Genomic DNA, 102,919 nt, shown 5'->3' on the forward strand with positions numbered 1-102,919 from the left:
AAATTGTTCAAGGATGATAAATGAATATATCAAAAATATTAACTATATATTAAAGGCAATAGCCTCCAGATCGTTCGACAACAACAACAAAAAATAATAACAACAACACTTTTTTTAGATATTTGGAAATAAATGTTATATTTCTTAAGAAGGCTTAAAAACTTTATTACTGACAAACTATATCGGTTACGGAAATGCTGTTTTTACTACTTTTTACGACGAAAATCGAAAAGCGTTTGTAACGCTCCAGGTAAACTGTCTCGATTATAAATCTATTTCTGCTATAGCGCTATTGGTTAGGACGGCGGGAAAATGTCTTTATTAATGAACTTTCTTGAACAAGCTATAATTACATATAAATTATTACAACAGAAGAGAGAAAATTGAATTTAATGATTCGGAATAGTCCCTCTTAACTTGGACATAATTCTCTTATTTTCAGCGTTATTAAAAGCTTTTGTCATGAAATATAATTATCATAGCTGATATTTTTGTACAAATTTTCAAAGTGTCTGAGTGGGATGAGCTGAATTTGCACAATATTTCATTCGTACTTTCACATTTCAGGTGCAATTTTGACCTCTTACCTGTAATATAATAGTGTAACTCTGCCTGCCTAAAAAGGTGCCATGTCAATTATTTGTACTGTTGTCGTCTCCTAATTTTTATTCAGTGTTATTTTTCAAAACCTAATCAGCAAAATAATCACCCTGATATTACATGAAGACTTGAATTACCGCGAATTCTGACAGCAACAGTGTTTGTGTTCTTTGACATCCCTCCAAAATTCATAACGGAACCTCCATAAAATGAGCAGTACCATGGGAAAACTAGCAGAGTGCATTTGCGAACAGCGTGGATCCAGACCAGCCTGCGCATCTGTGCAGTCTGGTCAAGATCCATACTGTTCGCTTTCAAACCCTATTGTGATTACAGAAACCGTTAGCGAATAGTATGGATCCTGGCCAGACTGCGCAGGCTGCTCTTGATCCATGCTGGTCGCAAATGCACTATATTGGTTTTCTCATGGTTCGGCACAAAACGGTTTCATTCTGAGTACACAGATATCTTGAATGTTCATTTCTCATTCGGTAAATTCGTACAAGATCATGTTTATTGTATAAATTAAAGCGTGATTCGTCAGTAAATAGTACTGCCGTCCAGTCCGCTCTGGTCATCCGCAAGTGACGGCGAATTCAGTAAAAACGGGTTCGTTTGTGCTGATCAGTTAAGATTATCCTTTGAAATGTCAACCTTTTGCGCACAGTCTGAGCGCTGATATGGCTGACTGACCGTGCGTTCCATCTGTTACCCTTTGTATCAGTAGCTCGACGGCGCCTGTCTTGAAGGTGCATATTCAGAAATGCGTCACCTGACTTGAAGGTGTAATTTCAAAATGTTTCTGTCCTGTTTTATGGTAGTAACGCGTCTTCTGGTTTGGCGTGGTAGGTCACAGACAGTCTGTAGTTCTGTATTTACGCAGACGTATTACTGAGGTCCGGTGCACGTTCAGCATTTTTGCAACCTGAAAGAGTACAAGGTGTACAAATTTCTGAAAACGGCCTGATCAAACACGAAATAACCCTACCGGCGAAAAGTAAGTAAATGAGCAAATAAAACTCGCACCACCTTCTATTAGACCAATCGCTCTTGCTCTTTCCTGGATTGACATGTTTGCCATTTTATAATATCAAGGAGCCTCCTTATAATTGCTTCAAATGTCCACGAATTTAAACGTTTATATTTTTAATGTATTACTTACTAGTCAGCACAAGTTTCACGTGACCGTGCCTCATCTAAAAGCGATTTCTCGGATATTTATCGATTTTTGGAAGCAGGCATATAAACTCACATTAAAATATATTAAAGACAGGGATTATAAATAAAAATCCGAAATTCAATTTCTTATAAATTAGCAAGAATATACGACTACGATTTAGGTAAACATGTACTGTATACTAAGGTCTAATGAAAACCGTTAACTTTCGCGTTAGTTACTACAGCACAATTATCGGCCAAATTTGCGACTTTGAAACGTCGGATAAGTAATCAAATCTGTTATTTTTATACTTTTTGTATCAATCGATGTTAAATATTGTTCTAAATGTTCTAAATTTCCTGAAAAATTTATTCAGTTTTAAAGTTATTGCGAAGGCTACAGGTAGCGTTAGAAAAATCGCTAAGTGTCAAGACTGTTGGGCGACACGAAATTAGGCAGTTTTAACACTTTTGCGGATATTAGACCTACAGTGCTTTAGTGTATAGATAGATCTAGTTAACGAACTTTTTATGCATTCACATGCCATGAATATCCTACCACTTTAGATTTCATACAGTTTGCCGGGTTTTAGTGATGAATATAGCCAGTCTATCCCTCTGATCCATGACATTCCGTGCAAAGCATGGTTGCAAATGCATTCCGTGCAAAGCATTGTTGTAAATTATCTAAATACATGACTGTACACTGCTGACTTGCGTACAAATTAAACCAACTATCAGTCAAATCGAGTCTGCAATATTTACTATTTGTTTTGTCCTCATTGCTTCTGAGGGATCTATTTTTCAGATTTTGTTAGGGCCTAATATATTATGTTGTTATTAAGTGATTAAGTATATATCAATATCTATTTCAAGAAAAAAAAAACAACAAAAAACAAGAAAAAAACAAAAACATAAAACATTAGATAATTTTAGGATTTTATTTAATGATAACATCCTTACATCATTTAAAGATGTTTCAGCAAATAACCTTTTTATTTACACTACAGTATGTTCTTTGATTTTAATGCCGATCGTAACTTTGTCATCCATGAAGGAATTTTGAAATAGTTTGGCATAAATATATTAACCTTAATGAGACGACGTTTCATGTGTAACACTCAGACCCCTTTCTACAATGTCAAGGTCACACTTAGAAGTCAAACAGTCTGTTTTGTGTCCGGATCGTAACTTTGCCATTCATCAAGAGGTTTTAAAAGTACTTAGCATAAATGTTTATCAAAATGAGAACCCTACTCCAAGGTCAAGGTGTTAACAGGGTTATTTTTGTGTCCGATCCATATTTCTGCTATTCATGGAGAGATTTTGAAATATCTTGGCATAAATGGTAACTATAATCAGACAATGTGTCACGCGCAAGACCCAGATCCCTTGCTCCAAGGTCAGTGTCAAATTTAGAAGTCATATCATAATAGATCTTTACGTGTCCGATATATAACTCTGTTATCCATGAGGGGGTTTTGAAACAACTTGGCATAAATGTTTACCATAAGGAGGCAATGTGTTACGCGAAAGACCCAGACCCCTAGCTCCAAGATCAAGGTTACACTTAGAAGTCAAGTGAAAGGTTAAAAGGGTCTGTTTCATATCCGATTCGTAACTCTGTCATTAATCATGTTACAATCTAAATATTTTAAGATTTTGTACCAATTGCAAATTAGCTCAGTGGTAAAGCATACAGTCCATGTTAAACAGATCTTTTACCGTGTGGGTTCGAAACTCACCATCGACATTTTTTTTTATCGTAAACATTAAGATTCCTTCATGAATTATGTGACAACACAACAGAGAAGTATCATAAGCCGATATGGCAGATCAGAAAAGTTTACCATTATATCAAAGATGATATTGACTAAATGCATGCATTTAAGCCATGCAAATAATAAACATACTGTTGTTTTATATAAAGGCATACATACAAATACAAACCATCAAAGAAAGAAACAAAAATATGGGAATGAAAATGAAAACATTAAAAATATTCCCCGATAACGAGAAAACGTGTCGTGCATAACAACCAGACCACTAGCTCCACGATCGCTGTCACATTTAGAGGTTAACGGTTTACATGGTGTGTTTCTTGTCAGTTCCATACCTATTCCGTCGGTGAAGACATTTTAAAATTACATAGCATAAACGTTCCCTATATTAAAATGACGTGTCAGACGCAAGTCCAAAATCTCTAGTTTCAAAGTCAAAGTCAAACTTAGATTAAAAAGCTAACATTTATGTTTCTTGTCCAATCAATAACTCTGCCATCATCAAACATTACTTGTCACAATTTTCCCTGTGACGAGTTAGTGTGTCATGTTCAAGACCCAGACCCTAGCTCTAAGGTCAAGGTTACCTTCGGAGAAATTTTTTCTCTTGTCGAAAAATTAGTCATATTTTGCGCATCGAACTGTAGCATTCTTGGACAAACCTCGGGGGCGTTTGTCACTAATAGTGCCATTTCTTGTTTGAGCTTCAATTCTAACTTTGAGAGTTATATATATTTGTACTTATCCCTTTAAAATGTCAAGGTCAGTAGTGGCTATTGTCAAGTTACCTAAAAGACACACCACTAACTAACTGTAACCTTTTGTATTTCCATAATGCTGTCTGACTAAAGTACATCTCCTATTACGCTATACTTAGGATCTGAAGACGTGCTATTGATAGCCTCGTTCTGACGACCATTCCGTTAGCCAGGCAGAAGGCTTACTTACAATATTTTGTAAGAATAAAAAATCTGTAAGCGACTGGTCCCGAATTCGAGTCCCTGACATCCTACACATTTTTACTTACTTACAACATTTTGTAAGAATAAAAAAATCTATATTTAGACTGGGTTTTTGATGGTTACATTTTTATGACGTAAAGTGTCAGCCGGTTAGCTCTGTCGGTAAAGCGTTAGCTCTGTCGGTAGAGCACTTGCTCTGTAAGCGACTGGTCCCGAATTCGAGTCCCTAACAGCCTACACATTTTTCTTAATCTTTGACATTCGAACAAGTCGTCTGATTGGTTAAAATAAAAAAGGAAATAGAATTGCGAAAATAAAAATAGCAATTCTGGAAATCAAAAATATACAGAACACGATTAAGAATGGGTCCTTCTCGGATATTCGTTTAGAAGATCAAGTACTTCAGTCAGATTGTTCCATAATTGTAATTATACATTTTTGTATGGAGAAATGAGAAAAACAAGTGTCTAATTACAGTTTGACAGTAACAGATATAAGGCTAAGACAATGTATTACTAAATATATTATTCAAATAATGTAGTAGTATGCACGGTACTTCATGTATTAAGGTGAGTTTAGATCACACTTTGTTTCTATATACAGTGTAAGATAGTAATTATTCTATTTTTTATAAAACTATACTGAGAAGAGAATGACTGAGTAAGTTTGCAGACGAAGTTATGAAAACCGGACTGAGCTTGTCCACCTATCATCTTTTAGAATAATTGTATGATACCAGTATTACCAGAATTATTTGCACAAAGTTCATGTGGGAGGAAAAGTAGACCACTAGGTATTCGTGGGTCTTTAACTCTTCTAACTTGTTAAATACCGATGGATAAAAATAAATGCTAGAGCCTACAATTAACGGTCAATGCAATACGTTAATGTTACACACCGATAGCCACACGAAAACTACATGCAGGTATAGACTTGCCACAGTTCTCTACTGCGAAAATCTAAAGTGGTAATTTTGACTGGGAATTCACGGCATGAAATTCCAAGAGGGTTTTCCCTGTATATCAGAAGAAATGAAATTTCTATTCTTTTTAAAACATTCGACTCTTAGTAAAAATGAATATCACGGTTTCTTTCTATTTGCCACTGTACGTGTACATGCTGATTTAGTGTGTACAGGACAGCTTTGGTAAAAAAAAATTTGTTGTATGTGATAGGACGTAAATAAATTATTTGTTTCCGGTATCCCGACCTACCCTAATTTTTTGGCCCAACCCGAAATGTTTTTATGGCCTTGGAGAAATTTTTTTCAACTTTTTAACAAAAAGTTACAAAACTGCACTTTTTACACTTTAAACATGCTCAGTGATGTTAGAAATCAATTAACCCCCTTGTTTGTATTCATTTTTTTTTTTATACAAAAATAATTTCTGGAAAGTCTCCCTTCATAAAAAACAATAAAAAAAAACGACCTACCTAGCATGTTACTGGAAACAAAGAATTTCTTTTAGGCCTAAAACCACATCCAAATAAAACTTCCCCGGATTTTTGTTTAGCCTACTACAAATCAGAATAGTAATTAATGTGCACTCGTTTAATACAGTACTTTCATTCATTGACGATTTTTACATACACGCTGATTAAGCCAGTACAGCTCTGATTTTCATCTGACGACAAAATTTTAATAACACATCAAGCAAACATTAAGAATCAGCAAATGCCGCTTTTTCGCTACAAATTTAAAGCACAGTGTACCGTACTATACTAGGTTGATATTGAACATGTCTTTGAATGATTTAGACGAAAAGCAGGTGAAAATTCATGTTTACTACACCCTAATAGAATATTCTAATGTTGGCCTGAACAAAAAAATAATATATAGATCTAGTAAGTTAATTAGTTAGTAATCGGTAATGCACCATCCCGTGTACCAATTCATTCATCAAACACTGGTTCTTAGTTTCATGTAATTTCGTATACGTAGAGCCAGCACCCAGCATCAGTGAGGGATTGGCGGGAAATTATGTCGACCAATGAAAACTCCGATTTTCATTGACCTCGATTTCATTCAGGAAAAAATGGCCGATAATAACAAGGCCAGGTCTGCACCTGGCGGAAATTCGGAGGAAATTGGAGCGTTTGAAGGCGCTGATGAGGATGACCAGGGTTCTGAGCATGCTGAATGTGTTGAAGAAATGGTGTTTCAACAGTTAGTTGCCCCACCAGAAAATCAGTAAGCGTTAAAATACAGTGTAAAAAGTAGGCTTCCAACTTCCAGGTTTTGCCAATCCCAATTTCAGTCTCACATCATCTCATGTTGCAGGGAAGATACCAATAGATGTCGTTGAATATTTGTTAATCTTGTCAGAAAAGAATTTAAGAAGATGACATTAAACTGTGTCAATTCGAACTTTACAGTGCAATATCGACATTAGTCCAACGAAATTGGAATAATATTCGTACTCAAAATATTTCGTACTAGGATATAGGTTCTGGTGCAGCTGAAAAATTTGGAATGTCGTACTTTTGTTAGATTTTTTTTAACATTTATAGACTTAGAACTTCTTATTTAGTATTTTTCAAGTGCACCGGTTATTTTTATGACTAAATGTAGTCAGCCAGTTTTTTAGTATAAATTTAGGTTGATGACCCATAGTGCCATACCACAGGAGTCTGAAAATCTATCAATAAGACGATAGAAGTCTATCTTTACAAAAAATACCCCCTATATATATAAAATAAACACCAGGAATGAAACGTCAAAAACCCAGGGTCCCCAGAAAATACGCACGGAACACAGGGTGATCGCAATTTAGCGAGCGTAGTTAAGAAATAACACTAAAATACACCTACCACACTCGACAGCATTCAAATCTGATACACTTTACAAGAGTAATCAGACATTTTCTGAGGTTTTCTGAGATTTTCAGCTGTCGCCGAAGCCATTCCAGGGTTTTTTCTTGCTTTTTTGGGAACATGGCCTATACCCCCAAAATTGGGAATTTTGACGCGTAAATGTTCCAGATTGGGAAATATTTTGTCCCATAGGATAAAGTAAGGAGGTGTTTAAGCACTTTCTCATACACTTGTTTCACATTGTACAACCTCTTTTACATACTGCCATTACAAAATTGCCCATAATCAGGGTTCCCGCTGTCGGTCGCCAATGGCGCCAAATGCGACAAAATATAAATTCTGGCGCTAAAAATCTTCAACTGGCGAATTTCATTGACGCCTACAAGATAATCGTCGATCTGATCTTCTGATCTTTCTCAGTGACGCAATAACGGATTATCCGATATTTAACACTACACGAAGACAATACACAACGTGTCAATATCGATTAACACCTCGGGGCATAATTTAAAACTTCGCCGAGTCACTAGAGCGTTCCTCCACGCAAGAACGATTATCAGTCAATCTGATTCGCCAAATTTAGCCCCGCCTACTTACACGAAAGCAAATGAAACGAAATATTAGCTGCGTGCTTCGTCTAATGCACCACCTTTTTATGATGCAAAAAACGCGAGATAAATTTACAGGTTATTTTAATGACAATCCGATTCGCGGAAGTAATTGAGACACGATCAAAAGATACACATATTCTCCGATTGTAAATATATCGATTTTGCACAAGCGTTGTTAAATAAATCCACCCCGTTCATAAATTTCAGTCGCGGTCGTATAATTTCAATCGGAGAATTTCAGTCGCGGTCGTATAATTTCAATCGGAGAATTTCAGTCGCGGCGGTCGTATAATTTCAATCGGAGAATTTTTGAGATACAAATGAACTAAAGCAGTTCTTTTGGTTCTTTTACGTGCCCAACGTAAAGCATTGATACACAGGGGATAATTTTAAAAAGCTCAACCCCAGAGCTTCAAAACAAAGTGCTATTAATACCTGTAGGTGGTATTTTCGCTATACATTAGTATGTATGAAAGGAAATAGAAATTTAGTTATATATATAATGAAACTTAAGCATTTTAAAAAGCTTTTCAAAAGTTATAAAATAATATAAAACAACACTGTTTTTGATAAATGACCTAAATTAATTTTGAAATAAAAAGTTAAAAGAATAAAGAGATAAATATTCATGTTTTAAAAACATCTATTTAGTGAAAATGACCATTAAAGGGAGATAATTAAAAATGGCAAACTATATAAAGGGATAATTTTATAGATTGAGCAATTACTTTTGTTTAGAAAATGTTCCTGAAAATGGTTGAGAAGATTAAAAACTATTTTTTGATTCAATTATGATATTAGGATAAATATTCATGTTTTAAAAACATCTATTTAGTGAAAATGACCCTTAAAGGGAGATAATTAAAAAATGGCAAACTATATAAAAGGGATAATTTTATATTAGATTGAGCAATTACTTTTGTTTAGAAAATGTTCTTGAAAATGGTTGAGAAGATTAAAAACTATTTTTGATTTAATGTGATATTAGGATAGACTGGTTCAAGAGCAAATTGCATGGTTACTGTAAAGAATCAAATGAAAAAGAGATTGAAAAAGAAAATGGTATGTCGCCCATCACAGACTATTGGCTCCAACTTGAGAGCCACTGGCGCAAACTTTTCCTGATTGGCGAATTTGTTGGCGCAAAGTGAAATTGACCCAGAGGAAACCCTGCATAATTTGGTCAATGTTTGTGCAATTTTGATGATTTTTTTTTTCAGAATGTAGATTGGGAATTTTTGCACTCATTTTGGGAAAAAAACATACTTTTTGGCATTGGGAATATAGCCCAATAACGGCTATAAAAATGGCCAAAAAAAATCCCTGCATTCGCTGACGTCACAACAATAACAACAATTACAGCGCCGGGATAAAATTAGAAAGTAGCAATTCCCGTACTGTCTTACCTTCAAATTACATTACAGACATTTTCATATTGCTCTATTCATATAAAAAAGTCATTGTACACCAAGTATCAAATTTTACTACTGAAAATTAGATATTCCGCTGCATCGTAAAATGGATTATCCCAAGAGTAACCTCCCTTTACGGGTTTTCCCAATCAAATTTTGTAAATTATCTTTTTATTGCAAAAGGAATCTAGGGGATATTATAGACTGATGTAAACATATAAATATTCTAATACTTATTTACTCTATGTACAAATTTTAAAGAATAAAATAAGTATTTTATCTTTATCTCGGCGCTGTAATTGTTGTTGTTATTGTGACGTCAGCGAATGGCTTCGGCGACAGCTGAAAATCTCAGAAAACCTCAGAAAATGTCTGATTACTCTTGTAAAGTGTATCAGATTTTAATGCTGTCGAGTGTGGTAGGTGCATTTTAGTGTTATTTCTTAACTACGCTCGCTAAATTGCGATCACCCTGTGTTCCGTGCGTATTTTCAGGGGACCCTGAGTTTTTGACGTTTCATTCCTGGTGTTTATTTTATATATACAGTATAGGGGGTATTTTTTTTGTAAAGATAGACTTCTATCGTCTTATTGATAGAATTTCAGACTCCTGTGGCCATACTCTTGCAGGTTTGATTTTTTTTTTTGCTAAGAAGGTCACACTGATAGTCAGCGTCTTCCCCTCGGAAATTCTCCCCAAAAAATGAATTTTTCCCAATCTATCTCCAATTCTTGTGTTACAGGGATCAAATTTAGCAGTCACTTACACACGAAATTTGAGTGAGAATAAAAAAAATCTGAGTACAGTGCTTTAGGGTATAGCGGATGGCTAACTAATTTTTCCTGCATTCCAATTCAAGGAAATGAAAATAGTATTTTTTTTTAAAGTATATCAGACAGAAAACATCTGTTCTTCTTAAAACATTCAGCTTTTAATAGAAGTTCATGTGTTTTTTTTCTACAAGCCATCGTTTACATATGCGCTGATTTAGGGTGTACAGGATAGCTTTGGTCATTTTTTCCATTATTAGTTTAAAATCCACATCTGAACAAACTTTCCAAGATTTCTTTACTATAAATCAGAATAATAATGTATTCTCTTTTCAAAAACATTCAGCTTTTTAAATTTCTATCAAATACTTTTCATTCACTGACGTTTTTTACATATACACTGATTTAGTCTATAGGGGATAGATTTATTTTACATTTGATGACATATGAAAAATAACACAACAAACAAATATTTAAAATGTATGTCAGAATGTCTGTTTGCATGCCAGTAAAAGAATGATATGAAAATTTATACAATAATTCAAGTCTAAATATAAAATTTATCAATCTATCCTCTATACCCTAAAATCCGCTATACCCTAAAGCACTGTAGGGAATGGCACTTAAATATTTTTGCGATCATGTTTGATAATAGACAATTTCGCTCGAACTGTCCTTTACTCTTTGAAAGCGCCTTTGGGGTAGTTATTTTACTAATAAACACGTGACCGCTTGTAAGATGCTTGTCGCTATTATAAATTTATGAAATTATCGGATATCTAAGTAAGCGTCTAGACGTGATATACTTCTGTTTTGGTCATAATTTGAAAAGGGGAAAATGGAGAGGGCAATCACAAGTTTCTTAAGGCGAAAAAGGACAAGTGATACTAAAATTCTAGCGATGCCATGGGCAGTGACCTGAAAGAACTTAAAACTTCTGCGTCCAGCTGAAAGTCCAAAGAATCATCGAGTACTTTGGTTTGTCAGTCAGGCTGTAACTGTTTAAAGTTATCACAGTTTATAACCCATTTGCAGGGTTGGCAAAAACCCAGGTTTTTAGCATATTGCCCAGTCCAGTGGGTAATACTGGGAAAACTTGGGATTTACTGGGCAATATAATATTTCAGTTCATACTTCAATACATATATGTATTATACATATATTTCAACACTTTAGGTGACACCTGCATGCCTAATGCTATAATATCTATAAAAATCTATTGAATAGACATTATTATGATGATGATTGAGCAATTTTTTTATTGAACAAGATTAGGGGATTAAAGTTAGAAGTGTGAACAACTTAAATCTGCCCATTTTACTCATAAAAATCAACTTTCCAATTTAGATCACATTGTCATTTCTATCCTATTACCATGAAAACTACGGACCCTGCGTGGAATTGTTTTAATGTTACTGAGAATGATTAAAAAAGATTGCAAAATGTAAAGACTGTGGCACTGTGGTTAGTGCCAAAATTGAGACTGAAAGCTCATAGTTTTTTTGCAGTGTGTAGTTTTAGATCAGCCTTAGACCACTCTGTAGGGTACTGTAGCCAAAAACCTTCAATCTAGATACGCTGGCAATCTGTGTCAGCAGAAAGGGTGTTTTCAAATTTTGGTATTATTCAGACAAACTCAGAAACAGAGTTGGGATTGAAAAGACTACAAAACGTGTGTTCAGTTACAGAATGTTTTGTGATAAAGAAGAACTAGACTGTAAGACTATCATATGTTAAGCAAAATCTAGTTGTGACCTAGAGAGATTGTTCAATATGTGACGGGTGGCAGTGTGTAGATTATAATACAAAGTAATACTGTGTTACTTATAAATTCATATATCTGTAACTATAAATGTTGAAGGTTGTTTACTTTCTCATGAAAAATATTTTGTTGGGTAAATAAATGATAATTTTGTTATTGAAACTGTTGTCGTTTACCTACCACTTCACCAATGGTTTCAAAGTAAGTAAAACTTAATGTAAGAATTAGCTCACATTTTATAACATAGAAACTCAACTTTTGGTAAAAAAAAATAGAAAAACTTCTTATTGCCCACTTCATTCATTTTTAGGAGTATTGCCCAACCCGGGTTTTCCCAGCAGGTAGTTGCCAACCCTGCCCATTTGAGTTATTGCTTCATTAATTTTTTGGAGTATAATGCCCAACCCGGGTTTTCCCGGGCGGGTTACCCACCATGGGTAGGTAGTCGCCAACCTTGCCCATTTGAGTTATTGCTTATACTTTCATAACTTGTTTTAGTTATCATAAAATATTACAAAGCTCTCCTGTGCCAATTCCACATTTTGAATGTGACTAATGCAATTATTTCCTGAATCCTTGAACTTTTATCTTTCCAGCTATGCAGTAAACTTTTTTACACAACAAGGCTGATAAAGTTTTATGCAAAAGGTTTGATCAGACTAAAAGAGAATTTGATTAACCACAGATTGCTACTAATTTCACTTTAAAGGTCACTTTGTGAGTACAGCAAAAATACTTTTTTTGAATAACTTACCTAGCTGAGAACTCTGTTTTATAACTAATACAGGTTATAAAATGCTTGAAAAAGTAACTGAAATGGGTTACATAACTTAAAACAGTTACAGCCGCCCTGACTGTTTGTTTTTCCAAAACTAGAAAGTCCCGGCCTGTCCAAATCTGAATTGCTGTAAAAAATCTAATGACTTATATATATATATATATATATATGGATATAATATTGTGAATTTTCCCCAAATTGGCCTCTTTCGCATGATTTTTCCCCATTTGACCAGCACCCAGCATCTTCCCCAACTAAAAAACCCGTCTTGGCATTTTCGTCAAAATTAGGAAAAACTTTCAATCGTCCATCTTATAGTAATATCAGCCTCATAATAGCTTGTAACAAACATCTGTTTCTTTACAAACACTGCATGGAATATAATGCATGATTTTTGCAGACTAAATATCTTCCACAAAATGTGTGTTTTGGCCTTTGGTGAATGCTGTTTTTCAACAGTATTTCAGTTATGTGGGCAGTTAACCTTATCAGCATTCCTGGATTTTGTACCAGTACGGACCTGTCCTTCGCAAGTAACGGTCAACTTCCCCACATGAATTGAAGTGGAAGATGAATGATTTCGGACATAATGTCTTTAATCAAATTACAATGGACAACATACGCCTCGCCCAGGGATCCAACTCATGACCCCGCGAGCTGTAGATCTGCGCTCTCCCTACTGAGCTAAGCGGACCCTTGGCATTATACATTGGAAAAAATGCATGGTTAAACATCCATATTGGGGGGTCACACATTAAACCGGAATCCACCTAAATACTGGAAAACACTTTCCATAACCGAAATACACTTGTATTTTTTAATCATAGGTATTTTTGAAGGGTTTTTGACAGAATTCAATCGTTCGTGCAAAACGATTTTATACGAGACTGAAATTCGGTGAGCGCACGGGACATTTCCATAACCGAAATGCACCCATATTTTTTTAATAAGTGGTATTTTTGTAGTGTTTATTGCAGAATTCATTTGTATATAACATAAATAATTAATTTACAAAAGGAAAATAAAATAGGTTTGTGCGAAACGGTTTTATAGGAGATTGAAATTCGGCAAGCGCATGAGAAATTTCCATAACCAAAATAGTGTATTCCGGTTTTTAGGTGGAATCGGGTTTAATGTGCGACCGATACTGGGCATAGTGAAAAACTGGTAACCTTGTCATAATTTTGTATTTAAGAAGAAATTGGTATTAAGCACATTACCTTATAACTTTCATATGCTTAAATACTTTGAGACACAGTCTTGACTGATAGATAGAAGGTAGGGCTGAAAATGTGTTGCTTTGTTTCCAGTTAATGCTGTACTTTCTGCATAGAAAGATCAATTTTTGCATGCATAATTTTATCTAGAACAATTGAGAATAGGGTTTAAACTCTTGGAAAAAAATGTATTTGTTTTATTAGGTAAATGCCCCATCAGCTTAGCTACATTGTATAAATTAGCTGGAAAAAAAACCCTGTTCTTGGTTAAAATCTAATGTTCGCCATACCTGTAGTTGGTATCTTTTTGGTAAATTTAACAGGGTAAGGGTTAATAAACATCTAGACACTTGATATTTTGAAAGCTGATTTCGTTTGGAAAAAAAGGTCCAACTTATTAGCATTGGATAATATACCTCAGTTCAGATGAAGTCTCTGTCCTTCTGAGGAAGGTTAAACATCACTGCCCTGTGTACATGCTAATTCATGCTTATCTGAATAATCTCTTGGTTTATGTAAGAATTTGATATATTTGTTGCTTTGTAGATGGTATCATGGAAGACTAGATAGAAGGATAGCAGAGAAGAGGCTGAATGACAGGCAGCAGCTTGGTGACTACTTGATCAGAGAAAGCGAGAGCAAACCAGGTTCTTACGTCCTGTCTTATTTTGGAAAAACAGGCATAAACCATTTCAGGTACCCATTTTAAACAGTTATTATTTCAAAGCTATGTTAATAATGATTCACTGTTTAGGCTGCATTGTTTGGAGGAGCTTTGTGGTTGGAGGGTTATCATTGCCATATTCCAGTCACTTGCTTTAATCTCTTTTGGTTCAGACTCTTGCAGGTCGTGAGTTTGCTTCCGAAGAAGAGCATAAATTGTACTAGTACTTACATGTAGCTTTCTCGCTTGATGCTCAGCATCAAGAGGATAATGTTAGGAATAAGCCTTGTCAGCCCGGTGTCTGTATTTGACTGGGTAGGGTGTCATGTCGCTAGTCTATGGCGTGATATTTTATTGAGGCAGCACTGAAATATTAGGCTGTCTGCTACAAGTAGACAACATCCTTAATTTGATTCAAACAGAGGCTAAACCCGGACACCCTCACTCGATTTTCTTATATGGGCCATCATGTAAGGAAGTTATCCAGCTGGAGTGTTCCTTTGTTAAAAAAATTTCTTGCTGTTCTTGTGACAAGCTCGTGTGAGTTTAGGTGAAATGAACTGGCTTGATTGACTGATTTCTAGAAATTCATAATACTAGAACAATAGGCTTGCACACAGAATGAATTACTGAAATTTTAAAAAGTTAGAAGTATCTATGCTGATTCTCAGATAAATCTGTCTTAAGTTAATTTACTGTCAAATTTATTAATCAGAAGAATTAAGTTGAAATTGGATTATTGTTTAAGTTGTTCATGTTTGTAACAAACAAAATTACAATTGAGCCGTGCCATGAGAAAACCAACATAGTGGCTTTCTGTTCACTAAAGGTTTCTCTAATTGCAGTAGGCTATAAAAGCGAACAGCATGAATCCTGACCAGACTGCGCGGATACGCAGGCTTGTCTGGATCCATGCTGGTCACAAAGCCACTATGTTGGTTTTCCCATGGCGCTGCACAATTATACTGTACTTAATTGGTATCATTATCCAAAGAATTGAATTATTTTTGTGTTGTTTTTTTTTTTGTTTCAAGAATTACGGCCATGTCTGGAGATTTTTATATCGGTGGCCGTCAGTTTGACACCCTGTCGGATCTGATAGGTTACTACACTAAGATATCGTACCTGCTTAAAGGTGAACAGTTGGTGACACCTGTACCACCCCCGGAGGTTAGTATAATCCTGTATACTGAAATAAACAGCTCTGCCACGGGAGATTGAATTTTGCAAAGGGGAACAAATTTTTTTTTAAAAAAGAAAAGTTATTTAATGTTAGTTTCATAAGTGCAGGGCTCTCGCGAGTGGGCGACTTGAGCGAAATAGGCGTTCTAAAACTTCAAACTTCGCTCAAATCTAACCTCAAAGCGAAATGCAAGTCGCCCGATTTTCTTTGATTTCTGCACTCGCTAATTACTGCTACCCGGACTGTTGACAATTTGCACGGTGTCATAATGAGTGTCGAATACACAAACACACGCCGGCAGCATAATTTAAGCTCCGCCTACCTCAGGTACTTGCGAGATTTTTCCGAGAAGTGTGAAAGCGAATCAGATTATCCGATACACCAGAGTACATTGTTTTAAGCCAATCAGAGCCGCGTTTACGTCTTTGACACCTTGCGTAAATTGTCAACATGTTTGAGTGCAAAAAAACAATGTTTTATTAAAGAAACTGCTGATTAACCATGCGATTAGTTGGAATATGGTACACAATTATTTGTTATCTATGATAAAAGAACGACATGTAATGTATTAACTACGTACAATTGACTTCAATCGATGAATTTATTTGAATATGTATTTCTAGTTTACACATTTTACTTTCAGTTTTATATTTCGAGTGAGATACTGACATTCCTCGGGTAATGGTTGGTGCAAAGAGCTATAAAAATAAATACACTTCTACTTCTTTGCTTGGTGTTAATAATAAACACTTCATACAAGATATAACCAAAATCGGCAGGTTACATTTATAGCATCGGCTTGAATTTTGAAAACGACTTTTTTCAGAATTTTGTAACAAAACGATAACCACTGTATGGGAAATGATGTAACTAAGAAAATGAATGGTCACATCAATGTTTTTTATCAAGAAACAAGAAAATTACAGCCACCTTTCGAATCACTCAACATCATTGCGGTAGAAAAAGTCTTCCGACTTCTCCCTAAAGTCTAACCACTTCTCCCTAAATCACCTTGAGGGAGAAGTGACTTCTCCCAAAAATTTGGACCTAGCTAGACCCCTGAAGTGTATATAGCAATTCATTATACTTCTGTTGAAATGCAGAGGATAATAGGGTGTGGGGTTCTAGTGTACAGAGGTTATGAACTGTTAGTGTACAGATATGAGTGTATAACAGTTGTCACCTCCTGGCCATATAGATAATAGTGGCTACCCATTACCTGCTTATTTCAGTAATGACCTGTTTCAGATGTAGCGATGTGGCAGGCATTTTTAATAAGGCGAAATCTATGCTGGACTTTAATCATGGATGGTATTCATGTTGGACTATTTGTATTTAAACCATTGGTTAACTGGCTAGTTTTCTGTTGTTTTACACTCAGTATAATTTATAGAATGATGTGCGTTAGGGCGCTTATCCACCAAAGTCAATTAATACTGTTACACTGCTGAAAATCATGAAAGTTTTTCTTATGTGCAGTCAGGCGCACTTTTCAGTTGTAGATAAAACAGGTGACAAATATTTTTTGGCCCTCATTGAGATAAATATTCTGCCACTAATGTGTAATATACACCTGTAGTTTAAGTATTTAAGTATTGTTAAAATACATCGACAAGTAATAACAGGGGCCTCCATGGCTGAGTGGTTAAGGTCGCTGACTTCAAATCACTTGCCCCTCATTGATGTGGTTCGAGTCATACTCCAGGCATTGAATTCTTCATGTGAGGAAGCCATTGAGCTGGAAGGTCGGTGGTTCTACCCAGGTACCTGCTTGTAATGAAATAATACACGGAGGGGCACCTTGAGTCTTCACCATCAAAGCTAGAAAGTCACCATATGGCCTATAATTATGTTGGTGCGATGTTAAACCCAACAAAATAAATGAATAAATACAAGTAATAACCATGTTTTGCATTCTGTATTGTAGCCAGTGGATGACAGACGGAAGGTGATTGCAATTTTCCCCTACTGCAAAATGCATGACACAGATGAACTTAGGTACTTGTTTTGTTTTATTGCCTATTTATTGAGTAGTGTCTGATTTTGGGTTTAAATTGGACCCGATTCCCCTCCTGAAAAAGTACATATTTAGTCCTATTATTTGGTAAAATCCAGGGTTTTTTCTAGCTATTTTGGGAACATAGCCTATACCCCCAAAATTGGGAATTTTGATGCGTAAATGTTCAAATTGGGAAAGATGTAGTCCCATAGGATATAGTAAGGATGTGTTTAAGCACTTTCTCATACACTTGTTTCACATTGTCGACCTCTTTAACATACTTCCATTACAAAATTGTCCATAATTTGGTCAATGTGCAATTTTGATGAAATTTTTTTCAGGATGTAGATTGGGAATTTTTGCACTCATTTTGGAAAAAAAAAACATACTTTTTGGCATTGGGAATATAGCCGAATAACGGCTATAAAAACGGCCGAGAAAAAACCCCTGAAATCTGGTGTTTATTAATATTATTTTGTTTATTAATATAAGTATAAAAGTTATTAGATTTGTATCGAGAAATATGCATGACTTTTGGAGCACAATATCATTCCTCAAAAAAAAAAAACGAGTGCATATTTCTTGATACAAGTCTGCTAACCTATATGCATATTATATAAATGAAAGGAAGAAGTTAAAATAGTTTTTGGGGAAGATTTTATATAATTGGTTGAAGAGTTTAAAATGTCTGATTTTCAGTTTTGAGAAAGGAGATATATTTGTTGTGAATAATGAAATGGGTGACGGTTGGTTATGGGTGTGGTCTCAGCGCACGGGAGAAGAGGGGCAGGTCTATGAAGAATTGGTAGAAGATCTGGTAAGTTGATTTAATCATATATATATATATATATATATATATACGGGTGAATGAAGTGAAAGGTGGGCGTAAAAGTTTGATTTGTATGAATATACACAAATATTTGACATGGGATCATGAAACATCGCAGGATTATTATTCTGCATGTGAAGTTGTGTTAAAGGGACCAGCACTACGGCTGTTGACTTTGTTAAAAAATATGCATAAAAGTTTGTGTTAGATGTATCTTAAAATGTTTTTGACATAGGGTCATGAATTGTAATAGGAATATTATTATTCAGTATGTGATGCATCTTGGTATTGGTTTTTAATTTCTATCGAACAGACATGAGCTATTTGTCCTTGATTAAGTCAGAAATATGCATAAAAGATATGTATACATGTTTGTGTCGCATGTATCTCAAAAATTAATTGACCTATTAAAAAATTAAGGGTTTCTTTTATATTTTATATTTATAGTTATATTTAACTCAGAGAACTCACTAGGTAGCTACTTGAGAAAGCCCATTTAAGGACAAAAATATAACTGAGTGAGGGAACTCAGTTTCTACCTATTGGTCTCAAAAGTGGGTGAGATTATTTGAGGTACTCCATCGTCCTCCATGGCTGATTGACGTTGAGAAATTGGCAGCTGCTTGTGTTGTATAAAAATGTTAGTGCTGTTAGAGAATCCAGCAGCACTAATTAGGATAAGATCCGATAACAGTCTGTCATGATGCCATTACATAATGGCAAAACTGTTGATAAAATGGCATTAAAACTGAAACAGATTAACATGATATAGTGTGTTTTTCAGAATGGAAACCTAGATCCTGTTGAAAGTTTGCCATATTTCCATCCAAAGATTACCAAAGATGAAGCTGTGTCAAAGCTCAGACAAGGTAATTATTCTACAAAATGGTACAGTTGTTGTCATATTTTTAGCTCACCAGAGCACAAAGTGCTCAGGGTGAGCTATTGTGATCGCTCACCATCCGGCGTCCGTCCGTCCACACTTTCCTTTAAACAACATCTCCTCCTAAACCAACAGGCCAATTTTGATGAAACTTCACAGGGATGTTCCTTGGATGGTCTTCTCTAAAAATTGTTCAAAGAATTGAATTCCATGCAGAACTCTGGTTGCCATGGCAACCGAAAGGAAAAACTTTAAAAATCTTCTTCTCAAAAACCAGAAGCCCTAGAGCTTAGATATTTGGTGTGAAGCATTGCCTAGTGGACCTCTACCAAATTTGTTCAAATCATGACCCCGGGGTCACTTGATTTTACATAGGAAATTCTTCAAAAAATTTCTAAAAATAAAGCAGAAGGCCTAGGTCTTAGATATTTCACATGTAGCATTGCCTAGTGGACCTCTACAAAAATCAAATCAGACCCCCGGGGTCAAAATTGACCCCGTCCCAGGGGTCACTTGATTTTACATAGGAAAACCTTAAAAAATCTTCTTCTCAAAAAGCAGAAGCCCTAGAGCTTAGATATTTGACATGTAGCATTGCCTAGTGGACCTCTACTAAAGTTGTTTAAATCATGACCCCCAGGGTCAAAATTGACCCCGCCCTAGGGGTCACTTGATTTTACATATGAAAATCTTCAAAAATTTTCTTAAAATAAACCAGAAGGCCTAGAGCTTAGATATTTCACATGTAGCATTGCCTAGTGGACCTTTACAACATTGATTCAAATCATGACCCCAGGGTCAAAATTGACCCCGCCCCAGGGGTCACTTGATTTTACATAGGAAAATCTTCAAAAAATTTCTAAAAATAAACCAGAAGTCCTAGGTCTTAGATATTTGACGTGTAGCATTGCCTAGTAGACCTCTGCAAAATTTCTTCAAATCATGACCCACCGGGGTCAAATTGGCCCCGCCCCATGGGGTGACTTGATTGTACATAGAAAAATCTTCAACATTTTCTAAAAATAAACCAGAAGGCCTAGAGCTTAGATATTCGACATGTAGCATTGCCTAGTGGACCTCTACAAAATTTGTTCAAACTTGACCCCCTCAGGGTCAAATTGACCCAGCCCCAGGGGTTACTTTATTGTACATAGGGAAATCTTCATAAATTTGCTTAAAATAAACCAGAAGGCCTAGATCTTAGATATTCGATATGTAACATTGCCTAGTTGACTTCTACAAACTTTGTTCAAATCATGACCCCCGGGGTAAAATTGGCCCCGCCCCAGGGGTTACTTGATTGTACATCGGAAAATTTTCCAAAAAAATTCTAAAAATCATCAGTTTGACATTTGAAACATATTACCGTACTCTGGTGAGCGATCCAGGGTCATCATAACCCTCTTGTTATTCTTATGAAAAGTGTTGAAAACCTGGTTTCGTGGCATTGCCGCGTTTCTTGTTTGATATTATGCAACTATTAATTTCAGTGCTCAGCTATTTCATATTCAAAGATGCATTGATAAGTTAACTTGGTCAAGACATAATCCTTTACAATGCTCTTAACCATATGATAATGTCTTTGCTGTTAAATGATTTCTACCTGTCCAATGGTGCCACATGTGCTTCTGTGGCCAAGTGCTTTATGCTTATGACTTTCAATCAGTTTCCACTCACCATTTTGGGTTCAGAAAACTTGCTTGGTGTGTAGAAATCTTTCAAGTGAGAAAGAGGTTCAGTTGACTTGCAGGTCTGTGGTTCTACAGATATGCCCCCCTGTGGCAGGAATGATTATTGGATGGGCACATTGGGGTCTTCCACCACCATGTTAAGTTGCGATTTGGCCTATTGAAGTGTTGGTGTGATGTTAAGTCCAACATTACACCCATTATGAATAAAGTGTAAAAACCATGTGTCACACTAATGACAGTTCTCCAAGAATCATAAATTGTCTTAACCAGACAGATTTTTGTTTATGTGTCATGAATTTTTAATTACACTTTATGAGCATTAGTTCCCTGAAAAAAAAAAGACAGGTCTTACAACATGCTCTGTGTAAGCATATGATAAAATCTGTAAAAAGATCCCTTGGAAGCATAGAATGCAAACAGTAAAGAATGATAGCAGACTCGGTTTGATTGAGTCTGTTCATGAAAGTAATGAAATGTGCAACACCGCTCATGCCCCCTAGCACTGACATAAGTGGAACTCTATTACACATGTATTGAATTGACTCCATGATCCAAAAGGACCAGAAAAATATACCAACTCTGAATCTAAATATGGGGAGACTTTTTACAGCCGCCACATAGCACCTAAAGATTGCTGTTGTGTTGATTAAGTCTGTAAAAGAACTTCCTTTGAATCATAGAATGCAACTAAAAAAGTCTGTTCATGAGAAGATATGACAATAAGACAGTTTCAGACAAAGGGTTTGGACCTCTTAATTCTTCACTTCTTTCCATAGAAAATTATTGCATGTCTCGTTTATCTTTGCACACTAGTTAAATAACTATAACTGTTCCTGTTCAGTATTGCATGTTGTTTAGAGGAAATAGCATGTTATTCAGTAAAGGTAATGATAGACAATTAAAATGTGTAAGACACAGAGGGGTTGATCAAGAAGTACTGGTAATATCAATATGGCCAGGAGAAGTTTTATTCATCCTTGTTATTCCCTACCAAACATTGTTTGTTGGGGCTGTATAGGACTCATTTTGTCATGTCTGTCCCTGTCCTTGTTTGGCACACCCCATCTAGGAAACCAGTACAGATACATACTATATACATTGTATTTGTAAAATCATAAGACAAGTTCTCATACCAGGTCCCACAACTCTTGACTTCTGTTTTGAGAAAATAATCTGCCCCTTTCACTTGGAAATTTTCCAAAATTGACTTGCAATATTTTCACAAACATATGAGATCATAATGTAAGTTTACAGTTTTTAAGGTTAATAACTCTGCCTATTATTTTTATACAAAATTATTCCCCTTTTTCGCAAAGAAAACTTGACAGCAATGCAGTTTTCTTTGATGATATCTTAAACAAATATAAGTATCGCACTGGAACTTGAAAACAACTTGAAAAAAAAAATGAAACTCATTCACATACCAGATCCTGTACTGTGAAATCATCAATATTCGTGGGGGACTAAATTTCGTGGATTTTGTGGTTGAGTAAATCCATGAAATATAATCACAACGATCATGTAAAATTCCCATTTATTTTATGTTCAGAAGTTGAAATCCACGAATTCATATCCCCACAAAATTGTCGTTTTGACCAAAACCACGAAATTTCATGCCCACGAAATTAAATGATTTTACAGTAACTCTTTGACTTCTTAAGAACTGTTTGATGTATCTTGATCAAACTTCATCTGTAGCATAATCTTCAGTTCTTATCCAAATTACTTATGAACGGCACACTTTGCCCCTTTGCTTTGTATTTTGGATAAACATGCCTACTTAAATAAATCTGACTTGTCTTTAAAATAAGATCCTTGAATATTCTTTGAAAAGAGCAAAAGACCTTGAATTTCTTGTAGAAGTTTGGCAGGAATCATAGTACTTATAATTTGTAATGAAGAGAGTTTAAGGTTATTGCCAAAGTCATGAACGTTTTAAAAATTATTTTCAGCTGGTCCCAACAGCTTCCTTGTGCGTTCAAGTGACAACTCACCGGGCAACTATACTTTATTTTTCTTGTGTAAACAAACTGTACAGAGGTTCAAGATTGAGAAGGTTGGGCGCCAGCTCATCATGGGTGGAAGATATTTTGATGAGTAAGATATTACTTTGTTCATGTTGGTCATTGAGAGCTTCAGTGAAACTTAATTTTTACGAGGGACAGTCCATTATGTTCGAAGGCTTTTGTAATACAAACCATAGTGACTATCATTTGAAATTTGTTTTCTTTTTTGGCAGTATATTGTAACTAGTTGTAGAGCATCAAAGAACAATTTCATAATTTTTTTGCCTTCTTTATTTATGCAAAGGCATCAAGTTATTTCTGGTAATGACTATTAAACACTGTCTTACAGTATACTTTGTTGTATGAATGTGTAGTAAGCAATGAACATAGGTAGCCAGAGCAAAATTCAATTAAAAACTCACCGACTCAGTAAGGCAAAGAGCTGCACACAGGAAAGCACAGAACAGCATACAGGAAAGTATAGAACAGCTTTAGGAAAGCACAGAACAGCATACAAGAAAGAAAAGAACAGCTTGCAGGAAAGCACAGAACAGCATACAAGAAAGTATAGCGCAGCTTTTAGGAAAGCAAAGAACAGCATACAAGAAAGTATAGAGCAGCTTTCAGGAAAGCAAAGAACTGCATACATGAAAGCACAGAACAGCTTGCAGGAAAGCACAGAACAACATACAGAAGTATGTGAAGAGCTCATGAGAATGCACAGAACAGCACATTGGAAAGCACAGAACAGCATTCATGAAAGCACAGAACTGCACGTGGGAAAGCAAAGTGCAGCACACAGAAAAGAACAGAACAGTATACAGAAAAGCACAAAACAGCATACAGGAAAACACAGAAGAGCACACAGGAAAGAACAGAGCAGCATACAGAAAAGCACAGAACAGCATACAGAAAGTATGTAAACAGCACATGAGAATGCACAGAACAGCACATGGAAAAGCACAGAACAGCATATATGAAAGCATGGAACAGCATACAGAAAGTACAGAACAGTACATGGGAAAGCACAGAGCAGCACACAGAAAAGAACAGATCAGTATACAGAAAAGCACAGAACAGCATACAGGAAAACACAGAAGAGCACACAGGAAAGCACCGAATAGCACACAGGAAAGAACAGAGCAGCATACAGAAAGTACAGAACAGTACATGGGAAAGGACAGAGCAGCACACAGAAAAGAACAGATCAGTATACAGAAAAGCACAGAACAGCATACAGGAAAACACAGAAGAGCACACAGGAAAGCACCGAATAGCACACAGGAAAGAACAGAGCAGCATAGAAAAGCACATAACAGCATACAGGAAAGCACAGAACGGCATGCAGGAAAGCACAGAACAGCATATAGGAAAGTGCAGAACAGAACACCAGAAAGCAAAGAGCAAAATGCAGGAAAGTACAGAGCAGCATGCAGGAAAGTACAGAGCAGCATGCAGGAAGTACAGAGCAGCAGGCAGGAAGTACAGAATAGCAAGCAGAAAAGAAAGAACAGGACACAGTTAAGTACGTAGTAGTTGCACATAGGAATGTACAAAGCAGCATGCAAAGAAGTTCAGAACAGCACGCAGGAAAGTGCAGAGCAACATGTGGGAAAGCACAGAGTTTTGCTAAGTTAAGTACAGAACAGCATGAAAGCTCAAAGGAAAGCACAGAGAGGTGCTTACTGAAAAACACAGAGCAATGCACAGAAATGCGTGAGGGAAAGCACAGAGCAGAGCATATGAAAGCACAGACACATTTGAAATACTGTGCATGTGTCTTACTGTACTTGTTAGAATCATCTTTCTTTATATTTACTTACCATCTTGTCATCAAAAAGCATATTGATAATAGTTTTCATCAGAATGTTTTAAAACATAACATATTTATTTGCCTAGTCTGAGAACTTATTGACTGCCCCTCATAGATGGCATTTTCTGTTGATTTATTCTCTATATGAAATCATTCCTTTAAAACCAGAGTTTGGAGAGTGTAGTTTATAATCTTTCTTGGTAAAGTGTTATAATCTTTCGTGGTAAAGGTGTTTGTTAAGATCTTAAGTTACAGGTAACAAATACGGAACTTTTGAAAATGTATTATTAAGATATATATTCCATTGTGCTTAAAGTATTCTGCATTGTTAAATGTATTTGCATTTAAAGTTACTTGAACAGTAATTTGGTGTATTTTTTTTTTTTTTTTTTTTTTTTTTTTTTTTTTTTTTTGAAATAAAAAAAAAGAAATCTTGTGCAGAATTATGAAATCATGTCATTTCCTTGGTATAAAATTTCATGGTTTGCCCCAAACTGGGATATGAATTTACCATTTTATGCTGATCAAGGTAAAAGATTAAATTCTGCTTGTTTGTTGCAAATTTATTTTGTGGACTCGCTCAACCATGAAATCCACAAAAATTAGTCACCAATTAATATTAATGATTTCATGGTACCTGATTTTGATAAATTACTGAAGGAAAAGAAACTTAATCAGGGCTTTTTCACCCTATCTCACGGGGCCGATATTCGGCCCCATTCCCAATGCCAAATATGCTCTATTTTTCCCAATTTGGAGCCGAAAATTCCCAATCCAATGAAAAATTTCCCAACGGAAATCAGTTACTTTCTGTTCTTCAATAATAATTCTTGCACAATTAGTTTTGTTTGCCAAGTAAATCAAACAAAATGTTGGAAAAACCAACTTGTTTCTATTTTTAGTAACATGACCGTCTGCAACCTCGGCAAAAAATAATTACAAGATTTTGCTGAAGAAATGTATGATTTGTATGCAAAAACCTCTCAAAATGCATCAAAACAGAAATATTAATTGAATAAAGTACCCAAAGCATGTTGACAGGTAGTTCTTACACCATTAAAATCAACTGTCACATATTTTCGTGACCCAGTTTTTACACTCGAAAATACACGCACTTTGCCATTCTACTTTTTGGATAATTTCAGTTATAACTTTGGTGAAAACAAACTGTAAACAAAACATTTAGCATGACAAATAAAGAGTTACTGTATTTTTAGGCAATATTGGAACACAATCCTGAAAAAAAATTCTCAAAATTTCACAATGGATACTGTCTACCAGTAAAATTTGAAACTGAATATTTAAACTAATATATATCAATTAAAAACTCACTTAATTTGTCAGTATATTTTCCCAAACTTGACAATTTACCGCGTTAAAAATTCCCAATATGACCAGGGGCCTTTTTCCCAAAACCCCCTGAAAAAGCCCTGTTTATATTCATAGAGAAATCTTTATATTGTTTATAAGCCTTTGTTTAACAGCTCAAAAGCTTTTTTTTACACTTCACTCCTTTTAAGATGTTGTGCTTTGAAATTTGTGTTATTCCTTTTTAAAGAAATTACGTCAGTGTGTTTATTCCTAATGTCATTTTCACAGAATTTTGAAAATGGCTTTGTCGTTGCAAAAGAAGTTCTGAAAAGTGGCTTTAAATGATTATATTCTATAGACTGGGAGATTTTCACATATTTTATTTATGAATTTCATGGTTAGCAACCTCATATGTAGAACTAAGAATTCGAGAAAGGAGAGTGTTAATGTTTTAGCACATGATGAGGATAAAATGTTCATCAACATGTTGTATTCACAAGCATCCTTAGTCATGAATATTAGCAAAAATAAAACAGTTGTGAATTTTACCAGAACTGCTCTATTTTAATCACTGTGAGTTGACAAACAAAATACAGTGGATACTTATTATCTCAGATTCTATGGAATCGGTGGTTTTTACTTTGAGATGTCCGAAATTGATTTAAGATGATATTTCATGCACATGTTATAAGGACTTGAAAATGACATCGAGATAACCATATTTTGAGATAAGCAAGTTTGAGATGTAAGAGTTTTAATTGTACTGTATTCAAGACTGCAGGTCATAAAATTCCAGCATCTGATTTGTGTTGGGTTTTTTTTATGCCCCGAAGGGAGGCATATAGTTTTTGAACCGTCTGTCGGTCTGTCCGGTCCATATCTTTGTCATCCATGGATGGATTTTCAAATAACTTGGCATGAATGTGTACCACAGTAAGACGACATGTCGCGCGCAAGACCCAGGTCCGTAGCTCAAAGGTCAAGGTCACACTTAGACGTTAAAGGTCATTTTTTATGATAGTGCATTGATGGGCGTGTCCGGTCCATGTCTTTGTCATCAATGGATGGATTTTCAAGTAACTACGCATAAATGTGTGGCACAGTAAGACGACGTGTCGCGCCCAAGACCCAGGTCTGTAGCTCAAAGGTCAAGGTCACAGACGTTAAAGGTCATATTTCATGATAGTGCATTGATGGGCGTGTCCGGTCCATATCTTTGTCATTCATGCATGGATTTTAAAATTAATGGGCATGAATGTGTACCACAGTAAGACAACGTGTTGCGCGCAAGACCCAGATCCGTAGCTCAAAAGTCAAGGTCACACTAAGACGTTAAAGGTCATATTTCATGATAGTGCAATGATGGGCATGTCCGGTCCATATCTTTGTCATTCATGCATGGATTTTAAAATAACTACGCATGAATGTGTGGCACAGTAAGACAACATGTCGAGCGCAAGACCCAGGTTCGTAGGTCAAAGGTCCTAAACTCCAACATCGGTCATAACTATTCATTCAAAGTGCCATCGGGGGCATGTGTCATCCTATGGAGACAGCTCTTGTTTGGAACGTTTCTGAAACTGATCTCAAAATTTGATTGTTTAACCATAGACATAAATAAAACTAATGTTTCATTGAAATTGCTTTTAATTCTAGTATGGGAAGTATAATAAGCCGATACAAGAAGGAGGAAATTGTTGAAGGCCATACTTTGAATACGCCAGTTACTCGGGTAAGAGTTCAGTAAAATAACTTAATTTTGAACTTTCGTACCTTAAATCTGTATTTCTGGAAAGAACCCCATTTATGTATAAATTGAACTAAGGCTTTTTTTGTTTTATATTATAATCCACATTAGATAAGATATTTTAAAGAAAAATAAATGAATTATTTCGCTTTTAATTTTTGTAATTTTGCAATATTTTGGAGCCAATTTTGTGAAGTATTTTAGTGTTAACGTTTTTGTGTTCTTAGGTCCTGTTTGTCACCATCATCAGCATCATATATGGCAACGTTCAAACATCAGGCATCAGTGTTTCAGGAATTAAACCACTTGTTAACTTATTTCAGGGTAATTTTCATGTGCTTAAACTCTTTAAGATTATTTATTGTTTACTGATAGTTTATTGCAGGACAATATATGAAGTCTTACTTTAATTTTTATGACTGATTTATGATATTTTTTGTTGATTTGCTGCAAATCTAATACGCATGCTCACTGCATGATTTTATTGTACAGCCCAAGACTGACATGCCGGAAAAATTTCCTCTGTTGGCTAAACTTGAGCACCAGAGTTCCGCCGAGGATATTTACGCATCTATACGTCTCAGTACGGGGCCCAATCGTCTGATGGGTAGGAAGGATAGGATAGAATGTATTGGCTACCTCCAAAAGAGAAGTAAGTGTTCGTAGTTATTTCATCTGTTTAAAGTAAGCCATGAGATAATTCAGGCTTCAGCCCTCTAGAAATAGATGAAAAGTGTATTATTTCAAATTGTAGGAGTTTAAAAGAAAATCTGATACGTTTTGAATTCAAACAAGGAAAATTTTTGCTTGAAAACGATTTGTCCAAAATAAAAGTCTGTGAGCAAGAAATACTCTAAAATGAATACTTTAAAAAGCGTTTAATTTTGTGGGACTGAAATTTCATGATTTTGGTCAAAACAGCAATTTCATGTGGATATGAATTTGTTGATTTCAACTTTTGAACATAAAATTAATGGGAATTTTACTTGTTCGTTGGGATTAAATTTTGTGGATTGACTCATCCACAAAAATTAGTCCCCCATGAATATTAATGATTTTGCAGTACTCTGCTTTCCTTGCGGGCTACATATCTCCCAACTGTAAAAGGGATTTGGCTTCATTAAGAGAGAATGCCAAATAATATGTTTAAAAACTAAAATCATATTAAATTACTTACAATTAGATAAATATATCCTTAAGCTCTAAGTTTCAGTTCTAGGGTTCCACAGTACATTCTCACCAAGTGACTTTAAGATAATTATGTTGTGCCCAAATTTCATATTTGATTAACCCTTACCCTGCTAAATTTCTAAAATGGACTGGTCCATCATTCAGTTTGGGCAATACCATTTATTATTCAAAGGGGAGTTTACTGAAAATGTACTGACTGAATAGCGAACAGTGCAGACCATGATCAGACTGCACGGATGTGCAGGCTGATCTTGGTCTGCACTGGTCGCAAAGGCAGAATCACTTGCCGCCAGCAGGCTAAGGGTTAAACTAATGAATAATACAGTGACTATGTAAATATGAAAACAATTATGTGCATATAACAGTACTGTGTACAAGGTTCAGAATCCTACACACTAACAAATGTGTAAGTATGCAGAGTGTTAATATGTAATGCCTGTAAAAAAAATGGGAAATGTTTTCAATAAATGACTGATATTTTTTAACATTTAATGAATTTAGTTATAAAATTTCAGTAATTTCTTGAGTTCAAAATGTAAAGCATGATTATATGAGCAGCGCCATGGGAAAACCAACATAGTGGGTATGCGACCAGCATGGATCCAGACCAGCCTGCGCATCCGCGCAGTCTGGTCAGGATCCATGCTGTTCGCTAACAGTTTCTCCAATTCCAATAGGCTTTAAGGTATTAGGTTACTAATAGTAATGTTTACAAAATGGCCTTTGCTTGGTATATTCTGAAAGGTAACCGTGTTCTGCACTATTTTGCAAATTTTAAACAGCTTTTACCGTGCCGTTTTTTATAAATTTTGAGTAACTTATGGTATCTCCTCAAGCTCAAGTAGAGACAAATTTCAAAGTGATAGCCACTATCCAAAACGTTTGCAGAGAACTCATTTTACCATTAATTTCAATAGAAGAAACATCAAACTATTGGTAAACAATTATAAAACACAAAATAAAAATGTCAATATCATTTTTTCTATGGTGCCTCAAGTAAACGGATTTAATGAGACAGAATTCATACTTCAGCATTGAAAAAATAAGGTCGAATGATGTGTTTCTGTTTTGGATTTTGCTTACTCCATTTAAAAATAAGCTTAGGGAAGATGTAAAACCTACCTAAATTTCTTCCACTATATATAATCTAAAAGTGAAAGCAAAATAGAGAACTTTCACCGCGTGTAACTTAATATTTTTAAAGATGTGTAACTCTACCCCTTCTTTTTAAGTAGTAAATTCGCTTTGAACACCAAGAAATCACTTATAAGATTCATCTTTTTCCATTTTTGTACAAATAATCAATAATAAGTCTTGAAAGAAGTAAAAATTTACTAGTAAAAAAGGAAAATAAGGAAAAAAAAAATTTGGTCCCAGTAGGGCTTGAACCTACGCACCCCTAAGAACTGCAGTAAAAGTAGGTTTATGGTAGGAATTGAATACTCTTCAAAAAGGAGGTTCTCTATTAGTGATCTAATACCTTAAAAGCGAACAGCATGGAGCCTGACCAGACTGCGCGGATGCGCAGGCTGGTCTGGATCCATGCTGGTCGCATACCCACTATGTTGGTTTTCTCATGGCACGGCTCATATCTTTTATTCTGGTTTTAGAAAATACAGAATTCTTTTTCAGCATTCAGGAAGTGCCATTAAACAAAATAAGTTCTTCTGTGTTATGTTGCCATGAAAACAACATGGCTGCATTTTATGATAAAATATTGAAACGTTCATAGCTTTTTAAATTTAAGATTGATTTTGAAAATTCTTGCACCATTTTAAATGATTTAAGAAGACCTAATTATAGACAGAATGAATGTAAGAATTTAGTTAGAGTATACGGATGTCTTCAGATTACTGTTATAAATAATTCTTCTTTCTTTCAGGCAATAAAAGTAAGAAATGGAAAAGTTTTTATTTCATATTGAACGGATGTCTTCAGATTACTGTTATAAAGAATTCTTCTTTCTTTCAGGCAATAAAAGTAAGAAATGGAAAAGTTTTTATTTCATACTGAACGGAAGTAACAGGGAACTTTGCTTCTTTGAAAATGAAAAAGTGAGTATCGTAGTTAGTCTTGGTAACATTAAATTATGATAATTTGCAAGTAGTGTGAATTCATTTAATTTTCCTGTGCAGGAAATTATGTGGTTTCGGCCAAAATGCCTGCTTTGTGGGAATGTCATTCATTTGCGGATTTTGAATGGAAATTTTATTAACCCTTATCATGCTAGACGCTAATGATTCTGCCTTTGCGATCTGTGCAGTCTGATCATGATCTGCAAGCACTCCTTTTGACAGTTAATGTTACTGTCCAGATTGAAAGATGGACAAGTTCATTATATAATTAAGTAAATAATTATATAAATTTAGCAGGTTAATTTTGAGCATTTGAATTTAATTTCATGGATTGATGCCATATTGAAGTCTATGAAAATTAGTCCTACTTGCCCCATGAATATTAATTATTTCAAAGTATTTTTTTTCTTTTGTTTTTGAAAGTAAGTGACAGTAACTAGGACTTGAGGAGAACAATAATGTGTCCTAGAATGGTTTTCTGTTATGTTAGGTTATTTCAAACATTTGAAATGAAAAAAAGAAGACTGATTTGTAAATAAAAAAAAAAATAAAAATATCCACTTTTGATATAAGATACACTTTTTAAAGTGTAAAGTAAATTCAGTTGTATCTAGAGGCCTGCATATTCCTTGTGAATTTTATGTTGAAACAAAACAAAATCCATAGTGTTTTAGTCCTGAAATAGTTTTAAATAAATTTTATAATTTTTTAGTATGTGTTATATTTTATTTATGCTATCCGTCTTCATTTCAGCGCTCAAAATCAAAAGGTTTAATAGATTTAAACTACAGTGAACTTTATCCAGTTGATGACAGCTTCTTTGGCAGGTAATATCAGTAATCAGCGTCTTTATGAATACATAAGAGATACATCGGTGAAAGTTTTCTGTGATTATGTTTTGTATTTGCTGTCTTGGATCTTGTCGTTTTTCCAAGTCACATAAATTTGATGTAATTTGGGATTGAAAACTGCAGCAGACATTTCGGTTCAGTTCTTGATGTCTCTAGCCAACTGTTAATTACTCATTGTTTATTAAAAATGCTGATTTTAGTTTGATTATTGACTGCGAGAATTTCAGTTTTTCTTAAACTTTTAGTGGAGGAATAATATCTGTACATACTTCGTTCCAATTACATTTTAATTTAATATTACTTACAGAATAAGTTTCATTTCAGGCCCAACTGTTTTCAGCTGGTCACAAATGCCTTACAAGATTATCAAATATATTACCTATGTGCCGAAAATGCAGACCTCGCCACAGTAAGTATCATATAAAAGAGTTGTTTATTATTACGCTGTGAGTTGTAATGTGGCAAATTAAGTTACCGTGATATCATTGAAATTCATGGGCTTAAAATTTAGTATATTTTTGGTCAAAATGGCCATTTCATGGGGATATGAATTCTTGAATGTAAAGTTTGAAACATGACTAGGAAATGTACCTGTTCTTTGGGATTAAATTTCATGGATTCGAAATCAACATTTTGAAATTGGCAAAAATGAGTCTCTTGCAAATATCAATGATTTCATTGCAGTTGGCGATTTTTCAGCTTTTAATAGTAAAAGAAGAGACCAGATGCCTCTAAAGGCCTTATTTCAGTCATGTGCAGGCACCTGGGTAGAACAACCGGTCATCCTCAAGTAAGCTTGATAATCCCTTACAGTATATCTAGAGCAAGAGTTGACCCATGGAGGTGGGAGACATGCAATTTGAAGTCTGACTTCAAGTCAGAAACTTTGGTCACTAGACCTGTGAGGGCCCTCCATCATAGACAAAGTTAATTATGTCTCCCCCAGGAGACATATTGTTTTTGCCCTGTCCGTCCGTCCGTACGTACGTCACACTTCATTTCCGAGCAATAACTGGAGAACCATTTGACCTAGAACCTTCAAACTTCATAGGGTTGTAGGGCTGCTGGAGTAGATGACCCCTATTGTTTTTGGGGTCACTCCGTCAAAGGTCAAGGTCACAGGGGCCTGAATATTGAAAACCATTTCCGATCAATAACTAGAGAACCACTTGACCCAGAATGTTGAAACTTCATAGGATGATTGGCCATGAAGAGTAGATGACCCCTATTGATTTTGGGGTCACTCCGTCAAAGGTCAAGGTCACAGGGGCCTGAACATTGAAAACCATTTCCGATCAATAACTAGAGAACCACTTGACCCAGAATGTTGAAACTTCATAGGATGATTGGTCATGAAGAGTAGATGACCCCTATTGATTTTGGGGTCACTCCATCAAAGGTCAAGGTCACAGGGGCCTGAACATTGAAAACCATTTCCAGTCAGTAACTTGAGAACCACTTGACCCAGAATGATGAAACTTCATAGGATGATTGGTCATGCAGAGTAGATGACCCCTAACGATTTTAGGGTCACTCTGTTAAAGGTCAAGGCCACAGGGGCCTGAACATGGAAAACCATTTACAATCAATAACTTGAGAACCTCTCGACCCAGAATGTTGAAACTTCATAGGATGATTGTTCATGCAGAGTAAATGACCCCTATTGTTTTTGGGGTCACTCCGTCAAAGGTCAAGGTCACAGAGGCCTGAACATTGATAACCAGTTCCGATCAATAACTTGAGAACCACTTGACCCAGAATGTTGAAACTTCATAGGATGATTGAACATGCAGAGTAGATGACCTCTATTGATTTTGGGGTCAGTCTATTAAAGGTCAAGGTCACAGTGGCCTGTTCATGTAAAATCATTTTTTGGAAATAACTTGAGAACCACTTGACCTACAATGTTGAAACTTAATAGGATGATTGGACATGCAGAGTAGATGACCCCTATTTATTTTGAGGTAACTTGATCAAAGGTCAAGGTCACAGGAGCCTGAACAGTGACTTGAGAACCACTAGGCCGAGAGTGTTGAAATTTAGCGGGATGACTGGACATGCCAAGTAGATGATCCCTATTGCAGCCAACCATCAGTGTCTCTTTGACTTTCGCTCCTGACCCCTATTGACTTCTTGCCTATAGGACTTTGCATTGGGGGAGACATGCGCTTTTTTACAAAAGCATTTTCTAGTTTTATACCAGTGTTTTGAAGAAGCAAGTCTATGACCTTGACTACTTGGCCATAAATGAATTTTCTCTAGAAAATACAGATGTAAATTATAGTACATGTTTGTATTAAAAACATGTTTTTCTTGCAGAGTTGGATAAACGTACTGAAGGAGCACTGTGTGAACACACAGATGACGCGGATACAGAAGAGGTCAACTGTTCTCAAAGAGCTACGTAGTCTTTCAGTGGAGGTGATAGAATGTCGAAATATCCCTACGAAATACCTGTCTCATCCATTCTGTGTTATAACCCTGAACAGCGTGAAAGTTTGCCGCACTCGCGATGTGGATACCACAAATCTTTTCTGGCAAGAGGATTTCACACTTGAGTAAGTTCCCTTTTTTAGCTTGACTATACAAAGTATGGAGAGCTATCCTACTAGACCCGGTGTCCACATCCGCACTTTGGTTAAAGTTTTGATGCACTTTCTCAAGTAACAACATATTTAACTCAAAAGAACTTTATTCCTACCAGAAGTGTAAACGAGGAATTCATCCTTACTGTAAAAGTGTAAATGAGAACTTCATCCTTACCGTAAAAGTGTAAGTGAGAACTTCATCCTTACCATAATAAAATGTTGTCCTTACCATATAAAAATGTCATCATCTTTGTACAAGAATCCCATCCTCACTGTATTATAAGAACTTCATCCTTACGTAAAAGGATTCATCCATTCAGTAAAAGTGCACTAAATAAATGTCTTTAAGTGATGTTTTTTTGTTGCAGTGATATACCCGGTGATGTTAGATATATATCAGTGAAGATATTCAATCACAGCAAACGGTCTAAAGATACAGAAGTTGCCCATATAACGATACCACTCGTAGAGTTTGATAACGGAGAGCTCATTGACAAGTGGTATACACTACAACCGCATGCTGCTGTACGATGTGATATGGGGTCCATTCGACTACGCACACGCTACATTCACCAGGTCATTATGCCGGAAGAACAGTATACTAGTCTCAAAGATGTAAGTTTCATGTTGTACAGAGATATTTTTGGACAATTTTCTTAGTGGCATCATTTTGGTTTATTCCAGTATCTGGCACCATAAAATTAATACATTGCCAGTTAAATTCTAAATTGCATTAGCTCCATTGATAAATAGAGCACTAAACTGTAAATTAAGAGGAAGTGAGTTGAATCGGCGAGGATCATGAAGGATTATACTGTGAATTAATAAATATCTTGTGGGACTTATTTTCATGGTTTTCACGGATATGTCAGTGCATGAAATTAAATCCCATCAGATAAGAAAATGTTTATTCTTTTTTTGAAATTTAAAATAGATGAATTTGTGTCCCGAAAAATTGTTGTTTTTGCCAATACAATAAATTTTTACATACTCGTTTCTATTCCCCGTTAAGTTACACTGGTACCAGAATCGTCAATATTTTCCCATACACTGACGCCTGAATTTCATATCGGGTGCGTGACTTAATTCAGTGTGTGTTGTTGCACTATTTTTAGCTCACCTGTCACATAGGGACAAGGTGAGCTTTTGTGATCACGCAGCGTCCGTCGTCCGTCCGTGCGTGCGTAAACTTTTGCTTGTGACCACTCTAGAGGTCACATTTTTCACGGGATCTTTATGAAAGTTGGTCAGAATGTTCACTTTGATGATATCTAGGTCAAGTTCGAAACTGGGTCACGTGCGGTCAAAAACTAGGTCAGTAGGTCTAAAAATAGAAAAACCTTGTGACCTCTCTAGAGGCCATATATTTTAAAGATCTTCATGAAAATTGGTCAGAATGTTCACCTTGATGATATCTAGGTCAAGTTCGAAACTGGGTCACATGCCATCAAAAACTAGGTCAGTAGGTCTAAAAATAGAAAAACCTTGTGACCTCTCTAGAGGCCATATATTTCACAAGATCTTCATGAAAATTGGTCAGAACGTTCACCTTGATGATATCTAGGTCTAATTCGAAACTGGGTCACATGCCATCAAAAACTAGGTCAGTAGGTCAAATAATAGAAAAACCTTGTGACCTCTCTAAAGGCCATATTTTTCATGGGATCTGTATGAAAGTTGGTCTGAATGTTCATCTTGATGATATCTAGGTCAAGTTTGAAACTGGGTCACGTGCGGTCAAAAACTAGGTCAGTAGGTCTAAAAATAGAAAAACCTTGTGACCTCTCTAGAGGCCATACCCTTGAATGGATCTCCATAAAAATTGGTCAGAATGTTCACCTTGATGATATCTAGGTCAAATTTGAAACAGGGTCACGTGCCTTAAAAAACTAGGTCAGTAGGTCAAATAATAAAAAAACCTTGTGACCTCTCTAGAGGCCATACTTTTCATGGGATCTGTATGAAAGTTGGTCTGAATGTTCATCTTGATGATATCTAGGTCAAGTTTGAAACTGGGTCAACTGCGGTCAAAAACTAGGTCAGTAGGTCTAAAATTACTAAAATCTTTTGACCTCTCAAGAGACCATATTTTTCAATGGATCTTCATGAAAATTGATCTGAATGTTCACCTTGATGATATCTAGGTCAGTTTCGAAACTGGGTCACATGCGGTCAAAAACTAGGCCAGTAGGTATAAAAATAGAAAAACCTTGTGACCTCTCTAGAGGCCATATTTTTCATGAGATCTTCATGAAAATTAGTGAGAATGTTCACCTTGATGATATCTAGGTAAAGCTCAAAACAGGGCCACGTACCTTTGAAAACTAGGTCAATAGATCAAATAATAGAAAAACCTTGTGACCTCTCTAGAGACCATATTTTTCAAGGATCTTCATGAAAATTGGTCAGAATTTTTATCTTGATAATATCTAGGTCAAATTCAAAACTGGGTCTCATGAGCTCAAAAACTAGGTCACTATGTCAAATAATAGAAAAAACGACGTCATACTCAAAACTGGGTCATGTGGGAAGAGGTGAGCGATTCAGGACCATCATGGTCCTCTTGTTTTCTATTTAGTTCAGTATTGTCAATCCTATTCAGACTATTGAACATATTTATGATATTTACATCATATTTATAAGTGTAGATGCATATGTAATAAAAAGGTTATTATCTTTGCATCGGGAAATATGCACTCGTTCTTCAGCGGAAGAATATTTCTGCTGAAGAACTTGTGCATATTTCCCGATACAAAGCTGATAACCTATAAATATTATGCCCACAAAATGAAATGTTTTCCCAGGTGATGTTCAGTATGATTGATTTAATAGAAAACAATAATGTCAGAAGTCATTTTAGAAAAAGTCAGTGCTGGTACAGAATCAAGGATCATGGGTTAGGTTAACTGGCCGTGCTGGTACAGAATCAACGATCACGGGTTAGGTTAACTGTCCGTGCTGGTACAGAATCAAGGATCATGAGTTAGGTTAACTGGCCGTGCTGGTACAGAATCAAGGATCATGGGTTAGGTTAACTGGCCGTGCTGGTACAGAATCAAGGATCATGGGTTAGGTTAACTGGCCGTGCTGGTACAGAATCAAGGATCATGGGTTAGGTTAACTGGCCGTGCTGGTACAGAATCAAAGATCATGGGTTAGGTTAACTGGCGTGCTGGTACAGAATCAAGGATCATGGGTTAGGTTAACTGGCCGTGCTGGTACAGAATCAAGGATCATGGGTTAGGTTAACTGGCCGTGCTGGTACAGAATCAAGGATCATGGGTTAGGTTAACTGGCCGTGCTGGTACAGAATCAAAGATCATGGGTTAGGTTAACTGGCTGTGCTGGTACAGAACCAAGGATCATGGGTTAGGTTCACTGGCCGCCATACTCATTACTGATACACCAGAATTCTGCATGTCTAAAATTTTGCAAAATTAAAGAAAAAAGTCTAATGACACAAGGTTTAGATTTAGCATAATCCATAAATTTCCATTATAAGAATCCAGGAACTCTTGTTATGTTTATTTCCTGTTGCTACTTACATATACTTACATATTAGGCTATAAGCATAATGTGTTATGTTTTATGCTGAATAAACTTTTGTATTGTTTATATACATCACTGAAATATTGTTGAAAAACAACATTAAATCCAAAACAAACAAACATAATATGAGCCGTGCCATAAGAAAACCAACACAGTGGGTTTGCGACCAGCATGGATCCAGACAAGCTTGCGGATCCTCGCAGTCTGGCCAGGATCCATGCTGTTCGCTTTAAAACCACTATGTTGGTTTTCCCATGGCACGGCTCATATGGTCATCCAACCATTCTGCTTATGTTTTTTATGTTCGTTTATGTTCTAATCTCTGAAAGCCCTGGATAACTCAGCCATTTTACTCATTTCATTGTGACTTCAAGCAGTCAGGTGTTATAACCTTTACCCTGATAAATTTCTAAAATTGATTGGTCTATCATTCAATTTGGACAGTTCCACTTGTTTATCAAAGAAGTGTTCACTGAAAATTTACTGACTGATTAGTGAACAGTGCAGACCATGATCAGCCTGCATGGATGTGTAGGCTGATCTTGGTCGGAAAGGCAGAATCAGTTGCCGCCAGTAGGCTAAAAGTTAATATATCAAACAAACGTTGATTTTACATTTCAGTTAATACTGAATGACTTTGGAAACATTCTCACGCTAGCTGAAGTGTGTGGGAATCACCGAGTGTCACTGGCTAAAGCTTTGCTGAATTTGTTCAGACACGAGAGACAGGTACAGGTGCTGTTGAAAAACATCAATGATTACTATATAGCCAAAGAAGGTGAGCTTAGCTTTCGAATTGCTATATGTTATGTACATTGAATGGTTTGTAGGTCAACAGTCACTATTTCACAGTAACTAGAATCCCCTCTTTCTTAATGCTCACAGGACTACAGCAGAAATTTTGAAGGGATCAAAAAGAGTTTCCAGTTTTCAGTCTCCAAGTTTTCTAGACTGGAAAATCTTAAGGATTCTTGTATTCATTTGAAGCTCAAAAGAATTATTTCTCTGTCATTTAAGAAATGATTTTTTTTTTTTTTAATTGAGTTCATGCATAATGAACTAAAGAATCGAATCGGCAAATCCATGAAACTGAAACAAAAATATTTCTTTTCTTATTTACATTATATTTCCTTTCCATTTGTAAACAAGGTTATATTATAAAATTCACACATTTTGTTACATTTAACATTAAAATCAGTTTCCCGGTCATTTTGATCACCAGACTGAACAACCATGACATCATCTAAGGAACATTCTCCCTGATTATACCTGGCCAATGCCAAAACAGCGGTCTGTTATCATTAAGCAGTCTTCTTATACCTTTAGCACCTTTCATTTTGCTGTTCATACAAAATGAACGTCATAATTCTCAATGAAAAGAATAGGGCAAATGTAAATATTAAAAGCTGGAAAGTTTCCAAAATAAACTAAATTTTGTTGTTGTGTGGTTTAAGAACTTTACTAGTAAATGTTAGAATGTTTCGCCTCCCTTATTCAATTCTACCATTTTCGTTACCCTACCGACAAATTCCATACAACTAGATCTGTCACATCGAACATGAAAGGTATAGTGAGTAGTAATTTAAAGGATACATTGAGTTGTTCTTACACCAATATAAAGTTATAAAGTTTTCAAACAGTGCTCGTAGTGGAGGGGGTATGGATCTCCTTTAATGATAGTTTTGGTATTTACAGATGAAGTATCAACATTATTTCGAGGATCTACATTGGCAACAACATTAATGGACCAGTACATGAAAATGATTGGTACTGAGTTTGTTCATGCAGCCATCAAAGGACCTGTTTGTAAAATATGTGAAAGCAAGCAGAGCTGTGAGGTAAACTATTCACGAACATTATGTAATTTTATCACCTTTCCCAACCATGTTGGAGCCTCCACTGCCAGGTAGTTGAGGTCGGCAATTTTCAGTCATTTTCCCCTCACTGTTGTGGGTTCAGGTTCTTGTTTGAAGTGAAGAATTCTTTCATATGAGGGAGCCATCCAAGTCGGTGGTTCTTACCCTGATGTCTACACATGTCAGAAATAATTCCCAGGAGATGGGGGTGACCTAGGGTCTTCCTCCGCCATTGAAACTGAGAAGTTGTTGAATGACCTACACTGTTTTGGTATGACTTGAAAAGCCGGCAAAATAAATGCATAACTTCGCTACCTATTTTTAAGGTTTGGTCTCTGGCAAACTCATTTTACTTCGTCATTAAAAATTTCAATAGGAAGGATCCTTGGGGTATAGTTTTCATGTTATATATAGACCATTCTGCAGAAATATTTGCTTAATATGTTCTAAAAGCCTATGACAGAATGTTTCTGAAAACTTGGGTTGAACATTTATCATTGAGATGGTATGCTGCATGCAGCACTCTTGTTCTAACTGACTCAGCCCAAAAGGTTCAAAGCACAAACATTGAAAATGTCTTTGAATATGATGCAAGTCCATGAAAACTCCTTGAAAATGACTAAAATTTAGTAAAAAAGTAGAATGAAAAAAAAGCAAATCTGCTCAAAAGTCACCTTGTTCTAGGAAGAACATTCTGTCTGCCATAATAATTATGTGGGATGTTGGATGGAGATGTTACTTTATAGCAAACCATTACAATAATTAGATATGTCAGACGGAATTTGCCAGCCCATTTATGTAGTTGTTTCCACATTAGTCTGGAAACACTGGCTGTAAATAATAATTAAATTTTGTTCAAATTCCCTTCTGACATGCAGATTTGTTAATTTGAAGAGGTGCGACATTGTTGATACATTTGTTCATCTGTACTCTGTGAATTATTAGAAACACAAAGTTATGTGATTAGTGAACAAGGTTGTTCTTAACTGTAGTATTTTCAGCTAACTATTACATTTTTTAGCTCAACTACACAAAGTATGGAGGGCTATCCTACTCGACCTGGCATCTGGATCGGCGTCTGTCCACATCCTCACCTTGGTTGAAGTTTTGATGCAATATCTCTTGATGCATTTGTTTCAAACTTAAAGTAGTTATCACTCATGATCCCCCACATGATATGACACAAGGGCCATAACTCTCATCCCAATATTTATGAATTATCCCTCTTTTTACTTAGAATTTCAGGTTTAAGTTTTGATGCACTTTTGCTTAGTTCCATCTCAGTTATTATGCCCCCCTTTGAAAAAGGAGGGGTATATTGTTTTGCAGATGTCGGTCGGTAGGTCGGTCGGTCGGTCGGTCGGTCGGAATGTAGACCTATCTGTTTCCGGATGATAACTCAAGAACGCTTGGGCCTAGGATCATGAAAGTTGATATGGAGGTTGGTCATCACTAGTAGATGACCCCTATTGAGTTTGAGGTCTGTATGTCAAAGGTCAAGGTCACAGTGACCCTGAATAGTAAAACGGTTTCCAGATGATAACTCAAGAACACTTGGGCCTAGGATCATGAAAGTTGATAGGGAGGTTGGTAATGACCAGCAGATGACCCCTATTGATTTTGAGGTCTGTATGTTAAAGGTCAAGGTCACAGTGACCCGGAACAGTAAAACGGTTTCCGGATGATAACTCAAGAACACTTGGGCCTAGGATCATGAAAGTTGATAGGGAGGTTGGTAATGACCAGCAGATGACCCCTATTGATTTTGAGGTCAGTATGTTAAAGGTCAAGGTCACAGTGACCCTGAACAGTAAAACAGTTTCCGGATGATAACTCAAGAACGCTTTGGCCTAGGGTCACGAAAGTTGATAGGGAGGTTGGTAATGACCAGCAGGTGACCCCTATTGATTTTGAGGTCAGTATGTCAAAGGTCAAGGTCACAGTGACCAGGAACAGTAAAATGGTTTCCAGGCAATAACTCGAGAACGCTTGAGCAGTGTCAGGAAAATTGATAGTTAGGTTGGCCATGACCAGCAGATGACCCCTATTGATTTTGAGGTCATTAGGTCAAAGGTCAAGGTCACATTGGCCAGGAACAGTTAAATGGTTTCTGATCTTCTTGTCCAAAACCATAGGGCCTAGGGCTTTGATATTTGGTATGTAGCAAAATCTAGTGGTCCTCTACCAAGATTGTTCAGATTTTTTCCCTGGGGTCAAATATGGCCCCACCCCTAGGGTCACATGGTTTATATAGACTTATATAGGAAAAAACTTTGAACAACCTCTTGTCCAAAATCACAGGGCCTAGGGCTTTGATATTTTGTATATGACATCATCTAGTGATCCTCTACTAAAATTGTTCAAATTATTCCCCTAGGGTCAAATATGGCTCCGCCCTGGGGGTCACATGGTTTACATATACTTATATAGGGAAAAACTTTGAAAATCTTCTTGTCCAAACCGCAAAGTCTATGGCTTTGGTATTTTGTAATGTAGCATCATTTAGTGGTTCTCTACCAAGTTTGTTCAAGTTATCCCTCTCGGGTCAAATATGGCCCTGCCTCAGAGGTCAAATGGTTCATATAGACTTATATAGGGAAAAACTTAGAATCTTCATGTCCATAACTTACATCATTCAAATTTGGACCACATGTATAGTTTTGAGTGGCAAGATGAACCTTGACATGAGTTGACCTTGATCTTGACCTAGTGACCTACTTTCACATTTCTGTACCTACAGCCTTCAGATTTGGACCACATGCATAGGTTTGTGTACTGAAAAAACTTTGACCTTGTTATTGACCTAGTGACCTACTTTCACATTTTTGAAGATACAGGTTTCAAATTTGGACCATGCATAATTTTTATGTTCCAAAATAAAATTTGACCTTGATTTTGACCTAGTGACCTAGTTTCACATTTCTCAAGCTACAGCCTTCAAATTAGAACCACAAGCGTACTTTTGTGTACTGAAATGAACTTTGATCTTGAGATTGACCTAGTGACCTACTTTCACATTTCTCAAGCTACAGCCTTCAAATTTGAACCACATGCATAGTTTTGTGTACCGAAATGAACTTTGATCTTAAGATTGACCTAGTGACCTACTTTCACATTTTTGAAGGTACAGGCTTCAAATTTGAACTGCTTGCATATTTTTGTGTTCTGAATTGAAATTTTACATTGATTTTTATCTATTACCTACTTTCACATTTCTCAAGCTACAGCCTCCAAATTTGAAGCACATGCATAGTTCTGTTTACCGAAATGAACTTTACCTTGAAATTGATCTAGTGACCTGCTTTCACATTTCTCAAGCCACCGCTTTCAAATTTGGACCACATACACATTGTTTTGTACCGAAATGAAATTTGACCTTGATTTTGACATTGAGCTAGTCTTGAAATTTGGAACATTCAAAAATGGCTCAGTGGATGGCGCCAAGATCAATCTGTAATCTCTTGTTAGGTTAATAGGTTAAAGGTCAAGGTCAGATTAAACCAGAATGGTAGAACTTTTGTTTACAGTGAGCATATAATTTCTGTTCCTTGTACAATTACTAAATGCATCAAGGGGGGCATTTCGTGTTCGACGAGCTCTTGTTACTAAATGGATTTGATTCAAACTTGAAATAGTTGTTTCACATCATCACCCACACCATATGTCACAAGTTCTGTAACTTTTGCACCAATTATTCATGAATTATGCCACCTTTTTACTTAGAATTTACAGTTAATTTTGATGCATTATCACTATATTTCTTTTATTATCCTCTGCCGACTGGGATATAGTTTTAGGGTTGGGCCCGTAAAGTTTCAGTCAGATTGCCAAGTAACACCAGAGTTAGGCCCTTAAAAATTTCTAGTGTAAACTATATAGGGAACTATAAATACGGCAATTTCTGCCATTTTCTCTTGTGACATATTTGACCTAGAACTATGAAACTTCAATTGAATTTAGATCACCATAATGTGGTAGTTCACACACAATTTCGTCAGGATCTCATTAGTAACTTGAGAGTTATTGCCCTTTTATTATTTAAAAATCACATATTTGTACTTAACAAATTGGTAAAATTTCATTAAACTTAAGATTTCATTTTTTTCCAAGAACATTTATTATCAACATGCAAAGTTGTACTCACCCCTCTCCTTGCTTCTCCACCCATTCATCAGTTATCCCCACCAACCTGATCATGCTTCCCTTCCCCCAACAATAAAAAAAATATTTCTATTTTTTTCAAACCTTCCATGAATATTTATCAACATGTGAAGTTGTAACCCCTCTTCCCCCCCCCCCCCCCCCCCCACCCCCTCATACACACACCGCCACCACCCACATTCCAGATCTTTTACTTTTAAGTTCAGATAAAATTGTTAAACAGTGACACTTGGTGCCAAACTATTCTAATACAATATTTCGTTCTAGTTACACTTCAAGCTCACATTTCAAATAACTCCATATACTGTAAAACCATTCATATTTGTGGGTGACTAATTTCAATGGATTTCGTGTTTTAGTCAATCCATGAAATTTAATCAATGAACTAGTAAAATTCTCATTAATTTCATGTTCAAAAGTTGAAATCCACGAATTCATATTCCAAAGAAATTGCCATTTTGACAAAATACCACGAAATTTCATGCCCACGAAATTAAATCATTTTACAGAAATACTAAAACCTAAGCTTATTATAGTAAATATATTCCATTTAAAATAATTTCATTACTCAGGATCAATGTAACATATATTTATTATGTACACTTAAAATATTTGTTTTGTGTTAAATTGATTTTGTCTAATAAAATTGCTTCTGAGTAACATCCTGAACTTTTTGCTGGATATATTTTTTGCCATTCCTCACCACAAACCCTTTCAGCGGCGATACCAATTCATTAAATTTGCTTGTTACATAGCTGATTCCAATCAAACTTAAAATTGTTGTTCTACATTATCTCTCACATCATATGACACAAGGGCCATTACTCTTGCACCAATATTTCAAAATGCCCACTTTTTACTTAGAATTTCCAGTTAAAGTATTGGTGCACTCTATTTCATTTATATATTACTAAATGGATCTGATTTTAAAGTAAAATAAATGTTCCACATCATCACCCACATCATTGACACAAGGGTCATAACTCTGGCACCAATATTTTATTGATTATCCCCCCTTTTCACTTTAAATTTAAGGTTTTAAAGTTTTGGTGCACTTTCACTCCAGCTATATTATTACCAAAAGGATTTGATTCAACCTTAAGATAATTGATCAACATTATCAAACACATCATATGAAATAAAGGCCATAACTCTTGCACAATATTTTATGAATTATACCCCCTTTACCTGCTTAGAATTTCAGTTTAATAATGAGTCTTTTTCACCATACCTTTGTTCTTACTAGATGGAATTGATTTAATCTTAAAAGGGTTGTTCCACATCTTCACCCACACCATATGACACAATTTCCATAATCCTAGCACCAATACTATGAGTTATGCCCTCTTTTTACTTAGAATTTCAGGTTCAAGTTGTGAAATACTTTTGTTCTATCTCAAGTTGTTACTATATAGATTTGATTCAAATTCAAAATAGTTATTCCATATTATTAGTCACATGATATGATACATGGTGCATTACTGTTGCAGAAAGTTTCCATGAATTATGCCCCATTTATACTTATCTAATGTTTTGATGCACTTTATCTTTATGCCTGTTATTATCCCCCGACAAAAGTCGGAGGGATATAGTTTTGGCTCTGTCCGTCCGTCCGTCCGGAGCCATATCTAGGAAATGGTGGGGAATATTTATTTAAAACTTCATATACATGTTCACCACAATGAGTTCTTGCAGCCCGTCAAGTTTCAGTCAGGTTGCCCAAGTAACACCAGAGTTATGGCCCTTAGAAGTTTCTAGTGTTAACTATATAGGGTACTATAAATATGGCAATTTCTGCATCATAACTTTTGATATATTTGACCTAGAACTATGAAATTTAAACAGAATTTAGATCACCATAATGTGGTTGTGTACACACAATTTCATTTGGATTTATTTGTAAATTAAGAGTTATTGCCCTTTAATTGTATAAAAATCCACATATTTGTACATAACAAACTTACCATTTGGTAGAATTTCATTAAATTTCTTTCATTCTTTTCCATGAACATTTATTGTAAACATGTGAAGTTGTGTACCCACACCTGGTCACCCCCTTACCTTGATCACACACCTCCCCCCTATCCCCCGACCCCCCCCCCCCCCCCCCCCCAAAAAAAAAAAAAAAAAAAAAAAAAAAATCATTCCTTATTTTAGATTTTATTCAAACAAACTTCATATACATGTTCACCACTATGAGGTTATGGAGCCCATCAAGTTTCAGACAGATTGCCCAAGTAACACCAGAGTTATGGCCCTTAGAAGTTTCTAGTGTTAACTATATAGGGTACTATAGATCTATAGATATGCCAATTTCTGCATCGTAACTTTTGATATATTTGACCTAGAACTATGAAACTTTAACAGAATTTACAGCACTATAATGTGGTTGTGCACAGACAATTTTGTATGGATTTCTTTTTGTAACTTCAGAGTTATTGCCCTTTAATTGTCTAAAAATCCACATATTTGTACATAACAAACTTACCATTTGGCAGAATTTCATTAAATTTCTTTCATTCTTTTCTGTGAACATTTATTATAAACATGTGAAGTTGTGCACCCACACCTGGTCACCCACTTGCCTTGGTCACACCCCCTCCCCCTCCCCCCCCCCCCCCCCCCCCCCCAAAAAAAAAATTATTTTTTTTATTTTCATTTCTTATTTTAGATTTTTTTCAAACCTTCCAAGTTGTACCATTCCCCCACCTCACTTCTCCACCCAGTCATGCCCACCACTGACCATGCATCCTCTGCGCCCCCCCCCCCCCCCCCTCCATCTTCACCCTTTTACCTTTTTTTTTTTTTTTTTTCATTTTTAATTTTCAATCAATATATATATAATCAACATGTGAAATTTTGTTTCCTCTCCTGTTCCCCTGCACCCCCTCCCCCTAAAAAAATAAATATATACATATATCTATAGATATATATATTTCCATTCCCTTTTTTTTTTTTTTTTTTTAAATGTTCAAACCTTCAACATGTTAAGTTGTGACTGCACAAACCTTGCCCTCAGCCATGTTCAAGATATCTTACCTGTGTTCTCTTAAGGACATCTGATCTTTTAAGTTCAAACGTAAAACAGCAACACCTGGTGCCAAACCACTCAAAGACAATATTTCATTCCAGTTAAACTTCAAGCTCACATTTCAATTAACTGCATTTAATTTTAAAAGCTAAGCTTATTACAGTAAGCATATCCCATTCAAAATAAATTCTTTAGTCAGGATCAAAGTATCATACATTTATTATGTACTCTTTAATTAAACATTTGTTTTCTGTTAAATTGATTTTGACTAATGAAATTATTTGCTTCTTATTAACATCCTTAACTTTTTGCCGGATATATCTTTTTGCCATTCCTCACCACAAACCCTTTCGGCGGGGGATACCAATTCATCAAATTTGCTTGTTATTTAATACTTTTGACACAGACTTTAGCTATTTTCAATTTCTTCATCCGCATTGAATTCATTAAACACTCCAGTTATAGCTCCAACTTCCTCAGATGTGCCCAGTTTCCCTACCCAGTATCCAAAAAGTCGAGCACGCTGTCTCCTGTGAACTTCTTTTCTTGCGAAAAATTCCCAAGTATGTGCTTTAAGTCCAAATTTTCAGGGGAGAAAGTCCTGAGATTCATCATGTAAGTTTTTGCTGTCTTAGATTTAAGCTTTGTAACATTTTAGAACATGTATCGTGAAAACAGGAAAGGATCTGATTATAGTAGGGAAGGGCCCCAGAGGTCGAGCATTTAAGGTCATGTGCCTGTCACCCCTGTAGGTTCTGGCCTTGCTTGGGTCTTCATGCTAGGAAGTGGGCCCACAAAAGGTCAGTGGCTATACCCATATACCAGCCCATGTTGGAAATAATGGAAGGGGCCTCTGAGGTCTTTCTTCACCATTAAAAGCTGGAAAGTGGTGAGACCTTGGAAAGTCCTTACATTTGAAGCTAGTCCTTGAAGTTGATACTAGTCTTTGAGAAAGTCCTTGAATTTTGAAAAAAAAGGCTTGAATTTCACCTAAAACATTATGAAAAATGTTCTGTAAACAACTTGTTTTGTAGAAAGAATAAATTTGAAAAAAAAAATGAAAATGATGAACATGATTTGAAAGAAAATTATTCTATTTGGTGACATATCAAATTATGCTTCATAGACAGCAATGATCACAGTTTAAATGGGGTGCAATATTTACCACAACACCACTTTAAAGTAATTCATGGAAGTTGTTGGAACTAAGATTTTTAAACAAATTTTTAGCCCACCATCTGATGATGGTGGGCTTTTCAAATCACTCTGCGTCCGTGGTCCATCCGTCCGGATCGCATCTCCTCAGAAACTACTTGGGGGATTTTGACCAAAATTAGTCAGAATGATGTACAGGGTTCTAGCCAGGATTTTCTGAAGGCATGTTGCAGAAGGATTTTTTTTGACGATGAAAGGGGTGGGTGCGGGAGGGATGTCCCCTCCCATATGGGGGGTATGGGGATCACCCCAGAAAATTTTGTGTTACTACAACTCATTTTGGTGCATTCTGGTGCATTTCAGAGTGAAAAACATAGTGGTATTTTCAGTGATTAATAAGCATCATTTACATGTACAAGAAAAGATATTGGGTCATAAAAATCCTATGGAGTTTATTTGGTGAATGACAATTAAAAGTTCATCAATTTTAAGTTGCTAAAAATGTTCATTTACTATTTATTGTACATAAAACAACACCATTTTAGCACTGTCATCCAGGGAAACGCTGGTTTCCATTTTGGATCAATGCCCGATTATCTTTGGCCATTTGGCGTGGCTGTGGGGGGGGGGGGGGAATTCTGAAATTGTGACCGTGGCCGAGTGGCTAAGGTCGCTGGCTCCAAATCACTTGCCCCTCATCGATGTGGGTTCGAGCCTCACTCGGGGCGTTGTATTCTTCATGTGAGGAAGCCATCCAGCTGGCTTACGGAAGGTCGGTGGTTCTACCAAAGTGTCTGTTCGTGATGAAATAATGCACGGAGGGTATTTCAAACTTTTCTCTACAAGTTCTATTTTGAAAGTGACGACAGAAAACATTAATTCTTGCATTGTCTTTTCGATATTCCGCCCGAGAAAACACATTTCATACATGTGAAAAACATTAATATTACGGCGATAATTGTTCAAAAGTATTTTACCGTGTTGCACGATTTTTGACTTAATTCCTTACATTGTCTTTCCTTGATTGCGAAAAATATTCGGACGATAATTGTTGAATCATCTGTCATTATATCTAATGACATGTATAATCTTAAAACTTGCGAAGTCACTTTCATGTACACATCACAAGATACCGCCTGTCAAAGGATTTAAAGGCGGAGCTACGATGAAATTTACGTTACACGTTCCACACATAGGAAGCTGTCATTGGTTTATCGGTTATGTTAACTGGCATCGCTTTACCTAAACTATCGGGTAAGCATGTGGAAGCTTTTCGAATACACTATCGGATTAATCAGGGTGTTATGACATGCCGCTTCGGCAATTAAGGGATGACGGTGGAAATAAGGGATGTCGAATATACAACTCAAAGTCTGAAGGCATGTCGCACGCGACAGGCGATAATAGCCTGGCGAGAACCCTGATGTATTGGTACCCTAGTTGTGTCCCCATCGAAAATCAGACTGGTTCAACAATTTTTGAGTAAGTTATGGCCCTTTGTTTATTTTTATAATTTAGTACATAGATTTATATAGGGAAAAACTTTGAAAATTTTCTTGTCCAAAAAAACAGGGCCTAGGGCTTTGATTTTTGGTATGTGACATCATCTTGTGGTCCTGTACCAAGATTGATCAAATTATTGCCCTGGGGTCAAATATGGCCCGGCCCCAGGGGTCACATGGTTTATATAGATTTATATAGGGAAAAACTTTGAAAAACCTCTTGTCCAAAACCACAAGGCCTAGGGCTTTGATATTTTGTACGTGACATCATCTAGTGGTCTTCTACTAAGATGATTCAAATTATTCCCCAAGGGTCAAATATGGCTCCACCCTGGGGGTCACATGGTTTACATGGATTTATATAGGGAAAAACTTTGAAAATCTTCTTGTCCAAACCACAAAGCCTAGGGCTCTGATATTTGTGTTATAGCATCATCTGGTGGTTCTCTACCAAGATTGTTAAAATTATCCCCCTTAAGGTCAAATATGGCCCCGCCCCGGGGGTCACATGGTTCATATAGACTTATATAGGGAAAAATTTTGAAAAACCACAGGGCCTAGGGCCTGCTTTGATATTTTATATGTGACATCATCTAGTGGTCCTCACCTAAGATTGTTCAAATTATTCCCCTAGGGTCAAATATGACCCCGCCCTGGGGGTCACATGGTTTACATAGACTTATATAGGGGAAAACTTTGAAAATTTTCTTATCAAAACCACAAAGCCTAGGGCTTTGATATTTGTAATGTAGCATCATCTAGTGGTTTTCTACCAAGTTTGTTCAAATTATCCCCCTAGGGTCAAATATGGCCCCGCCCCGGGGGTCAAATTGTTCATATAGACATACATAGGGGAAAACATTTTAGAATTTTCATGTCCAAAACCTACAACATTCAAATTTGGACCACATGATTGTATAGTTTTAAGTGGCAAGATGAACCTTGACATGAGTTGACCTTGATCTTGACCTAGTGACCTACTTTTATATTTCTGTAGCTACAGCCTTCAAATTTGGACCACATGCATAGGTTTGTGTTCCGAAATAAACTTTGACCTTGACATTGACCTAGTGAGCTACTTTCATTTTTGAAGGTAAAAGCTTCAAATTTGGACCACATGCATAGTTTTGTGTTCCCGATTGAAATTTGACCTTGATTTTGACCTAGTGACCTACTTTCACATTTCTCAAGCTACAGCCTTCAAATTTGGATCACATGCATAGTTTTGTGTTCCAAAATGATATTTGACCTTGATTTCGACCTAGTGACCTACTTTCACATTTCTCAAGCTACAGCCTTCAAATTCGGACCACATGCAAGGTTCTGTGTACCAAAATGAACTTTGATCTTGAGATTGACCTAGTGACCTACTTTCACATTTCTGAAGCTACGGGCTTCAAATTTGGATCACATGCATATTTTTATACCCCCACCAAACATGTTTGAGGGGGGTATATAGGAGTCAGTTTTGTCGCGTCCCGTCCCGTCCCGAAATCTATTATCTCAGTTATTACCAAATGAATTTGATTCAAACTTAAAATACATGTTCCACCTTATCACCCACATCATGTGACACAAGGTGCATAACTCTGACACCAAGTTTTCATGAATTATGTCCCCTTTTACTTAGAATTTAAGGTTAATTTTGTTGTATTTTCACTATATCTCAGTTATTACTAAATGGATTTGATTCAAACTTAAAATAGGTGTTCCACCTCATCACCCACATCATGTGACACAAGGTGCATAACTCTGACACCAATTTTTTATGAATTATGCCCCTTTTTACTTAGAATTTAAGGTTGATTTTGTTGTATTTTCACTATATCTCAGTTACTACTGAATGGATTTGATTCAAACTTAAAATAGATGTTCCACCTCATCACCCACATCATGTGCCCACATCATGTGACACAAGGTGCATAACTCTGACACCAGGTTTTCATGAATTATGTCCCCTTTTACTTTAAATTTAAGGTTGATTTTGATGTATTTTCACTATATCTCAGTTATTACAAAATGGATTTGATTCAAACTTAAAATAGATGTTCCACCTCATCACCCACATCATGTGAACCAAGGTGCATAACTCTGACACCATTTTTTTATGAATTATGCCCCTTTTTACTTAGAATTTAAGGTTAATTTTGTTGTATTTTCACTATATCTCAGTTATTACTAAATGGATTTGATTCAAACTTAATATAGTTGTTCCACCTCATCACCCAGATCATGTGACATAAGGTGCTTAACTCTGACATAAATTTTTTATGAATTATGTCCCCTTTTACTTTAAATTTAAGGTTGATTTTGATGTATTTTCACTATATCACAGTTATTACAAAATGGATTTGATTCAAACTTAAAATAGATGTTCCACCTCATCACCCACATCATGTGACACAAGGTGCATAACTCTGACACCAATTTTTCATGAATTATGCCCCTTTTTACTTAGAATTTAAGCCCGCCCGCTTAGCTCAGTAGGTAAGAGCGTTGGTCTACGGATCTCTGGGTCGCGAGTTCGATCCTCAGGCGGAGCGTATGTTCTCCATGACTATTTGATAAACGACATTGTGTCTGAAATCATTAGTCCTCGACCTCTGATTCATGTGGGGAAGTTGGCAGTTACTTGCGGAGAACAGGTTTGTACTGGTACAGAATCCAGGAATACTGGTTAGGTTAACTGCCCGCCGTTACATGACTGAAATACTGTTGAAAAACGGTGTTAAGGAGGAACCACACTATAACTTTTTTTCAGAGCCCACGTTATTGACTGGTACCAACAAAAACTGGAAGATATTTCTGATTTAGATCTGTGTATATTTTTACGTTTAATGCATCAGTGACGTTTCCATGACGTCGCAAACATGACCACTTCGCGTACATTTGACGTCAGATATACGAGGACAAAATCTCCCTTGAAATTATTGTACCGGCAATATTTTTTAACGTAAACCCATAAATTATACATGAAACGAAAGCTGACATGAAACTCCAGATGATGATTTAATCGGAATTGCTCTACGTTTTCGCATAATAAAATGAGAGCCAAAAGAGTTTTCTTTTTACTTAAATTTTCCACAAAAAATAGCTTCGCTCAGCATTAAAATAAAATCCATCCGTAATTTTTTTACCAAAATTGAATATGTTTTACACTAATACGTCCTGTAAATATGTAGTAAAAAACAGAAAGTTTTACCGTGCCGTTTTGTGGCTATAAGAACTTTTAAAGCATCACTACAGTAACATTTTTCGACGCTGAAAAAAATGACGTGAATGTAAAGATATGGCTTTTAAGGTTAGGCAAAAAATGTTTGTTTCTGGTAACATGCTAAATAAATAGGGTAGGTAGCTAAAGTGCCGCCAGTTTTTTTCTTACACACTTACAATTAACTATAATAGATTTTTATTTAATGATGATTTAATCGGAATTGCTCTAAGTTTTCGCTTAATAAAATGAAAGCCAAAAACGAGTTTTCTTTTTACTTAAAATTTCCACACAAAAAATAGCTTCGCTCAGCATTAAAAAAATATCCATTCGTAATTTTTTTATTAAAACTGAATATGTTTTACATTAGAATGTTTTCTGAATAACAGTCAAAATTTAGAAAGTTCTGCGGTGTCGTTTTTAGGTAATTAGCTGTTATACGTTGATACTAGGTCAACAAATTTACGTTTTCTCGACGTCACCGTTTTAAATTGTTTTTGAAGAATTGACAAGTTACGCAGCGTTCAGATAAACGTGAAATTACATTAGTTATCCCATTATTTAGTAATTGTGGTAGCTTTTATGGAAAGTGTAATCACACAGACGGTAACGCTATCATTAGTTAACATACTACCAGATCCGAATATCTACCGTTCAGAAATATTATGTTTCTGCGAGGATAAGTACTAATTAAAGAATAGGCTGAGACTATGGCATTCGTTTATAGTGATAAGAATAATTATCACATCAGTGGAATCACTAGTGTAAATTTCCTTTCAGTGACCTCATTATCTGCGTGGTCATATTCGAAGTTATGCAAGATAATAAACATGTATTTTTTGAAACTCTTCTAACATATACAAAATTATTGCTAATACATTTTCCGCAAAAGAGAGTTATAGACCTGAGCCTATTTAACAACGCAAATAGTTAACATATTTTATATACTTTGTATAAAGTGTACCGTATTTATGTAGTAATTTTACAGAAATTACCGAATTTGTCTATAATAGCATAAAACCTTACACATTTGTTCAGAGCAAATTGGCCGATCGCGATCACGTGCTTGGTGTGGTCAAAAAGACATGTAGACTCAGATAATAGCGCGTAGTTCTGCACGGATTTCTCGACGCATATTTTACGATTTTTATCGCTTCTTTATTACTAGGTATACGATATATTACTCTAGATATCTTAATGAAAGTTACATTCTTCTGTAGAACTTTTCAAGAACTATTTCATAAAGGTATAGCGCAAGGCTCAAACCCGACCCCAAGGGTCGTCCGGGCTCGAACATGGGTGCCATTATGTCAAAAAGCAAAAACATTACGAAAATACACTTTATTTTTCTGAAAAAATATTTTACATCAACTAAGGCTCTTAAGTAACACGTTTTGGCGAATATCAATTATTTTTATGGAAATAAATAGTTTTAGGTAAGTTTTGTCCGTCTGTACGATCTGTAGACTTGCTATAGGGACTGTATAACGCTAATCTTGGTCGCATTTTTTCGAAAAATTCATCAATTTCTTTTTATTATAAAAAGCGTTACGAGTAAGATATTAAACTGAAATTTCTTTTAAAAAGTAGTTGAAAATATTGTCTAATCGAATATGAAAAACAATTGTCTTCCCCGATGAGCACGCTGTCGGGAACATTTGCTGAACTTTGCCATTTTTGGCTTAAAATATTTGCCGTAAAATAAGGAAAACGTGCTTATAAAATATTTACTTTTGCGAAATAACTGCAAATTAAAACTTGTTTTGACAGAAAATGACAAAATTTGAAAGTTTGTGACAAAAAAGACAACATCTTTTCGTCCGTCTGTACGTAATTTAGGATAAAAGCTGTATTTCCGTACTTTTCCGTACGGTAAAAGGCAGTGTTTTTCATTAACTTCACATAATTGTAGAATGTTCCAAACACAAGATATTTTAATGAAATAACTTTAATAAATTATATCTAAACATTGGCTAAGCAGGTATGTAATTTGTATATTTTTATCGCCGACGGTTTTGTCGGAGGACTGTCTCAAAATGTATCATTTTTCGTGAAAATATGCGTACTTCTTCATATATTAAATAGAGGGGCTGGCCTTGTCAGAAGAGACATATCTTCATAAACTGATGTCCGATTTTAATAAATGATACCTTTTTGCAAAGGGCAAGCAAGTACCTAGAGAAAACAGGCCACGTCAGGTTCGAACCCGGTCGACTAGGGGTCAAGGTCATAGGTCAAATTCCGGTAATATTCTCAAAATATGAACTTTTCAGAGCAGTCAAGGCAGTCCTGAAAACACAAGCACTACCTTCAATGAGTCCAATGACACCATTGGAGCAATTCTCACGGCTCCCCGGGGCGGACCAGCTTAGTCTTGGCCAGCACCCTCCTGCAAATAACAAGTTTGGTCATTTTCTGATACCTGTCCTGAGCTCTGATGGCATCATATGGACTTGTAAATAGCATAAATGTAAAGCTTAGACACCTACAAACATATTCATATATGGTATAGGTAGGTACCTGGGGTGTAGAGATTCGAACAAGGGTCAAAATCTAACATAGTGTCATTATCAGCTGAAATTCAGTATGAATTTGATACAGTACCGTTCCTCCATATATTACCTCCCCTGACACATATGGCTCACCCAGGTTTTCGAACATGGTCTTAATCCGTAGCCAGGACCCATACCTAGTCGACCATGTATTAAAAGGGTACAAGTTTATGTCAAAAGGGACCCAACTGGGCCGACGAAAACCTTCCAGACATGGTCAAAAAGCCATTTCGAACCTACTTCGTAGCCGTAACATGGCCTTATACCTAATAATAAATGTATTACAGTTAATTGTAACTGTGTAAATAAAAACTGGCAGCATCTTGGCTTCCTACCCTATTTTTTTTAGCATGTTACCAGAAACAAACTGTTTTTGCCTAACCTTAAGGGCCATATCTTCACGTCATTTTTTTTTCAGCGTCGAAAAATGTTACTGTAGTGATGCTTAAAAAGTTCTTACAGCCACAAAACGGCACGGTAAAACTTTCTGTTTTTTACTACATATTTACAGGACGTATTAGTGTAAATCATATTCTATTTTGGTAAAAAAAATTACGGATGGATATTTTTTAACGCAGAGCAAAGCTATTTTTGTAAAAATTTAAGTAAAAAGGAAACTCATTTTTTGGCTTTCATTTTATTAAACGAAAACGTAGAGCAATTCCGATTAAATCGTCATTAAATACAATCTATTATAGTTGATTGTAAATGTGTAAATTAAAACTGTCGGCACTTTAGCTACCTACCCTATTTGTTTAGCATGTTACCAGAAACAAACTTTTTTTGCCTAACCTTAAGGGCCATATCTTCTTTTCAGCGTCGAAAAATGTTACTGTAGTGATGCTTTAAAAGTTCTTATAGCCACAAAACGGCACGGTAAAACTTTCTGTTTTTTACTACATATTTACAGGACGTATAAGTGTAAAACATATTCAATTTTGGTAAAAAAATTACGGATGGATTTTTTTTTAATGCTGAGCGAAGCTATTTTTTGTGGAAAATTTAAGTAAAAAGAAAACTCGTTTTTTGGCTCTCATTTTATTATGCGAAAACGTAGAGCAATTCCGATTAGATCATCGTCTGGAGTTTCATGTCAGCTTTCATTTCATGTATAATTTATGGGTTTACGTTAAAAAATATTGCCGGTACAATAATTTCAAGACAGAGTTTGTCCTCGTATATCTGACGTCCAAAGTGCGCGAAGTGGTCATGTTTGCGACGTCATGGAAACGTCGCTGATGCATTAAACGTAAAAATATACACAGATCTAAATCAGAAATATCTTCCAGTTTTTGTTGGTACCAGTCAATAACGTGGGCTCTGAAAAAAGTTATAGTGTGGTTCCTCCTTAAACCCAAAAACAAACAAACAAAGGTTAATTTTGATGTATTTTCACTATATCTCAGTTACTACTGATTGGATTTGATTCAGACTTAAAATAGATGTTCCACCTCATCACCCACATCATGTGACACAAGGTGCATAACTCTGACGCTAATTTTTCTTGAATTGTGTCCCCTTTTACCTAGAATTTAAGGTTAATTTTTGATGTATTTTAACTATATCTCATTCTGATTGGCTTAGAGCCAAAGGGAAGTAACCTTTTTTTAACTTTTGTGCTGTCAAAGTTTCTTCCCCTTAAATTCCAGGAATTAGTCTATTTTTAGAAATCCTATTTTTAGATTTTCAATATTTTAGGTATTTTTCTAACTTTTTTCTTATAAGTCCTATGTAAAAAGTCAATACATTTTTCTGTGGTAACATGGGTCGGTAAGACACTTTTTTGTATTCACTTTTAGTGTATCTCTAATAGAGATTTTTTATATTTACTAGTATTACTATATCCTCTAGTATTATACTAGTATTACTTATATGTAGAATCCCAGGATGAAGTACTCCAAAGACTAAGTATTTTTAAGATTTCTTATGGTTGCCGTTCTTCTGTGACAAGACCGTATGGTGGGGGTATGAGTCACTCCTGTGACAGTTCTAGTTGTGTTCAGAATTGAAATTTGACATTGTATTTTACTTAGTACTTACTTTCACATTTCTCAAGTTGCAGCCTCCAAATTTGAAGCACATGCATAGTTCTGTGAACCGAAATGAACTTTGACCTTGAAATTGATGTAGTGACCTACTTCCACATTTCTCAAGCTACAGCTTTCAAATTTAGACCACATGCACAGTGTTGTATACTGAAATGAAATTTAACCTTGATTTTGACCTTGAACTAGTCCTGAAATTTGGAGCATTCAAAAATGGCTCAGTGGTGGCCGCCAAGATCACTCTGTGATCTCTTGTTCAGTTAAAAAGGCTTTGAAAAAGTAAAAAATGACTTAAAATACCTGAATTTTTTCTTTGATGTTCTGTATGAACTGTGAGTTAGATATAGTTTGGTAAGCAGTATGCCTTTTAAGTTTGTTCTCAAACGTGATAGTTTTGTCCTGTGTACACAAATTTATGGATTTTAAATTTCTATTTCAGTTAAACAAACAGTTTCTGGATAATCCATCAGAATTGCCAAGCAATACAGATCATTTTGTGGACTTTCTCACTGAAATGGTCGAGTCCATTTTTAAATCCACAGAAAGTTGTCCCAAGTAAGTATTTCTGCATAAATTATAACTAATTATGCTCCCCCTTTGAAGGAGGGGTATATTGTTTTACAGATGTCTGTCAGTCGGTATGTAGACCAATCTGTTTCCGGATGATAACTCAAGAACGCTTGGGCCTAGGATCATGGAAGTTGATAGGGAGGTTGTTCATCACCAGCAGATGACCCCTATTGATTTTGAGATCAGTATGTCAAAGGTCAAGGTCACAGTGACCTGGAGCAGTTGAATGGTTTCTGGATGATAACTCGAGAACGCTTGGGCCTAGGATCATGAAAGTTGATAGGGAGGCTGGTCGTGACCAGCAGATGACCCCTACCAAGCAGATGACCCCAACCGGGGGCCTCCGTGGCCGAGTGGTTAAGGTCGCTAACAAAAAACAACCGGTTTTGAGGTCAGAGATGAAGGTCACATTGACCCTGAACAGAGAAACGGTTTCTGGATGATAGCTCAAGAATGCTTGGGCCTAGGATCGTGAAAGTTGATAGGGAGATTGGTCATCACCAGCAGATGACCCCTATTGATTTTCAGCAGATGACCCCTATTGACAGGGGCCCTCTCTACATTTTGGGGGATTGGGGCCGGGGCCCTTGGAGGGGGGAATTTCGTCCTGTTTAAGGCTTGTCCTTAATGGTGTTTTCACTGAGTTCAAATATTTCTTAGCAAAAATTATTCAAAGTTTAATATAAAATTATTCACACTAACATCATCGTCATTATCGGTAGCACTAGCAGTATCCATGGACATTGTCTCAGCAGCAGCCGGAGCAGGGCTTCCCTTCATCGTATCTGCCTGATTGTGCATGTCTGGCCCTGGTGAAACAGCGGTGTCCGTGACAGTATTTTGTTTTTTGAGGGCATGCTGCTTAAAAAGCAAATCTATCTTTGCGCATTTCGCCCCTGTTGCATCCGTGATCTTTTTACAGTATGATTTTGCATTATGCGACATTTTTTTTCAAAGGGAAGTAACTTTGCATACACGCATCCGGGGAACTGAAAAACGCGCGTATTATACGGATCAGTAAAACTTTATCAGGCCCATTAAGTTACGAGACGCTCCAAAGACTATCGGGTATCGATTTTTTTCTTGAATTTTTTTTTCTTTCGAGGGGGAATTTTTCTATACTTGGGGGGAAAAAACATACTATTTCGAGGGGGGAACGGGGCCGAATTTCATCCCAAAAAATGGGCAAACGAGGGCCCTGATTAATTTTGAGATCAGTAGGTCAAAGGTCAAGGTCACAGTGACCAGGAACAGTAAAATGGTTTCCGGACGATATTTCAAGAACGCTTGGGCCTAGGATCAGGAAAGTTGATAGGGAGGTTGGTCATTACCAGCAGATGACCCCTACTGAGCAGATGACCCCAACTGATTTTGATGTCAGTAGGCAAAAGATGAAGGTCACAGTGACCTGGAGGTTGGTCATGACCAGCAGATGACCCATATTGATTTTGAGGTCATTAGGTGAGAGTTCAAGGTCACATGGGCCAGGAACAGTTAAACGGTTTCTGGACAATAACTCAAGAACGCTTGGGCCAAGGATCATGAAAGTTGATAGAGAGGTTAATCATGACCAGCAGATGACCCCTATTGATTTTGAGGTCAGTAGGTCAAAGGTCAAGGTTATAGTGACCCGGAACCGTTTAACTGTTTCCTTACTAGAGAACGCTTGGCCTAGGATGACGAAACCTGATAGGGAGATTGATCATGACCATTAGATGAACCCTACAGATTTTGAGGTCAGTAGGCCAAAGTTCAAGGCCACATTGACCCGGAACAGTTAAACCCTTTATCGGACGATAACTTGAGAACGATTGGGCCTAGGATCACGAAACTTAATAGGGAGGTTGATCATGACCAGCAGATGACCCCTGTTGATTTTGAGGTCAATAGGACAAAGACCAAGGTCACATTGAACTAGAACAGTAGAACTTCCGTTTCGTTTACAGTGAGCAAATAATTTCTGTTTCTTGTGCAATTACTGAATGCATCAAGGGGGGTGTGGGGGCATTTCGTGTTCTACGAACTCTTGTTCACAGAAAGTTGTCCCAAGTAATTATTTCTGCATGAATTATAACTAATTCACAGAAAGTTGTCCCAAGTAAGTAGTTCTGCATAAATTATGAACCATTCACAGAAAGATGTCCCCAGTAAATATTTCTGCAAAAATTATAATTAATTCACAGAAGGTTGTCCCAAGTAAGTATTTCTGCATAAATTATAACTAATTCACAGAAAGTTGACCCAAGTAAGTAGTGCTGCATGAATTATGAACCATTCACAGAAAGATGTCCCCAGTAAATATTTCTGCAAAAGTTATAATTAATTCACAGAAAGTTGTCCGAAGTAAGTATTTCTGCATAAATTGTAATTAATTCACAGAAAGTTGTCCCAAGTAAGTAGTGCTGCATGAATTATGAACCATTCACAGAAAGATGTCCCCAGTAAATATTTCTGCAAAAGTTATAATTAATTCACAGAAAGTTGTCCCAAGTAAGTATTTCTGCATAAATTGTAATTAATTCACAGAAAGTTGTCCCAAGTAAGTATTCCTGCATAAATATGAATCATTCACAGTAAGATGTCTCAAGTAAGTATTTCTGCAAAAATTATAATTAATTCACAGAAAGTTGTCTCAAGTAAGTATTTCTGCATAAATTATACATGTAACTAATTCACAGAAAGTTGTCCCAAGTTAGTAGTTCTGCATAAATTATAAGTCCATTTTCATAGAAAAATCATTGTACTTCCACACAAATTATAATTCATTCACAGAAAGTTGTCTAAGTACTTAAGGTAAATGTGTCAACTTTAGATGCAGAAATGCGTGAGAATGTTGTCGCATTTAAGTGTGTCTCTGTAAATTGTAGTTCATTGATAGAAAGTTTACCAGATATGCGTGTCCACATAAATTGTATTTTATTCTCGGGAACCTGGCCCAAACTGAAGTAAGCCTTACATATTGTGACTTAATCCTGAAACTGTTGTTGAAAGGTATCGTGTCCACCTAAAATGTGCTGCCATTTCATCGACATAATTTATAAGGGCACTCATAAAGGACTCTTTCATATTTCAGAGTTTTGTGTCATAACTTCCACATAAAGTTTTCTACAGTAGTATGCCATCCACATTAACCACAAAAGAAGACTTGACAAATGATTTCTTTCATTTTCAGAGTTTTACGTTATATATGTGGCAGATTACAAAAAACAGTTTCAGCCAAGTGGCCTGAAGACGAAAGTGTTAGAACAAGAGTAGTCAGGTACTGTATATTTTAAAAGCAGAAATTTTCGCGAAAATTAATTCTTGCATATTAGTATAATTCAAATTTAAGTAGGATCCCTACCATTTTTTACAATTTTGCGAATACTAAACATTGCGAACATACACAAAATTTCAAATTCGCGGAATTTTTTACCCAATGAAAATAATATGCTTTTACAGTACTGTAAAATTATTCTAATTTTGTAGGCATGAAATCTTTTGGTGTTGCAAGTCTGGGTATTTTGTTAGGATATGAATTTTTGGAATCCAACTTTTGAAGACAAAATGATTTGTTAATCCTATTTGCTGGGATTTGATGTTGTGGATAAACGTATCCATAAAATCCACGTAATTTAGTCCTCCCCCAAATAATTTTGATTTTGCAGATTGCACATAACACAGAAACTAGACATGTTGTGTTTCAGAATTGTATTGCTAATATTTTTTAAAATGTGATAATTTTCTTGCTTTCAGCATATCTAGAGTTTTTTTATGTGTCAAGTATAAATGAGCCGCACCGTGAGAATACCAACATAGTGCATTTGTGCCCAGCATGAATCCAGACCAGCCTGCACATCTGCGCTGTCTGGTCAGGATCTATGCTGTTCGCTTTTAAAGCCTATTGTAATAAGAGAAACCATTTTGGAACAGCATGTATCTGCAGGCTGATCTGGATCCATGCTGGTCGCAAATGCACTATGTTGATTTTCTCATGGTGCAGCTCAGATTGTTCTAAAAACATATTAAAGCAATATTGAAATTTTATGTTTCAGCGGTTTTGTGTTCCTACGCCTTCTCTGTCCTGCCATCTTACACCCAAAGTCTTTTAATCTGATCACTGGTAAGTTAGTTCTCGTGCTTAATAAAGATGATATTTTTTTGTAATTAAATGATTGAAAAAGTCTATTTTTAGCTTGGTTGTTTCAAAGAATGAGAGCAATTGCACTCGCCTTGGCATCTGTGTCCTCAAGTTTTTTTTTCTAATGTCCAATATCTTCTTCATTAAGATATTTTATTCAGGCTTGCTGTACTTGATTGCTGTGACAAGTTGTTAAACTCTACCTGCAAAATGTCTAGAGTTATGCCCCTTTTAATCTAGAATTTTCAGTTAAAGATTTATGAAGTCCAGTATCTTCTTCATTGCTTCTTCAATTGAAGCTTAATGGCTGTACTTGCTAATAGTGACAATTCTTCAAGAGACAAGATGTGTAACTCTGCCTGCAGTATTTCCAGAGTTATGCCACTTTTTCACTTAGTAATTTTGATTATTAAGTTTTTCAAATAGTACAAATAATAAATATTGTTTTTAACCAGTACGGATATTATATTAAAACTATACACTCATCTTCCAGCCAGTAAAACGACATTCTAGCATCAAGTCCCATATCTTACACTTAACCCTTCTTGCCCGTCTCTTACACTAAACCCTTCTTGGACTTCGAAAATCAAGATTGAAATATTTCTCTTCAAAGTCAATGCAGATATTAAATTGAAACATTATCCAAATTATTTATATAAAAAAAAAAAAACATGGTGAAAGATACATGTCCAGTAACTCTGCATTGAATTTGGCAAAGTTATGCCCCTTTCTTGGACTTGGAAATTTCAGGTTTAAAGTTTTATTTGGAAATGATTAATGATTATTTCCAAAACTAATGAAGATACCATGGTTGAAACTTCACACAAATGTTAGGTGCAATTGAACAAAATCACAGCATCAAGTCCTGTAATTTACATGACATTGGACAAAATATGTAATCCATTTTACTGATAAGCCTTTGAATGGATGAGCAAACTGCCATGAGACAGCTGTTGTTGATGATATTCCAGCGCTGCTTAACTGGTTGGACTACCAGTTTTGATTCTGAAGCTGGCATCTTTCTCAGGCGGATAAATTGTGCCCATACAAGTATTAGCATTCAATATAGAATTTTAACACTTCTGTTTTGCCAGGTGTACTAGAACCAAATGATTTTTCTTTTCTGAGAGGAGTACTCTTCAGAATTGAGGAAAGACAACCAACGTAGTGGCTTTGCAACCAGCATGGATCCAGACTAGCCTGCGCATCCGTGCTGTCTGGTCAGGATCCATGCTATTCACTAACAGTATCTCTAATTCCAATAGACTTTGAAAGCGACCAGCATGGATCCAGACCAGCCTGCGCAATATGTTGGTTTTCTCATGGCGTGGCTCAATTATGATAGAGGATAAAGAAGATTATCTTTATAAGAATGCAGCAGTGTCTGTAATTTAAAAGATGGAAATTGTTTTTCTCTTCAGAAACTCCGTCAGAAACAGCTGTAAGAACATTAAAGCTGATTGCGAAAGCTTTACAGAATCTGGCAAACCTTGTCGAGTTTGGTGTAAAAGAACAGTTTATGACTTGCGTAAATCCGTTCATTAAGAACAACAAGGCAAGAATGGTGGAGTTTCTAGATAAACTATCTGTAAGTTGTCTGCTTTATTGCAGTTTGGTTTTGATTTTGATGTTCATTTGAAGAGATGACGCCTTTTAATATTATAAGATTGTTCTACACATTTGTTAACAAGAAGTCCCAACTTCATATCATTTATCCAGGTAACCTACTGGTTGTTCCACCTTATTTGTAACATGTTTTAAGTAAATTGCCTCTTCAAGGATGGCTGTAGTATTTTTATGCCCCCGAAGGGAGGCATATAGTTTTTGAACAGTCTGTCGGTCTGTCTGTCCGCAATTTTCGTGTCCGGTCCATATCTTTGTCATCGATGGATGGATTTTCAAATAACTTGGCATGAATGTGTACCACAGTAAGACGACGTGTCGCTCGCAAGACCCAGGTCCGTAGCTCAAAGGTCAAGGTAACACTTAGACGTTAAAGGTCATTTTTCATGATAGTGCATTCGTGTCCAGTCCATATCTTTGTCATCCATGGATGGATTTTCAAATAACTTGGCATGAATGTGTACCACAGTAAGACGACGTGTCACGCGCAAGACCCAGGTCTGTAGGTCAAGGTCACACTTAGACGTTAAAGGTCATATTTCATGATAGTGCATTGATGGGCGTGTCCGGTCCATATCTTTGTCATTCATGCATGGATTTTAAAATTATTGGGCATGAATGTGTACCACAGTAAGACGACATGTCGCGCGCAAGACCCAGGTCCGTAGGTCAAAGGTCCTAAACTCTAACATTGGCCATAACTATTCATTCAAAGTGCCATCGGGGGCATGTGTCATCCTATGGAGACAGCTCTTGTTTTTTTTGAAGTTTGAAGAAAAATACAGTTTTAAGGGCAGATAACTCCTAAACAAGCATGGTGACCTATGATTGTTTTTGCATTTTTCTGTTTCTAACATTAAACTGCATTTATATACAAAGTTTGAACACATTCTATAATTGGGAAATTTTTGCCCCATCTCTCATACAAGAAACTGAAGCAAGTGTCTTTAAATGCTGAACAGAGCACTTAGCAGATGTAAAAACATTGTATTTAAACCATGCTGCTCTAATCTCACTCTTTGACCTTAGGGTAGGAGTTACAGATATGTTGCGTTTTCATTTCGTAGGTGAGTATGGAAGCAAGAAAACATACCGACTTCTAAAATTGCATTTCACACGTTTACAAAATGTAATAAAAGGCTTTACTTCAATACATATTGTAAGCATTTTTCTGGTTGACAGTTACACATATTCTGCTTTCCTTAATAAATACTAGTACGATTTCAAGTAAATGCTGTCATGCAGCAAAATGTAATTATTACGCCAGACACGTTAGTAACTCTTACGAAAAGCTATTTTCACGCAAGTTGGAAAAAAGGGAATACGCTTATATTTCTGCACGCCAAATGTCTGGAATTACAAATTTGCTAACTCTTCGACCCGCGGAAATAACCACTTATACAGTGACTCTTACTTGAATTTTGACAATATACCTGTTCTTAGGTAGAAAATCCATTTAACTTTGTGAGACAGCTCTTGTTCTACATCAGAATATGTTGGAGTGTGTAGAAATCCATGATACTGATAATTGATTTAGCCTAGTGTAATTGACATATTACATACTGTTTATTTTCAGAAATGTGTCTGAGTGTGTAGAAATCCATGATGATGATACCTGATTTAGCCTAGTGTAATTGACATATTACATACTGTTTATTTTCAGAACCGTGTCTTGGTGTGAAGAAATCCATGAGGATGATACCTGATTTAGCCTAGTGTAATTGACCTATTACATACTGTTTATTTTCAGAATGTGTCGGAGTGTGTAGAAATCCAAGATACTGATAACTGATTTAGCCTAGTGTAATTGACATATTACATACTGTTTATTTTCAGAATGTGTCGGAGTGTGTAGAAATCCAAGATACTGATAATTGATTTAGCCTAGTGTAATTGACATATAACATACTTTTTATTTTCAGAATGTGTCGGAGTGTGTAGAAATCCATGATAATGCTATAGGTGATCTGTCTCGTGATTTAGCCACTATACATCAGATTTGTGCCACACATGTTGAAGATCTCAGGAAACGCTCAGATTCACAGGTTTGCCACTAAATGCCTTTATCATGAGCAGTTAGATTAAAGGAAATGAGGAGTGATAAATTTTGGGTTCTGCAAATGTTGTGTGATATTCTCGAAAGAGGAATTGAAAGGCATGCATAAATTTAAGCACAAACAACAGTGTTTTATAGAGCTGAAACTTTGATCTTTTGAAATAATTTCACACAAATGTTCTTTCGGCAGTAGCCAAAACAAACAGGTTTTAAACTTCCACTGACAGGATATCAAGAATATTCAAACTAACATTTATTTTACGAAAGAAAGCATGGCAAATTAACATAACTCGGCTAGCTTCCTCTTCTAATGTGGTTGAACAAGGCCATGCAAATGTTGTGTGATGTTTTAGAAAGAGGAATTGAAAGGCATTCATAAATTTAAGCACAAACAACAGTGTATTTATACAGCTGAAACTTTGATCTTTTGAAAAAATTTCACAAAATGTTCTTTCGGCAGTAGCCTAAACAAACAGGTTTTAAACTTCCACCTACAGGATATCAAAAATATTCAAACTAACATTTATTTTACGAAAGAAAGCATGGTAAACTAACATAACTTGGCTGGCTTCCTCTTCTAATGTGGTTGAACAAGGCTAACACAAGAAACTACAGGCCTAGAAAACATGAATTTATAACAAATTTTTGAAAGGAAATGAAGTCATTGTTATCAGACAATGTAAACACTCCCACGCATTACATGAACATTCATTGACACTGCAACAAATTATTTTAATATCTTTTTTTATCCCCCCGCCAAAGGCGAAGGGGATATTAGAAATGCTCTCCGTCCGTCCGTCTGTGTGTGCGCAACGATCTTTGTTCGGAGCATAACTCCAAAAGTACTGGAGGGATTTTCTTCAAACTTCATACACTGATAGAACACATTGGGAGGAAGTGCAGTGTGCAAAAACGATAACTCTACCTTGCCTATTTTTTTTAATTTATTCCCCTTTATCATATTTTCTTTAAAAAAATTGTCCAGAGCATAACTCCAAAAATACTGGAGGGATTTTCTTCAAACTTCATACTATGATAGAACACATTGGGAGGAAGTGCAGTGTGCAAGAACAATAACTCTACCTTGCCTATTTTTTGAGTTATTCCCCTTTATCTTATTTTCTTAAAAAAATTTGTCCGGAGCGTAACTCCAAAAGTACTGGAGGGATTTTCTTCAAACTTCATACATTGATAGAACACATTGGGAGAAAGTGCTGTGTGCAAGAACAATAACTCTACCTTGCCTATTTTTTGAGTGATTCTCCTTTATCATATTTTCTTTAAAAAAATTGTCCAGAGCATATCTTCTTCATGCATGGAGGGATTTTGATATATCTTGGCACAAATGTTCACCACCACGAGATGGAGTGTCGTGCGCAAGAACCGGGTCCCTAGTTCTAAGGTCAAGGTCACACTTAGAGGTCAAAGGATACAAGAATGAAAACCTTGTCCGGAGCATTTCTTCTTCATGCATAGAGGGATTTTGATATAACTTGGCACAAATGTTCACCACCACGAGACAGAGTGTCATGCGCAGGATCCAGGTCCCTAGGTCTAAGGTCAAGGTCACACTTAGAGGCCAAAGGTCAGATACAAGAATGACTTTGTCCGAAGCATTTCTTCTTCATGCATGGAGGGATTTTGATGTAACTTGGCACAATTATACACCATCATGAGACGAAGTGTCATGCGCAGTTCCCTTCTTTAGAATTACTTCCCTTTGTTGTTACTTTAAATAGCTTTTATTGTAAATTTTTCATTACTAGTCGTAGGGAAAAATCGAGACCACTTTTCTGTAGTACAACATGCATGCTACATCCAATTTTGAGGTGTATTTTGACCAATCTCTACCTGGTTAAGATTTTTGTGTGGACTTACAATTTTTGTACCCCTCGACAACAAAGTTGTAAGGGGGGTATACTGGTTTCAGGTTGTCTGTCTGTCTGTCCGTCTGGCCGTCTGTCCGTAGACGCAATCTTGTGCGCACCATCTCTCCTTATCCCCTTGACAGAATTTAATGAAACTTCACACAAGTGATCAGTACCAACAGTAGTTGTGCATGGGGCATGTTAGGTTCTTTTAGAAAAAAAATTTGCAGAGTTATGGGACTTTGTTTTTTTGTTACTATACTATATACATAGACACAATCTTGTGCGCACCATCTCTCCTCATCCCCTTGACACAATTTAATGAAACTTCACACAAGTGATCAGTACCAACAGTAGTTGTGCATGGGGCATGTTAGGTTCTTTTAGAAAAAAAATTTGCAGAGTTATGGGACTTTGTTTTTTTGTTACTATACTATATACATAGACACAATCTTGTGTGCACCATCACTCCTCATCCCCTTGACACAATTTAATGAAACTTCACACAAGTGATCAGTAACAACAGTAGTTGTGCATGGGGCATGTTAGGTTCTTTCAGAAAAAAAATTTGCAGAGTTATGGGACTTTGTTTTTTTGTTACTATACTGTATGCATAGACACAATCTTGTGCGCACCATCTCTCCTCATCCCCTTGACACAATTTAATGAAACTTCACACAAGTGATCAGTAACAACAGTAGTTGTGCATGGGGCATGTTAGGTTCTTTCAGAAAAAAAATTTGCAGAGTTATGGGACTTTGTTTTTTTGTTACTATACAATATGCATAGACACAATCTTGTGCGCACCATCTCTCCTCTTCCCCTTGACACAATTTAATGAAACTTCGCACAAGTGATCAGTAACAACAGTAGTTGTGCATGGGGCATGTTAGGTTCTTTCAGCGACAAAAATTGCAGAGTTATGGGACTTTGTTTCTTGTTAACATACTATGTACATACAGTCTGCATATGCAATCTTGTGCGTGCCTAATCTACCAAACCCTTACACACAATTTAATGAAACTTCACACAAGTGATCAGTACCACCCTAGTTGTGCATGGTGCATGTTACATTCTTTTAGATAAATATTCTGCATAGTTATGGGATTTGTTTTTTGTTACTATACTGTATGCATACAGTCTATATACATACAGTCCACATAATTATGCAATCTTGTGTGCGTCAAATTGCAATGTACTGTGTCAGTGCATGCTGGGGGTACGTTCATCACCTTTAGTGATAGCTCTAGTTTTATTTTTTTTAAGATTAACTTCCCTTAGTTGTTACTATAAATAACTTATATTGTAACATTTTTATAACTGACCATAGGGAAAAAACAAGACCATTTTTCTGTGGTACAACATGGATGTTACTTTCCAATTTTAGGTGTATTTTAAGATATCTCTACCTGGTATGGAGTTTTTTTGTGGACTTAGAAAAACAAAAGACTTACAATGATTACTAAACAACCACAAAATTGAAATTCCATTTGCAAATACAGCTGCTAGAGTAAAGAAATTTGCTGTGACGGGCGTATATTGTGACATTCTGGCACGCTTGTTCCCTGTTAGCTTTCCATTCCTTCTTTTTACAGTAGCCATATAGAAAAACATCATAGCTATACTGTTCATGAAAATTAATAAAATTTAGCAGTAAACCACCTCACCACTGAATAATTCTTTCTTCCACATCTTTAAAACCCCTGATGTGGACCACAACTAAACGGTTCTTCAAAGCTTTTCCCAAAATTAATACTTTCAGACACTAACTTGCCAGGAACTTTAGCCTTCAATTATAATATGCCCGGCAGGGGGATTGGCCATGTCTAACATGGCTCTTGTTCACCTTTACAATAGAGTGGAACATATGCAATGAAAATGTTAAAAAACAGGGCTGGTTCGTATTAGGGCAAGGTAAATTGGTATTTGCCCTCCCCTCCATGACCGAGGGGTTTAAGGTCCTGACTTCAAATCATTTCCCCCTCATCGATTTTTGGTTTTAAACCCTCACTCGGGGCGTTGAATTCTTCATGTGGGGAAACCATCCGCTGGCTTACGGAAGGTCGGTGGTTCTCCCCAGGTCCCCCGCTCCTGTTGAAATAAGCCAGGAGGCCGGGGGGTCTTCCTCCCCTTAAAGCGGGAAAATCCCATATGCCCTTTCAGGTTTTGGTGAAATTTTAAAATAAAAAAAAAAAAACAAAGACTCTCCAGGTATGTCTGTATCGCCTTAACCTTTAGCCTGCTGTTGACAAATGATCTTGCCTTTGCGACAAGTTTAGACCAGGGATGTTCAGGCTTCTCGTGATCTGCACTGTTCGTTTTTTCTCTGTAAATTTTCTGAAAACCCTTAGAATGTAAGGGGTATCCCCAAAACCCCCTTAAAATGAAAAATGGTACTCCCCAAATTGATGAAAAACCCCAGTCGTTTGGGAAAAAAATTAAATCGGGGTAAGGGTTAAGACCACCCCCCCTGCATGAAAACCTCTAAATGAATATCGCATAATAGTGTATTTTCAAATTCGAAATTTGGGTTTAGTAAGAATTTCACAATTTATATCCCATATATTTTTTAAACAATTTGTTCTAAAACTAAAAATTTTTGGAAAAAAAAGGGGGGGGGGGGGGGGGGGGGGGGGGGGGGGATGACATAGCGACAAATCACAAGAAGCAATACATGGGCGACACTTGATATTTGTCTGTCCGTTTTTTGTGTAAACTTTGACCTCACTATGCCAGTCTGTGTTCAAGCTGACAGGGTACCTAGTCCCGCGCCTTCTCCTACAGTTATCCTTATACACTACCTCAAATGTTGTCTCGTACATGGGGATACATCGTTCATAGAGGCGTTTGTTTTCCGGCGTTAAAGATTTTTAAAACAGTGTTCGTATGTTACGTGTTCCGATGTTGCAGGAATGTTTAAAAAAGGGGCGAACAATGCATAAAATGGAAGGAGTGTTTTTTAAGGTCTACGTCGATGTTTTGTAACATGGTATTTCCGATAGTGCGTATGTAAAAAGGGTTTTGGGCTTCTAATACGTAAAACTACTTACAGTATGGTACAGGAGTGCTTTTTAAAGAGTAGGGCCAGTCTCAGTATGGAAATTAGTGTTTTAATGTTGAAAGTCTAAAATATGGTACAAGTCCTTTTTAAGAGTGAAAAATTTTCGTAGGGTCGGGGTTTCTTGTAAGGTATTTCAGTCGTCAGAATGGTAATAAGTGTTTTTTAAATAACAGTCTAAAAATAGGTAAGGAGTGTTTTCAAAAATTTAAAAGCGTCTACAGTATAGTACAGGAGTGTTTTTAAAAATTCCCTGTGTAATTATATGGAAAAAGTTTTTGTTGAAATAGATTGATGCAGACTTGCGCAGGATTTTTAAATGATTGCCTGAAGGATTTCAGGTTCATTCTAGAATGATTTAATTGTCTTCAGTGCTGAGTATTTATTTGTAATTTTAAGGCATATATAGTGCTAAGACAGTGGTACCCTTATTGTTAAGAGTTATAGGGAAGATGTTTAAATGAGGCTATAAGTTCTTTTTATTTAAAATTTCACCGTCTTTTGAGGTAGAATATTTCCAGTATATGGTCATCTTGAGAAACATATATGTCAGTTCATAAAAATGATTCAAATTTCATGAATATGCATTTTTTTTTTTTTTTTTTTTTTGCAAATACAGACATTTATAAGCTAATATAGAGGAAAAATAATTCCTTGCAAAAATTTCCAATTTTTTATTAAACCATTACCATAACGGAAGGGGAACAATTTTTATTTAACAGGCAAATCCCCATCAGCATTGTTTTAAAAGGTTTCTCAGTATGGGCATCAGTGAAAAAAAATTATGAGTTTCTTTGATTCATTCTAAAAATGTAGCCAATATGTGTGGAGGGGTACCCTGTGTTTATAAATGAATCTTAGTAATTACTCAGACAAAAAAGTATCAACCTTTTGGGGCATACATTACTGACAAAAAGGTTAGGGTTGATTTAACATGGGTTTAAATAGTGGCCCGGGTTTTATAATGCCCCGGACGGGGTACGTGGGTTTTGGTTGACACAAGAAAAATCCTGTATTTTTGTGGGTCATTTTTCAGGTAGTGGGGGATTTTTTGTTATTTGTTTTTAAATTTGTTCATTTTAGAATATTTTCGATTTTGGGTTTGGGGTTCTGGGGTTTTGTATTTACAATACTCATATCGGTTTTAACCAAAACACGGGTTTGTGGTGGGTAACTCCAATTTAATAAAACTGATAAAAGGTATATATTCAAGTTTCTAGAATACAGATTTGGAAAGAAATACTCGATGAAAACAATTATGTAGACTGTTTTTTTGGGGGTTCGTGCTTTTTTGTGCTTTGTCAAGCCCGTTATTTTTAAATAAGATTTCGGGATACTGTATTGGGTAATTTTGAACATAATTATTGTCAAAGTCCCACCTATCGAAATAGGATGGGGTTAGTTATTTTTTATGGTATTTCCGTCAAAAAAAAAAATGGCAATTTACACGGGAAAAACCATACTTTTTTGGGTTAGTTGTTGATAATTGGACGGGGTTTAAATATTTATTGGGTGCATACTTTGAAAAAAAATTACCCAGGTCTTTTTGCCGGCGAGATTTCGGTTTCCGATAACAAAATTTTCCAATGAAATTTACGATTTTTTTAAAAATTTGTTTTTTTTTCAGGTTTTTTTTGTGAGTTGCCATTTCATTTTTCTTTGGGTTTCCCAGGCCATAGAACCTTTTTGTACCAAATAGAGTAGCCCTTTTATTAAAATTTCCACCAACTTTCACTGATACCCCCCCCCCATAATGAGATCGATGTACATTTTGAAAAAATTTTTTTAAGTGGCTTAAAAATGCAAGATCTGAATTCTTTTGATTTGTTGACAAAGAAAAAAAAAACTTTTTAAGGCAGACAATTGTTTAAAGAGATAGTGGGCTGTTAGATTTTTAATAAAGCAAAGACAATCAATTCGCAAAGGGCTGTTATATATTCTTTGTTTTTTTATTGTTTGGTTGGACGTATATTCATGATGTCAACTTATTTGCTTCTAAAAAAAAAAGATTACTTTTACAATAAATGGAACACACGTTGCTGATAAGGACCGTACAAAAAGGACGAGTGACAAACTGTAATTAGACATAAGACATGAATTGACTGTAAAGTACGTTTTTTCGTCAAAATTTTGGTCGCAAAATCCCCCTCAGCTAGAAACATTGATTTTGACTTTTCGACCAGTGCAGATCACATCAGCCTGAACATCCTGTAGTTGATCATAATCTGCATTTTTTCCCCACAATCGTTTTTTTTTGGAAAGCCCCCCTTTTAAAGTTTATGGTAGTCCAAAAGAAAGGACAAGTTCATTATGAAATTTAGCAGTGGTAGGGTTAAACTTTGGGTAAAAGACCGTAATGACGTTGGATTTTCAGTTGTTTCCTTTTCCCTGGTTGGGATTTTGGCATTCTGGGGTTATGAAAAAAAAAATTTTCCCCAGTTAAGAAAAAGTACGGAAGTAATGCAGTAGCATAAAAAAATGCTAATCGGGGGAAATTTTATATGTCACACAGTTCATGTTTAAAAAATTCATACAATTACAGTTAAAACTATGTATCTAAAATTTGAAAGGGGTTAGCAATTCGAAAACTAAATTCACTTGAATGTATTTTGTGCAGAATTTTTGGGAGGACTTAAAAATATTTAGCAAATTTCCTAACTCTTTTGGGAAAGAAGTTTATATTTTTTTATTTAATTTAAGGATATTTCTATGGATTCTTTGGGGGTTTGCGTTTGTTCTGTATTGGTTGTCAAATTTTGTTACTTTTTCGGGGAGAAGCTGTTTAAGTTTGAGATTTGGCGTTAAATTGTAGATTTCTGCAGTTTGGGCATTTTTTTGACAGATCGGAATATGATTTTAAAAAGAAGCTTTTTAATTTGAAAGTTTCTGTTATACAAAGCTTATTTGTTTAATAACCGAGTTAAAAGTTGTCCTCTCAGCAGTAGAATTTCTGTCTCTTTTTGACTAACCTTAGCAAATCTTAAAATGAGCTGTCCTTATCACCCTGTCGTCTGTACGTAAACTTTTCTTCAAACAACTACTTTTTAGTATCACATTGGCAGATTTTCACCGAATTGGATTTGAAGCCATTTTGAGTGAAGATCTCAAGTTTGTTCATAGTCCATTTGCAGTCAGTCTTTAAGTGCTGAGGGGCATATGCGTCTCGTTTTGTAAATACAAATACCTTGTTTTCGGACTGTTACTTTTGCCTTTCAGTACCACTGTGCCTTATGCATCTTAAATAAAATATCTTTTCAATTTTTAGTTGTATTTCCCTTTTTAAACATCGTGATTGTTTTTCTCAGTTGTATTTCCCTTATTAAATCGTGATTGTTTTTCTCGCTTATTCCCTTTTAACATCGTGTTGTAGTTCTCAGTTGTATTCCTTATTAACATCGTGATTGGTATGTTCTCAGTTGTAGTTCCTTATTAACATCGTGATTGATATGTTCTCAGCTGTAGTTCCTTATTAACATCGTGATTGATAAGTTCTCAGTTGCATTTTAAATGTTCATCTTAAGGTAAAACTTTGTGATTGCTCCCATGATTAAGTGTTATGTAGATGGCTAGCTTTATCAGTGTTTGTGAAGCCATCCAAAGTGTAATTGTTCACATATATAAATTAATTGGTGTGGAAAGTAGTTACATAGACTACCAAGAGCCAAGTTCTATGGTAGATAAGACATTAAATTAATTATTGAAGAGTGTGTGGTTTCAGGTTTTGTTGTGGTTGAGATTGTACTGAAATTTAGTCATGAATAGATATGTTTATGCTTCCTTTGTGACTGCACAGTGTGTCTGAGTCAGTCGGGGGCCATTGAAAAGTGGATTACGTCACTGTTAACAAAACTTTCATCGTGTGAGTTTGAGCTTTGCTGGGTTGTTAGTGAGGAACCCTTTAGGGGGCATGAGGAAATTTGGTCTTTGTAAGTGTACCCAGGGGGGATACTTTTGGTTTCTATCATTAAAGAAGGTAAAGTTCCCATATGACATATTAGTCGTTTGACTAAAAAGCAACAAGACTGACCCAGTACATTGGTAGTAATTCTTGTGATGTGTTGTTTGTGATCATATGTTGTGCGCTTTCTCGTGTGTTTTTTGTTTAGTGGTTCTGTCGGGTATTTGATGCATTTTAAATCTGTGTTGTTTGACCCAGTAATACCTTTGTATTGCGTTGGTTGTGTTATTATGGGTCTGTGTTGGTATTGGTGATTTCGTTTTGTGATTGCTGGTGTTGTGAGTGATGATTTTTGTGTATTGATTGGTTTTTGTGATTGTTACAGGATACATTGTGTTTTTTTTTTTATGAAAAGCAAAAAGGTCACTTCGTTTGACAACGGGTTTTGGAATTAGTCTTTGAGTAGGTAGACGGGTTTTGAATAAGTCGACTGGTTTTGAAAAGTCGAGATTCCAGATTTTTGGATAATCATTGGTATGATACAGCTTCCCGGGAAAAGTCATGGTTATGCGACAGTTTGGGGAATTTTAACGTATGCCCCCGGGTTTGGAAAATAGGCAGTAAAATCTGTAGACAGAGGTTTGGAAATGGGTCTGGAATAACAGGCAGTTTGGGGAAAGAGCGTAATTGACGATTTTTTTAGAATAAATTTTTTTAGAAAACGTTGGTTTGGAGTAAGTCTGTATGTTTGACAGTTTGGAAAAATTTCAGTAAAATCCCCCTTTTTTGGGGAATAAGCATGAGTTTGACAGTTGCGCGGTTTTTTGAATAAAAAAAATGGTGTGTATGAAGACGGTTTGGAAAAATATAGGAGTTGACGACTGGTTGTAAAGAACCCAGTAAATATGACGGACTGGTTCGAATAAATAAGGAAAAAGGGAAAAATTGTTTAAAATAATTTTATTATTATATAATTGGTATATAACAGAGTTATGAAATAAATCTGTGAGTGTGACGACTGGTTACAAAAAATCGATGGTTTGCAAAAAAGCTTGATATGCAGATGGTTTGAAAAAAAAACCAGGAAAGACAACGGTTTTTATAATCAGTGGAATGATGGACTGTTAGATGTTGTGTTGGTGAGAGAAAAGATTTCCTGTAAGTGTAAAGGAAATTACCCCAAAAAAAAAAAGTATTAGAATTTTCAGAAAAAATATCGATTTTCGTTAAAATGAATTATTGAAGAAAAATCTTTTAAAAAGTCTTGAGTCTTAAATTTTGTTTTCTATGGAAAGATTCAAATTTATTGGAGTGAGACATTGCTCTTGGTAATTGAAAACTTTGTTTTTATCAGGGAACTGTGAAAATATGTTTTGGTTTTGTTTTGCACCAAGTTCGGAGACCATTTTTTATTGTGTCATGACTGTATCTCCCATTTGTGGGGTGTTAGCAATCAGTGTAAAAAATGATATGAATGAGTTTTTGATATTTAAAGATTTTGAAAGGATTGATTTTTTTATGTTTGTGAGTTTGTCATGTCTTTTTGATTTTTGGGTGTTTAAAACATTGTAGTGATTTTTTGAGCATTTTTAATGGTTTATTTGCTTGGGATAGTTAGGATCTTTGTGGGATTTTTGAACATGTTAAAGATCAGGGTGGTGATTGTGAGATGTTAAGCATGTGGTGATTTGTGTTATGTTTGGATCATTTGGTGATTTGTGTTATGTTTGTATATTGTGAAAATTTGGATTAGTTTGTGATCTTCGGATGTTGAAAATTCTATAAGTTCAGCTTTAGAAAAAAAGTTTAGCAAAGATGTGATTTTAAACAATTTTCCATAGCTTTGCATGAGATGTGTAACTTTTTCGGTAAAAGATGTTAAATAACTTGTTTAAGATTTTTTTTAAACATTTCATTGAGTTTGTTTAAACATTATTATTTCTGGTATATTAACATCCTTGCTCATTTTTCCCGTTGAAATATTCACATATTGATCCCGTTTGTATCCCTTTAAATTTATTGTTTGATGTTATTTTATTGAGAATTAGTATAAATTTTAAATTCTGGTAAGAGTAAAGTTTACTTAAATTTTTCTATATGAGAAATTTTTTAATTTATTTTGATGTGAGAGTAATGTTTAAATTTATTATTGTATGTGAGGTGATGTTAAATTTATTATTCACCCGAATTGATTCCCTTGGGGTGTTTCCCAGTTTCCCTTTAAAGAAATGTGCAATAGGAAATAAAACTAGGGCTGATGCCCAAAATGGTAAAGGAATGTACATTTTTGTTATCCTGAATTTAAATGATTTGGTCTTATAGCAATTTCCTTCCAATTTGAAATTTTTATTTTAAATTTTGGGCACTCGGAGGGACGGTATTCCTTTTGTTGGATAAACACTAAAGACCGAAGAAAGCCATCCCAATATGAGAATATAAAAAATTTCAAGGGAAGTATAATGGCTAATACCCTTTAAAAATCCATATAGGTTTTATATTACAGCGATACACTGAAGGATTTGAAAGGGGGCATTTCGCAAGGGTGCAATTAGTTTGGAACTTCCCAAAGCTTTGCAATCTGTGTGCCCCTGTATTAAGATTGCTTGTACACTGTGAAAAATATAAATTTAAAGATTTAAAGGGGCAATACCAACAGATTTTAAAAAACTTTTTAAATGTATGTCTGTTCTTTTGATAAAGGGAGTTCTTTTGGGAGCACAGATAAACTCACTTAAAGTGTATCCTTTTATTTTGGGGATAAAAAAATATTAAATAGTTTTAGTTAAAAATGGCAACATTTCCTAATTTGGGGGTTTAAAGATATTTTTGGGGAGTAGACTCGATTTGTTTATTAAAAAAATTCCCTTTTTTTTGTCATGGGGAATTATAAAATTTCATTGTTTTTTTTTTGTTTTGAAATGTACACAATGGTTAAAATTTTTTTTTAATTTATCCCTTCGTCCGTGATTAAACCTTGTGTTAAGGTAAATATTTTTTTTCAAATTTTTTATATTACAAATTTTAGAGAAACTGGAATACCAGGGCCCATATGAATAGTTGGGACCATTTTGGGGGAAAGTTCTTTAAAAAAAAAAGGTATTGCTTTGAAGGGTTTCTGGTTAAGAACAGTTGTTTTCATGGAATGAATTTAAATTTTAGACATGCAACTTCAATTAGGTTTTTTTTTTTGTTTTTGTCTTTCAATGGTTTCCCCCAGGTTTTTTTGGTTGAGGGATAGCCCGGGGTTTTCCCCTTTTGAGGTTTTCTGGTTTAAAGGGGTTTACCAGGTTTTTTAGTTTAAAGGGGTTTCCATGGGTTTCCGTTTTGAGGGGTTCCACCAGGTTTTTTGTTTTGTTGGGGTTTCCCCCAGGTTTTCTGGTTTGCGGGGTTCCACTAGGTTTTTTGGTTCAGGGGTTTCCCCAGGGTTTTTGGTTTGCGGACCCCCCCGGGTTTTTAGGGGCTTGGGGTTTCCCCCAAGTTTTCTGGTCTTGTGGGGTTTCCCCCGTTTTCCGGTTTGGGGACTCAACCAGGGGGTTTTGGGGTTCCCAGCTTTTTTGGGCTGTGGGATTCCACCAGGGTTTTCCCGTCTTGCGGGGTTCCCCCAGGTTTTCCGGGCTTGAAGGTTTAAACCCGTTTTAGGCTGCATTTCCCTTTTTTTTTTCCCTTTTTATCTTTTTCCCCCTTTTTTTTTAAAAATTTACATTTTTTTTTTAAAACCCTTTTTAAACCGTAAACCCTCCCCAAAAATATTAAAACCCAAAAAAAATACCCCATTTCCCTCCAACACACATACCAAAAAGACAAAAACACTTCACTTTTTATTAAACAAACAATTTAACATTTAAATTAACTTTTTTTTTTCCACTTTAAAATTAATTAAATACTTCAACCCAAAAAATATATAATGGCTTTAAAAAAAGGCAATAAAACCCCAAATTTCCAAAAATAGAAAAAAAACCACATTGTTAAAAAAACAATATTTTAAAAAAACGTACATTAGAAAAATAAACAATTTTTTGAAATTTTTCCCCAAAACAACCAAAAATATATTATTTCCCAAATTTTGATAAAAAATTTTTACAAATTAGGGTTTTTTAAAAATAAAAAAATTTTTTTTTTCATAAAAATTTAAAATTTTTTCCCCCACAAAAAGGAAAAAAATTTTTTTAAAGGGTTTTTTTACAAAAAAGTTAAAGGCTAAAGCCCTTTTTTTTTTATTTTCCAAATTTTTTAAAATTCTAAATTTTTGAAAACCGTTTTTCAAATGATTTTGAAAAATTTTTTTTTTTTCCAAACAAATTACCAAAAATTTTGTGATGTCGAAAACCAAAAATTTGAAATGACAGGCGATTTGCAACGGTCTACCTGCCCCCTTTTATAACACTGGAACCCTTCTGAAGAATGTTTTAGTCATGAGAAAAATAAGCGTAAAAAAAAAATTTGGGGGTAATATAAACCCCCCACTTTATAAAAATGTGCTAGTGTTCTGGGCTTTTTTCCAAAACAAATCTGGCAAATATTTTTTGTAAAAATCTGCAAAAATAAAGGGGACGCCCCTTAAAGCCATTTTTTTTTCTGAATTCTAAAATTGTTTGGAATTGTGATAAAAGATACAGTGCTAACTTAGGCCAAAAAATATATTATGTATATCTGTGTAAAAGCATTTTGTAGTAAAAAAAAAATTAAAATGGGAAGGGGTTTAAATACACTTTACATCACTTTAAAATGGTTTATTCAAGAATTTTTTTTGAAGATTTTTGTCTCTCTGAAAAAAAATTTGGTGTACATTGAATTTGGGTCCTTTAAAAAAACATTTTTGCTTTAAAGAAAAATTTTACTTAATTTAAAACTTTCACTGAACCTCAAGAGTCGTAAATCTCATAGTCCTCGAAAAAGATGAAAAACTGACGAAAAAAAAAAAGTAAAAGGTAAAATAAAAAAAAAGCCATTTGAAAGCCATTTTATAATGAAAAAGCAGTATTTTGCGTACGGATGTCTCCTTCTTTCCCTTTCATGGGATTTCCTAAATGGAAGCAGTGTTTTAAAACTAGGGAATATATTTTTTAGTTATACTATAGTATATTAGAACCTTATTTATTGTAAAAAGTATAACCTTAAATTTATGTTCCATGTTTGATTGTTTTTTAAAAAATTTTGCCACGTTCATTATATTTGGTAATCCCCCATATGGAAAGAACAATAACAAACTGTTCCAGAATGGCTGGTTTTATTAAAATGGACAGGTTTTATTAAATGCCTATTTTTTTTTGGTTTTTAGGCAGAGTTTTTTTATCTTTTTTGCCCGTTTGTACGTTTTAAAAAGCTCTTTTTAAATGACGCTTGTCAAATGTAGCATATTCCCCTTTGAAAATTTTGTTTTAGGGTTGTCACCAGTCATTGTGATCTAAAAAATAGTTTTATTTTTAGTAAATGCACGTTCTGATTTGTGAAAACATCATTTTGGGGTATCATATTTCATGGTTTTGACCAAACTTTTTTGGACGTTTGACCATTTTTTTAAGGGGTTTTTTTGTTGGGGCTAAAAAAATAAGAAAAAATCTGAATTATGTTTTGAAAAAAAATTTTAAATTTTTTGTTTTCGTAAAAATTTTGAAAATTTAACAAATGATGTTCCGTTTATTGTAATATCGATTATGTACGGAAGGATACTTGAAAATAATAGGGGAAAATTTCTTTTTTGGTCCTCGATTTCTTTTCAAATAAACATCCCTTTCCGAAGTAATGGGATTGCCCAATTGATGATGGCCAGTCCCCTTTTAGAAATTTAGCAAGCTAAAAAAGCAAAAAAAGATGAAATTATGACATAATTCTTCTTACTAATAGGGGTTTATGATTGTAAATAAGAAAAGAAAACCCCCGAAAATGGAAAATTTTTGGGAGATGTAAAGATATTCCTTAAATAATAATTCAAACAGGGTTTTCCCGTTCAATTCAGTATTTTTAAAATTTTTAAATCTTTGCATTTGAACTTGTCTCCTGTTTAAATTTTGTGTTATTTTCGTTCTTGAAATTGCAATTTTTTTAAAACTTTTTTTGTTAATTCCCAAAAAAAAGCCTTTTTAAAAAAATTTTTTGTATGTACATGGTAGTAATTTGGTATAAATTTATATCTTTTATTTTCAGTGAGGTTTAACCTTTTCATGCTGGTTTAATTGATTCAGTTGACAGTGTAAATATGATCAGAGTCTTTTAATACCTTTTTAGTTGTAAAAATTGGGAAAGGGATACAGACAAAAGTGTTCAAACCTTTTTGGGGGCTTTTTGTTGTAAATAAAAAGTAAAAGTTTTAATAAATTAAAAACAAAGTTTCTAAAATCTAGAGGTAGATCCTTTAACAGTCGTAACTTATACAAAATCTTTTTAAAAAATTTGAAACAGACGGGGAAATTTTGGGTGGTAAGTATTGACAGAATTCCTTTTACAGTGTATATCGCATTGGAAAAGGGTATTTTGGCTTTCTGCACTAGATTTTAACTTTTCCTGCTAAAAATTTTTAAAAGGATGGTCCAAAATTCAGTTTGGGCAGCACCCCCTTTTTATTCAAAGGTGGTTTTCTGAAAATTTTTTGACTGAATAGGAACAGTGAGAAAATTTGACTGCACGGTCGCTAGGCAGAATCGCTTGCGCCCGGGTAAAGGTAACTGAAATTAAATTTTTTGTTTACTTGTGGATACGTGTATTAAAATTTTTAAAAAATTTTACGTTTTAAACAATTCAAAGGGGGGATTGTATGATTTTTAAAGCATTATGGAAAAAAATAAAACTTGCTTCTTTTAACCTTTAAGGAAAATTTTATCAGTACAAATGTTCTGATAATTGTCAGTATGTTTAAAAAACCCCATAGTTTATGTTTTAAATAAAATTGACGTTATTATTTGGGTTATGTAAAAAAAAAGAGAATCATATACATTTTGTTTTCTTTTTTTTACTTCCCCTTTTTTAGCATCAGTTGGGAAGAAGGGGTGTAAGCAAAAACAGTTGGCAGTTGTTGCATTTTGTTACTGACCCGCTGAAAAAGTTGTTTCAATGGTATATGAAAGTTGAAATGAGGCACCCTAAAAAAAAACAAAATATGCATTTGTGACCGCATGGATCCGACCCGCTGCGCATTTGCCGGGTTGTCAGCATCAAAACTGTTCGTTTTGGGGTTTTCTAATTTCAATAGGGTTTTAAAACAAACAGCATGGATCATGACCAGACTGCACGGATGCTGTTCGCATACGCACTATGTTGGTTTTCTCATATCGTGGCTCAAATCTTGAATTTGGTATACTGATAATTCTTCATCAAACTTCATGTGTTGCATCATTATAGGGTCCTCACCCAAACTTGTCCAAATAGGGGAGCTTTGGCCCTTTAAGGGGCCACTAGAGCTAAAATAGAAATACTTTTGAATTACTTATTCACAATGAACTGCATAATGGATCGTCATCAAACTTGGTCTGTATCATTTAATAAGGTCCTCTCGCTTTTTTTATGCCCCCGGCATCTACTGATGCGGGAGGCATATAGTGATTGTCCTGTCCGTCCGTCCGTTTGTTCGTTCGTCCGTCCATACGAGGTTAACCAAATTGGACCGTTTCGTCTAGCATCAATACCCCTTACTAGAATGACTTGAGACTATCGCAGATGTAACCTGTGGCCACCATTCAGACATCACCTGACCTCAGTTTGACCTTGAACTTTACCTCGTTTTGGACTTAGGTTGCTTTGTATCGACAAGGATGCCACCGGGAGAATCAAGCGTTTATTGAACGCAGCTTCTTGTTTCAAAAGGGTCTTTTAAGGGTCACATAAGCTAGAAATAGAAATTACTTCTAATTTGGGTCGTAGTTGTAAGGTCTGCTCTTAAACTTGTTCAATTGGGCGAGGGTGGCCTCTATTAGGGGCCGCTTGAGCTCAAAATAGAAATGCCTTAATGTGTGGCTTGATGGATCTTCATCAAACTTGGTCTGTATCATAAGTGTAAGGTTGTCTGCCGGGGGCATCTGGACCAGTGTAGAGGCCTCTAGAGCTAAATAACGGAATAATTTTAGCAACTTATTGTCAAGAGCAGCTGGATGCAGATCACAATAACAAAACACTCTCAGCCTGCTCAAGTTGTGTCGGTATTTTTTCTTTCAATTATAAAGACCTAGTAAGAAGCATATAGTGTTTGAACTCTAATGGCATCAGTTATAGTAACTAACGTGCCTGGAACTTTCTACATCTGAAGCATAATTATGGTCCTCTTCCAAAGTTGCACACCCACTAGCCTGTTTAAGCTCTGAGACTCAGGTGAGCGATCTAGGGCTATGATTGCCTTTTTGTTCATTTTTAGCTCTGGCAGCCCCTACAAGAGTTCAAGCAAAACATTTCTGAAAGGTCTATGCTATAGACCATGTTTGACAAAGGTCCATAAAACACTTAATGAGAAAAAGTCGTTAAACTTCCTTTTTCAGCCCTGGCAGCGCTTAAAAGGAGTATACTAAACTGTGAACAAAATAAAAGTGTGTTCCATGCAAGGATGCAACAGGCAAAGCTTCAAAGATCCTACGAAGTAGTTTGAGAAGTTGTTTAAAGGTTGTTTTCTATTTTTAGCCCTGGCAGCATCCAAGAAGATTTTTAAAGTTTCCACTATGTGCATATAGGGAAAAGTGACCACGCCCTCTGGTGGCCATGTTTTTTTGACAAATCAAAATAATTTTAACAGTTTTGGTAGAGGGTCACACAAGGTCCATTTGTGTAAAATTATTTTAAAATCGGGCCAGCAGTTTCACACAAGAAGATTTTAAAGTTTACACTATACACATACAGAGGAAAGTGACCACGCCCTCTGGTGGCCATGTTTTTTGACAAATCAAAATAATTTTAACAGTCTTGGTAGAGGGTCACACAAGAACCATTTGTTAACAGTTATTCTAAAATCGGGCCAGCAGTTTCACACAAGAAGACTTTTTAAAGTTTCCACTATATACATGTAGGGAAAAGTGACCACGCCCTCTTGCGGCCATGTTCTTTGACGATTCGCGGCATAATTTGAACAATCTTGGTAGAGGGTGACATAAGGACCATTTATGTGAAATTATTTTAAAATCGGACCATCAGTTTAGGAGGAGACGTCGTTTGAAGCTTTTTTTCTGTTTTTAGCTCTGACAGCCCCTGTGTGCAACCAAGCAAAACCGTTTGAACAATTTTGGTAGAGAACCACCCAAGGAACATCATGGCCAAGTTTCATCAAAATACATTCATTGGTTTTGGAGGAGATGTCGTTTAAACACAAATGTTGACGACTTGACCGACGGACGCACGCACGACGGACGACTGACACAGCATGATCACAATAGCTCACCATGAGCACATTTTGCTCAGGTGAGCTAAAAAGGCAACCATTTATGTGATTTTTGTTGGAGTAAATAAAAATTCCTTGAGACAGTCGGACGAAAAACTACATAAAGTTTGAAGAAAAAAAACAACAAAAAATGTACATTTATTATGTATATAAATTTTATTGATTTATATTGGCAATACAGTTCAGTAGTACCAATGATGCTGGAAAGTTAAGCAACAATAAACTATTTAATTCAATAAAATCACTTTTACATATATAAACATCCAAACATTTAAATAATACTGGTTTTAAACACCAGCAGAAAATGATTAACAGAATAAATCAATAAAATTTACAATTTCAAGTGCAAAAGGACCTAGAGTTAAACAAAATGTTATATACATGTACATGTATTTTATTTCAGCTAGTAACAGAAAGTAAACAGAACTGAAACTTTAAGCATAAAACGTCTAAATTTGGAAGACTGTTTCATCTACAGCATGATAAAGTACAGTTCAAACAAATATCCCAAACATGCTTATCTCAAAATTCAGGCTATCTCGAAGGTATTTTCAAGTCTTTTCCCAAAAAGAACATTCACACAATATCATTTTAAGTCGAATTTCAAATATCCGAGTATAATGCTTGATCCCATGGAATTTCAGATACAGAGTTTCAACCATATTGGTCATTAAAATGTTATACATCTTAACAATAAATGTTAGCATACACAATGTGATAACTTTTGCATGCAGTACTTAAACAAAAGTAATTTGATGGTATCTGATGTTAAAATCAATAATGTATGAAGTAATATATTTTTGAGGTCCCTTTTCACTTACTAATCTTTTCATTAGGACAAACATTGTAACAGTAGTAGTAGAACAAATTCCTTGAAGACAAATTTCTGAGAAATACCAAATAATAGCCAGTGTCCCTCATTCTCATATTTTCGAGCTTTATCGCTGAACAGAGACCTTGGAAAAGACTTAAGATATCCCCAACCCACACTCACACACCTTAACTCTCTGCTCAATTTATCCAAGGCAAACAAATTCCCCATTTTGATTTTGGTAAATAAACTCTAAAACTAAAAATAAATATTACCATAAATTAAACAAGAGGGCCAAATTGGCCCTATATTGCTAACCTGACTCCAATGAGAACATGTACATTGTACAATATTTCTTGTTAGTGGATCTCTACACAAATGATGTATGCCAAATACCTAAGCCTTAGGCTTGAGCTTTTTAGACAAGAATCGTTCGATGTATCTTGATCAAACTTCATCTTTAGCATCATCTTAAGTTCTTATCCAAATTACTTTCAGATGGGCACGCTGAACAAATGTTTTTGCTAAAGCTTAAAAAACAAGAAAGTAGGTCAGCAGGTCAAGGTCACAGTCGGGTGACACCTTATCACTTGGGCTCATCCGGTAAATATAATTAAACAGTCTAGGAAATATGATCTGATAATTTTTGAAATATTTTTCCTATATAACTCATATATCAAGTGACCCCTGGGGCGGGACCTCTTTTCACCCCAGGGGCATACATCGAGCAATCTTGTTAGAGATCAACCAGGCAATGATACAAACAAAATATCAAAGGCATAGGCCTTGAAATTTCAGACAAGAAGATTTTCAAAGTTTTTCCTATATAAGTCTATGTAAAATTTGGGACCCCCAGGGCAGGGCAGGGCTTCTTTCACCCCAGGGGCATAATTTGAACAATTTTGGTAGTAGACCACTAGTCAATGCAACATACCAATATCAAAAGCATAGGCCTTGCAGTTTCAGGTAAAAGATTTTTAAAGTTTTTCCTATGTAAGTCTATGTAAAACTTGGGACCCCTGGGTGGGGCCTCTTTTCAACTCGTGGTTGGGGGGGGGGGGGGGGGGGGGCATAATTTGAGTAATCTTGGTAGAGGACCACTAGGCAATGCAACATACCAAATATCAAAAGCCTATGCCTTGCAGTTTCAGACAAGAAGATTTTTAAAGTTTTTTCCTATATATGTCTATGTAAAACTAGAGACCCCCGTGGCAGGGCCTGTTTTCACCCAAGGTAATAATTTGAACAATATTGGTAGAAAACCACAAGGCAATGCTACATACCAAATATCAAACGCCTAGGTCTTGTGGTTTCAGACAAGAAGATTTTTAAAGTTTTTTTCTGTACAAGTCTATATAAACCATGTAACCCTCCTGGGCGGGGCCATATTTCATCCTAGGGGGTTCATTTGAACAATCTTGGTAGAGGTCCACTATATGATGCTACATACCAAATATCAAAGCCCTAGGCTCTTTTGTTTTTGACAAGAAGATTTTCAAAGTTTTTCCCCATATAAGTCTATAGAAACAATGTGACCCCTAGAGCGGGGCCAAATTATATCCTAGGGGGATAATTTGAACAATCTTAGTAGAGGCCCACTACATGATGCTACATACTAAATATCAATGTCCTAGGCATTATGGTTTTGGACAAGAAGATTCTCAAAGTTTTTCCCTATATAAGTCTATATAAACCATGTGACCCCTGGGGTGGGGCCATATTTGACCCTAGGGGGATAATTTGAACAATCTTGGTAGAGGCCCACTAGATGATGCTACATACTAAATATCAAAGTCCTAGGCATTATGGTTTTGGACAAGAAGATTCTCAAAGTTTTTCCCTATATAAGTCTATATAAACCATGTGACCCCAGGGGTGGGGCCACATTTGACCATAGGGGGATAATTTGAACAATCTTGGTAGAGGCCCACTAGATGATGCTACATACCAAATATCAAAGCCCTAGGCCTTGTGGTTTTGGACAAGAAGATTTTTGAAGTCTTTCCTTTCGGTTGTCATGCCAAACAGAATTCTGTATGGAATTCAATTCCTTGAACAATTTTTAAAGAAAACCATCCAAGGATCATCCCTGTGAAGTTTCATCAAAATTAGCTTGGTGGTCCAGGAGAAGCTGTTGTTTAAAGGAAAGTGTAGACGGACGGACGTACGCCGGACGGTGAGCGATCACAATAGCTCACCCTGAGCCTTTGGCAGCAGAGAACAGCAAACAGGAAAATATAAAGCAGCTTGCAGGAAAGCACAAAACAGCACACAGAAAAACACAGAACAGCAAACAGGGAAGCACATAACAGCACACAGGAAAGCACATAACAGCACACAGGAAAACACAGAACAGCACACATGAAAGCACTGAACAGCACACAGAAAGCACAGAACAGCATACATAAAGCACAGAACTGCAAACAGGAAAGCACATAACAGCATACAGGAAAACACAGAACAGCATACAGGAAAGCATAGAACAGCAAGCAGGAAAGTGCAGAATGGAAAACTGGAAAGCACAGAGCAAAATACAGGAAAACAGAGCAGCACGCGGGAAAGAACAGAGCAGGCTGCAGCACACAGGAAAGCACCGAGTTGTGCACAGTAAAGTACAAAACAACATGACGTAAAGTACAGAGCAGCAAGCTGGAAAGTACAGAGCAGAACACAGGAAAATAAAGAGCAGCAGGCAGGAAGTACAGAATAGCACGCAGGAAAGTACAGAGCAGCATGCAGGAAAGTATAGAACAACACATGAGAAAGCACAGAAAAGCATACAGAAAGAACAGTACAGCACATGAGAAAGCACAGAACAGCGCACAGGAAAGCACAGATCAGCATAAATGAAAGCACAGAACATCATACAGAAAGTACAGAACAGCAAACGGAAAAGTACAGAACGGCACACAGAAAAGCACATAACAATATACAGAAAAGCACAGAACAGCAAACAGGAAAGTACAGAGCAGCTTGCAGGAAAGCACAAAACAGCACACAGGAAAACACAGAACAGCACACAGGAAAGCACTGAACAGCACACAGAAATCACTGAACAGCACACAGAAAGCACTGAACAGCACACAGAAAGCACAGAACTACAAACAGGGAAGCACATAACAGCACACAGGAAAGCACAAAACAGCATACAGGAAAAGCACAGAACAGCATGCAGGAAAGTGCAGAATGGAAAACTGGAAAGCACAGAGAAGCACGCAGGAAGTAGAGAATAGCATGCAAGAAAGCAATGAACAGCAAGCAGGAAAGAAAGAACAGGACGCAGGTAAGTAAGTAGCAGCTCGTAGGAAAGTTCAGAACAGCACACAGGAAAGTGCAGAGCAACATGCGGGAAAGCACCGAGTTGTGCACAGTTAAGTAGAACAGCATGAAGCTTACTGGTAAACACAGAGAGGTGCTTACTGGAAAACACAGAGCAATGCACAGAAAAGCATAAGGGAAAGCCCAGACCAAAGCACAGGAAAGCACAGAGACATTTGAAATACTGTGCATGTGTTTTACTGTACATGTTACGTGTTCTTTATATTGACTTTCTTAATTTGTCATCAAAAACATGTTGATAATACAGTTTTCATCAAAATGTTTTGAACATAACAGATTTATTTGCATAGTCTGAGAACTTATTGACTGTCCCTCGTTGATGACATTTTCTATGGATTTATTCTTTGCTTCGTGAAATTCATTCCTTTAAAACCAGAGTCTGGAGAATATTGTAGTTTATAACATTCCGTGTTAAAGGTGTTATAATCGTTCGTGGTAAAGGTGTTTGTTAAGGTCATAAGTTACAGGTAATGAATATGGAACTCTTGAAAATGTATTATTTATTTCATTGTGCTCGAAGTATTGTGCATTGTTGAATGTATTTGCATTTAAAGTTACTTGAACAGTTGGTGCGATTTTTAAGTAAACATAAAATCTGGTGTATGCAGGATTAAGTATATACTATGAAATCATGTCATTTCGTGTATGAAGTTACCGTTTTCTGCTGATCAAGGTAAAAGAAGATTAAATTCTGCTTGTTTGTTGGAAATTTATCTTCTGGACTCGCTCAACCATGAAATCCACAAAAATTAGTCACCAATGAATTCTAATGATTTCATGGTATCTGACTTTTAGAAGTTACGGAAGGAATAGCAAGCGGTACTGAATATTCGTGGAGACCTCTTTATGGTGTTTATAAGTCTTTGTTTAACAGTTCAGAAGCCTTTGTTCACACTTCACTTCTTGAAAGACGTTGTGTTTTGAAATTTACATTATTATTACTTTGTAAAGAACATATGCTAGTGTGTTTATAAATTCCAAATGTCATTTTCAGAAAATTGCAAGTTATTACAAATATCGAAATTGACTTTGTCTTTGCAAAAAATGTGCTAAAAATGGCTTTAAATGATTATATACTGCAACCTCTTATATGCTGCTAAGAATTCGTGAAACGCGAGTGTTAGTGTTTTATGACATGATGAGGATAAATATTCATCAACGTTTTGAATTTACGAGTGTCCTTAGTCGTGAGTATTAGCAAAAATATAACCATTTAGAATTTTACCTGAGCTGCACCATTCTAATCACTGTGAAATGACAAACAAAAATACAGTGGAAACTCGGTATCTCAAATTCCAAGGGAGCAGTTGTTTACTTCGAGATATTCGAAATTGACTTAAAATGATATTTCTTGCACATATTTTTAGAAACTGGACTTAAAAATGTCTTCGAGACATATTTTGAGATATAAGAGTTTTAACTGTACTGTATTCAAGACCGCAGGTAATTAAATTTCAGCATCCGATTTTATTTTATTTTTTTTTTTTGCGGGTGGGGGTTGGGGGGCGTATTTTAAACTGATCTCAAAATTTGATTGTTTAACCGTAGACATCAATAAAACTAATGTTTCATTACTTTTTAACAATTGATTTTAATTCTAGTATGGGAAGTATAATAAGCCGATACAAGAGGGAGGGAATTGTTGAAGGCCGTACTTTGAATACGCCAGTTTGTCGGGTAAGAGTTCAGTAAGATAACTTAATTTTGAACTTTTGTACCTTAAATCTGTATTTCTGGAAAGAACCCCATTTATGAATAAATTGAACTAAGGCTTTTATGTTTCATATGATAATCCGTATTTGATTAGATATTTTAAAGAAAAAAAAAAGATTTTATTTCGCTTTTACTTTATGAAATTTTGAAATACTTCGGGGCCATTTTTATGAAGTATTTTAGTTTTAACGTTTTTGTGTTCTTAGGTCTTGTTTGTCACCATCATCAGCATTATATATGACAACGTTCATCAATCAGGAATTAATGTTTTAGGAATTATACCACTTTTTTTTTTACTTATTTCTGGGTAATTTTCATGCGCTTAAACTCTAAAGATTATTTCAGAAGAATGTTTATTGATGGTTAATTGCAGGACAATATTCATGAAGTCTAACTTGAACCTTTATGACCAATATATGACATTTTTTGTTAATTTGCCGTCAAATCTAGCACGCTCGCTCACTGCATGATTATATTGTACAGCCCAAGACTGATATGCCGGAAAAATTTCCTCAGTTGGCAAAACTTGAGCACCAGAGTTCCGCCGAGGATATACAAGAATCTGTAAGTCTCAGTACAGGGTTCAAGTGCCTGATGGGTAGGAAGGATAGCACAGAATTTACTGGTTACCTCCAAGAGAGAAGTGAGTATTCAAGTTATTTCATTTGATTCTTCTTCAAAATTTAAAGTAAGCCATGAGATAATACAGGCTTCAGTCCTCTAGAAATTGATGAAAAGTGTATTATTTCAAATTGCAGGAGTTTTAAAGAAAATCTGATATGTTTTGAATTCAAACAAGGAAAATGTTTGCTTGAAAAAGAATTTGTCCCAAATAAATGTCTATGAGCAAGAAATACTCTAAAATGAATACTATTAAATCATTTATTTTCTGTGCCTAAAATTTTGTGATTTTGGTCAAATCAGCAATTTCGTGGGGATATGAATTCGTGCATTTCAACGCTTGAACATAAAAGTAATGGGAATTTTACTTGTTCGTTGAGATTGAATTTCGTTAACTAAAAATTAGTCCCCCACGAATATTAATGATTTCACAGTACTCTCCTTTTCTTGTGGGCTGCATATTTCCAAACTATATAGGGTATTTGGCTTTATTTAGAGAGAATTCCAAATAAAACGTTTAAAAACTAAAGTCATACTAAATTACTTACAATTTAATACTTAAATAAATCCTAAAGCTCTAGGTTTCAGTTCTAGTGTTCCAGAGTACATATTTCACAGTGACTTTAAGATATCTTATGCCTGATTTTCATAGTTGATAAAATTAATGAATAATACCGTGACTAACATTAAATGAATTGTTTTAAAATTTCAGTAATTTCTTGAATTCAAAATGTAAAGCGTGATTATATCTTTTATTCTGGTTTTAAAAAATACAGAATTCTTTTTCAGAATTCAAGAAGTGCCATTAAACCGAATATATTCATTTGTTTTATGTTGCCATGAAAACAACAGGGCTGCCATTATGATAAAGTATTGAAATGTTCATAACTTTTTTCAATTTTAGATTGATTTTGAAAATTATTGCACCATTTTAAATGATTTAAGAAGACCTAATAGACAGAATGAATATCAGAATTTAGTTAGAGTATACAGATGTCTTCAGATTACTGTCATAAAGAATTCTTTTGTCTTTCAGACAATAAAAGTAAAAAATGGAAAAGTTTTTATTTCATACTGAACGGAAGAAACAGGAAACTTTGCTTCTTTGAAAATGAAAAAGTGAGTATCGTAGTTAGTCTTGGTAACATTAAATTGGGATAATTTAGCAATTACTGTGAGTTCATTGAGCAGGAAATTTTGTGGTTTCAACCAAAATGCCTACTTTGTGGGGATTTCATTAATTTGTGCATTATGAATAGAAATTTTATTAACCCGTATCATGCTAGACATGATTGATGAAGATGCCTTTTCGATCAGTGTAGATCTTTATCAGACTTCACACCCATGCAGTCTGATCAAGCTCTGCTCTGTTCGCCATTCAGTCAGTATCTTTTTGGTAAGCACCCCTTTAAACAGTTAGTGGTACTGTCCAAATTGAAAGATGGACAAGTTCATTACATAAACTTAGCAGGGTAAGCGTAAAGTTTGAGCATTTGGATTTAATTTCATCGATTGATACGGGTATAACGATATATCGCAATTCATTGTATTGCGATACATTAGTCTGGCGAAACGCCTATTGTATCATAGGCCTGTTTCGTGATACAGAAATGATACAGTGAAAGGTAGAAACATTGAATGAAAACTTTCATAAAAGCAGTTTTAAAGATTTCAAAAAATTTCAAGTATTTTTCTAGTGTAGGAACATTGATATTTTAGCTCAAAGTGCTCAGGGTGAGCCATTGTGATCACTCGCCGTCCGGCGTCCGTCCGTCCACACTTTCCATTAAACAACATCGCCTTTGAAACCATTTGGTGGAAGTTGATAAAACTTGGCCTGGATGTTCCTTGGGTGGTTCCCTTCAACAGTTGCTCAAAGAATTAAATTCCACTCAGAATTCTGGTTGCCATGGAAACCGAAAGGAAAAACTTACAGAATCTTCTTGTCCAAAATTGCAAGGCATAGAACCTTGATATTTGGCATGTGACATCATTTGATCCTCTATGAAAATTGTTCAAATTATGCCCCTTGGTTGAAAAGAGGCCCGCCCCTAGGGTCCCAAGTCTTACATAGACTTATAGGGAAAAACTTTAAAGATCTTCTTGGCTGAAACTATGACCTAGGCCTTTGATATTTGGTTTGTAGCATTGCCTATTGGTCCTCTCTCCTAAACTTATTCAAATTATTTCCCTGGGGTGAAAAGAGGCCCTGTCCTGGGGTCCCTAGTTTTACATAGACATATAGGAAAAAAATAAAAATCTTCTTGCCTGAAACTGCAAGGCCTAGGCTTGTTGCATTGCCTAGTGGTCCTCTACCAAACTTATTCAAATTGTATCCCTGGGGTGAAAAGAGGCCCTGCCCTGGGGGTCCCTAGTTTTACATATAAGGAAAAAAAACTAGCCTAAGCCTTTAATATTTGGTACGTAGCATTGCCTAGAGGTTCTCTAACAAGAATGTTCAAATTATGCACAGGGGTGAAAAAATGCCCTGCCCCGGGGGTCACTTGTGTATGAGTTATATAGGAAAAAAAACTTCAAAACTTATCTGATTACATTTCCTAGACTGTTTAATCATAATTAACAGATGATCACAAATAATTAGGGTTCACTTGACTACGGTCTTGACCTACTGACCTACTTTCTTGTTTTTAGCTCGACTTAGCTATTCTACTCACCCTGGCGCCGGTGTAATGAAGTATTTCGACCCCCATAGAATAACGACCCCCGGTCATTATTCTATAGAAAATGTGACTCCTTTCCTGTAAAATATTGACTCCCCTTATAAAAAACCGACTCCCTTTGAAAACTCTATAGAATAACGACCCCGGTCATTATTCTATAAAAAACTGACCCCTCCAAGTAAAATACTGACTCCCTAAAGATGACTCCCTTCGAATCTCATAGAATAACGACCCCGTTTATTATTCTATAGAAAAAGTGACTCCTTCCATGTAAAATACTCACTGCCGAAATTACTACATTCGAACGCTCATACAATATCGATTCCCGGACATTATTCTATTTAAAAAGGTTCATTACCAACTTTTAGTAACATCGATCTACCGGAAAATCGATAAATTTGCCTATATAAACAAAGAAGGAAAAAAATACTTAAACTTAAATAGAAAAAGTTCTATTCGGAAATCAAAAATTCGATACCCCACAAATTAAAGTTTAATTTATTCCGGATATTATGAATATTTTTTTAAAAAAAAATATTTTAATATTTGGTTGGTCCTTTTTGATTTTAAATAGACCCACCTCAGTTCATATAGACTCTGTAGGAAACGGGTAAAAGAAAACTGACTTTTTCAAATATAACAGATAAAATGAGATATATTCCGCAAATAATCAAAAATTCGATACCCCTAAAAATGTAGAAAAATTATTCGATTTTCGTTATGTGTAATTTGTTTTAATTTTTTAATGGTTTGTTTGGTCCTTTTTGCATTTTAGTGTGTACAGTGAACATTTCTTAAAAAATTCCGGCTTTTTCCGCCGTTATCCGTAAGTACTCGGAAGCTTTACGGAAAATATTGTCGTCTGCTAGTCGGTACAAATTGTTATAGCTCAAAGCCTATGAATTGTAGGCAACTTCACACTGACAAAAAAAAAACCTGACATTGTAATTAGACAAATTAAAACAAATTAATTGTTGAACTCAGAAACGCCGAAACCTAGATCCGCTGTCGTTTAAAATAACGCTATGGAGGATTTTGTGTTCAATCCGCATTAAAAATACAAATGCTTTTAATTTTCATCGCAAAAAAATACTTAAAGAAACTAATTCTCATGTGTTTTCGTAAAATATAGTCTGTCAGTAATTGAGTTTCAAAGCATTCTTAAGAAATATAGCGATGATTAATTTCCAGATACCTATATTATTTTTTGCCGAACGATTTGGAGACTTTTTATTGCCGCGGCGGTGCGGGTCCGATCTCCGACGCGGTCATCTTTTTTTTCTTCATATGGGATTTTTTAATAATTTTGAAACAAAAAAAAATCATTTTCTATTATTCATAATAATATTATGACCAAACTTTAATTTGAAAGATAGCCTTGATGAACTGATAATTCTGCTTCTTTCCGAACCTACTTTGTATATATTATTCTGTATTCTTAAATTAATGCATGTTTTTGGTACATTCTTTAATCATTCGTTTTAAAAAATTGCGATATCTATTATTTGTTTTAGTCTCAAGATTGCACACAATCACATTAAGCATAAAATGATTTAATTGTAACAAATATCTTAAAATTACCTTTTGACTTTTATTGTGTATTACAATATTGCTTAGGGGTAAACAATATCCGGTCAGTGTTGTTTCAAGGCGGGTCATAAAAGATACAAAAGATATGTTACCCCACTTACTGTAAGTGATAGGTATTTTTATGGTTTTATGGTTTTTGCGTTGTAATATATGTCTTTTCCCTTTCTTTCAGGAATTTTGTTTTTTTAAGATTTTACCCTTATTTCATGAATCGTATGACAGTAGGAAAAATCAGTACAAATTTAGAATTCACATCCTTAATGGAGTTGTTCCGTAAATATTTACTGAGTAAAGATCCTGGCCCAAATTTCACGAAAAATCTTAAGTTATTACTTAGTTAAGTCTGCTATTCTTAAATTGAGACATTGATGAAGTTATTGTTATTCAATGTTGTTTTTTTTTCCTGTAACAATATATTTATAGTTAAAGTATACTATGGTAGTAGTATTTGTCAGCAGTACTTATTCAAGTCACGCAAATATGATATTTCTATTTAGGCACGATATAAGAAACTTAATCCTTACCATGCTATGTAGGACCACATTCGTAACAGATCGCATTTGTAACAGGTGTTACAAATGAGATCGCATATGTAACAGAAATCAAGCTACAATGCTAAATTACAATAACTTTATGTTATGGAAATACATGAGAATTTGCTGTTTTTACTACCTTTTACGATGAAAATCGAAAAACGTTAGTGATTCAGAATTTAGAAACAAAAGCTCATATTCTAATGTTCATAATATGTGAAAGAAAGCGCGTATAGAGTAAGTATATACGCTTTCTAAATATTTTAGATAACATATTCATATTCTTGAATATTTATTTTATTTACAGACAGTCTCTTGTCCGTTAATATTTCTTTTCTGTACATAGATATACGTTAGCATGATGCTTCATTATTAAAAAGAAAGTAAATCTGTGTTCGATATATAAAATGTAACGATTTCTAAATATTTTAGATAACATATTCATATTCTTAAATATTACTTTTATTTGACAAGTAATAAAGTATTAAATAACTTTTCGACTTGTTCCGATTTTCACTTTAATATTATTAAAACTTCATTCAATTCAAGTATATCGTTTAGCAAACCGCCCGCCTGTAAATGCATCAGATAAACCAAAGCTGTTAATTATCGATTTCCCCCCGTGTTACTACAACAACAACAATTAGTACGGAAATCAACGAATCCGTCCGGTAGCGATGATACTGGATTATTGGTTTTATTGATTTTTATGATAGGTAGATCTGTCCCGCTTTATCGGTTTCGAGATGTTACTAAAAGTTGGTAATGACTCTTTCCGTGTAAAACACCGGCTCCTAAAAAGACTTTCGACGATAATATCTATTAAAAAGTGATCCCCACCAAACCCAACGGACAATTTTACTAGATCTACAACTCTAATACCCTCCATTGCCAATAGTAAACATTTTGATTGTACTACTACTACTGGTGCCGCTACTTCTATTGCTATTACTACATGTACTTCTTCTTCTTCTACTACTACTACTACTACTTCTACTACTACTACTACAACTGCTACTACTGATACTACTATACCTGCTTCCACTAATACGTCTTGTACATCTACCTCTTCTTCTCCTGCTGCTGCTGCTGCTACTGCAACTGCAACTACCACTGTCACTACTACTACTACTACTACTACTACTACTTTCTATTGTTGCGGCTACCGTACTTTACTGCCACTGCTAAGTATTGCAACTTCTATTAATACTTAGTTCTATGCTAGCAGTTTCTTGTGCTGTTTTCTTCTGAAGAATTACTTCATACCGAAGTTTGCAGGGATTATTGACACTGGTGTGTTTTGTGAACGTATTGTGAATTGTTATTTTCCTGAAAAAAATGTATACACCAAGATACAGCGTCTAGAAATAGAATTTTTCCCGTTGCGGAATGCTCTGATTTCTGTGTCAGTGATGGTATCTGGGGCTAATGGTCAAACGGAAGGACAGACGGACGGACCGTTGGAGGGCAAATCTATATGTCCCCCTCCCCCGAGTGGGGGCATAAAATGCAGCAATTAGGCCTTAGATACATGAGTTATCACTAAATTTGACCAAATGACCGGGGGTCGTTTTTTTTATGGGAGTCAATATTCTTCGTGAGGTTCAGTTTACTTCACGTGGGGGAGTCATAGTACTATGATCTGGAGGTCATAATACTATGACCGGGGGATCACTTTTTCTATAGAATAATGACCGGGGGATCATTATTCTATGGGGGTCGAAATACTTCATTACACCGGCGTATAGTAGTCGCAACTTGACCGCGATGGTTGACCTTATGCTGATTATTCATATCGATTATATCATTGTAGAAATGAGGGGTGCAGTAAATCTATATCACGATAAATGTACGTCAGTTTTAAATTTATGTATGCAAAGAGATGAAGCGTTTACGTACGTTCCTTTTCAATAATAGGTTGTGCCTCATTATATATTATAATACAAAAGTCAACCATCGGGGTCAAGTTACGTCCACTATAACACCTTGGTTAAAGTTTTGCATGCAAGTACATAATTATGGCTATCATTTAAAGGCATATAGCTTTGAAACTTATTTTTTCTTTTTCTAGGTCAAGTCCCATACCTCTGACATGTATTTTGAGCAAATTATGCCCCCTTTGGACTTAGAAAGTCCTGCATCCCCAGCTTTTATTATATTTGACTGGCATATCTTAGTAGGTTGTTCGCCTTGAAAATTATCCGATAATCAATACTGGTTTACCTAGTGATGTCACTTTGAGCAATAGATTATATAGATCTAGGAAATTTATTTTCAATGATTTATTTCAAATATAAATTTAAGTTTTTGAATATTTTAACACATATGGCAGTATACATCAATTTCTCCTCTTCAATTTCATGTGAAAAAATTTATTCTAACTGAACATCTTCTTGCTTCCAATTTTGTTTTAAAAGTATCACCATCGCTTATATTGAACATACAGTGAAAATCACTAGTCTTTTCAATTTCTTTTACTTTAGAGGCAAATAAACTATATTTTCCAAAACATGACAACTTATTAACACATATTTTGGTGTTCTTTACTTTATAAACAATACAATGGTATATTTATAATTGTAATAGGGTAAAAGCTTCTTGCTTCCATTTAACGTCAAATTGTCTCAAGAAATTAAAAACTGTTGAATTTCTTAAGTTCTGATGTTACTTAAACGGTGATAATTTACGAAACTCATACACTAGTAAATGACCTACGATTCAATATAGCTTTTGCAAATAATAACGTTTATATTTGTCTCATTAGACAAAAATAGAAAAAAATGAACAGAACAGAATAGAACAGAGATTTGATTTTTCACCCAACTGTTTGAATTATTGCAACTGTGTGGTATGAGAACAATACGAATCAACATAAATTACATTATTTCCGACAGAAGGCTAAATATTTTGAATATTGAAATTTTCGACGACAGGAGAAAAACTACGTCAAAAATAATTTTCTTATGAAATAGTTTAATTTGCAAATTAGGCGCTCATTGAAAGCTGGTGAGAGGACATTTATCTAAACAAAAGACAGCATGGTTTCCACGCTGTGCAAAGAAAGGGTGAAATTAACAGGTGCGCAATATCGTGTCCAATTTAGAAATGAAATCCAAGCTTGAAAACAAAACAAAACAAAAAACAACAAAACGACAACAACAACAACAACAAAAAACAACAACAACAAAACATTTATGATAGCTTGCTTTCCATGAGTTTGCACGGTAGGATAACTGTATCGCTGTAGTACGACCTACATTTTTGTAACGGTTTTGTTCGTGGAAAGCATGCAAAATAGCCACATTCACAGCTTAAGACTTTGGTTTACAGATGAATTTGATTTCATGACTGAATTGTATAATATGTACAAACACATATCTGGATGGCATATTTGATTTATGTATATCATTGATTTTACAAGTAACTTAGGCACTATAAATAAGTAGACAGGGTGAATCAAAAAAAAAAAGTGAGTTCGGATCTCAATGATACATATACACCAATGCTGATACGTAAATTCAGAAACTTAATTTATAATAAAATAGATTCTTTCTTTTCTTGATTTCTAGGGAATACCTAGGATCAAGGCCAGTTAATAAAACATGTGTGTGCGTGTTTTAGTAACATGTATGTTTTTTAAATTTGTTAAATTGCTCGGGTCTTTTTTTTTTTTTTTTTTTTTTTTGGCCAATGACTGTCAAATACAGTGATTGCATAGTAAACTTCTAGACATGAAAGTTAAACAAAAGTACCGTTATATGGACAAGAGCAATCATACCAAATGGGAATACATGTATCTTAACACAAGTTTCGTTTTTTCTCGAGGAAAACAATTATACATGCTTTTGTGGGAAAGCTCGTTTATGAAATAATTCTCGGATTTCAATATATAGCGGGATTCAAAGTTTCAAAAGAAAAGAAATTTATCTAAATGTTTCATTTTCTGTTACACGACAACACGAATTTCGCTACATAAGCTAACATAATGTTTTTTTTTGCAGAAATGTTTTATATCTTTACAAGAATAATATTTCTATATGAATCTATAAAACATGATTTATATTAAAAACTGGCAACATGTTACGTTGCTTTCTATGCCCGGAGCAACATGCGAGCTTAATTGCGGTGTATTACCTGAAGCAAAATTTTAGATCAATGCAAAATCCATGACAAAGAATTATTGACTTCAGACTTCGGTCATGACTGACACGACCTTAGCTAATGTAAGGGAGACAATCCAGTTAGAATGGAATTGCTTTAACGCAGTCAATAATTAAGGGAGCGGATTCTTGCAAATTCTCGTTAAAAGCTAATTACATCAAGTCCCATAACTCTGACATGCATTTTGGTCCAATTATTTTCCCTTTGCAACAACTTAATACTTCTGGTTAAAGTTTTGCATGCAAATTACTATCTCCAAAACTAATGCAGATACTGGAATGAAACTCGAAAAAAATTGGCTGTCTTACAGGCAGCTCTTGTTTAAGAAACAGCCTTGAAATTAGGATGACATATAAAGTTTTGCACACCGATCTTAACAGCATAGAAATTTGGACAACGTTTTTAACTTTCAATACAGATTTCAATTTTTATCTTTAATGTTCTTACCCCTGACCTACTGACCTTCTTTCTTGTTTTTGAAGCTACGGCAAAGAGATCTGGACCACTTGTATAATGTTTGAGAGATACAGCAGAGTTTTAGACCACCTGTATAATTTTTAACAGATTTCAGTAGTTATTTCGGATAATCTTTACCATGACCTTCTCACCATTTGTTTGTTTATTTGTTTTTTAGCTTTAGCAAAGACATTTATTCAAGTAAGCAAATAAATTCAGGTGAGTGATATAGGGGCATCATGACTCTCTTGTGATAGATAAAATTTTCTGATACCGAACAATTTTCTTCGTTTTTGTTGTCATACAATCTGTAGGTCAGTGCCTTTAATATAGATCAATGCGGTACGCTGACATGCCAGAACAACAAACTATTGCTAAATGTGACAAATACTTGCAAAAACGACAATTTAACGTGCCGATACTGGGGCATTTGGAGCCGAGTAGTTAAGGCCGCTGACTTCAAATCACTTGCCCTTCACCGATGTGGGTTCAAACCTCTTGGGGCTTGGAAGCCATCTAGTTGGCTTACGGAAGGTCGGTTGATCTACCCAGGTATCTGCTCGTGATGAAATAATGCATGGAGGGGCACCTGGGGTCTCCCTCCACCATCAAAGCTGGAAAGTCATCATATGACATATAATTGTGTCTGTGTGACATTAAACACAGCAAAATAAATAAATAACATGCTGATACAACAGATACTACCTTTGTCGTATTGGCGCACTAGTTTGTCATGTTAGTGTCTCTTCATGAGCAGTAAAAAAAAATTTGCAACACCCCTCACTCCCCTAGTAGCAGAATTCTGTTACACATGTTCATTAAGGAAACTGGGAAACACGCCAAGATGATCAATAACTGGTGAATAATCAATTAATTTAACATCATTCTCACACAGAATAATCAGATAAACATTACTCTCACACACAAGAATCAATTAGAAATTACTCTCATATAGAATAATTAAGCAACATTATTGTCACACAGAATTATCAATTAAACATAATTCTCACATTAAACAAGAGGGCCAAGAAGACCCTGTATCGCTCACCTGACCTATTGACCTCAAGATTAACATTCTGACCAAGTTTCATGAAGATACAGTCATAAATGTGGCCTCTAGAATGTTAACAAGCTTTTCCTTTGATTTGGTCTAGTGATCAAGTTTTTGATTTAATCTGACCCAGATTTGAACTTGATCTACAGATTATCAAGATTAACATTCTGACCAAGTTTCATTAAAATAAAATATGGTTATAAATGTGGCCTCTACAGTGATGACAAGCTTTTCCTTTAATTTGACCTGGTGACCTAGGTTTTTATTCTACATGACCCAGATTCAATTCGGACATCGTGATTATCAAGATTAACATTCTGACCAAGTTTCATGAAGATACAATCATAAATGTGGCCTCTAGAGTGTTAACAAGCTTTTTCTTTGATTTGACCTCGTGACATAGTTTTTGACCCCAGATAACGCAATATCGAACTCGTCCAACCTTATTGAGGGTAACATTCTGAACAAGTTTCATTAAGATTGGGTCAAGATTGTGACCTCTAGCGTGTTAACAAGCTTTTCCTTTGATTTGACCATGTGATCTAGTTTTTGACTCCAGATGACCCAATATCCATTTTTTTCAAAATTTCATTGAGGGTAACATTCTGACCAAGTTTCATTAAGATTGGGTCAAAATTGTAAACTCTGGAGTGTTAACAAGCTTTTCCTTTGACTTGACCTGGTGACCTTGTTTTTGACCTCAGATGACTCAATATCAAACTCTTCCAAGATTTTATTGAGGGTAACATTCTGACCAAGTTTCATTAAGATTAGGCCAAAATTGTGACCTCTAGAGTGTTAACAGTCAAATTGTTGACGTCGGACGGACGACGGACGGACGACGACGGACACAGGGCGATCACAAAAGGTCACATTGAGCACTTTGTGCTCAGATGAGCTAAAATATCAATCAAATACATGTAGACTAATCAATAAATGTTAATGTATACAAACTGGATCAATATGTGAGTATTTCAACATGGTAAATGAGCAAGTGATGATTATATATACCAGAATAATAATCAATGCTTAACAAACAATCAATGATCATGTTAATACGAATCATTAACTAACAAACTAATTTAACAATAAATTACCAGGATAATGTATACACATCTCATGCATAAGCTAGGAGTAATTGATAAATCATCATCTACTGCTCAAAATTTCCTTCTAAAGCTGAACTTACTGAATGTTCAAGCATCTGAATGATCATTAACATGCTCACAAACCAACAAAATGGTCACTAACATGCTAACAAATCACCACAATGATCATTAAAATGTTCACAAATCACCACAATGGTCACTAATATGCTCACAAATCACCACAATGATCACTAACATGCTAATGTATCAGCAAAATAATCACTAACATATCCACAAATCATCACAATAATCATCGAAATGTTCACAGATCACCACAACGATTACTAACACACAAATCTTAACCATGATCACTGATATACTCACAAATCAATAAAACAATCAATCACATTCTCAAAATCATTAAATGATCAAAAACTCATTCATAAATCCTTTACATTACACTGATTGCTAACACCCTCACAAATGAGAGATAAAGGCATGACACAATAAAAAATATGTCATCCAGAGACGAATCAATTACACTTGGTGCAAAATGAAACAAACATAT

The 102,919-nt window shown here is 35.5% G+C and overlaps 1 protein-coding gene across 1 annotated transcript; it reads left to right on the forward strand.

Annotated features, from left to right (window-relative positions):
* The first annotated feature begins 6,537 nt into the window (after nt 1-6,537).
* On the forward strand, nt 6,538-66,632 carry LOC123566662 (ras GTPase-activating protein 1-like). The gene is made up of 21 exons (XM_053549623.1): nt 6,538-6,692; nt 14,413-14,562; nt 15,565-15,700; nt 17,641-17,711; nt 18,412-18,529; nt 19,326-19,410; nt 23,068-23,212; nt 27,902-27,977; nt 28,485-28,644; nt 31,155-31,237; nt 32,012-32,085; nt 32,434-32,518; nt 34,429-34,667; nt 35,066-35,312; nt 38,868-39,024; nt 39,942-40,084; nt 58,199-58,314; nt 61,502-61,588; nt 62,364-62,431; nt 63,871-64,037; nt 65,995-66,632. Exons 1-21 carry the CDS (start codon nt 6,538-6,540, stop codon nt 66,127-66,129), a joined length of 2,697 nt encoding a protein of 898 aa, XP_053405598.1. The 3' UTR covers nt 66,130-66,632.
* The last annotated feature ends 36,287 nt before the right edge of the window (nt 66,633-102,919 follow it).

This window comes from Mercenaria mercenaria, chromosome 8 (assembly GCF_021730395.1).
Source record: "Mercenaria mercenaria strain notata chromosome 8, MADL_Memer_1, whole genome shotgun sequence".
Classification (NCBI taxonomy): domain Eukaryota; kingdom Metazoa; phylum Mollusca; class Bivalvia; order Venerida; family Veneridae; genus Mercenaria; species Mercenaria mercenaria.

What these genes read in the sequence shown, in the direction of transcription:
- LOC123566662 (XM_053549623.1), top strand. Translation starts at nt 6,538, where the DNA reads ATGGCCGATAATAACAAGGCCAGGTCTGCACCTGGCGGAAATTCGGAG. An exon ending in AAGAATTGGTAGAAGATCTG is followed by an intron (nt 18,530 to 19,325) that starts GTAAGTTGATTT and finishes TGTGTTTTTCAG; the next exon opens with AATGGAAACCTAGATCCTGT. An exon ending in AGTTTCTAGATAAACTATCT is followed by an intron (nt 64,038 to 65,994) that starts GTAAGTTGTCTG and finishes TTTTATTTTCAG; the next exon opens with AATGTGTCGGAGTGTGTAGA.